At 46.0% G+C, this 140,735-nt stretch overlaps 7 protein-coding genes, 1 long non-coding RNA gene and 2 pseudogenes across 17 annotated transcripts; 3 read left to right on the top strand and 7 right to left on the bottom strand.

The window, feature by feature from the left end:
- Window positions 1-27,079: 27,079 nt before the first annotated feature.
- zbtb42 (zinc finger and BTB domain containing 42) lies at window positions 27,080-34,393 on the top strand. 2 transcript variants are annotated; one of them, XM_076018346.1, is made up of 2 exons: window positions 27,080-27,218; window positions 28,594-34,393. In XM_076018346.1, exons 1-2 carry the CDS (start codon window positions 27,185-27,187, stop codon window positions 30,219-30,221), a joined length of 1,662 nt encoding a protein of 553 aa, XP_075874461.1. In that variant the 5' UTR covers window positions 27,080-27,184; the 3' UTR covers window positions 30,222-34,393. The 2 variants fall into 2 exon arrangements, with proteins under 2 accessions (XP_075874461.1, XP_075874463.1); XM_076018348.1 differs by lacking the exon at window positions 27,080-27,218 and adding an exon at window positions 27,495-28,284.
- Window positions 34,394-38,967: 4,574 nt separating this feature from the next.
- siva1 (SIVA1, apoptosis-inducing factor) lies at window positions 38,968-41,482 on the bottom strand. Its single transcript, XM_076018345.1, has 4 exons — window positions 41,347-41,482; window positions 40,785-40,970; window positions 39,471-39,624; window positions 38,968-39,060 (listed from the first exon to the last, which is right to left on the bottom strand). The coding sequence occupies exons 1-4, from the start codon at window positions 41,465-41,467 to the stop codon at window positions 39,012-39,014; spliced, it is 510 nt and encodes a 169-aa protein (XP_075874460.1). The 5' UTR covers window positions 41,468-41,482; the 3' UTR covers window positions 38,968-39,011.
- On the bottom strand, window positions 41,342-46,033 carry adss1 (adenylosuccinate synthase 1). The gene is made up of 13 exons (XM_076018344.1): window positions 45,734-46,033; window positions 44,752-44,854; window positions 44,602-44,664; window positions 44,468-44,518; window positions 44,302-44,368; window positions 44,105-44,212; window positions 43,942-44,023; window positions 43,725-43,851; window positions 43,487-43,641; window positions 42,621-42,745; window positions 42,373-42,470; window positions 42,137-42,286; window positions 41,342-41,947 (listed from the first exon to the last, which is right to left on the bottom strand). Exons 1-13 carry the CDS (start codon window positions 45,914-45,916, stop codon window positions 41,895-41,897), a joined length of 1,365 nt encoding a protein of 454 aa, XP_075874459.1. The 5' UTR covers window positions 45,917-46,033; the 3' UTR covers window positions 41,342-41,894.
- A 184-nt stretch (window positions 46,034-46,217) lies between these two features.
- LOC142883449 (inverted formin-2) lies at window positions 46,218-61,966 on the bottom strand. 8 transcript variants are annotated; one of them, XM_076018341.1, is made up of 23 exons: window positions 59,408-59,562; window positions 56,262-56,663; window positions 55,680-55,795; window positions 55,320-55,479; window positions 54,574-54,607; window positions 54,145-54,286; window positions 53,816-53,948; window positions 52,636-53,229; window positions 51,758-51,903; window positions 51,593-51,654; window positions 51,406-51,508; window positions 50,658-50,743; window positions 50,411-50,511; window positions 50,241-50,311; window positions 50,044-50,151; window positions 49,888-49,958; window positions 49,644-49,764; window positions 49,380-49,544; window positions 49,081-49,183; window positions 48,803-48,955; window positions 47,737-48,549; window positions 47,379-47,432; window positions 46,218-46,743 (listed from the first exon to the last, which is right to left on the bottom strand). In XM_076018341.1, the coding sequence occupies exons 2-22, from the start codon at window positions 56,656-56,658 to the stop codon at window positions 47,380-47,382; spliced, it is 3,732 nt and encodes a 1,243-aa protein (XP_075874456.1). In that variant the 5' UTR covers window positions 56,659-56,663; window positions 59,408-59,562; the 3' UTR covers window positions 46,218-46,743; window position 47,379. The 8 variants fall into 8 exon arrangements, 7 of the variants coding, with proteins under 7 accessions (XP_075874456.1, XP_075874457.1, XP_075874454.1 ...); XR_012926051.1 differs by having other exon boundaries at window positions 47,379-48,549; XM_076018342.1 differs by lacking the exon at window positions 47,379-47,432.
- A 1,032-nt stretch (window positions 61,967-62,998) lies between these two features.
- On the top strand, window positions 62,999-86,415 carry dnajc17 (DnaJ (Hsp40) homolog, subfamily C, member 17). Its single transcript, XM_076018349.1, has 12 exons — window positions 62,999-63,205; window positions 66,088-66,157; window positions 67,187-67,245; window positions 67,326-67,413; window positions 67,527-67,600; window positions 68,240-68,330; window positions 69,245-69,303; window positions 69,726-69,803; window positions 70,888-70,968; window positions 71,226-71,339; window positions 71,426-71,632; window positions 86,103-86,415. The coding sequence occupies exons 1-12, from the start codon at window positions 63,125-63,127 to the stop codon at window positions 86,193-86,195; spliced, it is 1,095 nt and encodes a 364-aa protein (XP_075874464.1). The 5' UTR covers window positions 62,999-63,124; the 3' UTR covers window positions 86,196-86,415.
- LOC142883454 (cdc42 effector protein 3) lies at window positions 76,825-80,022 on the bottom strand. 2 transcript variants are annotated; one of them, XM_076018350.1, is made up of 3 exons: window positions 79,208-80,021; window positions 78,935-79,086; window positions 76,825-78,018 (listed from the first exon to the last, which is right to left on the bottom strand). In XM_076018350.1, the coding sequence occupies exon 3, from the start codon at window positions 77,903-77,905 to the stop codon at window positions 77,291-77,293; it is 615 nt and encodes a 204-aa protein (XP_075874465.1). In that variant the 5' UTR covers window positions 77,906-78,018; window positions 78,935-79,086; window positions 79,208-80,021; the 3' UTR covers window positions 76,825-77,290. The 2 variants fall into 2 exon arrangements, with proteins under 2 accessions (XP_075874465.1, XP_075874466.1); XM_076018351.1 differs by lacking the exon at window positions 78,935-79,086 and having other exon boundaries at window positions 79,208-80,022.
- A 3,273-nt stretch (window positions 86,416-89,688) lies between the features above and the next one.
- Window positions 89,689-91,645, bottom strand: gchfr (GTP cyclohydrolase I feedback regulator). Its single transcript, XM_076018353.1, has 3 exons — window positions 91,480-91,645; window positions 90,827-90,921; window positions 89,689-90,227 (listed from the first exon to the last, which is right to left on the bottom strand). The coding sequence occupies exons 1-3, from the start codon at window positions 91,513-91,515 to the stop codon at window positions 90,068-90,070; spliced, it is 291 nt and encodes a 96-aa protein (XP_075874468.1). The 5' UTR covers window positions 91,516-91,645; the 3' UTR covers window positions 89,689-90,067.
- An 11,266-nt stretch (window positions 91,646-102,911) lies between these two features.
- On the top strand, window positions 102,912-111,818 carry LOC142883457 (uncharacterized). The gene is made up of 5 exons (XR_012926052.1): window positions 102,912-103,104; window positions 104,022-104,110; window positions 105,104-105,250; window positions 110,593-110,657; window positions 111,695-111,818. It is a non-coding gene; the product is annotated as an uncharacterized LOC142883457 (long non-coding RNA).
- Window positions 111,819-115,057: 3,239 nt separating this feature from the next.
- On the bottom strand, window positions 115,058-116,744 carry LOC142883456 (cytochrome P450 1B1 pseudogene; annotated as a pseudogene).
- Window positions 116,745-118,258: 1,514 nt separating this feature from the next.
- LOC142883458 (cytochrome P450 1B1 pseudogene) lies at window positions 118,259-121,206 on the bottom strand (annotated as a pseudogene).
- Between the last annotated feature and the right edge of the window lie 19,529 nt (window positions 121,207-140,735).

Raw genomic sequence — 140,735 nt, forward strand, 5'->3', positions numbered from 1 at the left:
CATATCCCGCCAGCGGAGAAATGAAGAGGGAGTTGGGTGGGGGAGTGGAGGGGGGGTACAAGGACGGACAGGCTGTCAGCGGGGATGAGAGAAGGCCAGGTCATCTACCTTCAGATGTGGGTGGAGAATCTCTAACTGGAAAGAAGGCAACAGGAAATTGGCTGAGAGTGACAGGAAGAAGACGGTGGAGACAAATCATGGGCTTTTTAAGTGATTTAAAAAAAAAATTGAAAGTGGAAAAAAAAAAAAGCCTGAAATTATTTCAGCCGAATTAGACGCACAGATGCAGCGATGGTCAGAGTGGCTTACCTCCCGCGCCACTTGCACACACTCCGAGACAAAGCACAATGGGCCAGGTGGCTGGAACAGAATACTTGAGTCCCTGCAGACCCGGAATGAGAACAGACAAAGAGAAGGCTTGCAATTTTTACAGCCTATTATTGGCATTTAAAGCAGCTGACTGAAACATTACCCCTTAAGCTGTATCTTCAAAACCAACAATTGTCATATTCCGGAGGGGTGTATCAAATCTGTGGTTCTGTTTATTTAACTGAGCTGTAGATAGAAGGAGTGCAAACACTGCGAGATGTAAAATGCACATCTTTATGTTTTGAGCATTTAAACGTCAGACGTCACTGGTGTCGACTTGAGTGATCAAAGAAAATGCCATGCTGTAAAAGGGTCTGGTTGCAGCACAGGCTTCGTCAGACACTACTTATTGTAAATAGACACAGCTGGGACCGACTGGAGGGACTCCCGAGGCCCTCCGGGTTGAAACAAGGTTCAGTTTTAGACATACGCTGCGGATCCTCGCCACTCAGATATCAATGGCTCTTTATCAATTGACTGACCGACTTTTGATTGAATCACCTCCCTCTTATGCATCTTTAGATGACAGCTGGGTTTCCATTACCCCTAGAATTGTGAAAAAATTAAATATCGCAATACAAAACTGGTCATGGAAACACCTAAACTTCGAAAAGCCTCTCAAATGTCACTAAAGGGTTTTGACTCTCTCATGAGGTGGTTTTTCAGACGTATTGATATAGAGGTATATCGCAAAGGTGTCATGGAAACACTTTTTTTTCCCCTCGCAATTATACGTCAGCGGACGTGACGTACGTAAAGGAATGAACGAGAAATATACAGCAACCATTCTTGACAGCAAACAAAAACAAACATGATTCTTGTAAAATCTTGCGGGACGAGATTTTACGAGAATTATGGCCTCTGCGCTTCAAAACCAATTCAATGGAAACGAATCGCAATTGTAATTTTAGAAATATTACTTTTATTTTGTGAAAGACTATAATGGAAACGCAGCTACAGATTACGTCATATCTTTAACATGGAAGGGGCCAGAGGAAAGAAAGCTGTGTTTATTTGGGTACTGACAGAGGTGTAACCAAATGCTGGAACCAGCCAGGGCGCACAAGCCCAACGACCACCAGCCCGAACCCTAACCCTTAGGCACAGGCATGCTTGAGTCACTGTTTCAGCCTCGGCTTCTCCTGCGCTAATGGTTTAGCCTAAATGCGGTCGCGTCTCAGTTAACCTCTGACCTGCGGCGCCTGGGAGAACGTTGAAAACGGTCGTGTGAGGGACATCCAATCCTGAGGCCTCGAACGTTTGGGACATGACGCAAGTAGGGGGGGAGGGTTGCGCAACCTGGCGGTCATGCTATCTGGTGCTAAGCCATCCGCGGCTGATGTTTGGAAAGTAGAGAGAGGCTGCAGAGAGCGAGCGAGAAAGAGAAAGAGAGAGAGAGAGAGAGACCGAGAGAGAGGGGTGGGCTGCGGTGGCGCAAGGGCAATTAAGGCAAAGCGGGGTCAGCTGAGATGACCAGGATATGTGGAGGGTGAGTCAGAGTAAAGATTAACGAGCGAAAGCGTGTGACGAGATTCGCTTCACTCATGTTTTCGTCTCCAGTCAGCCACTGAACTCCTTCCTTGTGTAGTTTGCTCAACTTTTCAGAAAGTGTGTGCTACCCCACTATATATTCTAATAAAAACACCTGGTGTTTGTTCTGCTGTCCCATGGCTGTGTAGTATTTTTGTCCCCTTCCAATCATGTGGAAGTTCCCAACAAAACAACAGGTTTATCAGCAAGTTTAAGAGAGGCTGTTAACAGAGGGCTAAATAACCTGATTTCAATAGATTTTAAAAAAAAAACATAAAAATTTATTTATTGTGTGGCGCTGCACCACTGGAGTCCAGGATCAAAAATGACGATTTCAAAATGGGTATAACATGGAACATTTAAGGCTGCCATTCACAGATCAGATAAGATCAATCATCGTACCTCGCTGTGCTCGGTACTGACGCTCGGCATACTCGGCGCTGTGGGCATCGGATGACAGATGTGTCGGTCTTGGGTTTTTCCATCTTTACAACTTGGCACTCTGACCACAGGCAGCGAGGAAAGGAACGGGAGATGACGAGGCAGGAGGCCGTTCAAGGGGGGAGGAGGAGAGAGAGAGAGATAAGACACACACACAGAAACACACACACACACACACACTTAGAGCAATTTATCTTTATCGCCACCCAGACACACACTGTTGGCCAAATGGAGGAGAACAGGTGCACAGTGGAGGCAGAAAAGAGCTCAGATGTTGTCCAGATCTTGCGTTAACTGTTGCTAATGGCTGTGGGTGGTTGTGTTAAAAAAAAAAAAAAAAAAGATAATCTGAGGCATCATGCACAAAGAGCAAAAGCAAATATTTCTTCATTACGACTGCTGTCGACAAAAATTGCATCTCGAGTATATTAGAGAAACACTTCGCTATTAATCTCATTCTGCTGTCGTTTTCACCATTCTAGTTGACATAATGTTGCCATGTTTCGTCTTGTCTTTGTGAAGGCCATTTAGTTAAAAAGGAGTTTTTAAAAAAGGAAATTAGGAAGTAATTACATCCAATTTTTAAAGTTTCCCTACAGTATAATTTTTCACATTTTCAAAAAAAGTAGCTCAAAACATTCTAATAAATCAAAGTGCATCACCTCCACATTATTGGAAAAATCTCGTAAAAAAAAATCTCCCTCCTCCAAAAAAACAAAACAAAAACCAACAACTAAAAAGGATTGTCAGACTGTGACAGAATAGCCTCTGCCTGATGGATTGTGGCGGCGATGGGAGAGTGGACCACCACTGAGATCCAACATGGCTCCATCAGGGTTGAATGTGTGATCCAGCTGCAGCAGCCCCATCAGCGCTGACGCGCCATGTGTCCTCCGTTGGCGGGGTCGCAGTGGCGGCGGAGTCAGCGAACGGCACCGACGCCGGCGAAGCCTCAGAGAAAAGCCCAAACAAATATGCGAAGTCGGGCGGCTAATCGCCACAATAACTCACGGGTGTCGGAGACGAAGCGTCTTGTTAAACAAGCAGCATGCCATCTAATTGCCGCGCTCAGTCATTTGTGGAGCTTATTGCTGCAAAAGTTTCTCTGAAGTGAAGACAAAGCGGGTCGAGCAGCTCGCCGGATCGTTCTGTAAAGACGGGGGAACTTGGAAAAGGCCTTGGAGTGTAGAAAATACCAGCAGCCGGGAATCAAGCGCCCTCACTCGGAGGCAGTGCTTGAGCGAACAATGAGCTGATGTTCTCGAGGAACTTCTGTGAAGTGAAGAAACTATGGTTCACAAGCTCACTCGTCTAGCTACAAAATTCCTCATTATCTGATGGTCCTATACTATTGATGGTAGTTCTCTCTATATCTCGAATTTTACAAATATCATTTTCCAAATTTTCCTTATAATCTGGCTAAATGCTGTGCTTTTTTCTGTTTTTTCTTTTTTTTCTGTATATTATTTATATGTTTTATTTCTTGCTCATTTTTGTTTGTGTATTGGATGATGTAGAGATGAGGGAGGTGAGATGGGCACATGATGTTACCAAAATGTGACATGTCTGGACTAAACGCTGGACAAACAACAACAATAAGAAAAGCAACGACCAGGGCTATTTGAATTAGTAAATATCTCATTTTAATAAAATTTTTCACAAATCACAAATTCCACTTTTGTATGTGTCTATTTTTAAGAACTTAATCTTTTTAACTACATACTAAGGGCTTCTGTGTTCATTTTATAGATTTATTTATAAAACTAGGGTTGGAAATGTGAATGTATGTAGTTGTTGTTTTAAATTGCAACTATTTGCTACAGATCAATATGTGTGTAATAACAAGAGAGAAAAACAGAGTAAGACACTTTGAGGGGAAAAAGTGTAGAGAGCATTCAGGGGATTCTCTGCTGCAAATACTCACCAAGGGATTTTCCACTTGGATCCACAGGATTTTGTGGCACTCTTCAGGAGCAAATACCTCAGCTTCCAGTTCCATGATGAATTCTCCTGAGAGGATGGAGAAAATAAAAAAGAGAAAGACGGCAAATTCAGAAATGTTCAGAGACGTTCAGACATTTGCAATATGATGATCAATGCACGATCAGCTGTTTATGTCTCAAAGTCATGAATGATGACATCACGCCTCGCTCTGCCTGCCTGAGCGGAGCCACTTGGCTGCAGTCTAATTATTATGCTGCTCAGTCGGGCTTTACTAAAATGACCATCTTGCCAGTGTCTTTTCTTTAAAGAAGGTCAGCTGCAGGAACAAATGGTGGTTTCAGTAGAAGTCAGAACCCCCACCCTCCAAAAACACACACACCCTTCACCTCCCTGGACCCCCCGACCTCGTCTCCACCCGCCCCGTCTGTCCCGTACAGTCGTTTTCTCCAGCACCAGAAAATTCAGCATATAAAATTTACACGTGATAACTCGCCGAGAGGAAAATTATGCTTTATTTGAATTGATTGATTGACAAATAATTAAACTTCATAATATGAGAATTGCAGCCGTAATCCAATGTCCATTAAGCAGCATCCAGTTGTGGTTTTGGTGAAAAATCTAAAAATCTAAAAATCTATAAATATTACTAATCTAAAATCTATCTAAAAAAGCAAAATCTATCTCAAATTTTCTTTTTAAAATGTATACAGTTATAAGAGTGGATGTAACCGCTGGATGTCACACCAGCATGATGTCTGCTGGAGCTTTAATTCAAATCTTAAACTCCAGAACAGCCATAGCCTCAAGTCAACCGTGTCTCTCCAATTGGCACTTTGCAAATTCAGACAAACCAGCGACGCACAAAATAAATCTCTCACAGGCGTAAAGGAGTAAACTCAATTTATTCCGGCGATGCTTCAGGAAATTTGGCGGCAGATGTTGTGCAGATGATGGGGGGGGGAAAGCTTACATATCAAAACTAGGCAGCGGCACACAGCGCAAAGAGATCTGAATATTTATACAGGAGAGGGGAAAAAAAAGTGTAATTTATTTTTAATTACACAGCCGCATATTAACCCCATGCAGAGACGGAGCAAGCTGTCCTTAATTGCCCCATTTCCCTTCAACACAGAATTGTGGTGTGAGTGAGAGACGGGCTGTCTGAGGTGGAGGATCCATCAGCGTGACCTTCTGTTACCAGCGCAGAACAGACTTCTGAGTGATGGAGATGAGAACGCATCTGAACGCGAGACAGACCAGAGATCAGACGCTGAAACACCCCCCCACCCACCCCCAAAACTGGGAAGGGAAGAGCACGGGGAAAGTGCGAGCCATGACAAATCCTAACGAGAAACAATCAGCCACTTCTGACATCTGGGAGACAAAACAACAACAGCAACAACAAAAACTTAAAAAAAAAGAACAGCAAAAAAACATGAGCGTCCTCTTCCAAATTTCTTTTCCATATGGCTTTTCGGAGGCGGTATATGAAGTGAGGAAGGAAAGGAAAACAAAAAGACGGCTAACGGGCAAACATTTCGTCTGACCACATTAGGCTGCCGTGTCACTGCAAACATCTGCCTGCAATGTACTTTTGTCATCAATCCGCAGCAGATGTCTTTGGCGTCCGTCGCATTTTTCATCGTGGCACGGAGATTTTTCATGTGGCTTTTTCTGCAGACTAAGTGTTTTCCCGCCAAACAACAGAAGCCATTTAGAAATAGAAGCCCGCCCGGCGCTGACGCCTAACGCCTAAGTGGATTTGCTCCACGACCGCCGCAATGTTGCTTTGTCCGGTACCACGGTGACACGTGCGCGCCGCTCTCAAGGGAGGCAGGTTCACTGTTCTATCTGGAGGAAGATTTTTTTTCAGTAAATATCAATGTTGGCTCGCAACTTTGTCCAAGTGTTAAATGTTGGCCCACTGTGTATTTGACACTCTGGTTTTATGCAAAGGTGATTGGGAGAGGCAGACATCTGGGCTTATAAGAGCACAAAGACAAAAATAAGATGAGACTTGTGCCAGTGTGCGAAAACAGTGAATAAAATTAGAAAAAAAAATAATCAAATATTAGACAGGATTATCTTAAAAACATTTTAATGACAAAAATTATTATTTTTTTGGCTTTGTTAAAAAATATAAGACCCCCTTAAATTTTGCGTTGAGGCTTTGAGGGGGGTTTCATGGGTCAGACCCCCCCGCCCCCCACCGAGACCCTATTTTGTATTTCACACACTGACTTGAACCAACAGAGGTTGAATAAATCCTTGTTCAACCTCAGCAGAGGCCACAGCTGGTGCTTCGCTCTGCTGGTCAGGTTTGGGTGAGGCCCGGCCCCGGCTCCGGTTCGTGGCAGCTGGCGGTGAGGACAGTATGTGCACGATGCAGAGGCGGCGGCACGAGCCTCCTACCTGACACCATCGCTTTAACCGCAACCCACCCCCTGCACCCTCTCACCGAAGACCAATGAGCGAGGGAAGCCATTCATCCGCACACAGCAACGTGCAGGTTTGTTTGTTTGAATGTTTGATTGCTTGATCGTTTGATTGATTGATTGATTGATTGATTGATTTAGCAAGGTCGTGACACGCATCCGTGCGGCACACAGTTCACATTCAGTCAATGTGTGAGAGATTTATTGAGAAGCTTGGTGGCCTGGTGGCCTGTGGCTAGAAGCTGTTGTCCAGGCTCCTAGTCCTGGACTTCAGACTCCTGTAGCGTCTGCCTAACGGTCGGAGTGTGAAGAGTGTGTGTTATGGACGTACTGGTCCTGATGAGTTTGTGTGTCCTCCCAAGAACTCTGCTCTGGTTAATGTCCTGCAGTGGGGGAAGGCTGTCCCAGAGATGTGCTGTGATGTAACGGTGCACGGCCTGTGTCGGCGAGACATTTTCCCACAAGCGAAAAGCTTTTTGGTCACATGGTTGCTGGAGAGATAAAAAGCCCACCAGTCTCACCAGTCTCACTGTTCCTAGCTCCGACAATAACAACAGCATGTCAGTGCACTCTTTACAAGTGAGAAATGTACGCCTGGCCTTTACTTTCCTTTACTTCTTGCTGGCACGGAGAGATCTTGAGATTTATTTATCCATCTATTTATTTTGGATTATTACTTGCGAGAGGCTCAGCAAATAGAGCCACAGACGAAATGTACGGATTTGAAATTGGAAATAATGTTGGACCTTTGTGGCTAAAACTCACACTTCCCGTTTTCACATCTTAATAAGCACAATCCCGGTTACACAGCCACTGGCGTCTGAAGTGAAGCTAAATTATATTTTTTCTTGCTAGATTTTTTCAAATGATATTACAAAAGGTTTAATCCCCCTTTGAAAAGCACCCTCTTTACCGAAGTACTTGCTTTTCTCTGGACAGGGAGGACACGGCGACTTCCTCTTCTGCCTCCACAAAAAAAAGATCACACGAAAAAAGTGGAAGCAGCTACATCCTGTGTGTGTGTGTGTGTGTGTGTGTGTGTGTGTGTGTGTGTGTGTGTGTGTGTGTCTCACACACACATGCAGACAGAATCCCCAAACAGTCTGCGCTCAGAGCACAAACAACAAAGATGACCCTTGTGTGCTCCTTATTTACACCCATTTCCTCTTCTTTTTTTGTCTTTAATTCAGTTCGACTTTCCAAACTGCAGCTTTTCTGACCAGAAAAAGAAACTGGCAGCTGTGCTGGTTCACTCCCAATCAGGACAGTACACAGCAATGGGGACCTACAAAATGGATTAGCCTTGATCTGTTTTCCAGCCATTACACCTGCTGCCTACATTCTACGAGACCCTGCGGTGCAAAAGGCCCATGGATGTTTTATAAGAACTAGATCCCGGACTGGCAATAAGTCAGCACCGATTTCCCCAGTGGCCACTTGTGGTACTGCAGCAAAAAAATCCCATGGCCCCAAAAAGCATTTTTGAAAATCACCAGAAAAGAGTTTATTCCCAGCATGACGTCACAACGTCGTACTTGCTGCTGTGTCTCCGCTCGCTCTGATTGGCTTCGTCCTGACGTGTCTGTAAGTGAATCATTCTGATTGGCCAAAAAGATCATGTGAGTTACAGAGGCATGATGGGAAGTGAGACTACTACACATGCTCTATGGGCCCATTAAAGCGGAAGTCCAAAACTTTTTCGTAGTATGAGCTGGGTGAGCAACTTAACTAAAATGAATGGGCCGCCATCTTGGATCCTGGGGGCCTGCGCAAAACCCAAACAGGCTCAGCAAAATACTTCAGACCTCTGACAAGGACAATAGGATTCGTAACTTTCAAGTCATCACTGAAAGAAACGCGAAACAGGGAACCGGCAAACAGACGAGCAGAACAAAACTCAAGTCACAGCAACCGAAACGGTCCTTGATTTTCCCTGTCTGGCCACCGTTTGAACGGGAGAAAACTCTGTCTAACGCAACAGCCTGCATGCTTTTAAACTAAACTGAGTGAGAGGCGGGGCAGAGGGCTCCAAGCGGGCGAACTGCAGGGGGACGAAAAGCGGCGCAGAGTGCTAGAAGCTGCGCGCGGTAGCAGCGCTAGTAAGACAGATCGCTGCATATGTTCCCCACATATGTACGACTTGTCAGTGGGAGGCGGCTTGCGCACGAGCGGAGTGCGCTCGCGCATGTGTGTGTTGGCAGATGTGTGCGTGCACGGGAAGAGCTGTCAGAGCCTGATAGAGTGTCTTTACATGACAAGCAGCTGCTGAGGTCCGGGATGCGCACTGGGCAAAGTGGAAAATAATGAACGGAGAACCGCTGCCAAACACAACAGAATTCATCTTTATTTGCCAACTGCTGCATGTCTGTGTGTGTGTGGACAGCTCCAGTCTGCCGCAGCCACACCCCTCTGGGCAACCCCCCCCCCCCACCCCCGCACACACACACACACGCACGCACACACACACTCACACACACACACACACACACACACGTAAATGCACACATAAGGTGCAGGGGTGGAAACGGATGTAACATGATAGAGTACTGCCTTGTTTGCTTACGCACAACTGCAACACATCATAAACAGAGCCGGGGCCTTTGCAGCTTTGACCGGTAATCCACAAAGGTGCCCGGAAGGACGTTTACAGCAAACATACATCTTCATCGGGGGGACGTCTTTGTGAAGTTCTCAAAGTGTTGCGCAAAGATCAAAATGCAAATAGATTTTTTTTTCTTTGCTGCGGGGAGAAAAAAAGGAACTGCTGAAGGATGGACTGACGGAGGGAAGACTGACAGAGGTTAGTGGCAGTTTCCCAGCAGCCTGCTGCTCTGCTCGGCATTTATAACGACAGAAGAGAGGTGCTGCAGATGTTCAGGCTGGTTCCGCCGGATACAAATCCAAACTTCCTCTTTCCTCCGTGTTTGAACTCAATTCTTTCTCACACAGATTTTGATCAGATTTGAGGCGGCCGGTTTTTAAATGAAGAGGGTCAATGACCACAACAACCTAAAGATCATTCGCAGTCGCCTGTAGCTGTGTTTCCATTACTGTATTTCGCCAAATAAAGGCAATATTTCTAAAACTTCGGCAAAGTCCAGCTGTGATTTGCAGGTGTTTCCATTGAATGGTGTGAAGCGCATAAACCGTAATTTTCAAATAATCTTGTCCCTCAAGATTTAGGAGAATTACGCTACGTCTGAAAAACCACCACATGAGAGCGTCAAAACCTTTTAGCGATATTTGAGAGGTTTTTCCAAGTTTAGGTGTTGTTAAGCCTGTTTTTTTATTGCGATATTTAGGTTTTGCGGAATTCTAGGGGTAATGGAACCGCAGCTTGTGTGAACACACAAACATGCACGCACACACGCATACACACACACACACACACACACACACACACACACACACACACACACACAGTGTAGGAGACTGGGGGGGGGGCAGACAGAATGTGCTTCTCAGTGCCCACCACCACTGGCTGGACTTCCTGAGGGGGCTGCTGCTGGGTTTTGTCTCCCGTCTGGCCATTCACAGCTCGGGGTTGAGAGGAAAGGAGCCAGTGGTAACCGCGTGAACCACGAGCGTGCGCGCTCCTGAGTGTGCATGTGTGTCTGAGCGGTGAGAATCGGATGAGAAGCGGGGCAGGCGGAGGCTGAGGATTAGGGAATTAGAACTCCAAAAGAGAGGGAGGTGTGTTAGGGGGAGGCTGCGCCTTTTGTTGTCCGCCTCCCACCCCCACCCTCCCCTCCTCCTCCACCCAACCCAACCTCGGTCGCCTCCGCCATCCCTTCGGCCTTTTTCTGCCGGGAGCTGCCTGGAGCTGCAGCTGCAGCCTGCAGCCCTGTGCCCTGCATTTTAATGAGTCGCGGACCGGCTCCCTGATGGAGGGGTCACTGCTAAGTCCCATCATACACACACACACACACACACACACACACACACACACACACACACACTCTGCCCCCGCAACATCAGCTGGGACATGCCGCGCAGCCAGGGTAACCATTCAGCCAGTTCCGGCTATGGCTGCGTTAAGGAAGCACCAGGCACCAGCACCATCTTGGGGCTTTTCATCCCTCGCTCCCACGCAGCTGGACGGGAGGAACCGCTGCCTGCCAGGGGCCTTGGCGGCGGGAACAACAGGTTTGTGCGTAGGGTCTCACCCAGGCCTGCGACATAACCGTCTGCCTTCTCTGCTTATGCTCCGTACATTTGGAATAATCAATTCACATTCACGATCGTCAATCACTATTTTCTGTCTTGCAATTGTACGTGTTTTCTCTCACGATCTCTGTTACTGTATTCTTTCTGTGTTTTATTGTGCTGATCTGTATTTTAATTTTTGTTTTGCTTTGCACTCTGGTCTGCACTGTAAATGAGGCTTGCCTCAGTGTATTAACGAGATTAAATAAAGGTAACAAACAAACAAACCCTCCCCTCGTCCCTCACCCTTCCTCTCCATCACTGCAGAAGCCGCCGCCGCTGCTGCCGCCACTGCTGCTGCTGCTGCCCCAACAGGGGGGAAAAAAAGGCAAAGGGGTGGAGAGGTGGTGCAGTGGAGACTGCCCCCTCTTTCTCACGCTTGTAAGAAAGCCCTCACTTCTTCTCTGTGGTGAGTGACACCTGCTGATTACCATAGAGGCACTGTGGGAAGCCCCGCGCCCCCCACCCTCAACCCCGCCGCCCTCCCTTGCTACACTGGGGCTGAGATTTGCCCCCTCTTCCTGGATAAACAGCCTGCCCCCGTGTGATTAGTTAACTGGTTTAGCGCATTGCAAACAAATTAGCTGGCATTATTTGGAGCAAATAAGTGCAAATGTGCTCTCAGTGACCAGCGAAAGAGGCGACGCCCTAAAAAAACAATCTAGGAGCCCGATCCAGAGCATCCATTGGTTCTAGAGACAGGTAATCTCCAATAATGGTGCCAGACTTTTATGCATCCCACATAAAAAAAATTCACTACCAGTCAAAAGTGTGGACACAACCTTTGAATTTAATGTCTCATGAACTTTTTTTGTAGTACAATTATTTTTTGCAAAATATGGGCAGTGTGGGGCAAGCGCTAATAGAGTGATAAAGACAAATGGCGCAGCACCCAGCGTGCACACTGTCTCATTCCTGTTACTAAACGCAGCCTCCAACTAGTCTGCCTTCATATGACTACTTTGTTGACTACTTTTGTTTTTTTTTTAATGCTGCTATATTTTCCAAAAGGAATTTTGTATCCCAACTGGATAGTTCCTGGCAATAGAAAAGTTTAGTAAAAATGAATAAAGGCCTGCAAGAAGAGGTCGGAGATGTCTGCAGCACCACTGTGCCATCGCAACAGGGTGGTGAAGCCAGACCTGGAGGACTGAGGATGGGGGGGCAGAGTGGGGGTGTCAGACAAAAAAACAGTGAAGCGAGAGGAATCGTCAGAGAGCCCGCAGTTGTGCGGAGCAGGCGGACTCTGCACAGCAAAGTAAGCACACAGCGGGCTCGCCACGAGAGGCGGCGAGCGCTGCAGATGCTGCCTCCATCAGCCTCCTGGTGCCCCCGCCATGCCAGCCAGCCTGCCTGCTGACAGCTGCACCGCCCTAATTTACTTCTCTCCACCACATTTAGCAGGAAGACTGGCTTCCCATTACCCAGGGCAGGGGGTCCCGCGCTGCCGGGCCAGAGCGCCCGGCCAGGGTGCTGCTTTCCTGGTGTGACTCCCTCTGTCGCTGGACTGCGCCCACAGGGGCTCAAGCTCCCCTCAGGCGGGCTCTCCACTGCTGCTGATCGACCGGGTGGTTTCCAAAAGTTTCTTCCAAAGTCCAAAAACTGTCAGTATAAACAACTCGGCGAGCAACCCGACTGTTCTCTGCCACACACTAACTTTCTCAACTTTAAACAGTTTATTTTCTTCAGTCTCTTTTCTCCTCACAAAGTAATGGTTCCATAGTTTGCAAAGTTTACTTCACCCTCAAAAAAGGAGGAACCATCTTAAGAACCCACACAGACACAGGTAGACAGGGTCGACACAAGCAACGTATGGGGCACTATCACGGCAGCAATGCGGCACGTGCTCTATGAATTTGTGTGTGCCGCAGCAGCGACTGGCCGTAATGAGAGGATTTGCAGGAGGGCTGGGCGAGCCCTGCAGCATAGCTGGCAGCAAGTCAAAGTCCTGAAGTCCTGACACTGCTTACATTGCAGCATCATGAGAGATCCTCCATCAGTTGGGCCGGCAGCTTCAATAGTGGTTCAACCGTGCAGGGAAACCATGTGATCGAAACAAGGAAAATCGGGTTCGACTAAAGCTGCGATTATTAGCTGCGTTTCCACCACCCCTAGAATTGTGCAAAACCTAAATATCGCCATTCTGAATCCACAATTTGTATGTGAATTTTAGGGAATTCACAGAAATCCCTGATTCGTGTCCGCACCCATATATACTGACTTTGCCTTTGAACCACCACCCGCTGCCTTCGTCTCCTGATGATAACAGCGGAAGCAGCAGTAGTGACCACTGAAATAGCTGCTCCAAAATGCAAAATGTTTTGTATCTCCATCCTCCTCAAAGTGGGGTCTCGCGGGACAAGATTTTACGAGAATTACTGCTTATGCGCTTCACACCATTCAATGGAAACACCTGCAAATGGCAGTTGTTTCCAAATCTGTAATGGAAACGCAGCTAGTGAACGGCCCACTCACCACGTGTGAGGGGTGAGGATACTCAAACATAAAGACTAAAGGAATTTTCATCCAGACTGGCCGCTATGTCTGGACTTTAACAAAGCTTGTGCATTCTTTTGTCCCCTCACGCACTTTTACTGGACCACCAACAAGGTCTGGCTTGGAACAGCTGCAGCGGCAGCAGCGGCAGCAGCAGCAGCAGCAGCAGCAGCAGCGGTAGCTCACGGGTGTCCTCCAGCCACATGACCAGCAAAAGAGGCAATCAGCTGATGTGCTCCAAACCCAGTCGAGGGAGGGCCTCGGTCGCATGTTTCGCAGAATATCCATTCGTCCTCCCGGGGGCCGAGCGGGTCACTGAGCAATGTTGTGGGAACATCACAAAGACTCAACTGCTCAACTTCTAGTCGCTCCCTCCCCTTCATCTGCCCATCGGTATCCCCCACTGGTGTGCCCTCCGTTCCTCATCCCTCCATCCACCACCACCAACTTATGAGTCAGGGCCCGGCTCGGCGCGCAACACAAATCCAACAGTTGCCGCCGAGGTCGTTAGCCTAACGAAGGGGCCAGCCCTTTATCCTTGCCAGCGAGCAAATTCAAATTTCAAACAAACGAGGGCCAGGCGAGAGGGGAAGGACAAGCGAGCGCTGTTCTGTCAAGCTTCACTGGGTTCTTGGCCGCGGCGCTTCCCTGGAAACTCGCAAACCCACAAACTGCCCCTTTGATGTTGGATGACGCTCGGCGGGGGGGAAGCTTCCAATCAGGTTTCCCTGCGGCCGCTAGAGGCCGTAGGCTACGCTCAGCGGAGAAAAGGGGACGCGACATCTCTAGAGGAAGTCTAATGACAGTTAATGGCCGACCAGACGCAGTTGCAGCGCTTTTGGCGATCTCACACACTTGCACTGCATTCGGTGCATAAGTGCGCTAGGCCGTTTCCTCCTGCTGCAGACAGTTTTGAACAAATATGCTCTCCACTCACTCACACGCCGGCTTGCGCGTGTCCGGATTCCTTTCAGGGCCTCGCTTTTTGGACTCCCCTTTGCAAAGCAAATACGTGGGCAACAAGCCTGACGACGCAATCCAAGCAGCGTCCATGATTCAGGAGTGAGGGTGAGGAGTCCTTCACAATCCACAATTTTATCGTTTCACAGAGACAGCCTGTCTGCAACGAGTGAGCAGAACGCGTCAACGTCGCAAGTCTGCGGCTCTGCTGTGGGATTTATAGGGCCCAGAGGCACAATGCGAGCTCCACTTTCTAGCGGAAGCCACTAGTTTATAAGTGCCGAATGGACATTGGGTAATTGGATAGTAATAAAAGGGAGCCCAAGATGCTTTTGACTAATATTCCGCAGCTGCTCGGCTTCAAACGCCAGCCAGCTCTCCATGAAATCCATTTATGACACGCACCAGCCACAGTTGGGCTTTGGTTGACTCCCATACGAGGGCGGTTTTGGTGCGACACGGTGTCCGAGGCGCAGGCACACACAGAGCGTCGTCGGAAACACGGAGGGCCGATCCAAAATTGGTGTTTTGTGTGCACACATGGGAATAATAGGCGCGCTGAACACACTTGGGAGCTGTGTAAGCCTTTTATTATTACGCCCACACGGCGATGTGAGTCACCTGGGTGGCGCCGCTGTGCAAACAGGCTCGACGGGCGAAGGCGCAAACACAGGGGTTGATAGCGGCCGACCGGGGGCTACCTGGCCGAGCTAATGGACGCAGGGCGGGGCGGGTGGGTGCGGGGGTTGGGGGCGGGAGCCGGTTCACCTTCTGTGCGGTGGACTGGAGGGCAAAGACTGTGACAGTGACGTGACACTAAAAGCTTCCGCCGTCAAGGAGGCATGCGGACGCCCTCCAATCAAAAAGGCAGCGACTCTGGGTGACATTTCACAGGGCACAGCTGCTGCGTCGGCATGCCAGCTCACTATTCCTGAAGGGTTGTTTGTTTAGCGAGCGCGCGTGTCGTGTCACACGGCTAGAGGGGGTGTCACAGCTCGGAGTGAGTGTGCGTGTGCCGCATGCCCGCGCACGTGTGTGCGAACCACTAGACTCTCTGTTGTTTTTCCTCTGGTCAAATCAAAGTTTTAAGGTCCTTACACGCTGGGCAATAGGCCAAACGACGTGAATAAATGACAAGAAAATGCAAAGTCTTCGCCTGAGAATTTTTCCAGTTCACACCTAGCGCTAAAATTCACTAAGCAAATAAAGTTTGGCGCTCTCTCTTTTGCGGAAAAAGAAAAAGAATGGAAAAAGAAAGAGGATGGAAGTCTTTGGGTGGACCCAATGTTTTTCTTGAGAGAGGAGATGGCTGAGTTCAACACGACAATCCAGGAGCTCAAATTTTACCCAGTGAAATTTCGCCAGAACTTTAGAATGTCCGTCGGACAATTTGAAGGACTGCTCCGTCAACTGGCTCCACAGAGAGGGAGAGAACAAATTACAGAGAGCCGATTAATCTGGAACAGCGGCTAGCTACATGTCTCACCTAAAGTCAGCACGTCATCCACATCATTTTGATTGGGCGAAAAAATAACAGCTGCTTTGTCACTTTGTGGAAGTTCGCTGCTGGTGTGGAAGGTTGCAATGACTTCAAGATCAAAATCAAATTATTCGCCTCAGGGAGGCCAGGCGGTTTGGGGGTTGGGGGTGCACCTCACCATAGCAGTACACTGTTCCCCCTCGGCTACCGAGAACCTTCGCCGTCACCCCGTCACCTCAGTCTGAGTCCATGCGTCTCCTTTTTCCAGTCAAAAGCCTGCTCTGTTGGCCGAGGGGCCTCGGCAAATCTTCACTCACAGTCAGGGAGGCACCTTTACGAGTCGGCTCGGCAAGGGGGGGGGGGGGGGGGGGGGGCAGGTTGGAGGAAGGGTTATGGTGTGGACACACAAGGCTGCTCAAAGCCAGCAGGTATGTGAGGAATGCCTCTCCGTTCAAACAACGGGACTCGAGCCCGGTGGCTGAGCCACGTTTTGCCGCACGCTGCTGTCCGTTACACTTGATCTAGCATCAAGCAGGTATTTTATTTACAGCCAACCAGTAATTAAACAAATAAGAATAATTTGACTTTCAAATGCAGATGAAATTTATGCCTGAAATAAAATAATAATGAAAGACAGATGAGACCAGTTTGCTGCTTACGACTCGAAGCATCCCTCCCCAATGTGTCAACAAGAGATTTTGAGGTTTCCAAATAACAAACATATTTTAGGGTTTAGAGTCTTTGCGTGCCTTGTGTTCACAGCTTAAGCCTGCTTAAGTCAAAGTATGTTGCGATGAGGTGTCGATGAGCGTGCAACATCTTCATTTCATTACTTGCAAAAAGGGGATGAGAATCATGTCATCTCCCATTAATCTTGGGCACAGAAGGATGACTTTTTTGCAGAACAAAGCTATGTTTAATCTAGTAAAAATCTGTGCAAAAGGTCTTGCGGCTAACTACAAAGTACAGAAAATACGGAGTCTATTTGTGTGTTTACCTCTTTTTTTCCGCACCATTGCTTTCCTAGACGAAGGGTGGACACACTGGCCGTCTCGGAAGGAACGTAGAGACACAGCATTGTTTCTTCAGCTCTGTGCAGGAGCCTGGAGACGGCAACCTCAGTTTTCATGGTTACCTATTAGTCAAAAAAGAGCAAAAAAGTAGTTTTACACTGAGGTGACAGAATTTTCTTACAATTTGTTTGTTTGTATTTAACCCTCATTTCACAAGCTACTGCAAAATAATAAACTGCTGCCATGGCGTGGATGCTGCTGTCAGTGCTGGATGGCGTTTCCACATTAATGACAGAGCAAAGAGCAGCAATCAGGGCTTTTCTCCACAGCTGACTGACTGGCTTTGGTTAAAGTGCATTCAAATACTGAGGTACGTCGTCATCCTGTGAGGCGGTGACGCACGTGACTGATAGTGACCTCTGGGCGACAACCTGCCCGTCTGCTGGGTTGTCAGACATTCATCTCCCTGCATCCTGCGGTCAATGCAAATCAGACTCACGCAGCAAAAAGACGCCACTCCCAAGTCCTGGTGACAGGAAACTAAAATCAAGGCCCGACGTCAGGACGCTACTTCCTCCATCGCTGATCAATGCACAGCTTGGTTTGTCCTCTACTTTCCTGCCATTGCTTAACTTTCTAAATTGAGCACCTATAAAGGGACGACATTCCACAAATGTTTAAAGGACACAACAGTGCCAGGTTCTTCTTTCATGTTCCCTCTAATTATGTGACTAATGATTAAACAACACTGTTGGTGAAGCTTAAGATCAGCACACACTGTGAGAGTCACTCTCTGCTCTGTTCTGCTTGTTTTTTTTTTGTTCGTTTTTTTTTTTTTATCTTAAATTCAAACCAGCCGTGAAATTGCCTGTGTCTTTGGCCCTGACTTGTACATGTGTTGTTGTTGAAGCCTTCTTGTTTCCAGGACGGCTGTTGGTTCTAGAGATTAGCAAAACCAAAATTGGCAGAGTGACAGGCACAGTCCCCACACCTGTGCACAGGGAACAATAACGATTTCTCCTGACAAGATTCTTCGGATTCTGCATGCAACCGAGTTGGATGGGAGGTGACTGGTATTATCATAACGAGTGAAAGATACACAGTCACAGTCACTGAGTGCGTCTACCCTTGGTCACATGGCAAAACTTCCTGTGTACAAACACTAGACAATCGTACCAGTCTGAGGAACATAATAATGTTTGTACGACAAAAGCATTGAAGGTAACAAACCCTGGGTAAAGTGTTGCAGACTGAGCAGAGCTGCACATGGAATGATTAGGTGTTTGCAGAATTTGGACAGCAACGTGCACTGCGTGCATCATATGATGAAAAATATACCTCAACATTCCCTTTTAACGTTTTAGCAAACAAATGGCAACATTCGAGATAAGAGACTCCACTCTTCACACATTCTGCTACTGCTCCTATCACTGGAGGACGCTGAGCGCAGTACAGAACAGTCTGGATTATTTTCTTGACTGCGTCCCCGAGTGTCGAACTTTGGGCCTACAGGTTCTCAGGTCCTTTAAGGAGAATGATTGCGGACGTGCTAAATGTGGGCCAAAGAGGTGAGCTAGTAAAGCTAATGAAAAACGTCACCTGCAGTTTTTCGCTTCGAGAGGTAAACTGTCCCGGAAGTAGCTTCCAACAGTACAAGTCTTGTTTTCATTTATAAAACATTTTTATCAGAACAGTTTTTCTCATGGCCAGAGAGAGATGGGTAGATAGATATAAGCATTTAGCTTCTGCCTCAGCCTGCCTGTTCAGTCAAAAAAAGATGTACAGTCGGTTGATTTAAAACCATCCTTAATTGTTTGTATTTCTGTGCTTTGAAATGACTGGATAGTTTAAATCAATCAAAGTCAAGATACACAATGTCAATACAACACTAATAAAACTGTTCATATTTTGAACTGTCTGTCTTCACACACACACCAAGTGAATGAATGGTTAACGTCTTAAGACAGAACATCTCTTCTGTTGTTGTTGTTGTTGTTGTTGTCGTTGTTGTTGTTGTTGATGATGATGATGATGATGATGATGATGTGTGGCCAGTGGGAAAGTAAACAACGCGGCGTCGTCATTTACCAGGACACACAGATGCACCTGACTGACCTCTAAACAAACTTGTGCATCGGAGTGGAGTCAGGCAAGCCCCTCGCTTAGCATCATAAAGAATCTGGGGCCTTGCGGGGCATCTTGAGTCACAATAACAGCATCCCCTGCCAAGTGCAACATGGACCGACCCTGTCTAACTGTCGCCCTCTTGTAGTTAACCATGCGAAAGGAAGCGCAGACATTTACCTGGGCAGGCTCGCTACACTGTGTCCCTCATTCTAGGGAGCGGTTTAGGCGTCATGTTAAAGTTGATAAGTCCTTCAACAATGTGGACGGAAGCGCTCTGATTGACTCTGTTTCTTTGCCTTTCTTTCAATACACCTCCCAAACGCGCTGTCTGCAAACGCCTGTGTGGCAGCCCGCTCTTCCAGGTCCTAAAGCCAGTTGCTTTGTGCAGGGGTTAGCATACTGTCAAGCGTCTCCGTTTTCACTTCCTGGAACAACCACACACAATAATGTAGCCAAATTTCATTGAGTGAAATAGTAAGAATGGTGGCATGTAAGAGAAGTGGTTTTTTTTTAATGTACTTATCAATCATGATGTAAATATATTATGTGTAGCTTAATTTGAACTTGTTGAAACAAACTGGGTTCTTCTGATCAGCTGTATCTCCCTGTCTGAGCTAGCTACGATAAGCAGGATAAAGTGTCAACTTGTCAAGTTATTGCTGTCAATGAACCTGAGTTGAATGAGGGCATTACGTCTTTGATTGTTCTGTGCTGCCCTCTTCCTCCTACACGAGGGCTCAAAAACCTACTCGGTTTGAAGGTTTATGGCAAAATTAACATAATTAAAGCTAAACATCCTTTTCTCCTGAAAATGCCTTCAGATATAAAAAATTTTTGTATATTAAAATGTCATCATTTATTGCTGATAAAAATGTCAGCAGCAGATATGTTTTTTTTGTATTATTCTGTAGTTTTTCAGGACGGTCCCTAGCAATCACCTCCTGCCTCTTAATACTACAACCAGAAGGATGCTGATTAGTTCCATTCAACCAAGCAGACTGGGTGGCCGGTGTCTAGATCGCTAACAGGCCTATGGCTTCGGTGTGGTTGCGACCACTTGACCAGTATGGCATCTTCCAGCAACTGTGTTGCTACAACTGTCACAGCATTCTCCAGGATGTTTCACTCTTCCAAAGGATGGGACTCCAGTTGCGGAGGGCGAGTGCAATGTTGCTCAACTGGCTGGCCGGCTACACTGGAATGTGGGGTCTTTTGTTTGCCCGAGAGAGGAGTGGGTCGGGGGAAAATGCCATTGATGAGTGCAGAGAGGAAGAAAGAAACTCCAGGAAGTGGTCTCTCTCTCTCTCTCTCTCTCTCTCTCCTCCTCTCTCCCTGCTTCCCCACTCTCACACTCCCATTCTCTTTCCCTTCTCTCCCTCTCTCTGAGGCCACAGTTCCCCAGGGCACAACCACTGCTTTGTCCTGCCCCTGTGAACACACACACCCCTCCTCCGCCGGGCTGCTACGTGTGCCAGCGCCAGGGAAACACAGGGCCGCTGCCCCTATTCTTATCCACATCGCCGCCCCTGCATTGGATGATGCACGACCTTGGGCAGAGGAGAAGCAGTGTGAGCAAACCGGCCGATGAACTGATGGCACACAACGCAAACTTAAGGACACTCTCTGTGGTTGCCCTGAGGAGTCGTGACAGAAGCGTCTTTCTCTTAACCTGAACAATGAGGAAGCGGAGATGGAGTGATGAGTATGATTCCAGTGGTGCTGGGCGTACAATAGATGTAGGCACCCAAAAATTTAAATGACAGCATCCTTTCTACACAATCCCTGTTGATGCAGAGAGAGACTTGGGGTTCTCATAAGTTCTCTTAAGTGCTCTGTTCAGTTCTATATCGTTTCTCGAACACCGCACTGACAGTCGTTGCACCTTGGCCTTACGTGCCGTCTCTTCTCCTCCTGAACGAGTCCAGCTACAGTTACATTCCTGGTGAATTGAGGGGTATATCGAGGGTATTTCAAAAGTACAAGACTGCCAGTGCTGAGGGTGATGGAAGGATAGGCCTATATCCACCAGTTTGTCACCTAGAATTTCCAGGATTCTTGCAATAAAGGCTGAGCTGAGGCTGATGAGGAAACTCCCAAACTCCTGGAGATCTTCAGCAGCCATGGCATCTGTTCAGGTGGCCTTCCTTGGACTTTCTAACCTCAATACAAACCTCACATCATGTCCTTTCAGCTCCAGACTGCTGGTGTTAGCAAGAAGTGGGAGGGTTTGAACTCAAGTGGTAGTTCTGTAGACTTCAAACCTCGCAAAGAAGCAGTTTCAACTCTCCAGCCACCCTTAAAGCCTCTCTTCTGTTCAGATCTGGCAGCGCTGTACAGTGTCCTGCCGCCAACTCTGGAGTCCGTGTTAGGTTTCTGAAAGTCGCTCGTGGACCTCTCGTGCCATCCAGGCTTGGTGGTTGGAATCAGCCAACTTTGAGGAGGAAGAGGCAGTAGCGACAGCCTCGCTCTAATTCAGTGATACATTTTGTACAAGAGTTCCTCATTAGTAAAAGAGCAAGGAGCAGTTGACAGTTGACTGGCTTCAGTAAAGGGATATTCAAAAACAGAGATGGGCGACAGGGGAGTTTTTCCAACATACAGACTTTTTAAGAGAAGTCGACTTTTGAGCTGTTGATGCAGAGGCAGTTTAAGGAAAACTGTGAACAAAGTTAATGGAACAACTTACCTACAGTTTTGGGTACAGATGATGCTGAAGGAACACTCATACCTGTTGTCATGTCTCCCGACCTTTTCATTCCTCCCTTCCTCTTTTGGCTTTGATTCATTCTGCAGTTTAGGTTCAACCAGCTCCACCCTACAACTTATGCCAGAGGAGCCAGTTTATTTGCAACATACTAACCTACACTTGTTTTTTGCCCCTTTAGCTACAAGAAACCAGGAATGCAAAAGCCTGGAAGCAAGTATGACAAGGAGACCCCGCGGACCCCCAAACTCCAGAGCACGCGCGCTGCCAAAGGGGAAGCAACATACACACAAGACCGACTTGGGGGCCACATCAGCGGGCTGCTGTTTTAACAGGAGTGACCTGTTGCTACTGTAGCCTGTGTGGAAAAGCTGGGCCCCTGCCAGCAGCCACTGAATGAACCCAGTACCCTGACAGTAGGTCACATGAGCCCAACACCTCTGGGCCACAGCCTGTCAGCTGAGCTTTCAATCAATCATTTCACTGCCCGCCCTCCTCTTTCTATGTAAATCAGGTTCATGTAGCAAAGATGCCACACAGTGAGTCTGACACCTGAGGGAGGAGGGCCCCCAGTGTTTGTGACAGGAAGCTAAAAAGCTGATAAAAAAGTTAGTGGGCATAGCAATTAAGAAACGTAACAACCTAAATATCGCAATAACAATGGGTAATGGAGATGCCTAAACTTCGAAAAAAATATCACTTACAGGTTTTCACACTCTCATGAAGTGGTTTTTCAGACGTTGTACCTGCAAATCGCAATTGTACTTTGTTGACGTTTTAGAAATATTGCTTTTATTTTGCAAAAAACTATAATGGGAACGCAGCTACTGTCACTAAATTTAGGCTTTACCTTAAAAACTTTTTGATGGAACATCAAGGGTTTTCATACCATGATATGATTTTTCCACCAACTTTTGCACATTGAAAACCTGACACAACATGTTTTTACAAGTCTTCCTGTTTACACAAAGGCTGTTAGATAGTTGATCCAAACTTGGCAGAGTGAGAGGGACATTGACTCCACTTGTTCACGGAGACAACTGTTCTTCTTTCTAAAAACAAGATACCTCAGATTCTGCATGTAACTGTTGGTGTGTATGTGTCTGGGGTGGCAAACAGGGAAAGACGCAATTGCCGGCTGCGTCGCTGCACCAGCCTTATATGCCTCATATGCCAGGCCATATGCAAAATCGTCCTGGGTACGAACACTAGACAGACATACAGTACCAGTCTCATGACCATTAAGAATGTTAACAACACCCCAGGACAATGTTCTCAGACTGAGCATGCAGGCTGGGTTATTTTCTTCCCTGAATCCCTGTGTGTCCAAACTGTGTGCCCATAAGCTCTCAGGTCCTGTCAAAAGAACAACTGCTGTGTCACATCAAAATGCATGAGCTCAGCACCAGGACATGTGGACGCAGCAGTGACTCGGCAGAGCATCGGAGAGCTAGCAAAGCTAATGACGGAACTTGTTGTTGAGTAAATGGGGAGAAAGTAAACAACACTGCGTCATCATTTTCCAAGACGCACAGATGCACCTGACTGGCCGCTAAACAAACTTCTGCATCAGAGTGGAGTCAGGGAAGCCCCTCGTTTCGAGCCAGGAAGGATCTGGGGCCTTGAGGCCAAGAGTAAGATGCTTTCATGCACTCCATTGAAAAAAGTAAAATCCTGCAGCGTTACTGTAAAGGCTTACAGCATGGCATTATTGAAGTTTGTTTGTTTTATCTGCGCTATCGAGTTCCAAACTGAGATCTCAGGACTCGTAGAGGCCCGTGGATTCTCTCTGTGTGATCCAGACAGCAATGTGTGCTCTCTCTGTTCTGAGTTCTTGGAACAACCACATAAGATAATGTACAAACAATGGAGAAAGAAAATAAATGTTCACTCAGTTCAAAAATAAGAATAATACGGTGCGTGGCGATCATTTTTGCAACTTCATCTTACATTTTTTTTAACCTGGTAAAAGACTTTTTATGACTCCAGAAGATCAACTTTTCAGTTCAGTAGTTTATCAGTAGTAATAAGTGAGCTTACTTGGACTCTTTGAAATACAATTCTTTCGAAAAAAGAAAAAAAGAAATCAAGTCCTGTTTACAGGAACAGCCTACAATCTCTTTATCATATGCTGCAAGGGCAGTTAGGTACAGAATGCGAAACTGTGTTTTTTACAGCTTCCATGTCGACTAAAAAACACTGTTATGAGAGCAGAAGACAGCTGCCAGTGTTCTCTCCGAGAGGAAAAACCCACTGGCCCCTGCCCTCTGCCGCTCAGCCCCTTCTGTGTGTCCGTCCCTCTCTTTGTCCCTTATGCTGTCATATATTCCTTACTGCTACTCTGTGTCAGCTTGTCAAGCTGCCCCTGTCATACAAACTGAGCTCAATGAAGGTATCGATTCTGTTGTTGTTCTGTGCCGCCCTCCTCCTTCTCCTCAATGAGGACTCAAACACCTAATCTGTCGATGTGAAGTTTAAAAAAAGAAAAAAAGAAACATGGATTAAAGCTAAGCATCTTTTAGCAACTTCATTTTCTGTGCAGATCTTTGATCTGTGTTTCTTTGGAAAATGTAATCCAGTTCTGATAAAACACAGAAGGGCACTGAGGCCTTAATGGGGAGCATCTTCTAGCAACTGCTCTGCAATGCTGCTAGAACTGTCAAAGCATTGTCCAAGACAAATTTCACTATGATCTTTTCCCAGTATTCGAAATAGTGGTGACTTTGATTTACTGCTACTGAATGTAATGAAAGGTCAGCCCACTCTTACAAAAAGCAATTTTGGGAATTACCAATTTGGAATAAAAGGAAAGTGGTTGCTTTTTTCATAAATAATGAACAGAAATCATCCTTGTTGCATGATGGTACATTTTACATGTAATCACTGCCCCCTGCCCCCTCGCCCCTCTCCTCCGAGCCATTTGCTCACTTCATTGGGGTAAATGTCCAATTACTTTTATTACTAACCCAAACAGCTAATCAGCCAATCACATGGCAGGACTCGCCGATGTTTGAAGGCAGCATCAGAACTAGGAAGAGAGGTGATTTCAGTGTTATAAGATACATTACCCAGGAAGGTGTCATCGGAATTATGTCATTACAGATTTGAAATATTTATAAAAGAAAATATATATACACAAAAAAGCTGATAAAAGCTGATAAAAAAAAAACTTTATACTTTAGGACGTTTGCATATAATCCTAAAGTTACAGGACAGCAGGTGTCAGACTCAGTCTCAGACGGATACAGCAGGACAGCATAGGCCCTCTCTGGAGATGAGACTCCAGTTGCGGTGGGTGATAGCAATGTGGCTCAACTGGCCGGCCGGCTGGCTGGCTGGCTGGCTGGCTGGCTGGCTGGCTACACTGGAATGTGGGGTCTTTTGTTTGCCTGAGAGAGGAGTGGGTCAGGGGGAGAATGCCATTGATGAGTGCAGAGAGGAAGAAAGAAACTCCAGGAAGTGTTCTCTCTCTCTCCCTCTCTCTCTCTCTCTCTCTCTCTCTCTCTCTCTCTCTCTCTCTCTCTCTCTCTCTCCCTCTCTCTCTCTCTCCCCCTCGGCTCCTCCACTCTCACACTCCCATTCTCTTTCCCTCTGCCTCCCTCCCTCTCTCTCTCTCTCTCTCTCTCTCTCTCTCTTCTCTCTCTTTCTGTGTGTGAGAACCTTCACCGAGCCGAGCCTCCCTCTCTCTCTCTCTCTGAGGCCACAGTCCCTCGGGCACAACCACTGCTTTGTCCTGCCCCTGTGAACACACACACCCCTCCTCTGCCGGGCTGCTGCGCTTGCCAGCGCCAGCGAAACACAGGGCCGCTGCCCCTATTCTTATCCACATCGCTGCCCCTGCATTGGATGATGTGTGTGCACTGAATGGCAAATTGCTTTCTGAGCGGACCCACACATGTGACGGTTTTCGGATAAACACGGAGAGAGAAAAAGGAACTTCTTTGTCCGCTTGCATCTTTACATTCGGGGTGACGCGGCACCTCCGGCCTGTGGTGGCCGTCAGGACATGAGCATAGAGCGTGTGTCCACCGCTCTCTGCCCAGCAGTCGCAGCCGGACTAAAAATGGAATTAAGCAGTAAGTGGATAAGAATCCAGCCGGTGGCCTCTCACGAGCGGTGGCTGCCGCCTCCCGTCACATTGCTCATTCCCTCCTCTGTCAGAGGGCGGCGAGGAGCTGCAAATGGCCCTTTCAAAACACACGGCAGCTGGAGCACAGGGCAAAGGTGACCGAAGCAGTTGGGGGAGCGCAGGGAGGGACAGGCGACAGCAGAGGAGGAGCTGGGGGGGCTGATGGGGGGGATGAGCAGCTGCAACCTCGGGCCCCTGTTCCTCCACCGTGCCACCATTTCCAGCTTCAACAATCACAGACTCCAGACTGTGTGCGTGGGTTTTGTTTTTGTTTTGTTTTTTTCATAGTGCCTGAACAAAGTTGTGACTTTGTTCCCCGACCAACCATAGTGCGGCGTAAAACGGCACAATTCCTGTCTTAAAACAATCCGGGTCAAATAAATCACTGGCCGGACATGGTGCTCCTGCACAACAAAGGCTTTTGGTGAGGTGCCAGGGAATTCCACAACCCAAAGGAGGATTAGGGAGAACAGTCTTTAAAAGTTCCCAATAGTCTGCTGACCCCCGAATCGCAACTGTGGATTCAGGATTATTTGCATCAGTTTAATATCTTCTATTGTATGCGATGTTTACGACGGGGAAAGCACAGAAGCTGTTCAGACCGTACACTGAACACTTTTGGGATTTTTATCACATTTTAATTGCACACCAATTTGACCATTTAAAAAATAAAAATGCTATTATCTCCAGCCAGAGTCAAAAAAAAGAGTCCTAAAATATTTTTACTCACTAGTCAACAGACTTTTGATTTTCAATTTTTGGCCAAGCACCGCTACATTTTTTCGCCGTGAGTGTGCACATTCTTCCTGTTTGTTTGATATCTCCAGACAGGCACAGTGTATTAGAAAGAGAAAAGTGGCAAATGGGAAAAAAAAAATATCAATATCAACATCCAGAGAACACATTTCAATTGGATTAATGAGCTTTTTTTTTGTTTGGTTTTGTTTTGTTTTGTTTAACTTCATGACTTTACATTATACACTCTCAAAAGAACAAAACAAGTTCTGCTCCCCTTAACCCCTACTCGTTCACGAAGAGCCCAGCGCTCGTCGTGGGACAGGTGTTTCTAGGAGACGCAGCCAAACTGATGTTCTACTTGCTGCCGCTGTGTGAGCCCACTGAGTAGCCGGCAGCTCACGCCACAACTTATTGTGTCCGCGCCGCGCAATATCGCGAGACTTGGGCCATTATCAACCTGCTGGCTTGACAGACACACACACACACACACACACACAGCGGCGCCGAGCGCAGCCTGCCTCGCCAGGGTCGGAGCGAAGCGTCAAAGAAACGACGAGGAGCAGCGAACATCTGGCCGCACCATCATGAGAGGACGCCGGACTCTGTAGAAAGATGAGACACGACGAGCACGACGGCGGAAGTGAATGTGAGTAGGCTTGGCGGAGCGCGCGCCTCGCTTTTCGGGAGGTTAAAAAAAAGCGAAAGTTAAAAAAGCGTGTGTGTGTGTGTGTGTGTGTGTGTGTGTGTGTGTGTGTGTGTGTGTGTGTGTGTGTGTGTGTGTGTGTGTGTGTGTCACCTTCTCGCCGCATCGCCGAGCGCAGTTGCTGCGAGTTCCTCCGCTGGCTGGCGGTTTAAAAGGCTCCCAGCAATGCGTTTCCCAACACGGACGCGGCGCTCGGTTTGCTGCCCCCCCCCTCTCGGGCTTCTTCTCCGTAACTCTCTTACTTTTACCCCCCCACGTCCCTTCCTGTCTCGGACATAAATATTGACGGGTCCCGAATCACGCCCACGAAGAGCATAGAACTTTTAAAATAGATTTAAGTAGAAAAAGACACATCTACGGAGCTTCCCCCCCCCCTCTGGCCACCTGCGCTGTCTGTTTGGAATTAACCCCGTTTATTTCCCAGTTGTTCGGGCGGCGTCCCATGAGAGCAGAAAAAAAAAAAAAGCTGTTTAAATTTACTCCCATGCTAGTAATGAGCTCTTTTATGCCTTTTAAATTTCTTTAATATATATATATTTGAAGTTGGGCGTCTCTAGACTGCGTGTCCGAGTTGAGACACTATTTTTAAACAAGAGTCGTGCGTCGTTGTTTGAAGCTGCGTGGCTCCGAGGTAACATATGGCATTATGGGGAGCACAGCTGGAGGTAGCGTTTCCATTGCGGTGATGTCAGAGCAGCTGACTCCACAGCTTGCAGTGTAATTAGCAAACAGAGCGCCAGTTTACTCACTCTGCCAGCCTCCTTCCTCTGGCCGAGTCGCGGCGGCGGTTCTTCCCCCCCCCCCGCCCCCCTCCCCAAAACCAACCAGCCGCTCTCGTGTTCCGTAAACACCGCCCGAGCGTCCCGGACGTCGCCTCGGCTCGGCTCGGCTCGGCTCGCAGAATCTCCCCGGCGGAGTGTCCAGAAGTCGGTCGACTCGACTCCCCTGGCGGAGGCGGCTACTTCGGATGGTTCGGAGAGAGAGGCTCCGCTTACACCGTGACACATGGGTGGGTGAGCGGAAACGCAGCGTATCTTGGTCATCCACGGAAAGAATTGCGTTTGTTTTGTTTTTGTTTTTTTGTTCTAAAGTTGATAAAGTTCTTAATAAGAAGATTTGGATCATTGTTTAAACAACACGGTTATTGCGTCTGGGGTGTTTTTTAGCAACTTATCAACATTTTTGCGCACTTTAAAAGTCATTTGCTGTCATTTATTGGTGCTTTGTTTCTGTTTTTGGGTCACTGCTCAGCGGCCGCTCAGCACTGCTGGCTCCAGCGTCGCTTATCCCCTATCCTGTTTTTCCTGTTTTCCGTCAGGTTATGAAGGAAGAATGGAGTTCCCGGACCATAGCCGCCAGTTGCTGCAGTGCCTGAGTCAGCAGCGTCACCAAGGTTTCCTCTGTGACTGCACCGTCCTCGTCGGCGAGGCTCAATTCAAAGCGCACAGAGCCGTGCTGGCCTCCTGCAGCATGTACTTCCACCTCTTCTACAGGGACCAGCTGGACAAAAGGGACGTTGTGCATCTCAACAGTGACATTGTGACAGCCCCGGCTTTCAGTCTGCTCCTTGAATTTATGTATGAGGGGAAGTTGGAATTCACCACGCTCCCGGTGGAGGATGTGCTGGCAGCCGCCAGTTACCTCCACATGTACGACATCGTCAAAGTGTGCAAAGGCAGGCTTAAGGACAAGGAGCTGGCCGCTCTGGATGACAAAATGTGCGAGGGCCTGGGACTGGGCTGCCTGGACAGGGAAAACTCCTCCGACAGCGAGCTGCACACTAAGCAGCTCATCCGGCGACAGCTCCAGACACTGTCCCAGGGGCCCCTCAGATCCCCCCCGGAAGAGGAGTTTGACATGGACGACGGCGACGTGGTCAGGCTGGCTGTCACAGACTGTGATAGGTCGGCGCAGAGCCGGCAGAAGGCAAACGGTCACTCTGGCAGGTCCCCCGACCTTGTAGGTGTCAATTATGTGTCAGCGGAGGCCGAGCCCTGCGTCCAAACAGCTGGAAAAACAAAAGCCGACGTCGGTAGCTCCGCCCCGCCGCTGTCCCAGAGGTCCCGGGCTTCGGATGACATGGACTGCGCGCTGGATTTGTCTTTCAAGCCTCTGTCTAGCAGAGATCCCTTACACCCCTCCTACGTCTCGGGACAGCTGGCCCTCGACAGCCAGCAGCAGGGCACTGAGCCACTTGTTAAAGACGAACACGACTCGCTGTCAGAGCAGGAGGACAGTGAGCCGATGAGCCCCGAGAGCCAGCGCTTTGGGAATAGCGCCAGGAGCTCTGTGGTGACAGGGTTCGCTGCCCTCTTCCCAGGCAACAACGGCGCGGCGGCCGCGCTGCTCTCCCAGGAGGAAGACCTGATGGACGAGGAGGGGGAGGCCTGCGGGGGCGGGGGGAGGGAGGGCGCCCTGGGCAGGGAGGCGGCGGCAGCGGAGGAGAGGCGGGCCCGGCTGCTGGGCGACAGCGAGGAGGAGGAGGAGGACGACCTGGCCTCCTCCGACATCTCCACCTCCAGCGGCGTGCTGCTGCCCCCGGGGCAACAGGTGTGCGTGTGTCCCCTCTGCAGCAAGGTCTTCCCCAGCCCGCACGTGCTGCAGCTGCACCTCAGCTCGCACTTCCGCGAGAAGGACGGCGCCCGCTCCAAGCTGTCGCCCGACGGCTCGGTGCCCACCTGCGCGCAGTGCAACAAGACCTTCTCCTGCATGTACACGCTGAAGCGGCACGAGCGCACGCACTCGGGCGAGAAGCCGTACACGTGCGGCCAGTGCGGCAAGAGCTTCCAGTACTCGCACAACCTGAGCCGCCACGCCGTGGTGCACACGCGGGAGAAGCCGCACGCCTGCAAGTGGTGCGAGCGGCGCTTCACGCAGTCGGGCGACCTCTACCGCCACATCAGGAAGTTCCACTGCGGCCTCGTCAAGACGCTCGCCATCGGGTAAAAAAAAAAAAAAAAAAAAAGCCTTGCGGCGGCGGCGGCAACAAGGCCACGAGACTGAGCGGCTTTTTTTCCGCGCGCTCGGCGACTGAACTACCGAACAAACAAAGGTCCTCCTTAGAATACACATGCTGGCAGTCCCTTCCGAGACGACGTCTCTTGGCATCGCTCTTCCCCTCCCCCACCGCGGCATTTCTCAAGTACAAGATGTAGCGACTCTGCGACCCGGAGCTGCTCTCTTCCCCCGCGCAGGATGGCGTCCCGCGCGCCGGTCGAAGTTACACGGACTGTTGGCGTGAACAGTTTACGTGCCGCAAAGCAGGATTCGCACGTACGAAAGCGAACAAAAATCCTATGATGCACTTGTTTGTTTCTGTCTTATTTCACGTCTGTCTGTTTGAGGTTTATTTGAGGCAAACTTTCCCCCCGCCCCACTAAAGCAACACAAGTTTGGCCAATGGGAGAATGCTAAGTGCTAACATAAGTTAATACAATCGTCAAGAGTGAGTGAGTCTTTATTTGTGCACACGGGAGATCTGAACCGTCCATGAGTATCAATCTTATTTTGCTTTTTATTATTAATATTAATTATTATTATTTATTTTGGGATATGTGTAGTCCTTAACTAGTCAACTACTACGAGGCAGCAAAACTAATGAAGTATAACTACTGGAAGCGTCATTATTTTGTCATGGATGTAGATTTCTGTTTTTCTTTTGGTTTAAATGTGTGTTTTGTGTTTCAAACGAGAGGCAAGCAGATCGTCACTTCATTTAGTTTTAGAGCTCCGTAACTGCCCACGTGTGTGGGTGCAAGTTTGACGGAACGGCCTTATAATTTACTACTTTAAGGGAAGTGGTATGGTCATAAGGAGGAAGGGTGGGGAGCAGTTAAAAGCTAATGCCTGTAACACTGGTGCCTACTGACATGCTGAACACTTCACCTCGAGTGCTTACTCAAGGAAGACTGAGAGCGGTGGCCATGCCTTCTTGCCCAATCCGCTGCGAGCTTTTAGGCCCTGTTTAAAAAAAAAAAAAAAAAAAGTCTGCATTACTACTCCACATACCAAGTGGTGGCAGAGGCAATCTTGGCCTCTGGAGTGCCAGTTGATCCACGAGTGTCCTTAAGTCAAGTCATTTTCAAGAATGTCCTAAACGGAGCAAATTGGACGTCCGTTGCCTCGCTTGGGTCTCAATCAAATTTCCTGGTCTGGCACAAGAGGGGCGCGCTGACGCAGTGTTTGAGGGCGGGAGGGCGAGTGGACGTCCACGCGCCACTCGGCGGAATGCACTGACTCAGTCCCACCTTGTTCTCATGATCCCTTTTTTCTCGGTATGTGTGTGTGAGTTACTACTGATGAAGTTGGTGCCTCTCTGGTGTTGCTACCCTCAAAGGAATCTGTGGGCGGGAGGTGAATCACCACCGTCTGGCCGCGCCGATGCTGCCGGAGATCCTTTCAAGGGGCGCAGACACCGAAAGGTGCCGTTATTTGTCTAAACTGTCCTGAGAAGACTTGATCCCAACCTATTTATTAGTTTGACTTGGTTCAGGGTTTACTGTCGCCGTGATCCTTATTTTCTTTAAGCTTGAAAAACGCCGTGTCTTTGCGTTCTCGGTACTCATATACTGGTTTTCGGGGCTCGTCTGTCCATTTTGTTTTTTTCTCTGTGTGCAAATCGAGTTACTGTAATTGAATTTCAACATACACGGCGTAGAAATCTCTATGGCGCGTTGAAGATACGAACATAGGGAAGCACTTGTTTTCAGCATGCATATAGTTTCAACACTATTGTCTAGGCTGCTATTTCTTACCATATGTATATTTAATGTAAATATATATTCTATTTATCATACTGTTTGTGGGTTTTTTTTCTTCTTTCTTTCCCGTTGTCTCCGCGTTACAACACATGAGGGTCAGGTGTCTTATCAAGTCTCTTAAAGCGTCGCGTCCTCTTGAGGGAGTTCCGTTCCTTTTATTCCATATCCAACGCCCCAGCCGGCGCTGTTCCGCCACAGTGGGGAGACAGTTGTTCGCCAGCGCAGACGGACTGATACGGCGCTGGCTACCTATAGAAACGAGACAATACAGGCATTGTCAACCCCTCGACCCCAAACCCCTCCCCCCGCCGTCACCGTATCCCAGGTAGCTCTCAAGGGATCATTGTGTGTCTCCCTCCGAGCTGCCAGGAGGAAAGGCGGCGCAGGGCTCCCTGTGCGCTCCCCTGTGTTGAGCCGAGCCGATGGAATGTGAGAAATGTATTTGGCAAAGGGAGATCCAAGGACACTGTAAACAGGTGTTTTTGTCAGAGGAGGCATCAAAGAAGGGAGCCCTTCCACCCCAATCCCAGCATGCAGCCCATTAAATGCCCCTTTTGTAGCCCAGCGCGCCGGGGATATGGAGGTGATTTGATTGCACGTCCATCATGGTGGTGGTGCTGGTGGTGGTGGTGGGATGCCGGCGGGGCGTGAGGGAGGGAGGGGTATATCAGAGTATTGCTTTCCAAGTGCCTGCATCCGTCTGCAGAGCGACTGCACTGTCTAGCGACTGTGGCGATGGAGGTCGGGTGCAGATGTTGGCCGCCGTCCATTTCATCGTAGGTTTCTTGGGTGGGAGTTCTTTTGCATTTGTGTTTTACTTTCAATTTTTTTTTTTTTTTTTTTTTTTTAGCATCAAGTCTTCTTCGGGGACATGGATTCATCTGGTTTATGGTTTATCTGCGTTTTCCCTCGAAGCGGGAGCTCAAGTGTCACCGCAGTCCTTCTGTCGTTCTTCACAGAGTAACTCTGACTGGCGTGTAATTTTGCAAGCAATGGGATTTGGCCCCCTGTTTACTTGCACAAATGCTCAAACTCACACTGTTGCTTAGTTGGTTAGAGACACTGTAGATGACGCCAAGGTTGATTTATATATTTCATTCAGAACACACAGGTCTGTAGAATTGTGCACTGTATCAGTTTTTGTACTTTTTTTTCATGTTTGGAAGGAACATTTCTTATTTGCTGCAAAAAAAAAAAAATCTCAAATCTGTAATGTACAGGTAGCGACAATGGGAGAAGAAATAATTCTCTTTTAAATTGCTTGCAGTCTTTATTTATACCTCCAGTATGGTCGCCAACTGTGCCTTGTAGACACACTAACAGGTGTTGCATCTGGAGAAGCCCTCTTTCTACATTGGATGTTTTTTTTGTCCTGAACTGCGGTGGTCAAGTTGACGCCGCTGCTGCGGTTCAGCTGCTGTTCCACTTTGTTGTTGTTTTTTTTTTTCTCTCATATCAAATTCATAAATCTGAAAAAAAAAAGACTAAGAGTTCTTTTATTTTTGCTGCTTTTTTGAGAGATTACAGTGATGTTTTGAGAACCTTTTTTTTTTTATGTGAATAAATCAGTTGGGGGTCGGGTTTAATGAAGACAAGGGTTTTCATGTTTTGGCTTATTCTAGCCAACTACTGGGAACTAACAGTGCAGTCCTTAGTTTATGTCACTGTTGAATGTGAAACACTGAGATGTTGATTGTTGACTTCTTTGGAAATGATGCTACTCGTGATCGAGGGCTACATTGTTTGCCTAACTCATGCTGTACGAACGTCAAGTCTGAGAAAAATGACTTAACTGATACTGGAAAAATTGTCTTTGGCAGGTTACAACTGTGAAATTGTGTATAATCATGAAAAATATTTATTACTGCTTTTGCTTCTTGTGCAACATTTGTTTCATTTTTGATTTGGCTGGAAAAAAAAAAAGCTTCTAAATGTCAAACGGAAAATCTTTTTAATAGAATTTGTAGAAGTGCCATTAGAATTTAATATAATTTTTTTAATAAGAAAAGTATATTTTATATTAATCAAATGCTTCAGTGTTAGTGGTGTAGAGGTTAGAGGACAATCTTTATGCAGAATTGACTTTGGTTAGGTAATGAGGCAATTTAATTTGATCTATAACTGTAAGTGCATTTTCCTTGTTTTGCGCTTTTGGAGTGTGTGTGTGTGTGTGTGTGTGTGTGTGTGTGTGTGTGTGTGTGTGTGTGTGTGTGTGTGTGCGCACGCGTGTATGTGTGTGTGTGTGTGTGCGCACGCGTGTATGTGTGTGTGTGTGTGTGTGTGTGTGCTGTGGAAATGTGACAATCTTGATTTTAGGTCTTTCTTAAGATGATGTATAGAATTAAATTGAACAACTTTCTCTCCATTGTGTGGATTCTGTCTTTATTGAAAAATTCACATTCACGCGCGTCAGACAAGAGTTCCGTGAAGTTGAAAAATGGAAAATGAAATAGAAAATAAACTGATGCACTGACAGAAGAAAATGAAAATGAAGGAAGACTCCTTGTGTGACTACATCAACCAGACAGTGCATGGCATGGGGGGGTTTAAAATGTGCACAGGGTTAGAGGATGACTAGACTTAAAACACTTTTTGCATTTCCACTGGTCACATGACCAGTTCACTTGAAGTGAAACTGGCGCATTTTGTTTGGACGGAGGAGAACACGGATTATTTTTTGTAAGTAATCAAAGAGAAAAATAGAACAACTATTCTTGAAAGCAAACGACGTCGAAATGCAGATTTATCACAAAATGTCTTGTACCTCCATCCTCCTCAAAGTGGGGTCTCGCGGGACGAGATTTTACGAGAATGACGGCTTATGCGCTTCACACCATTCAATGGAAACGCTTGCCAATTGAATTGTGCTTTGTCAAAATTTTAGAAATATCGCTTTTATTTTGCGAAAAAAAAAAAAAAAAAACTGTCATGGAAACGCCGCTTGTGACAGAGTTGATAAGAACCCATTTTAATTTGATCCGCCGTCAAACTAACCTAAACATCCTTCCATCAGTCAGTCAAACAGAAAAAAAAAAGAAAGTGTCTAAATGAGGAACTTCCCGCCGGCTCACAGGAGAGCCTCGGCGCTGAGCACTTTTAATTATTTCCCCTCTGCACCATGAAAAGAAATCCAGCTGCTCTGCTGCATGATCCCAATGGGGATGTGTTCGTGTTCCCACCGCCCTCCCCCCTCAATCCCGGCTCACAACGTTTCTGGGAACGCCGCGCAGACAAGGGCCACATCCAACCGCCCCCTTTCGCCCCCCATCCGTCCCATCCCCACCCCCAACCCCCACCCCCGACAGGCCCCCCAAAAAAACCACGGGCCCCAAAACCCCTCAGCCTCATCCTAGCGCTCCATTGTGTGCGTGGGTAGTAGCTCAGCCAGCCCATTGTCTGGCCTGGGCTCCCCAGCACGTACTTTATGCACAAACAGACGACACAGCGGCGCTAGCCAGGCACCCGCGACATAAAGAAAACAATGTGCTCCCAAGATCATTCATAAACGCCCTGAGCAGCCGCCGCCGGCTCGCGGTAAATAAGGGAGCCTCTGCAAAGTCGTCGGCCACCGAGCGCTGTCGCCACCCGCAGCGGCGGGGGCCTCAGAGCAGCGCACACTGGCACTCACACCTCACATCTGCCTCACTGGGATCCAGGGCTTAGACTGCCTGGTGTGTGTGTGTGTGTGTGTGTGTGTGTGTGTGTGTGAGAGAGAGAAGTGTGTGTGTGGTTCTTATGGGCCTTCACATGGAGAGCAGGACCCATGTGACAGGGCTTAGCTGCAGAGTGAGGAGCATGGGACGTGTGTAGCGACTCGGTGGTGTAAAATAACATTCCACCCTTTGAGGCCTTAAAGCAAAGCTCATTTGGGTATGGCTGCATTGTGCCTGTGTGTGTTTGGAGGTACTTGAGAGAAGTTGAGAGGAAAGTTGTAAGTGTCCACACCTCAACAAGGCCAGCGGTGGGAGCCCTTGACCTCTGAGGGGACGGACTGCCAGGGACAGCTGGTGTGGCCCTTGTTTATTTATTTATTTCTTAACAAAAGACAGGTGGTCGCACTTGAAAAGGGCACACAAACACCGCCCCGCGTGCGCCTGTGTACAGACAATACACACATCGCGCGCCGCGCCGACGACGGCACGCACACACATGCAATGTGTTGATTTCTTTGCCTCCCGCCACATGCATATGGTTATCATCCACTTAATTTCCGAGGAGCCCATTCCTTTGACTTTCACACAAAACCGCCCAGGCGCTTCGTGCCCCCGAGAATAAATAAAAACTTCTCCCCAAATTCCTCAAAGCAGAGGCGGGGGAGAAATCATTAGCAAGACGCCTCGCGACTGGTAACATCTGACCACCTGATCCCGGCGCAAGGCATCGGCGCGGACGCCACACATCAGCTGCCCCGAGTCGCATAAATACATATCAACGACCGCTGCCGCGCCGGCTTTGCCTTTTTTGGAGTGGCTCGCTTTTGACAGTGCCAAGACAGTGTGTCCTTGGTCCACTGTACAGCTGTCACTTACTCACACTCGTTGACGCATATTTATAGCAGCAGCATCATTGGGCTCCACGCACTCAGACCACAGCTGGTCCCCGAAAGAATGGGTGAAAGACAAAGCCACGTGCTCCCGCTGGCCCGCCTGCACTCAGGCCTGTCTGCGGCGCTGTGGGTGATCATGTGCAACCCCCCTACCCTCCACCCCCCCCATCCTCTCCGCATACACTCAACCATACAAGCACCACGTAGGAGGTGAGGGCCTTTCATAGAGGGGGGGCCCCCCCACGAGTGACCTTTTCCTTTTCCTTTGGGTGAAACAGACAGGGTTGCGTTGAAAGAAGAAGAAGAAGAAGGGAAAAAAGAACTCTGACAGCTGCACTGGTGTGTGTGTGTGTGTGTGTGTGTGTGTGTGTGTGTGTGTGTGTGTGTGCGGTTTCGAGCTGGTTTGGCTTCATGGCTAAACCACTATTAAACAGTGTTTAACGGCGGATCAAAAACACTCGCTTCAACCTCCTGACTGTGTCTTTGTCCTGACAGAGTCATCGCTCAGGTCGTTAAGGGACAGAAGAGTTGATGGCAGCCAGGAATTATGCAATTCTTTTTGTACATCTGTAATTTACAGACACCAAGATGGCGGTCCATTCATTGCCAGAGTTGCTCACCCAGCGCATATGCTGAAAAAGTTTTGGACTTCCGCATTAATGGGCCCAAAGAGCATGCGTAGTATTGCCACTTCCCATCATGCCACTGTAACTCACATAATCTATTTGGCCAATCAGAACGATTCTGGAGAATGTCACCTACAGACACGTCAGGACATCAGACGACATTGTGACGTCACGCTAGGAATAAACTCTTTTCTAGTGATTTTCTGGCCTTTGTCGTTTTCACAATCGTCCTGTCAGCCGTTTTACAGGTGTTTATTTTTGTATTGCGGTCTATGGGAAAAATGCTATTTGGGCCCATGGGATTTTTTCTGCTGCAGTACCACGAGTGGCCACTGGGAAAAATCGGCACGGCGCTACATTGCCTGTCTATTCCACGTTTCCATTGATATGGAGAACCAATAATGACTTTTTCCTCCATCATTCAGAAATGATGTCACCACTGATTTTTAACCATAAAAAAAATCTTAGAGTAAATAAAACTTAAAAAAAAAAAAAATTCAAAGTGACCATCAATAAGGTTGCCACAGATACACATTTGTCAGTGGCAAAAACACTTCCAAGGGATTAGTCATACACATTCACGCTGAGTGGAGTGAGTCAGCACTTGCTGAGAGTTAAGGAAAGAAAAGAAAATGAAAGGACATGGCACAGTCCAGTGTGTTGATGTGCACTGTAGCTTTCCTCGGGCCTTATCAACAAATGTGCAGACAACTTGACGCCTTGTTGACCAGCAGCTGTCTGTTCACTCAGCCAGAAATCAAGTGTCACTTGCGGACACAAACTGCAGGGCTCCCCAGAGGACTGGTGCCACAACTGGCCTCAGCGAAGAGGGGATATCACTCACTGCTCGCCTGTACATCTGCAACAAGTGCACTCTTCGAGGCCCGTAACGCCCGAGTGATGGATTCCCACAAAGCAACGCAGTGAACTTCTGCCACAGAGTAATAAATTCAGTGCGATGCCCATCACCGCCTGTGGTGAGTCACAGCCGAGAGGAAGTGACGGCAGCATCCTCTGCTCACTCTCTGTATCACCATGGTTGGTAGGACCCAATAGTCAGAAGGCAGACAGCCAGACAATATTATTAATACCGGTTATCTCACTGCATCTCAGATCTTCCCAATAGACATCCTCTGATGTCAGGCAAGAAATGGCAAAATCTCAAACTGAATCATTTTCTGGGTTGCTGTACATACGTAGAGATGCAATATGTTCACCTCCATACAAATCAATAAATACAAACAGTTGCTGCCAGCAAATAACAGTTTACTTTAAAAGTTTGTTGATCGTCTTAAGTTAGAAGTTGTATTATATTTTTTAAATACACTTCATTAGATGCTCTTATCCTTTAACTCATCACGCCTTCAAGGACAATCATCAGTAATTTCATCATGACAAACCTTTTGTAAAATATAATTATTAAAAAAAAAAAAAAAAACAGTAAACGTTTAATCTGATAGTTGGACGAGATGGTGGGTTTTACTCTGAAAGTAACACAGGTGGGAAGAACTCCTTCAAGTTTCTGAAGTGTGCCGCCCTCTGCTGGTGTATCTTTGAATCAACCAGATCAGTCCTCATTCAGTCCTCATTCAATACCATAGAAAAGACCTGGATATCAAATCACTCAAACTGCATCAGTCACAACTTCATACAAACGCTTCAAGTTTATTTCAATTAGTCTGGAAATACATACAATATATACAAAACAAACATTTAGAATAATCATTTGGATAAAAAAAAAAAAAAGCAGTCTCTGTAAGATCTCATGTGGCTGGTGACAGAAGTCGAGTCCTCTGGTCTCCCTTTACGTTGAGCAGCTGCAGCACAGCACTTCATCGTATCGCCCGCTGTAACTGTGGAACAACAATTTTGGAGCATTATGTTATGACACATTAAATGCCTTCACGAGGTTTGGCTTTTTATTCCTTTTTATTTATTTTTTTTTTAAAGTATCTTTCGTTAAAAAAAACAAAACAAAAAAAAAAAGTATCTTGACCAAACGCAGCCAGCATGAGCGACTAGTGCCGTTCAAGGAAGAGCTTGCATGTCATGTCTCATATTTTAACCCCATGGCAAGTGATTTTCCATGTGACACATAGTGAACCTCAGCACGCAAAATCCTTCTGACCCACATTGGTTAAGAAGATAAATCTATTTTGAGGAGACCCAAACACGAACAGAGGTCAGGAGGAAGTTCCACTGAAGTGTCTCTTGTGACATTTTGCACAGTTTATTAGAGAATAAAGACCCAGTGCGGACTCACTCTGTGATGGAGCACACGGAGCAGCACAGGCTGGAGCAGCTGGAACACTCCCGGGTGCAGGAGGGACAGGCTGGACGGTCACACTGAGAGCACATTGTCTTTGACCCCTGGTTCCTTTGACACACACAGCAGGAAGCAGGAGCCGCTGCCGCACCTACACAGGAAAGGGGGGGGGGTAGGGGGCGTGTTGAAAAAAAGTTTAAGATGAGGTTGAAATCTGTGACAATGCTGACATCTGCTGGTCAAGAGCAAGAACTAATTCATTAAATTGCTGTTCAAATGCACGGTATTTTGCACGCTCTCCTTTATAAATATACTCCAGCCCCTAAATTAGATTTTTAGTAAAGCTGTTACATTAAATTTATAATAGACACAAATGTACATTAAAGCGCAGAAGTCGCTTTTTGTTTGTTGTTTGGATACACAAGAGAAATATTAAACATTGTGAGAACTTCAAATGTGGTCAGTCACTTAAAGAGTGAACTTAAAGTGTTTCAGCCCCTGCTTCCACCTCGCTAAGCCCAACCTTAGCATCACAAAAGCTTCCTCTCTGGGCCATTTACCCTGAGGTATTTATGGCTGCCAAGTGTGGTCCGCTATGTGTTATGAGGACAATGTGCACCTTTAATTGTGCACTCATTATGTTCCAATGTGTGATGCCAAATAGCCTCAAGGGTTCCATTTGAGAAAGAGCAAGGCAGCTAATTTTGTCAGCAACTGATTCAAGCATCTGATCAGACAGTCGTGTGATTTAATGTGCTTTGGAGGAATTGCAAGGAGCAGATACTTCAATATTTCATGAACCAACTATCCTGAACTGATCGGCCACTAAATATGGTTTGATGTTATTCCACTGGAATTAACATCGATTCGCTTGAAAAGGATGCAGTCTTGATGGTGATGATGTCAAACACACAAAGCATGTACCTCACAGATTTCACCTTTAATTTTAGTTGTCCTGTGAAATGTTTGAGTCCTGAGAACTTCCAGATGTTGACTGTGTAACGTTTTCAATGCGCACGGAAGTGACATAAGATAAAGCAGCCGACAAATAGCTGCACTAACAAATCATGTTTCGTTATTTTTCGAGCAATGTTCAAGCCAGCCATTTCTGACATCTTAAGATATTTTGAGCTTCATTGGTAAATTTTTTTTTCCAAATTCTGACAAATCAAACATGCCAACAATGCCTTTTCTGTTTTTCATTATATTACTGTCAACGCAAACACATAAACCTCTTGATCAAAGTGTTTACTGCAGACTCCCCTCTTTATACACATACTGCCATGTGATGATTTGCTACTTGGATCTGACCTGGTGCTTTGCTGGTTCTCATCAATCTCCCATCATGCCCGATAAGTGTCTGTCCTCTTAGCAGCGCATGTCCCGCAGGGGTCTCAGCCTGTTCGGTGGGATGCTGCTCGGTGCTCCCCTCCTCTCCAGTCCATATTTTACCCATCACAGCCTTGGCTCCGTTGAACAGCAAGTTCTTTGTCTTTTCTGAGAAAAAGAGAAGACAGTTGAGTGTACATGCTTGACAATCAGCCCATTTAAACGCACACGAGCTCTTTGCAAGGCCTGCCTTGCTACTTGCATAGAGCTTCTATAGCGACACTAGCTGAAAGTTAGACGACATTGCTTGCGCTGGGAAGCTAACTTAAAACATTTTAAAGGAATTATAACGACTGGTGATTTTGAGATACAACAAACAGAACACGAATATGCAACAGTTAAACCAATCCCTGAGGTAGTTTGTGGGGGCCAGTTTCCGAAAATGACCGAAAACAACAGAGTAGAACCTCAAAGCTAACACCGACGACAGCTAACGGCGACAACAGCTAACAATGCTGCAGCGTTGCACGTCGATGTCACTTACCGTAGATTTCTTGTCTGTATTTGCTCCCAAAGACACTGAAGTTGTTTAGCTCTTGCTTCCCTATGTGAATCTTGTACTGAGACGAGAACGTTTCCGGGAAAGGACAGGCTCGTTTCGGCATTTTCGCGGCGCAAAAGTCCCCCTTCGTGTTCCCACACAGGCTTCCAAAACAGTTTGTTGCGGGAAAATCGCGAGGGAGGCCTTAGGGAGCCAATCACACGCGCCCTTTAATGTCACGTTGAAACTTCTGACCAATCCAGCGAATGTCACGTGACAGATATTCTAAGCGTCATAAAAACTTCGTCCTTCAGCGGCGTGGTGCCTTCAAGACCACACGCAAAATCTGTGAATTATGATTATGATTATTATTACACTTTTTCTGGCATTTTATAAAGATAAATTGATGGATAGAATATAAAGCAAGCAAAGCTCAAGTGTTGAATCAGTGTTTATTAAATGATGAAGATAATGCTAAACATAATTTAGGAAGATGAAAAGGTGCCACATCATTCCACACTGGACTTCTATCGAAGGAGATGGTTTTCCCTTTAGAACATCTGGATCATGCACTCTCTGGACTTTCCAACACCAACCCACTTGACTTAAGGGAGAGAAAGACAAAAAGAAGAACACATATTGAAGAATTAAAAAAGTTACAAATAAATAAATAAATGAATCTCTATTAATAATGGCTATTAGTGGGGCTTAAAACAATGCAATTGGAATAATACAGTTCTTAAATGCATTCAACTATCTAAAAGATATTGTGTGTTTTTTGTGCACAACATACTAGGAACTCCAATGTGGTTCTCGACGAAACGGATGTAGTTTTGTGCCTTGACTGGGAGGTCGTTCCATTTCCTTGCTGCAGACGTGTCTGTCTTCCAACCAGGGAAGGTCTCATACTCAACCTCCACTTTTTGCAAAACGTCCATGTTGGCTGAAATTGGAAAATACATGGTTTGCACATTTTAATACGCAGTTCTTTAAAACCATGTTGGGGAAAAGAAAATTCAGTAGAATTACCTGGGAAATGGGGAATTCTTTTCCCATTGAGTTTGTAGGCAACTCCGACTTTAATTTCATCCAGCACATCCAGAATGTCAAGTTTTGTCAAAGCAATGCTGCAAAACAGGTATCATGTCATTGGACAGCTGGACATGCATCTTTGTGACTACCATGTCACGTGCAATAGCGCAGATGTTGGTTCAATGTTCCTAAATACAGCAACCACAAACACCTGACCATTTGCCTAAACAGCTGAAAGCACTCACGCAGTGAAGCCATTGATCATGTGAGCATATCTGACGATGACAAGATCCAACCAGCCGCAACGTCGCTTCCTTCCTGTAGTTACGCCCACCTCATGACCTCTTGTCTGCAGCAGCTCTCCTACTGCCTGTAGTAAATAGAAGAATAAAAAAAGATACACACTCAACTGTTACTTTACAATGCATTAAGTCAAATGAGGTGAGGCATTTTTGAAATCAAACCAAAACAAATACAAATGGTGCTCTATTTTCTGTCGTCAGTGCAAAGTCAGTTGGGGTGGAGGGTAATGTTTGACATTTTGACCTATGTTCCCATGGTCAGTAACCCGTAGTAACACAACCCAAGCAGCCACAGTGAATATATTCCAAACTCAGACCTGAGCCCTAAATTTATCCCTGTGAACATGTGATCTGCATAAGAGGTTAAGAGTGTTTGAGGCAGTCTCTCACTACACTTGACAGCTGCACTCAGCGAAGACAAGACTCGACTCCCACTTTCCCTGGCCTGCTACCTGCATGTCAGCTACATGCCCACAAAGTGTACGTGTCATTCCCGATACAAGTGACTTACATAACTTGTCACGCGACTCCATGTCTTTTAGTGTAAGGCAAAGCAAAGGGGACAAGATCAAGTGATCAAGTGACTCTTTAAGGGGGAACGTTCAATAAAAAATCATTAAAAACAGGCTTCACCACAGTGCAAGAATAAAATCCACCAAATTGCAGGAATTAATTTAATCACATTGGCTTAAAATTAGATTTTTCTTAACATACCAAGAATTTACTTTTGAAAAGAAAAAAATCAGAAAAGCTTTTCTCGCTGCCAAACTGCAGTATCGTCATAAGCCACTAGGAGAGCCTTTACTTACGTTCAGTTGCTCTGTTGGAAAAGCTCCAATTCCCACCCTGGTGGTATAAGCCTTCGATACACCGAACACATCTCCGATGTTGGCTGGAGGGATGCCCAGGCCGGTGCACGCCCCTCCAACAGTGCAGTTAGATGATGTCACAAAAGGATATGTGCCTGGAGAGAAGAACAATAGGTTGCAAGAGCAGCCACTCCCAGATGCGTTTGCATTCACTTTTTTTGATCAAAGGTCAACCTACCAAAGTCAATGTCAAGCAGAGCAGCGTTGGCCCCTTCAACTAGAATGTTCTTTGGAGACCCGTGAAGTGCCTCGTGCATGTAATAGACTCCGTCTCTCACCATCGGCCGCAACCTCTCAGCGTATTCCTGCAGGACATCAGGAGGACAACAAGGGCTGGTTTTCATTATCAGAAAGCTAAGACATCCATTTGTCACCCGCTTGTCACTGCTGCCCACTTTGAGTTTTTTCAGCTGGTCCTCCGCGTCGACTTTCAGCGCCGGATACATGGATTGATACTGTCGCACAAGGTTCTTGAATCTGAAAGGAAACGATGTACCATCATTGTGACCTGGGCCCAACAAAGCCACATTTGACATGTTTTCTCCTCAACCCCTATACCTTGTGGAAAAGTCCTTGAAGTCGCCCAGGAGGTCGCACACACGAAGGCCAGTGCGAGACGCTTTGCTGGAGTAGGCGGGTCCAATGCCCTTCTTGGTGGTTCCAATGCTGAAAGTCAATGACAAACGTGCCATAACTGTAGTGTATTGTGGGGTACCGGCAACAAAAGTGCGAACCCTCTGCTTGCCCTCTCTTACGTTTTCCCCTCCTGGGCTTGTCTTTCAGTCTCCTGTAAGCCATCCACGACCTGGTGGAAATCAAACACTGGAGGCACAGCAGACGGGTGAGCCAAGGGTGTTTTTATGGCAAGATATATCATTTAATGCACCCCCTAGTTTGAGAAACAAGTTCTAAAATACACACCGAGGTGAGCTCTGTCTGAGACGATGAGTCTCTTCTCCCAGCCCTTCAGACCTGCACACACAGAGGAGGAATAGCACAAGTGGAGCACACAGTTTATGATTTACTGTCTAGCTCACTGCGTCTGCTTCCAATACCTTTCTTCTCATTTTTATCCCCCTCTTCAAACAAGCCGGGTAGATGGATGACCACGCCATTACCTGCAAGAGAGCAGCAGAGGTTATATCTTCCCTCCACAAATATTACCTCAGAGTTGTGGGATTTAGCTGAAAGATGAAAGATATTACCAATAAGCGATGTGCTTTTGGTGTTGATGATTCCACTTGGGAGAAGGTGGAAGTCGTACTCTTTGCCATCCACTACCACCGTGTGGCCTGCGTTGTTTCCACCCTGTCAGTGAAGCACCAGATCAATTTCAATTGTACGTCCGGGCTTTCGCCTCTCACAACTGATGGCGTTGACGAGACCTCCTGAACTTTCAAGAGCATTTTGCACGTGAGGTGGCGTTAAGCCACCGTCCACCCAAACCATTGCTCCTTCCCAGCACCTTCATTAAATTTGAGACTGGCAACAGACTCGCCTGTCTCTGGCGTGAGTGCCCAGCTAAGACTTGGCCTTCTCACGTATCAAGCCCCTCTGAGAATGTGACCTCTCACTTGGGTGGTGGGAGGGGCTCTCTGGCGTCCAGATCACAAGGTGCTGGTCCTGTCAGTACAACCCAGCAACTGTTGGCAGAGTTTCACAGCGTGTCCTGGTGCTAGTGGGGAGGGGGATTTCTGCTATCTGACCACAGGGCTGCGTGCCTGTGGGCTATGCATGCAGACAGAATCTGACCTGTCTGGGGGTTGTTTTTCTTTTGATCACTGTTCTTTGTCTTAATGTTTTCTACAATGTTATTTTTCCAGGCTGAGGTGAATAACACAAAAGAGCCCCACTCAGTGAAGGTTGTTTTGCAGAAAAAACTCTCCTTGCAGATGCTTAAATGTTTAATTATACCGTTCATAATAAAAAATAAATTAAAAAAATAAATAAATAAAAAATAAAAACCCACCAACATTTAACAACCAGATTTCCTCTTGATTGCACATGACAATACACACTCAACGTTGTTCACTTTAACGATCCCCAGTTTTAGATAACGGTGCGTTTCAAGAATAAAAGAGGCGCCACTGATTTCTGCCGGATCACCTGTTGCGCTCCGACTGAAGCGTTTATTTTTCCTTTGAATATCAACTAACTTTGCATCACTCCGCGGCTCACGGCTCCTACCTGGCATCTGCAGACGACGTCAGCTTCGGTGGCCAATAAATCGACAACCTTTCCTTTGCCCTCGTCTCCCCACTGCGCGCCGAGCACCACCGTCACCTTGTTGCCGGCGTCCCCGCGGGAGCGCTTCTGTCCCGGCTGGCTGACGACGGCTTTGTGGTCGTCGGAGGACCATGTGAACGACATGTCGGCGCTGGCTTTAGTCCGATCGCCTCAAGAAGACTAAAGCGTCCGCAAGAGGGGCATTGCCATATCTGTAACTCCATAGCCGGTGATGTCACGGGGGCAGGCGCGCGGCCCCGCGTTAACTGCGCGCTCGCTCGCTCGCTCGCTCCAGTCGTCTCCATAGCAAGCCTCGCCGACAAGCCCCTCTGCTATAAAACGGGCAGGATGCACCGCAGAAGTAGCCGCTTTATTCCAGGTCTGTGTGTGTGTGTCATTTTAATAGTTTAAGCGTCATGGGGGGGGAAAAAAACAACCACAAAACGACAGTGAGTTTAGTTTATTAAAAAAATAACATTTAACATCAAAACTTACAATTAAATCCATAAATGTTGTCTTACATATTCTTTTTTTTTTGTATATATAGAAAGGAGTAAAGTATTTTTTTTTTTAAATACCCCCGACCCTCCACTATTTCAATAAATACCCCTGCACCAGACACTGCATCTTTTTTTTTTATGACTTTTGATCGGTAAATATAGCACATATCAAAGCACATTCACTGCGTAAGGGTACAAAACAAAAAGCATATCCATTTCTTTTTGAGTCAAGTCAAAAAAAACCTCATACACACAAAACTACAACTCATTCACATAAATGGCATGTTAGATGCAACAGGAAAGTTTTTCTTTTTTTGAAAAACAAAAGTGGTAACATGATCTCTGCATCCCCTCAAAAGAATCAGTATTCATGTGGTTTCACAAAATAAAAGACACTCCAGTCCATCCAGCTCAGTCCTACAAACAATCAGCATTTTCTTTTTCCTCTTGCTTTCTTCTTTTTAGGGTCACCTAGGGGAAACAAAGATTAAAATGAGTAGACGGCACCAAATTGTTGCCAAATCAAATACTTTAATACCGCATTAAGTACATACATTTAGCTTACATGGAGAATTAAAATCATCTTTAAAATATTAAAACTTTTTTTTTTTTTTTAAAGCAATTAAAAACATATGTGACGTATTTGAACAAAACAGATTAATAGACAAGGCCCAGTTAGAAGTGTTAGACAGTCCCAGCTGCAGATTCAGAGAAATGGACAGGGAAATATGGAGGGACAAAAGTGAAGCTGTCATGAAGTAACGCAAGTCCACGATGGTTCCACAAAGACTTGACAAACTGCAAGGCTGTTCAGCAAATCAGCAAACAAAAAGTGCTTTCAGTGTTATTGTGTTCCCTGGCATTGTCAATATTATCACCTCAAGGCGCATTTGCTCAAATGTTCTTAAGAACGTATCTGACCACCACTGAATCAGAAGGGTGTTAGAGAGAGCAACTGTTAGAAGCTGGACAACAGAGAACAATGAAATCGAGATTCCAGTTAGACCAACGGATGACGTGTTATTGGGGACAAAAGCTTGGACAGTGATCATTTCATTGGGATGATGTCCCTGTGCACAGTTTGCCGTTGTTTCGACGTCACCTACCTCACTGCAACACACAGCCTTTTTTATGTTTAGTGTGTCCTTTCCCACTGTTACCTTTTGTTTCAGAGAGTCAGAGCGGAAAACAGAACGTTCAAACAAACTGGCCAACGTTAGAAATCCATTCAATAATTTAACTGCAATAAAACAATATAAAACAAACAACAAAAGGGAAACAAATGTTGCACACATGCTCTTCATTAAAATGCATATTATCATGCAAAAAAAACAAATGTACATACACTAAAATAGCCCATAAATAAAATACAAAATGGAATAAGGAACAAAAACAGTTTCCCACCAGCACAGACCAAGAGACTAAAATCCCAAACATGATCTTTATTGAAGTTAGTGAGATTACCTTGGTGACTTTTCTTTTTGCTCCGCCTGAGAAAGCTTGGCTTTTTCTTTGGTTCGGGGTTTTGCGTTGGGGGCACGTCTTCGGACGCCGACGGCAGATCCTCTGATTGCAGCCCATCTGGCTCGTCCCAGCCTCCGACCCCCGCGCCGCTCTTCGCGTCCACACTTTTGTGAATCACACCCTCGTGGACTTGCGTTTTCACGACGATGAGCTGACGCCTCACTTCGCCCCCCTCTTGTTTGACGGCGTCGGATGGACGGCTTGCAATCTTGTCGCTCTCGCCTCTTCCCCGCGAGCCGTCGTCCGTGTGATGCGACGAGCTCTCCCCGATTTGAACGTTCACGCTCGCGATCGTCGCCGCCTCCTCGGACGTTTGCTTCGCAGGCGCCGGGCTCGAGGTGTCATCTAACGCGGCCTCCAGCTCCATATCTGTGAGGGAGGATGGGCTGAGGACGCTCGTGTCAGTCGACTCTGAAAATCCATTAGTGGGGAGCGACGACGGCGGTGGCTGGCGTTGTGGCTCCAGCTCAGGGTGAGGCGGCGCCGCGTGTCGCGAAGGAACGGTACCTTCCTGGGGGCGTGGCGTGGGGGGTGCCTGCATCTCCTTGGCTGCTTCTCCCGGGAGTGTGCAGGGAAGTGCAGCTGCTGTGCCTGGAACCGCACTCTGAGGCGCTGGCCGAGTCTCTTCTGAAGGGCTGGGGAAGCCGTTCACTTCTGCGGCGCCGGGCCGGAGAGCCTCGGTCTGAGACTGTGTGGGCGCGGTGGTGGCGGCCGACTCGGCGGCTTCTTCGCCTGCAGGCTTCACATTTGATCCTGAGGGAGATAAGCGGGGTCGGGGTTGATATACAGAGACATACACCTCTACCGAAGCCGGGAGATATTGCAAGAAAGCATGGCATAGCGAGATGGCGAGTGGCGCTGCAGCAAAAAAAAAACAAAACACATAAATGAAAATAAAAGTAAAAAAGAAATATCCTATGTGAAGCAGCAATGCTGTGGCTCGCGGGCAAGTGGCGCAGGCTGGAGCTAGGAACTGCAGACGGAGGCCGCAGTCTCTTGTCCTTACCAGGTGAGCCGGTATCCCTACGCATTTCACTAGAGGGGAGGCTTTCCGAATCGCACCTGGGCCTGGTCTTTCTGAGGCTGAAACCCTTCCTGATATCTGCCAGGAGGTGGTCGATGATGCAGCCGTCGTTCTGTGGGATAATACCTTTCTTGACTGGCGAGAGACAGAGAGACGGAGATGGAGAGAAAAAAAGGAAAGAAAATAAGCTTTAACCAGGAGCGTGCTGGCAATTTGTCCTGCGTAGGCAGAGTGACAGAGTGCAGGGATTTCAGGCGTACTTATTTTGCCATTCTCCCCTTTCTGCCTCTTGGATTCTTCTTCTGCGAGCTGCTTCTTTCTCTTCTCAGCCTTGGCCGCCTGCTCTCTCCGGGTTTTGTTTTCCTGAAAGCACCAAAGTCAGGATGTCACTCACACATGCCAGGAACACAAAGTACACTGCAATCTGCCCGGCTAATCTTTCAGGCAGAATTGCCGAACATCGTCGGCAGCAGAGAGAAAAAAAAAGTACCTTTTTTGTCTCGCTCCCCCGGCAGGCACGCGTCTATTATACTGTATAATGCCAAATATTACAACAGACCTTTAGAGCTTTGACGAAGAGTCCTCTGAAGGTCTTGATGGTCCCAAAAAGTTCCTCCAGGGACAGCTGATTGGCGTCCTCGCACAAGTAGAGAGCCAACTCGCTCCTCTTCTTTTCCATCGCAGCGAGCCTTTGACATAGAGCCTGGAAAACTTCCAGATTCTCCTGCAGCAGGAAAAGAAAAATGCGAGGAATTTCAATTTCAGCGACGGCATCCAGCCGAAACAATTTGGCCTTGATTGTGGCCGGCGTCTGGTCTCTTACTTCAAGAACTTTGCAATACTGTCCCTTCACCTCCTCCGTAGAGTTGGAGACTTTGGTCTTAGTCTCATTTAGCCGTTTTAGTAAGGCATTGGCTTCTGACTGGACAGAGTCCAAATTAACTCTGGAGGGGGAAAAAAAAAGGGAAAAACAAAACAAAACCACTGGTCAGGCTTGTTAAAAATTTCCGCGCGACCAAGTCTGAAGGGAAAAAACAACGAGAATGAGATGTGAGAGGTTTCAATACCCTGCTGCTTTGTCACAGATCTCCAAATCATCCGGCAGCGCCAACAGCTCAGGGTGGTGCGCCTCTGCTTCCTTTGCAAAACAAGACACGAAAACATGATGAGAACGGCTCCTAATGAGGCGGCTGCTGCTGCTGCTGGCAGCAAGTGTGTCGTACCTCCAGGATGTGATGGAGCAAAGTGATGCGGCCCTTGTTGGCCTTGGTCTCGGTGAGCTTCAGCAAGGAGCTGATCTTGAAACCCTCAGCGTTCCCGGTGTGACTTCCCTAAAGTAGGCAGACGATTAGGATTAAGATCACATGCAAGTTGGGGGTAGCTGAAATATACTTGAGACGGGCGACAAAGAGGCTCTTACGTAGTTGAGAAAATTCCCGACATCGAGAATGAGCCTGCAGAAGCTGGGCACCAGAGTGCTCATCCTGAGAGCTGATAGAGAGAGAGAGAGAGAGAGCGAGCGAGTGATTTAGTTTCTGCTAGGGGTGAAACCGGGCAGCACTGTTAACACTGCAGGGCCGAATCACTTACAGAGGCAGGCCTCCTCCACCAGCTTAACTTTAGGCTTGAGCATCTCCAGCACCGATAAAGTCTCCTCGCACAACAACATGCACTCGATTCTCAGCTGGTAGCTGAGAAGACAAACCGGAAAAGAAAATAAATAAATAAATAGATGAAGGAATAAAATCAGCCAGGTTGGTCAGCAGCCAAGTGTGACACACACACACACAAATGCCCAAAACTAGCAAGTAGAGTGAGAGGGAAAAAAAAAAGTTACCATGGCACACTGAGGAGGGAAGTGTAGAAGCGATCGACATTCGCCAGCTTCTCTTTCTCTCCCTGGAAGGACTTTAAGTTTTCAATCTAGGGAGGGAATATTAATAATAATTTAAAAAAAAAAGTGATTCAAGTGTGGAGAGTCCTTCAAATGGTAATTCTTCACCCAGAATTTTAAAATTACAAAAATATTCAAAATTTCAATCTATCATAATCATCAATTGATTTATGTAGTGGCCCAAACACCAAATCATTCAGGTGATAATATCGACTGAAATTAACGGTATCTTTATTGCTTTTGACAATTCCTGTGTCAACAAAACTCTTACTGCAGCGCAAACAATAACTGCAACTGATTCTGCTTGCACGTTCCGCTTTCAGTACTGCTTAGGTTTGGCCACAGAGTGCGTGCATCCACCTCAAACCACAACTTAAGTCATAAGTCTCTTGTGAAGTTAAATACATTTGGCAACATTGCCAGTTCAGTCGATTGCATCCTGGAACATTAAAAGCAATACAATGATCAAAAATTAATATTCATAAAAAAACATTGGTCAAATAGTGATTTAACATTATGCAACACTGGTGCCCTGCATGAACCTCTGCTAAGGTGGTATTATACAAAGTCAGTTTCTTTTTTATGTTTAGGTGCGAAGCCCTTTTAACCATTTCATTCCTCCTAATAGCGATCTGAGACATCACAATTCGCGCCCAAGCAGTCGAGGTCTGCAGTTAAAGACGGTGCCTACCTCGTGCTTCTCGGGTAGGAGCTTGAGAAGCTGCTTGAGCACCTCCACATCGAATTTTGTGCGGTCCCCGTTCTGAATCATGGCGACAAAGTCCTCGTTTTTGCTGCAAAGAGAAGGCAAATGCCAGAGGGCTAGAACAATGCGTGCGCACGCCCACACATCAGCGCTGAGCATGCAGGTATCTCACCATTTAAACTGCTTCAGGAAAATATTCAGATTCAGGTTCTTCTTCGGGTCAATGAATGTAATCTAGGAACAGAGAGCGGTTGAGGCACATTCCGTTCACATTCATCTGCGTGTGCTGTGAGTGGTGCAGCTCTGACGAGCCCTGCAGAGTGTTGACCAGTCACACCTCTTTAGGCTCCTTCTTGACAGGAGCAGCTGCCCCCTTGTCTTTGTGCTCAGCCACCGGGAGACAGAACAGTTGCTCAATGCTGTTGTAGTCCGGCTCCCGAGGAGGAGGTTCTTTCTGCACCGAGGCCCACATGGAGCCACCATCTGTGGGTGTGCGTGTGCAAGAGGAGAGGAACCTGTCACAAGCTCACATGCAGGCATCATTTTTTGTTTCAACGTTACAAAATGGCTGTTTTATTCCGTTTGGTTAGTTGGGTTTTATTTAATTTTGTTTGTGTCCCTCGTTCCTCAGTCTCTTGAAAGGTGCTAGATAAATTCACGCTATAAGCATTATTAATATACATCTATGTTTACGTGTGATTATTTATTCAATAGACTCCATGGACCTCCAGAAAACAACAGATTTAGCCCTTTGTTGACAACCGGCTGCGTGGCTTTTGGCTTCCAGCGAAAGGTCATGCTCTGATGTTCCTTCCATATGGAAAGGAGACAAAACCAAGAAGGCCACAAGACTCTATGTAGAGGGATGAACAGGGAGTTACCCCTAACCTGGGCTACGAAGCAGTGCCCTCTGTGACATCATAAAGGGCAGAGGTAAGCATTTTAGCAAAAAATAAAACAATGACAAAGGAAGCACCTTTCTCATATTTTTTGGGAGTTCACTGACAATGTGGAGAAACTTTGCATCCTGTTTAAATTATTAGTAGTTATTAGTCTTTACATTTACCCTCTATAATGTTATTGATGCTAAAGTGTTCAATGCCAGCAACTTTGCGTCTTTTGTTATTAAAAAAACAAAAAACAAAACGCCTATAAATGTAATTATTTCAATTTTAAAGTAATTTCCAATACAAAATATAGGTTCTAGTTACCTACCAGTAACCGAGCGGAGTTTCTGCCAGTTGAGCTTCTTCATCCTCAGCGTGGGACAGCGGCTCGCCTTCATGGGCGTTGCACACCCCAAGGCGTAGCTGCTGTGGGCCACTATCATCCCTGGCGGAGGAGGAGGAGGAGGGGGCCCGCCGCCCATGCCTGGCAGAGGTGGAGGTGGCGGTGGGGCCATGCCGGGAGCACCAGGGAAAGGCGGCGGCGGTGGCGGCGGAGGAGGTGGTGCGCCAAACCCTCCGGGTAGTGGCGGCGGTGGTGGCGGAGGTGGTGCCATGCCTGGCAGGGGAGGGGGTGGAGGAGGGCCACCCAGCCCCCCAGGTAGTGGCGGTGGAGGCGGAGGAGGAGGCGGGGGAGGCGCAGAGCATGGGGGAGGAGGAGGAGGAGGAGGAGGAGGCGGCGGAGCAGCAGCCAGTGGCTTCTGGCCAGAGGCGGCCACGACGGTGCTGTCGGACGTCTCCCCGTCCTGGTCGGTCTGCACGGCCTTGTCCACCCTCGGCAGCAGGCCGTCCACCTCGTGATGACCGTCGCAGCCTTTGGTGAACACGAGCCGCTGCACGATCCTCTCGGAGGAGTCCGCCTCAGCTGGAGGGCAAAACCCGAACACAAGCATCTCTCTCAGTCAGTGAGGAAATTTTTATTTCTAGAGCACTTTTCATAGATAAAACCACAAAGTGCTTTACAGTAGTGATAAAATACAGAGATGACAAAACAAGGAGCACACAATGGCACTGCAACAAGTAACTTCACAAAGACCCTAGAACATCAACGTCAGGGAAAAGCCGGTTTAAAAAGATACGTTTTAAGTTCTCTCTTAAAACCTTCAGCGGACTCTATGCTGTCTAAGGTCAGTGGAAGTGCAGTCCAAAGGCGAGGGACACTGGCAATGATACAATATAATACAATACAAAAATGATCCCTTTTCTTAGCTCCAGTTACAAGCCTTGTTGCTGCGTTCTGCACAGTCTGAAGGCTATTTTTTTTTAAAAAACACAAAGAGTATTAGCATTATTTGTAAGGGTATTTAGTAAGTAGTAAATCACTTAGCTGCCCCCTTGTCGGCTGTCTCCTTGCATTTCAAAAAATATATATATATATTTCCAAAAACATTCCATGATGCATGCCAAGGCTGAGCTACGCCCGCCACGCATTGTGTTGTGTCAGCACTCACAGTCCTGTGCCAGCAGCGCAGCTCTGTTGGTGACGGCCTCCAGAGCCAGCCAGATATTGGAGCGGTCGGGCCCGAGCACCAGCAGCGTCTGCAGGATGGACAGCAGCTGGAGGGACACTGGAGAGCTGCTCACCTGCACGAGCCGGACACAAAGTCAGAGGCGGACTCAGAGAGTTGTACGGTAAAACTGCTGCATCGGGGTGTGAGATGTTTGCTTTCATGAGGGATTCAGGGACATTGTTTAATTAAACTTATCTTGCTTCCAACTTGAAGTTTACCAAACAAAAAACAGTTTGCGTGGAGGGTTTTGGCGGTGGAGCCGCTCTGACCTTGTTGAAGAGCGTGGTGAAAACCTCCAGGTGGTTACTCATGTCGATGCCCCCGTAGATCCGCAGCAGCTCCTCCTCATCTTCAGCCATTGCCTCTTCAAAAGCTTCGCACTGAATAATCAAGTCTTCATCCTCCTGCTCCCTGCACACCACCCACGTAGCAATCACTGACGGGGGACCCTTTGTTGCCTTTAAAATGCCACTCTCACTTTTATACTGTATAATGTGACTGAAAAAAAGAGTTCTCTCAAGGTAACGCCGTTACGGCGCACACATCCCCCTTTACATCCGGCTGACTAATATTGTGATTGACAGAGCTTGCGGACTTAAAATGACATTTCAGTCTAAGTCTAAGTTACTGAAATGCTAAAAATTGTTTGGGGACCTGACAAAAATAAATGAAAAGTAAGCAACAGAGGTGAGGCTCACCTTAACTTTGGCAGAATATCAAGTAACTGAAGCCCTGCAAGAGCAGAAAAGAAGACAATACTCAACAACACCACACTGAATTTGAGGGAAAGTTCTCTTGCAAAGATGTGACTGTCCTCCTCATTGTAGCCTATGTGAGTTTTTTGTTTTTTTTCCTGGGAAGTGGCGCACAGCTGGGCAATCACACAAAAAGGGAGGGATCAGACAAATTGCTGATTGGTCCAAGGTGGTTCGTGCTCTGGTGGGAGGTCCTGAAGCTGCAACTTTATTATGTAGTTGTTTGCCTTCCAGCAGCTCTCTAACAGCGCACCTTTGGAAACATGCTCATAAAACAGTGCATGCTGGGAAGCGGCATGATTGATGATAAACTCATTTATGGATTTATTGTCTTTCACTTGTGCGTTTTTTAACCAAATGTTGCGGCTGTAAGAAAATATATTATTTTTGAAACAAAAAGCAGTGGCTACTTTAGCTGTTTACATAAACAAACAAGCATTTTATGAAAGAAACATGCACTTGTTATCCCCTGTCTATTTGAAGGTGCTCAGTCCTCTCGGGTTTTGTCAAAAGTGAGAACGAGGCCATTACACCTATTATTAGCCGGATGACAGATATTAGGGGCGGAGCTCCTCCCAGTAGTCAGCATGGCTTTCACGGCGCGGCGGGGAGACACTGTTTACCCAGTGAAGGTGTGTCCTCAGGGCAGTTATTGTTACTGCAGCAATAAATTCGGAGGGGAAACGTACCAATGAACTCCTTCCTCATCTTATCCCTCTGCCGCAGGTCCTCCGATCCGAAGATGAGGGCGTTGATGACGCTGAGGAGTGTGACCATGTACGGGACGTTGTCTGTGGCCTGCATCTCGTTCATGATCACGCTGAAGCGGTACTGCTGCGTCTTCACACCCTGTGGAAGGGGGCGGGGGGGCAAAGACGCATTAGGCGCTTCAGTGCAGGAAAAAAACGCCCATGAAGTCCGAAGGGATTTTGTAAAAATTCACCCCACCCAGCACACACACGCACAGAGTAAACACAGAATCGAGTAAGTTAAGTTCTCCAAACGGCACTGAAGAAATGCTACGGTGAACGAGGTTTTGCCCAGCTTGCCTTGTAGTGATCCAGGGCGTCCAGCGACAGCCGATGTCCCTCTGCGGAGAAGACGCTGAGAGCGGCGAGCAGCTCAAACAGTTGCTTCTTCACCATCGTGTTGGACGTGTCCAAGGCTGCCGAGCACAAGAGCACGCAGTTAGGATCAGGCGCTCTCATATTCATGCGTTTCCCTAAAGACCAAACTCTCCCCTGCCGCTGATTGCTAATCAAAGCGTGATGCTTTTTCGGGCAGCTCAGCTTGAACTTTGTCCCCTGAAGATGTGACATGCCTCCAACACACGAAGACGTGTAAACAAGTGTGTACAAAGGTGGGCAGATCCCAAATTAAACGGCCCACGGTGTTGCGCATGTGGTGGAATGTTCAGACTTGCCGTCGAATGATTCAATAAAACTTGGAAATGTGACTGGACGGCAACAGTTTGAGTCACAGGAGTCGTCAGTGAGCCGAGATGTCAGCTGATGCATGACGGGCTGAGGCAAGTATCTCTGTCAATACCACGGAAATGCCGTGTCAACTTTTGACAATTTTCCTTCGACATGCATCCAGCAGGCGAGACAGAACAGAAAAGCGAGGCCCACCTTGGGAAAGCTTCCGGATGTATCCCTCGTTGTCGATGATGAAATGGATCCCCGCCGAGGAGTTCATCACCGCCCGGACGCAGCTGACGCAGGTGAGCTGCAGGAGGGCGTCGGCGATACGGGAGCATCCGCGTCCCGAGAGCCGGTCCAGGGCCTCCAGAAGCAGATCCAGGCCGCTCAGCTCCAGGAACTGGACCATCCATGTCTGGTCGCTGCCCTCCAGACGACGCTTCAGCCCAGAGTAGTTGACCACTGTGGGAACCTGCAGCAACCTGATGCACAGCTCTGGATCGGCGCTCTCCAGGTTGGCCTCCAGCTGGGTGTCTGAGTCCTGAGAGGAGCCCAGGCGGCCTCTGACTGCCGCCCATTTCTTTTTCCCATCTGACTTCCCTGACATGATGGCTGCGTGGGGCAGAAGCAGAGGCAGTCAGCGTGTTAATGGTGTGCACAACTGAACTTTCGCCCTTCAGATAAGCAAAAAGGCATGTTGGGACCGCAGATGTTTGTTGTGTCTATCTGCTCTATACTGCCTGGCAGTGGGTAGCGTCACTGTAATCTCCTAACGTAGGAAACAGGCCAAAAACGAGGCCTTTATCAGACGGGAAATACAAAATAGGAAACGACAGCTCGGCAACTTCTGTGGATGAGCAAAGGGGACGTCAGCAGTCTAGCCAGTGGCGGCTCTGCCAAATATTCAGCCTAAATCCCGCGTGAAAGGAAAAAAAGAAGGACTGGCAGCTAGTTCGCCCACACTCTGCACAAAGCCGGACTTGTCAGCGGCTGCATACTGCGGCAACTAAAGACAGGTAGAAAGGTTACAAAAACAGTGCTTAACTATAAATGCACGTACCGCCCCCCCGCCGATGACACACAAACAAACACAATCTTCTGAGCTTGAGACAACTACACTGTTTGACACCAGTGAAAACTTGTTCCTTCACTGAAGTCAACAGGATCCAAGTTTTGGCCAAATAGGGACAAAACTTTGTTGAAAAGTTCTAAAAATTCTTGCTCTGCGCTGCTGCTGCTGCCGCCGCTGCTGCTGCTGCCGCCGCTGCTGCCGCCGCCGCCGCTGCTGCTGCCGCTGCTGCGAGGCATAAGATGTCTCAGCAAAGATGAACAACTGAACATTTCTCCTGTTGTTGATTTCACACTTGGCAAGCATAAGATATACAGACAGAACTGAACAGGAATAAACACAAGGCTACACATAAAGGTCACTCTGAGCGCCAGCCTGGGAGGAATTATAGATTTTTCTCAAGTTCTCTCCGCTGGCTTGTTTTGACTCAGGACTTTTTAGCTCTGCGTGCCGGGAGAAGGTGGGAACACAAATAATGTGTTGTGCAGGAAAAAAAAAAATCCTCCTATTTACTTTGCAGAGTTTCGGTGAAATGAGGCACTTCTTTTCGCACAAATTCCGCCGAGGCATTCGTCAGGTCTGGCTGCAGCATTCTATTGCCCACTGCCAGTGCCAGAGTGTTACCGTGGCAGCAGGCAGTCAGACAATGGTGTTTTACAACGGGCCTCCTCAACACTTTTCAGAAAGCCTTTGCTGATCAGTCACAAAATGGATGTGCTCCCTGCCATCGCATCACTCCCGAGATCTGCAAAGCAACAACAGTCTTGATTCGGAAAACGGTGCTTACGTGTTCAGCTGCGGTACCACAAACGGGTCTGCGAACAGTTATGGTTGAAAAAAAAACTTGAACAATGCCTCCCTGAAACGCAGTGGCGATTATGACACTTTAAGGGAAGTTATGAATTCATCATGTGCGCAGAAATTCCAAAGCGTGACTCAGGAACCATTCAGGAGGAAGGAAAGGACTAGCCCGAGACAGGAAACTCAGCTCATGATAAACACGAGGCTGGAGCAAAGGCTTCCGTTCCTCTACCGAAAAGTCCCTTTGGACTTCATCTGAAGCAGCAGGGGGTCCTTTTTAAAAAAAACAAACAAACAAACAAAAAAAAAACTCAGGCAACTCATGGTTACGCATAAAGCTGTGCCAGAGAAAAGATTTTTCTTAAACGAACGCAACTCCTGCTTGTGACCCTGTCTGCTGGAGCTCCCACATGCAGCGCTGATAGAGGCTGATTCACCGAACACAGGACAAGCCCACTCATCTGTCCTCTGGTTAGGCCGCCTACGCTTGCAGCCTACTGCCACGGCACAGCATCAACAGCAACATCTCAGCAACCGGTTTACCTCTGCACGGACCTATACATAAATCTCATACACTGCAGAGAAACGCTGAGAAAACCCCCATCGTGCAGCTGTTTTCCTCAGTGATGTTCCAATATAAGCAAAGACCGTGGCGGTAAAATAAAAATAAGGCTGCAGCTTTACAAAAAGGAAAACAAAAACGTACATTATGTGTGAAGCATTCTAAACGGATGCCAACGCATGCTATAATGTCATGATATTATATAATCTCTATGCTAAATATTTCATGATCATCCCAGCTGCAAACATCTGGAGTGTGTTATCCTGACCTGACCGCCTCCACTTTCTGCGAGGGACCGTCCGACGCGTCAGCACGGGCGCGTTAGGAAATAAGCTTTTTACTGTGCTCGGTTTCATTTACTGGAGATCTGATCTGGGGATTTTTTTTGCAGCAGATGTCATAAAATGAAAGGAGCAGTCGGTCACTATTTTCCATTATTACTGCCTTAGCCTGTTATCCGATATCCTCAGTTGGGATTTTTGTGGCTTTGAAGTGTTTTTTTTTCTTTTTTCTTTTTTTCCCCCGTCCTTGCCAGAGTGGCACCTTCTCCCTCTTTATCCTGTCCTGAGAAAGCAGCTAGGTAGTAGATAGGAACGAACGATTACCACGCACAAGGCTGCACAACAACACAATGACATCGGTAAACAGAGCAGTATGCAAAACGTCCGTTTTGTTTTGTTTTGTTTTGTTTTTTGTTTTTTTTGTTTTTTCTTAAAGGAGAGCAAGAGTGCAACATTCCTACTTTGCCTACGCGATTTCCTGCATAAAACCGGAGGACATAACGGGACCAGCCACCCCACGCAGCCGAGAGGAAGACAGGAAGCGGCGAAAAACAAACACACGGCTCCTACGGCACATGCCAAAGCTCGGCGGACCGATCAATCCATATGGATTACATATTGGCTAATTGATCCTCCCACTTACCTGCTTTTTATTCCATATCCCAGTCAAAAAAAATAAATCAGCGTCCTCTGTTGATGCCTAGACGGGAACGCGCGTTGCTGTCATCGAGACGAGCCTTTATTGTGGCTAAATGAGGTTGGGGGGAAAAAACCAGCTCGTCGCCACCAAAGAATCAACACACTGCCGGGGATGTGGCGTGTGGATGGCACAGCTTGCACACAGGAGCACCACAGGCTTTCACTACTTACTTGTGAGACACTGCGCGTCAAGGTAGAAATGTTCCCGATGGCGTGCTTCCTGTTTGTACGTTTCAAAATAAGACCAAGGGGCGTATTCTATTGCGCGGTGCAACAAAATCTTCGTGAAATCTTCGTTTTCGTAAAAATGCCAGGCAAACCTCGACAAAAACCGCAGTCGTGTTTTGCATCAGAATAACGTCTACTGAAACAAAAGTATATATTATGCTAGGCCGAATTAGTGTTAGCTCAAGGCTTGCGCAAGGGCAGGCAAACCTCTTCATATTGAAAGCGTGGAAGCCTGCAGCAGCCTGAAAATACTTTAATTTCTTTATTCTTATACTTTGTTCTAATATGGGCTCGTTTCATAGCGTATTTCGTGCACTAAACCCGAATCCATTTTATTTATATTTCCTCACCATGAAAGTTCGACATAGACTTTAGCATTGATACCGTGGCACCATACTAATATGCGAGTCATTGCATTAAACAAAAACGGCTTTTTTTGCTTGGTGAAATATATGATTAATTTCTCCGTTATGTCAACGTCGGTTCAACTGAAGTTAAATAGTTTCTCAGTTGCCGTTATATTTTGAAGGAAGAATTGTCTGATTTCCGGTCATTGCGGTTCTGTCACGCTGGGCTTGAAGCTGTGCTGCTGAATGCAGCCAGTTGTTGAGGCCCTCCTTCCGCACACCCCATCCCATCTGACCTCAGTCGGCGGTGGGAGGGAGGAAAGAGGGAAAATCTCCTCGGTCTTCCTGATTCTTCATCTCGTTGTAGTATAAAGGCTGAAATAGGCTCAATATTGCCAATGAATATTTCATTCGTATTTTTAAAGACCTTGCTCCAAAACCTTGAGGCATTATTTTCTCAAAGGCCTAAAAGAGCATTTAAGTTTGCATTAGCAAAGTAAAATCTCCTCAAAAGTACATATGTATAGGGCCTCAAGTGAAGGGAACTGTTTTTGTAGCTGTATTGTATCATCTGAGGTCTCCCGAGTCAAAATGATTTTTTTTTTTTTTTATCAAACAGCAGATCCGATCAAAAGAGACAGGTCAGCGACACTTTGGCTCAAGTTTCCACAAGTGAGAAAAATACGTCACTGTATCTGCAGCCTTCTGTAGCCGTGTACACAACGGCTGAACACACTGCTGCTTTGTGTATCAACAAAGCATGCAAAGCAAATACCATAAAGCCGCAGTAGTTGTCAAGCTTGTTGCACAGGATCGGTTTTTGAGCTCCAATTTGAAAAGAGACAATGATATATTGGGTAACATTATCCCTCTCGTTGATTTTGCATTCACTTTACACGTAATAATGGACAGAACATTTCATATAATTGCTGCAACTCCAACAGCAATATAACCACCCGGCTTATGGACATCAGGGTGTGTCTTGTGTGGCCACTGGCTTTGAACAACACAAAGCTTATTGTAAAAAATTACAGTGCGTGTATTCAATGCAGCTAAATTTACTGATTGCCGTTGCATAGGACGCATCTTAGAGGCAGCTGACAATGGTTTGAACTTGCTTTCCTTCAATTTCCTGTAATTTCCTGAGAATCTGCAACATGTCCAGACATGTTGCAGATTGTCAGCCAAAATTAAAGCTGACTTTAGTGTTTTCATTTCACAATGGATAAAAGGCGTTGTACTGTTTTTCGTTAATCAAAACATAGAAATAAAAGAGTCACATGTAGATTTTAGTATTTTCTTAGCGTTGTTGCTTTTTAAAAAAAAGAAAAAAGAAAGAAAGAAGCGATTACTAGTGATTCCATTGGGAACTAAAAGATGCTTGACCATTTAGTCTGTATAATGTCCATTTGATCTCACTCGTACGTGCAAAAGAATGATAGTATGATAGTGGCTTAGCTGAGTTAAGTTATATCTGAGTTGCATTTATGGAGGTGTATCACACTTCCTTGTGACCTCCCGAGTGATTCTGCAACCCAAGCTCAACCATTTCTGTAACCTCCTTGATATGTGATATGATATTAGGTGGTCTACATATGGAAATGGGCCTCTGGAACAGCCTTGGGGACCTCTTAGAGGGCTCTCGTTGTACAACAGCACTCACTGAAGCCTTGAAGCACTGAGGTGCATCCTCAGGCTTGGCTGGTTCTTTTCTGACAGCTGCACAGCTTACTCACACCACACACGCTCACCAAGTCATGCTCATGACTCTTTATAATCTACAGCTTCATGTATTTACGCTTACCGCTGACCACAAAGATGACGTCTTCTTCAGTAAGTGGAGAAATTATATTGTTGAAGAAAAATCACTTGAAGTCCAACACAGGAGTTTGCTGTGGTGATGAGTTTAATGGTATTCCAGAATACAGCGAGCCTACTGACAGAGTGAGTCTGACCCTGAGCGAAGGACAAAGGGCTCGTGTTATTGTTAGCTGGGTGGCGGTGATCAGACACTATGCAAATAAAGATAAAGGCATTGTTGTCAAACAGTGGCCCACTGAATAAGCATGACTTAATCAATCAGCATGACTTGCTTGTCATGCGAAGTCTAGAGTCTGAATCAACCATTTTGTTTGTTTTCTTCCTCAGTATGGAAGAAATGTTGTCAAACCTTACCTGCAGAGACAACAACAAAATAGACAGCTTTGGCATTGTATGGAATATATATGTATATATATCAATCTGGAAGAGTGTACTCTAGAACAAAACTGCAATATAATTGGGTGGATCTATTTGCCTGACTGTACTAACAAGAAAGAGCTATTTGCCTTTTTCCAAGACCCAAGAGTTCACCTGGCTCATAGACAAGGTCTTGTATGTCACGTCAAGGAAAGCAGTCTTTGGTTCTGGTTAAACCATTAGCCATTGCAATCACGAGGAAGTAGAGACTAGGATTGTGGTTCATATACAGCACGTCCTGGAGCAAGGCACAATGACTGTCCAGGTGTGCACTGTGGACTCTGGCATAGGGAAAAAGTGCCCTTGTCATTCCGCTCCAAAGGGAGAGGGGGAGCCAAACTTCCCAGGCATCACTCTAGCAACCACATCTCTAGCTGGGCTCCACTATCTGACCTGGGAACATTTATGTGGTTTGGTGTGTTGTTGGGATGTATTACAGATTTCTTTTGAAATGGGTTGATTTAAGAAATACACTGAGTGCTGAATACTGAAATGTGGATCTAGTCAGGCAATCACTTCATTGACTAATTTGCCACAATAGCTGCGTATTAAGGTGCTAGTTTGAGTGAACATTTGCCTGTTAAAATCTGAAATTTCTGACAAAACACCAGGATGTTAAGATAAATTGTGAAAAAAACAACAACATTTTTTCCCCTTTTACATCAGCACGAACGACGGGAGAACTACATCGCCCACTTAGCCCTCGTTTTCGTCGAAGGCTGATGACGTCAAACTTGTGCTGCCAGTTGAGCGTTGCTCATCCGACTGTTAGCTCCGAGAAGTTGTCATCCTGAAGACTCCTTTTGACGCCGGTGTTCTGCATTTGGACTGGAACTTGTTAGAAAGAAATGGCGAAGAAGACGAACGAAATATTAAAGATGGATCTGTATGCCTTACTAGGAACTGACAGCACTGCTACCACCAAACAGGTACTTGCGTTTGGACAGCTGTGGTTAAAGCTAATCACAGTTGTTTGTTGACGGTTGCTTGACGGTCAACAACTTATATTTCTGAGACAGTATTGTCGCCGATATGAAATTCAAGTATTTAGCATGCCGTTGACGCTCTACTAGGAACTATTCTCGACATAACAACTAGGGGAAGGTATGTTATCATGATATAGAATATTTTGAGCCTGGATTTGTTTTGTCTGCTCGATACCAACAGGGATATTTATTATATTACAGTTATTATGTTATTTGTGCTTCTTTCAATTTTCTGTGGTTCGTCATGATTCAAATACTTTCTATTCAAAGCTATTGGTCACTTTGAAGTCCTTGTAACGTTACTGCAACGTGTGTTAACGATGGGGCTAAAGTTTAGTAGCTAACTATTGTAATACACTTAAGTGACCACTAAGCGGAGACATTGCATTAGTTACGCTGAGGCCTTTATATTTCAGATCTTGGCGGCAACACGTTTGACAGCTGGTCATGCACGCCCAATCAACAATAAAATAAACGGCTGCAAAACATCTTTAAAACATTACATTTGATTTAAAATAAATAAATAAATAAATGGAAAAATCAGTGGCGATCTTTCAATTTTAATCACCACAATAACGGTTATTTTAAAGGTATTTGTCACTGATGCAGAGCGCAGAACATTTTCTGTTCATGTTCAATGTCCTATTCTCCACTGTTCCTCCTCAGGCTCCTTTTCTGTGTCTTGTCTCATTTTCCTGCCACTTGCATTTTCCCCCCCAGTGAATCATCGCCCATAAATAGTGTTGTTATTAAGCACGAGAGGCTTGTGGCAGACCATTCACTAATTAGCCAGCCTTGTTGGCTGGGGTCCTCACACGATCTGCGCTGTGGCTGAACCAAGACCAGTTTGTAAACAAGTTGCCACCAAAGATGAGTGTAATGGGCACAGGATGTGGGCACACAGTTCAGATTGTGGCAGACTGAGAGGGGTTGGTTGGTTGTGACCATCGAGGCTACTGTCATTCTGTTATTCTACTAATTTTTTTGTTTGTCCTGAAAAATTACCCCAAATGATCTAAACCAGATAAAACATTCATGTGTTTCATGAATCTTGAGGTAACGTTGAAGCAGCAATATGAGAGAAAAAATGGATACATCTAGCACTTTTGTATCATGGATCCAGTAACCTCTGTTGTGCTCGCAAAAGGCCAGCAGGTACCAGGGACAGTCGATGTCTACCTTAACGAAACTGTCACAGAAATTTATAAACATGAAAAAATCTTGGACACAGATGCATAACGCTGTTCTGTGTAGCTCTCTCTAGGTCGAGCACAGCCTCCCAAAAGTCAGCCTTGTACATCTTGGCATGCATTTGTGAAGTTGTGCAAAACAACACATAGGGAGGGACGGCCAATGCCAGAAGAAAAGGCATCCAATGCAAGTCTTTTCCAGCAGTAACGAGTTCCAACATTTCACTGTGCATGTGCGTGCGTTAAAACATGCAGAATGTCTGTGTTACTGATTAAGAGAGGTGTGCGTGCATGTCTGTAATGGACTTAATAAATGGAGAGCGCCAATTCTTTGGCATGCAACGTGTGTGCGTGCACACGCAGAGATCTCCATTGCTGCAATGTAGAGCCCACCACACACACACACACACACACACACACACACACACACACACACACACACACATCCCCTCTCCACCCCCCTGCGTTCAACGTGGAGTTCCTCTGCCTTCCTTCTTTCTCCTGAGGACCCAAGCTCTAATAAAAAGCAGCTTGTCATTAACTGGTCCTCAAGGAGATCCAATGAATGGTTAGCATTCCAAGCAGTGACCCAGATTTAAAAAAAAAAAATCAGCCATTGCTAAGTTCTTAAAATGACATTACAATATTGCGAAAGTATTGTTTACCTTTTTCAACTCGCGTTCACTAAACCTCCCCAAGTTTTGGCCCGTGGCCTGTAATATTAAAATCAGTCTTCTGGGATTATTGTTACACAATGCCGCTGAGTTTGTTTTGGTTGCGAACAGAAAAGTACTAATTACTAAGCTCAAATCTGAGCCTCATTAATCTTGCAAACCAGCAATGGAGATGTAATTGTTTTGGAAAATTCTTTTTGTGGCTGTAATTAACGTCTCTGTGATCTAGATTCATACGATCTTTGACTTTCGTTCATGACTGGTGATTTATGTCATTATTTTAAACTAACTGTGTTTTTAGTTGGGATGAGTTGAGAAGTTTCAGGCTCTTCTATAAAATGCCATGCAAGAAGGATATCCTCAGACCATGAAAATGGGTTGGAAAGTAGGGATGTTAACAATTAATCGATTATCGATTAATTCTCTATTAAGAATTTGATTGATTAAATTGAATTGAATTTTTTACACGAGTAGTTAATGTCATTATAACAGTGTAGTGGCAGGAAAGAGCAATTCACCTGTAGATACTGTGATGGTCATAACATAGCTAGGTACAAGTTCCTTTTAAACAACTTTAAAAAAAAAAAGTTGAAATGTGACCCATGAGAAGTCAACTTAAAGTCGAAGGTAATGTAAAAATGGGTCACATTGGAGCCTCAACATTATTTAAGGGTTAAATGTGTTCCTCACACGTTTTTCATTGTGAAATTTAGGCTCTCAGTGAAAATCGCTCAATATGCTCAATCAACAATTAATGAATTAATCTATAATTTGCTTCCTTGTTGGAAAGACATTCTTTAAAACCCATTCTGAATTTGTCAACAGGTATCATAGCGGCCCATGGCACCTGTCTGTGTCGTTGCACATCATCAGAGTTCAGAAAAACATCAAACCTCTGCCTGGGTTTCTTCTGTGTGTCCTGATCAAAATCTTACAGCCGGATTTTTCTTCGCTTTCGTAGATCAAAAAAGCCTATCGAAAGAAAGCAGTGACGTGTCATCCGGACAAGAACCCAGACAACCCAAAAGCAGGTGAGTGGACGTGTGAACGTGTCCTTTCTTTTTTTGTTCTCCTCGTCTTCCTCAGACCCCTTTACAGTAACTTATACAAACGATTATGTTAATTGTTTCATCTGGCAGCCCACGCTGTGATGCCTTGTAGTCTAGCCAGGGTGGTCTCTAGGAATAGAACACCTCAGCCCCTGCCAGTTCTCTACCCAAACAGGGGGCTGGTCAAACCTCACCAGGACCATCATCAACATTGTACCTCACTCCCCCTGCGGCCAACTAGCATGTCAGCAATCAGGCAACCAGGAAATCTCAAAGTAGCTTTTAACTGGTGCAGAGGCTGGACGTGAAGCACGTTTTTTTATTTGAAGTCTCTGTGGTTGCTGGATGTTTCAGACATTTTCTGATTACGTTGGGCCGACGGGGCACGGCTGCGAAAATTGGTGGCGCAGGAGTGGGGTTTTTCTGGGAGGGGGTAATGCAAAAGCAGGGGGTCCATTTCCCAGAAATGGAAAAGACGCGGTTTGGAAGGCTGGAGCACTTGAAGACCCGCATGGACGGTTTCTGCTGCACGAGAGACGAGGGTGGACTTTCTGCTCCTCAGGGGAAGGTTGCGCGCCTGCAAGGGTCATGGGCTCTCTCTGGCTGAAGACGCACACATTATGCACACACATACACACAAAAACGCCACCACCCACCCATCCACCCGACCGTGTGGTGACACTGCCAAGTGGTCTCGGCAGGTCTCACCCAGTTGGATTTCATTCCAGTCTGTTTGCGTGAAGGTAACTCGACCACCTGCGCTGGCAGCATCGTCTTCAGAGCCCCCCCGGTTAGTTGTGCACTGCCAGTTCCCACAGGGAGTCACAGTATCGTTCCAGCAGGCCTCCCATAAGTCAATGATTAAGCCTGACTGGGAGACTGCAGCAGTTTTTGGGAGACGTGAGATTAACTGTGTGTAAACGATTGTAAAACACTTGTTTTCCCCCCGCCGCATTCTGTATAATAAATAGAAATAGAGATTTATTCTATTTTTAACTTCCTTTCTTCTAGCTGAGCTCTTCCACCAGCTGACACAGGCTCTTGAGGTTCTGACTGACGCTGCATCCAAGGTGAGCTTTTAGACGCACGCACGACACATGACGGGATGGAGCACATTGTGCTTTAATATAAGATTGCATGTTGTTTTCAGGCTGCCTACGACAAAATTTGCGAAGCCAAGAAGCGAGAAGCAAAGAGGGACCGGGAACTCGATGAGCAGAGGAAAAAATTCAAGCTTGGTGAGTCCGTCACACTATAGGCTTCATTTGGTGTTGTAATTTGAAAAAAGAAGCTTGTATTCCAAGTGACATCTTTTGACAAACATTAAAAAATTCTGTGTGTGTCGTGGCAGATTGGGAGGCTAAAGAGCGACAGGCAGAAGCGGAGAAAGAGGAGGCAGAGTTCAACAAACGACGGGATGCAGAGGTAAGAGAAAATCATCTGGAACAGCATCTCTACTGTATGTACACTGGTATTTACACTGGTACTGCATTTTAACTAAGGGTGTGTACAAATACAGCTTTTGTCAACTCTTTAACTAGCAAATAAATCAGTAGAAGGAAGCTGAGGTTGGAACTTGGAGAAACCTACAGGAGGACCAGAGAGGAGATTTATGGATGTAGAACGAGAGAAGAGGATGCAGAGGATGCAGAGGATAGAGTTAGCTGGAGGCAGGTGATTGGTTGAGGCCACCCCTGTAGGGAAGAGCCAGAAGAAGAAGGTGATGCACGTTATCTGTTAGAGTTTTAACAAAGAAACATGATATGATCACAGTTTTTTTTTTTAATTTTTGGTTAAAGAAAATGACATAATAATAAAATAAATAAATCAGGGTTTCCTCACTTCCTCCATGAGTCATATGGCCTTCGATTACATCGAGCTCACCATTAGAGGGCACTGTTCCATTTATCTGGCTTGCGTGGTCCTGAGGTACTTTTGAAGTAAATAAAATACAACGGGAAAGGAGCCTTAAAATGGAGTGCCAGTGGAGTTGTTGGGCAAGTTCAGTGCATTAAAAAGAATTTCAGATGCAAAGTCACACCCGACATTGTCCCGTTTCTCCAGATTATTCGTCTCAGGGAGGAAACGGGGAAGATGCTGGAGGAGCAACGGCAGAAAGAAGCCCAACGGGTCCAAAGGATTTGGCAGCAAGCAGGTACATACTAGCAGAGAACTACACCTAATAGCAAACCAAGAATTTATTAGCAGGATTTCACAGCTCAAAGAGCTACGCTGGCACCCACTTGTCAGTAGTAAATGATGGTTTGGGAGAAAAATATTTTTTATGGAAATAGTTTGGCCAATTACATTGTTGTATTTAATTACTTTGAGTAAGATGGTTCAATTTAATGCAATTACAATGCCGCTTCAATAGTAGCCCAGTTTCTATAAAAAGTCAATCACTGTCAATTTTCCTGTCACTGGCGGATTAACCAGCCATTGGCTTTCTCTCACTGCCAAACCATTGTTTTTATATTGGCCCATAAGAATCAATTTTCGGTCGACCTCTAGTTTCTCTGTACTCGGGCAGCCACAGCTGTTGCTCGCCACACTGAGGCGTGCACATTATTATTCACATAAAATAACGCTGCGTTCCTGCGTATTATTGCCCTGCAAAACATTCGGAACGTTCCGTGTTGTTATTTCGTAGTTAAAAGCCAAAAAAAAAATGGCCCACATGGTGTTCTGTCACATTTCTCCCTTCCCAATAATATTTCCAGTGTCTCCATTTGGTAGACATGAAGAAAGAAAAAAAATCCACTACGACGGACATGTGGGTATTTAAGGAAAGAAGTCATTCTTGGCCCTGGACTAGACCCCCTTTTTTGTGGCTGGACAATTACCCGTCACGCACAGTCAGCACTCCTTTTGTAGTCTCCCCCCCAATTGCACGCACTGAGGTCACCACCAAATCTGCACAGCCTCCCTCCAATCTCAAGGAGCACTTATTGGATCAGGAGGCTGCAGAGGGAAGGAGCTATACATTTACCGTGCAATGGCTTCAGATTTGCTTCTCCGTCTCCCCCCTCCCCCCCGCCCCCCCTCACAGTTTCTTTGTTTCGTTCTCAGCCTCAGAAGTAAAAGGTTCCACAAGCACAACAAACCAAGTGGAGAACCCGGTGTTGAAGGTAAGGCTTTCCAGGATACAACCGAGGATTTATAGCCTCCTGGGTGAGTCTGGGAAGAGGGTTCGGTCAGTGGGATGTTTGATCAAACCCACAAGACATTTGCAACTCATTTCAGAGCTCATACGACTTCTCACCGCTGACTTCACAAATTGTTCCGACGCCGTTTTACCCAGCGTTGGCGTGACTTCATTAGGATACCCCATAATTACTGAGGGAGTTGACTGCATGTCTCACACATGTAGTGTTGCTGTAATGTTCGAGGAACTTCACCGCCTAATTTGCTTAGTTCTGAAATTAGTGCGCCTTCAAAGCTGTGTTGATCAAACTACTTAGCCAGAGCCAATTTTACACACCACTCAACTGGTTAGACATAAAATGCCACCACAAGTAACCTCTCCCTCTCCTCTCCTTCCTCATCCCAGTTAAAGTGGAAGTGTAAAAAAGGCGACGAGACAAACGGGGGCTATTCTCAGGATATGCTGTTCAAGCGGCTGAATACGGTAAACACCCCATTTATCTAAAAGTAAAATGTTTGGTGTCACAGTGCTGATGTATGTCTTATAATGTATACCGTAAATGTCTTGCCTTGATGTCTCCCTCTGTTCACACTTCATGCATACATGTTTTTCTTTAAAAAAGAAACAACGTATATTTAAGTATTTCTGTTTTAGATCCAAATTTTAAATCAATTAGATTTTCTTTTCTTAATTTTGTGTTAGGGAAATGTATAAAATGTATAATTTACATTTCCTTATATGAATATGCATATTGACAATGAGTTCAGTCTTGCTGTTCCAAAGTAGGGCTTTGCATATACAAAGGCCTGCAGTGCAGACCTATGGAGTCCAGCCCTATTTCAGCTTGGAATGACATCAGCGCTGTATATGGGTTTTTATTCTCCTCCTTTAAACAAGGCCCATTAAGTTTTGTTGCAGTGAAAGTGCTAAGGGCGACGTCGTAGTGCCCTTTAAAAGCAGCGCACGGCATTGTTTGTGCCCTTTAACAGGTGATTAAGCAGTGCTAAGGGAGGCGCTAGAAAATATGCCCTTCACATGCAACATGGTACCAACTGTGATCCCTCACAAGGGCTGTTTGGTGGGTGCCTGGGCTGCTCTGAAATTAGCATGAGTCAGTCATGATGGCGGAGCGTCTAATTTCAACTTTTAGTGGCAAGTGAAGTGACGGCAAATAGTTAGTATGGATAGTAATTACAACCATACATTTATACAGACAGAGCCTGGGAATTGAATGTCGACTTCAGCATGTATTTGTGTTGAAATTGGCAGAGAGACACAAAGAAAAATATTCTTTCTAATGGACACACAAATTATAAAACGGTGTGTTATAAAGTGTTATAAAATGGTTATAATCATCCTACCATCCTTCTCCTGTCCATATCTGCTCTGACAGATCAGACGACCTCTTTGGCCTGCTTTATATTCGGGCTTTTCTTCCGTAAAATGTTCAGTTAACTTAATTAACTAATAACTTAACACCAAACTAACACCAAATTTTATCCACTGCAGAATCTATTTTCTTTTTATGTTTTTCTCGGTTCACTTTTTTCTCTCTTTCTCCCTGCAGTTCGGAGGAGTTCTGACTGTGGTCATTACAAAAGAGAAGAAAGGAATCGCTTTGGTTGAATTTTCTAATGCGCAAGCTGCTGTAAGTATCTTAACCCGCCGACACTGCCACCAGTTCAGACGTTTACTTAGCACATACTGGTTAATTACTCATTTGCCTGTGTTTTACTTGCTTGTGTCAGTGAGTAACTTCTGCTGTGTAAAGATGCCAATGTGAGCTGTCTGATGAAGTTTTTTGCCCCTTATTTATGTTTTGTTTGTTATTTCAGGTAGGTAAAAATAAAGATTTGACAGCAAATCCACTCATTATTGTCTTTTTGTTTTGTTTTGTATCTCTAGGAGAGGGTATTCAATTACGAAAAGGGGTTGAATGAAAACCCGTTGAAAATTTCATGGATGAAAGGAGAGCCCAAGGTCGCCCCTTCATACACACCTTCGTCATCGTGTTCACAGGTACCAACCTAACGCTGTATAAAATATCTCCAAAAATACCTGAGTGGCACTTATATCTGACATTGTATGTTTTGTTTCCTCGACAGGATCCTGTGGGAAGTTTTGAAGTCTTGGAGAGCTTTGTGCTCTCCAAGCTGAGGCAGGCTGCTGAGCTGCAGAAACGGACACGGCAAGAGCAGGAGGATGACAAGGATGACAAGGAAGGCGGCTCTGCCACCCCCTCCACCTTTTCCTGCTTTCCCTCAGCCGCACGAGTCGCCGTTCCTCCCGTGGAGCCCCCTTCATCTAAACAGGTACTAGGGTGTACAAGGTCGGCTGTATGTCGCCAACAGCATTCTATCTTTTGATGTTCAGCGGCATTCAGAGTAACTGGTGGTCTGTCTTGCACGGGCATATTTAAACCATATATAAAGTAGATTAAATAAAATAAAAAAATGTCCAAAACACACAGCATCCAGCAAAAATAGCCGTGGCCTAACGATGTCCTAGAAAGAGGGCTAAACCAATGTAACGCCCTCCCAGATTGTCCTCCCCCTGTCTGGCTGGAGTGTGTTTGCTTAAATGGGCCTCAGTTTGTTGTCTTTGGATCTGCGAGGCTCGAAGTCCCTGGTCCGTTTGCTCGTTAGACGGCCCTAATCTCCGAGAGCCCCAGAGGTGCCGTGTTTCACGTCCGTGTCACAGTAGTCCTTGTTATGAGCTCAACTTCTCCAATTGTGTTAGCACACATAACATTTTGCCGTCGGTCGCCAGCGCGCACGATCCCGAACCCTCTTCCTGTCCGAGAGTAATCTAATTAAAGTTATGATCCAATAATTTAATTTAGGATAGTAAAGTGAGAATCTGCAGTTTATTTATTTTCTATTTTAATGAAATCCCTACAAAGCCGTGCATTTTTCCACGCTGCGTCCACCTCTCTCGCTCTTTCGTGGAATTTCACGGCAGTGGCCTGCTATTATCCATTTATCTGTCCCCAGAGCCACTGCTGAACCGGCGTTCACCCCTCTGCGGAGGCCAGATGCCCTAGTCAGGGCCAGCAGAGTGCTTATTGCGACTTGTCCGGCTAATCTCTTTTTAATGTTGTTAAGGTAACCCGGTTTGCCTGACAGATGTTCCAGTACGATCGCTTCGCCTTTTTTTTGCCCTGCCTTGAAGAATGAAAATAGTGCTGTCACAGTCGTTTCTCATTCTTTTTTTTTCTTTTTTTTTTATCAGAAATCAGAATACCTACTACATTTGTCCGACACGACGAAGGCAAACACTCAGGAGAACATGACATTGGAGACACTTGATCACTTGGCCAAGCCACTTGTCAAAATATTGAATATTCTGTGGTGTCACTGTGTATTGACTTACTGTAGTTTCACTGCTTTAATACCCTTGTAGTCCATGTCATGCCATTAGGTTTACTTATCTCTGAACTCAGCTGTTATTCAAAAGAAAATGAGCAAAATGCAGCTATATTCTCATGCATTATGTACAAGTCTTCCGACTTTGTGGAGCACTGCCACTTTGGGCCAACTTGACCCCCAAGTGTCAAACGTGTCTTTTTAATGGTGGGTGGAAACCCACACTAACATTGGGAGAACATGCAAACTGTTCATGAATAATCCAATTTCAGTTATCCCCATTGGAAGTCTTCAATTTGAGTTGTTTCTTAGCTCACTTTGTATCAGACAGTGCTTTTCATTCTCAGTGTCTCTATGTTGTGACCTGCAAGGAATTTCATGGCAGTGGCCTGCTATTATCCCCAGCTATCTGTCCCCAGAGCCACTGCTGAACCGGCCCTCACCCCACTGCTGAGGCCAGTGTCTCAGACGCCTTAGTCAAGGCCAGCAGCGTGCTTACTGGGACTTGTCATACTAATCTCTTTAAATGTTATTATAGTAACCTGGTTTGCCTTACGGAAATCCCAGTCTGATTGCTTCATGATTGTGTCCATACCTAAAAGAATGAAAATAATAACTCTGTATTTTTTTGCCATGAGTGACAACAGCTATCTGAAGTGGGCCCCATATAACATATAGCCGATGTAGAGATATTAGTAATGTCGCCCCACATCTGGCCCTGGGTCAATGGACATACATAGGGGAGCTTTTGTAAAGAAGGAGAGGTAATAGGAAGCCGGAGCTGCGGAGGTCTTTCTACTCAGGCTTTATCTTACATCTGAAAGTCAGATTCCTTCTCTTGTCACCCACCCACCAGCTGCTCATCTCAGATTTAATCACTTCTCCGTAGGGAGTTCAGAGACACGGACTTATGACTTCAGCCTTGAGAAACCAGAGTGTCCAGAGTGAAGAGTAAATAAAGCAGGGGTTCACCCGTCCACAGGGTTTCTTCGAATTAAAACAAAAAGCAAAAAAGCGAGAGCTAAAACTGTTTTCTCAACATTAATACTCTTGTGACTTGACCGGATGGGTCACTGCGCTTCTCGCCTGCGGCGTCGTTTCAACAAAGAATGTGTTTCTCCCTTCCTTTGGATTGTCAAAACACTATGGTGAGGCATTGGGAAGGTTACGTCGGAAAAGAGATGCACTTCTGTTGCTCTGCTCTTTACACATTTAACCCAGTCGCGACCCTGCATGCTTGCTGCCTGAGAGGGAGAGCAGGAAGTGTTTGTGTTTTTTATGATCAGACAAAAATTATTTAATTAGTTTTTTTGTTGAGTCAGATTGTGAAGATTTGCGAAAGTTATGCCCATGTGCTGTTTGCTCACCCTGTATTGTTCCGGTAGTTGAACTGTCTGGTTCAAATGTTGCGGAGCGTTCAGGTCAGCTGCTGTTACATTTACGCCCTGAACAGTGAGGTTATTGTTGTATAGGTTTACTTTCTTCTGTTTCCCGAGAAACCCACCATTTTTCTTTTTTGCACCGGATCAGACGTTTGGAAATTCCTTCAGTGACGTGAATCCCCTCGGAATGTGCAACTCCCCAGTACAGCTGATAAAGAAGAGTGCGGAAGAATACTCGTCACCTCAGTTCCTTGGTGTTACTGATTTCCAGGTTTTGGGGGAAAAGCTGCTCTATGTGCTCCAGGATCTGAGCAGTTTGATTTCTTCCAGCAAGACATTTTATCGTTACATTTGATCAGCAATCACTACGTCCGTTTCCTCATAATATTCTAAAGTCTTGTTTTGGGAAACCCCATTATTATACAGTATGTCACCTATGATGCAGGTAAAAGTCCCCTTTCTCCGACTGTGGTCTCCCACGGAGAACGTCTGCGTCCAAACTGAAAAATATATTGAAAAAGTGACGTTAATACCTAAACTGAAATAAATGAATAGTGATGAGCGATATTGTTTTATTGTTTCAGAGGTTGGTTAGAGCCGTGTTGCTAGCAAGAGGACATCATACATGGATCAGATTAGACTGGTTACGTATGTTGCTCCAAAGTTCCTCAAGGTGAGAGTTGTTCTGGTCCTTTCTGCTTCAGCGGGGTACTGCCTGGCCCGCGCAGTGCCGTTGAAGAGATGTTAACATTACCGTCTAGCTACAAGGCCCGTCCTCTTGAGTGCAGGACCAGGGATTTCATCCAGAGCTTCAAAGTAACAAAAAAACCACATAGTTTGAAAAATATGCTGCTTCATGCTTGAATAACTTAAATATACAGACATGTTTTGCCTTTTTTTCTGCGTGTTTGAAGGGCAGAAATTGCCTGCCACGAAGGTGTGGTCAGCATTTCAAAATTGCTGCGCTGTGCCAAATCACACTTATCATGAAAAAGGCTAAGCTGTTGTTGACCGGCTCGGCCTTCGTCTTTTGCTGCACGGTAATGTGTTTCGACGTGATATGGGCAGCATAAACAATATCGGTTTCACAAAAGCCCTCTTAGCATGTGAAGCCCATTTCGTCAGCACGCAGTTCAGCTGAGGGACGCAATTATAGTTGAATGATCTGCGTCCTGTTTACCGCAACTATTTAAAAAAAAATATATATACATTTTGGACCTCATCAATTGAATGAAAGTTATATGGGGATACTGCAGCTTATTTTATCCAATATTCTGTGTGACAGCAGGTTTGTACAGTATATTTGGAGACATAGAACTATTACCAGATGTGTTAAAAAATACCTCTCTGCTTACCCAGTTTGCTCAGACAAGATAACATTTTTTCTTGTTTTTGTAAAAAAAAAAAAAAAAAAAAGAAAGAAAAAAGTTTAGCCAAATTGTTTGTTTTAACTTAAAACTTATGACAGCTAAGAATTGTCACCTGACATTTAGAAAGTTATGACTCCAGGTTGTTTTTCCTGAATTGTTTAATTTATGCTTCACTCAAGTGAGACATTAAAGTTCATCACGATTAGTCTGGCAATTTTCGATAAGCCTTTTTTTGTGAGCGAATGTTTCCGTTAAGTGCTGTCCCACGTTGCACCTTCAACACATGCAAGCAATAAAGGCTTCACCGTTACCCAGCGCACCCAGGTTAGCCCCGTCTTTTGGTCTGGGTCATTCCTGCCAACGTTGAAGTGGCCTTGGTCCAGTTTCAACTCATACATTCAGTGTCTTTATGTATGGTGCTGCACTGAATCCACACATCACATGCCTGATCTTCTCATCATGCTTTTGTCTCTCTGTGACAATCGAAGTAAGATTATATGTTTTGCAACACAGTTGTTGCTGATAGTTTAAACACAAAGAAAAGTACGCAAACTTTCTCTAAAACGATGTAAGGAGAAATTACATCTGAAAGAACAAATATGATATTCATGAAAAGATTAATAATTTAATCATAAAACATTTTGTTTGACGATTTTTACTCATCAAGACATAATTCCATGGATAGCAGAATGAACTGAAAAGATCCCCACAAAGTTGTTAACATTTCTGTTGCAGTGTTACAAAAATTTCAAAATAAAACTTCTCCGAGCATCCCCAAATGACGCACAGACTGAGGCTCTGTCCCGGTCCTCTTCTCTCCAGACATGCGTGCTCATATGTCCATAAATGTATCGCGGACCAGAGGGTCTGTTTGGTCAGACGGTAGTGTTTAAACGCTCATCAGTACTCCTGCTGCAGTCACGAGTGCCTCTGGTGCTTTTCCCTCGACACCCCCTGCACACGGGGAAGTATCGCGTTACCCTTTTACCACTTTGCTTCTTGTGTGCCACTCGCCAGAGCACCGGACTCTGATTTGCAGCTAAGAAAACAGCCGACTCTGGCTTGGTCTGCTGCCCATCCTGCCGCAGCCAGCCGCCTTTCATTGGAAGCAGAGCTCGGTGTTTGTTTTCCTTACATTGTTGGGAAAGAAAGATGGGGGGTACCTTGGTCTACCTGAGTGGGGCCTGTGGGGTGCATGTGAAGGAAACATTTCCTTCTGCACACAGTGAACTGGCGAGCGCTCCATTAGCCAAAACATCACAACTCAAGGACGCTGGATTCCAAGTGCTGCCTTTTTTTTTTCCTTTTAAACACACCGTCTCGTCTTAACAGCCATTGGAGAATTGCAAAAGCGCAATGGTAATAAATGAAGGTCGGAATATCCATGTCAGACTTTGAACCTTTATTGAAGAAGAACACCCAACAGAGTTGAATTATTAACTTAAAGATAGTATCAGTGTCTTCACTGAGTATCGGCAATGGAGAATATTAACTGTGCAAGGGACTTTTCTTAGCATTTAACCTTTTTAAAGACATCGACTCTCTAGAGAGGGGATCATTCCTGGTGCAGACATGTGCTGTGATGCCGGGTTAGAGAAGAAAAAGGCCATATTTTTGTTGAATGCCCCCCCAAAAAAAACATTTCGAAGGGGTATTTTAAAGTATTTCAAATGACTTGCGGTGGTAATAAGTAGTGTATTGACAGCCACAGATCCTCCACAAACTTTCTTTATCTTTACACAACAACAAAAATAAGATTCACTTTATTTGACCATTGGACCATCACGTCTTGTCCTGGAGGCAAATTGTGTACCACGCATTCTTTGGACATATTCCAACATATGTGGCCACTGTCAGGGCAGGTTTTGCTGTTTGTCCATCACCTGCAGAACATCGTCCAGGATTGAAGGCCCCAGGTCAAGGCTAAATGAAAAGCCACTCTCATCGTCTTTTTGGTGTCCCATGGTTTTGTCACCAGAATCTTTCGTATTGTCTGACGTCGGACCGCTGCATCCAGACTTGAGCATCAGTATGGAAGCGACTTTGTCCCCTTTTTGGAACGGATCCCCCTTTTCCATTTCTCCATTTTCCTGCTCGCTGTCCAGCAGTGGCATGGAGTTGCATTTCTCTCTCTTCTTCGGCTCTGCCTGTCGGCGGCCGACGCGCCAGTCGGGACTCTCTGAACCCTCGTCCTCGTCCAGGTTCAAGCGCGGAGGCTTTGGCGGCGGCGAGCACGCCATGAGGAGATTCTGCTCACTCTGGGAGCTCTGCAGAAGCAAGCTGTGGCCCATTTTCAAGAAAGAAAGGTCTCCGAAGCTGTCAGCGTTGTTTCCTATGTGAGAGATGTGTCGGAAGTCGGCCAGCGGTAGGCTTATCATATTGACGGACAGCACCTCCCGCCGCTTGGAGTTCCTGCCGGGCCAACGGCCAGAGGCTTGCTTCCTATACAGTGAGGCTCGCAGTGGCATTTTTGAAGGGATGTTGGCATAAAAAGTTGTATATATCCTTAAACGTATTTTGAGTGTCCCCCTTTGATTGGATGTCAGTCCTCAGGAAATGATGTTCCAAAGCATAACAGCATCTGTAATCAAACAGTAAAAGATGGTTGTTATAGGAAATGATCCCAACTGCACCATAGAACTGCTAGTGACAAGTCATTTTGGCCCTACAAGGAGAAAGACATCTATCGACGCTTTTAATGTTTGTTCTGTCTCATTCCTGTCGTGCTCTCTGCTTCCAAAGGAATTTTATTGGCAGACTAAACATTCAAAGTGAAAACACCAACGAGAATGCTCATTCCAATGTTTCCTGTGTGATTTCTGGCACAAATCCCAACAATTAATTTGGTTTCCAGCACGCTTATGATTTGTTATAGATGAAGCTGTGGTGCACCGCACCGCCCTGCACCGCTGTTGTCAGTTCCAAACCTTAAAAGGCAATGTTTCAACTATTTTAAAACTTGTGCATTAAAAACAGACTTAGTCAGAAAAAAGGCGTTTGTGTTCCGTGACCTATAATCATTTCATTGAGCAAGACGGAACTCTTTTTGATCAACTCCCGCGCTTACAAAACAGCCTTGCCCACACAGAATCCGTGTTCGTGACTTGAATCACTCACTCTGTAAATTTGTAAGCCACTTCAGCAAACACATTTTGTTGGCCCGTAAAGGTTTTACCGGCACTTAAAAAGCAGCAGGAGACTCAAGAGTGTGGACACAACAGCATTCCTTTCCAAACATGTCAGTTTGGCCAAGGAGGGGTCTTTGGATCTCAGCCATTACTATCATTTTCAGGTAACACATGACAGGAAAGTATTTGAGTCCGTTGAAATAGATTGGCCAGAAAAAACTTTCTTTCCCCCGTCAGTGGTGCTTTAAATGTTTTTTTTTTTTAAATGATTTTTATGATCAGATGAGGAATCCATCTCATTAAAGTCTCAACTACAGGTTAAACACTGATTTGCAAAGTGTGGATAAAGATTGATGAGATATTTCTTACCAGGGTTGCAGAACTTTTAGGACTTCTTCCAAAGGCTTCACATGCGTTCACGTCTCTGTCCCGAAACTAAGCAGTATCCAGCAGCACACCCTGACAGACTCTTTCTTGACATGACAGGACTTGCTCAGCTATTACCTGGAACTCCTTGTTGCCTTGAGACAGAAACGGAGGCAGTGAAGTGGTATCTTCCCCATGTGACACACTCAAGCAAGATGACCTTTACGTTTGACTGCCGTCATGACGATTACGACTCCCAAGTTAATGTTTCCTTACCTTGCTACATGCTTCTCAGACGACTTTTGCTGCCGGGTCTCTTCAGTCGCGGATCCTTCCTCGCGTTCTCTCCCTCCTCCTCGTCCCCAGTGCTCCAGGTGTGTTACGAGTGAAAGTCTTGCTTTGGCCTTGTGATAAACCAGGTGGGATCGGGGTGAAAGAAAGTCGTGGCAGTTGAGGCGGAGCCTTCACTTTGACCTCCAGGTGAAAGTTTCTTTTCTGCTTCCAAGTTGTGTCCTCCCTTCCAGAACAGAGCTACCACCCATCAACTGATATCTCCCCAGGGTGAGGCCCTGGCCTCAATTGGCCTCCTGGCCCGTTGTTGTAATATGTCCAGCTGATTGGTCGGCCTGCTGTAAGCCACTGCGCATGAAACGGCAGTTTCCAACCCCAAAGTGCTGTTTTAACCCTCTGTGATATTGAGAAGCTGAAAAAACAGAGGGCAAGAGAGGTCGGCTTGAATGGGTTTGTGAATGAGCAGCAGTTTGTGTTTGGGAGAGCAGAGTTTTTTATAGATCGCATGCATGTGTGTGTGTGTAAAAGGAAGTCCTAGCCAGTGAGCAAACAGCGGTGGTGGGGGGGGGGGGGTTAACCGATCTCTAATCTCTGTGTCATTGTCCCGCCGCTTTGCTGATTTCCTGCTTTCCTGCCTACTGTTGGCTTGTCTAAAGCCCGGAGTCACAACGGACCCTGCTGTTTGACTGGAGGCCCATAGACAGTTCCCCCCTGTGTAATCAAAACACATCATAACACGCCTTTACACGGCGTCATGGTCGCATCGACCCTCCTCTCACACTCCCAAACCCCCGCCTATCAAGTCCTACAAATGAGATGTAACTCATGAAAGTGGATGTTTTCTGGTCACTGTCAATAGAATAGAATAGAATGTCTTTATTAATCCAACATTGGGGAAATTGTGATGATGTGAGCGTCATGTCTCAGGAGGCCAGTTGGATGTTTCCAGTCAAGTGGATCACCTGTGATCACGCCTCCCCTTTAAAATGCACACGTCCAATTAATGGACAAAACGGACAATTAATTCCCTCCCACCTGCGTCTATTTTACGTTAGGATTTGTCTTCAACTGAACCTTTCTAGGACAAGAGCCATACTCGTTGATGGCTTCTGGATTGTCGAGTCCTAACCGGTTTAACTGTAAGGATCAGATGTGGGTCACTGTTAAAAAAAAGAGAAAAGAAAGAGAGTCGAGCAGGTCATTGGCGAATGATCAAGGCCCGTAGTGTCAGTGCTGCAGTCTTTGTCACTCACAAACATGTAGGCACAAGCTCACCAGGTTTGCGCAAGCGGAACATCCCGCTGCATTCCAATTTCTCACGCCCCCAAGCCTGTTTTCTTTGCCTGCAGTGCGATAATAATAAAACTGTCCAGACAAGCCAAGCACTGTGGAGTTTCTGTTGCGCTAAAGACGGCAGAGTTGTAGTATTGTAGTTGGTCGTGGTTTAATCAGGCTCTTTGTGTGGTCCAAAAAAAATTCGTAACAAATGAGCTCTCTCTGTCTGTCTGTCTCTCTCCCTCACACACCCCCTTCATTCTTCAAGGAAGAATTTTCAAAGTGGCCATAAATTTTCATCGATTTCACCCCAGACAAACAAAAAAAACAACGTAGCTTTCACGCCACTTCAGTTACACTGACAGCGACAGCCAGTAGGTTAATACACTAAAATGTGTCACGCCACACATAAAAGACTGTTTCACAATAGACAATGAAATATGCAGACATCATAAATGATAACAACAGCAGACAAACGGTAAGAAAGCCATATAAAGTGCACTTTTGAGAGGCCACAACATGATGGGGGTAATAAAATGAGTTTTGAGACACAGGTGTGCCACATCAACTGTGATGACACCCTTTGTTGCTTGTCATTGTCACTGATTGTTATGCCTGAAGAAAGGCCTATGACCGAAAGCTTGCTATCTCGGTGAAAAATACAGGAACAGATTTTGCACAGTGTGATGATATGATACCCGCCCCTCCCCCGCCTGATCAACGCCTCTTGGATCCAGCACCTCTTGGATCCAACCCCTTCCCGATCCTCCACTCCGCACCGCTCAGCACCAACCACAGGGCGCAAGACCAGACTCATTACTCACGCAGATAAAATTGTCCTAATGTTTACTCAAGGCAGACACGGAAACGTTTGAGGCCCCCCCAGTTACTCCCCCAACCACCACCACCGCCACACGCACCTCATGCCGGCCTCCTCCACCTACAGCCGCAACGCTGCTTTCATGCTGGAGGACAATCAGAGAGGAAAAAGCCACCGTTCTCTGCGGTATTCTGGAGTGACCCCTTGAGAGCTGCTGTCCGACCACGTACCCCTCCACCCCCCATCACCGACCTGGAGGAGACGTTTAGCCTTGCCTGGACAGTTTGTTTAAGCCTTTGCTGTCAGACGGCTCAGCCATAGCAGGCAGTGTGGTTTGATGCGGCGGGTATTTCCTTTTTTTTGTTTTTTTTTTTGTTCCAGGATAAGGAATGATTCCCGATATTGCTTTGACTGGTGCTGGAAGCCCAGTCTTCAGTTTCCGTGGATGCTCTCCTCAGCCCCTTCATGTGTGTATAAACTATCGCTGAATCATGATGCCGTCCTTTAACTTGATTTAGAGGGGTTGTCTAAATCTTTGAAGACAAACTCTCTCTAATTCTGACATATTGGATTGCGCTCCTAATACGGACTATTCGAAGCCCCAAAGTTGGCAGGCGGGGGGCCCTTGCTGAAATCTGCGCATGTCGCTCTGATACACGGATCCCGTCTCTTGACACATTCTCTAGTAGCGTTGACGTGCACTTTGTAGTGAGTCAGTCTCCGTTTGCGTTTGTCATCATCCCAACCGGCTCCCTGAGTATTTTTTTTTTTTCCCGTTTTGACTCGGCGATGAGCGTTTTGAAAGGCACTCCGAGAGAAACTTGGCTGCCCCGAGGAAAAAAGAGACGGTTGTGGGATCACCGTGTGAAAGAGGTCTGACATAAGTCAAGCCCCAGGTGCCTGTACACTTGAGTGTATGGCGGGCGCGCACGATACAGGCCGGAATGGCCTTTAATCAGCCAATCGAGATAACGTGATGTCCTAAACAGTGGAGAGTTGACGAGCTTTGACAGCTTCACTGATGAATAGATAATAATTTTATGTTTATTTTTCTTGAGCATGAATGAACCAATAATTAAATCCAGTCAAACGCTGTGTAAATGTAATAGATTTTCATTTGGATGTAGTTATTTAATAAGCAATTTCAATTAAAATAATGTTATCTTGTGCATCTTTGCACTTGGTTTAACAGTTTCATGCAACCAGACAATGAAATGTTTCTTTAGTTTCGACACGTGTTACATGTGCACCACATACATCTCAATACAGTCGGATTGCGTATTTATTGTACGTGCCACTCGGTGCGCTGGAGCCGAATCCGTCGTAAATATAATTAATCTACTGTGAAAAGTCATCGTTCATCATGTGCAACGGAGGCTTTTGGGATATGAGCAAACTCGGTCAAAGCTCAGCCTCTCGCCGTTCTCCGATCCCTGGTCTCATCCGTCTTCCAGAGAACCTCCAGAGCGCCTGGAGTTCAGCTCTGCGCTGCCATTTCTCTTTTTCAGAGTTTATTTGCTTTCCCCTAACAGTTTCCCAGCCCCTCCCTCACCACCCTCCCAGCGGCAACTCATTCTCATTATCATCCGCAACTCTGTGCGCGTACGAGCACGTGCGCGCCGTGCACTTTATAAATGTTACATTTGATGGGACAAGTTAAAGTCAGAACAGCGTTGGCGTGACAAATGAAAGAGACGCACTGAGCTGCTTTTCTGAGAGAGACTTGGCATTTTATGGCTTAATTATTTATATATACAAAAGACAATTTCTCCAGTGTTTCAAGGTACCTGTAAATGCTCATCGCAATCGGCAATCAGTAGTTTTGGCCGCAAAGGTTCCAGCTGCTGCTGCTGCTGCTGCTGCCGTGGCGGTGGCGCGTTTCTTGTCCAATAAAAAAAAGGAGCTCTTGTTTTCTGAGTTCCATTCAAAAACCAGATGTTTTTGCAAGAGCTGCACATGCACTAGGGTTAAATGCAGGAAGTCGATTTGGGCCTTAATCTCTATGTGGTGTTTGTTCTTTACTAACAAAAACACTATAATTGAGCAGACCTTTGGGTTTTCTTTTTTCTGTCCGCCTGCTCCCATAATGAATGATGATTAATCCCGCAGCCGTTTACAAAGCTCGAATTTTGTCTACACAGGGGTTTCATCCTGGCTCCAGTGTTGCGTGTGCCGCACCGCTGCCCCACTGCCTGTTTGTTTGAGTTAGCGGCGGTACGCGGACACCCACGCTCGCACACACGCGCTGTACACAGAACACGCGTGCGTACGAAATGATCTCCGAATTAAGCATTCGCCTCCCATAAATCACCTACTCCATAGTTCAGTGACGCACAGCGATGACTGGAGGCAGACATGCGTGAAGCAATGTCTCGACCCCACTGTGCGAAAATGACAAGACTGCTGCTTTGTGGACAGCAAGCTTTGAACGATAACCTGATAGAGATTGTGCAACTTTAGTTTGGCATATTAATCACCCAATAAAAAAAAATATATATATATATTTTGATGCAAAGCTCATTTTAGAGAGTGTAACTTCTGTACTCTTTGGTATTTAGGGTGTATTGGTGAACGCACACTACAGTGGGGTGTTGTTTTATTTGTTGGTATAAAGATGGATCATGCTCTTTAAAGTTAAACTAAATACAACGGGATCTGGGATGACGACCGTCCAGAGGGCATCTAGAGTCTCCCAAAACGTTTGCCCCCCCAATGAAGTTTGTCCCATATTTAGGGAACATCCTGACCTGCTCCACATTCCTCTTTGCCCCATGCACTTGCTCATGCTTCCCATTTCATGCAAACGCATGATTAGCGCTCGTATAATCTACGCCATATCTCCCAGTTTGCGCCTAAGGCGCACCTGCACCTGCCACATGCGCTGCATGACACACCTGTTGCGCATGGGAAAGTCTGTGTGTCTGCGTTACACCGTCTTACTGCCTTGGTGGTATCCATGATGTCATACCTGGCTCTGGTCGGGGCTGAGGCACGCCACTCCGAGGCCCAGTAATGCGCTGTGATGTCATGCCGCCGACCCGTGCGTGCATACGTGGTTTTATTAGGAGCGGTACCTCAGTGCCCGCCGCTCTCTGCTTGGTCCACGGCCCAGTGTTTGTGTAATGCGGTTGCTTACTCACCGTCGGCCCCCGCCGTTAACTGCATCACAAATGAACACGAGAGCGGGAGTGCATTCACGACAAAGTGTTTGGTTGCGCAATCATGCCCAGTCCAGTTAGATCAGCTACCCAGATGAGGAACACGGCCCCCCCTAACCCATCTTCCCGCACACGCACACGCACACGCACACACACACACACAAAAATTGTCACCTGTTATTTTTCACAATTCTTTGTTTTTCGCCCGTTACAGTTGGCCACAGTTTTGTTCTTTTCAGGTGCACTGCACACTCGTGTCCAGTAGAGGGCAGGGTAGGTGGGATACATACTGGCTGTTTTGAGCCCATTTTCCTCAGCCTTGCCTGTGTTCCTGCTTGCATTTTTTGGGGGGGGTTTCATTTGAAGATGCAAGAGTTGTTTATTTACCTAATAGTGTTTGCGTGATATTTCAGTGTTTCGTGTCAGACGAGGTCTTGAGCTCATATTACTGGAATGATAATAGCAGCTTTCCTGAATCAAAGAGGCGGGGTGAGGGGGGGAACTTCCCCGCACGACCTTCTTCTCTGTTCTTCCTCCATACTTACCCTCATTCTCTCAGCACATGGATGCTGGAGTCCCCCGTGATGTTTTCCAGATGCCCGAGAGCTCAGAGTGAACACTGACCCCGCTAAAAAACCAAAACCCTCTCTCTGCTCTTCCTTCGGTTGCTCTCTCCAAGTCCCACACACACTGCCTGTCTCTTTAGCCGCTCACTGTGCTCTGCGAAAGAAACCCTACCTCAGCCCAGACAACTTTCAGGAGACAACCCCGAATATTATTTCGAAGTTGGCACTTCCTAACAGACATTTTTCATTTTTAATCACTTGAATTAACAGTAAAGCTGCCACAAAGATATGTATTTTTGGACGGCAAATTCTTTTACTCTATTCTATAGTTTTTATATGTATCACTAACACTTTTGAAATGAGTTTAGAGAAGAGTGGCCGTAGTGTTTAAAATGGTTTAAAAACACCTGTTGGGAGCTTTAATAGATAACAGGTGACCAAGATGTGATCGTTTTTGAAAGGCATGCTAAGCAGGCCTCCGTAAATCTGATGTGTTCTCTGATTCACACTGCAGTTAAAATATCTCCCCCCATTGTTTTCCTGTTTTCCATGGCCTTTTGGCAACAGGCAATATCACTATTACTGCTGTCTCATCCTCGCCGTCTAACTGGTGGGAAACTGAGATGCCAGAGTCTACTAGAGTAACTTGAGAAAAATAAACAGCGGTTAAAGTTTTGTCTAGTACACTGCAACAAGTTAGTGTTGTTTGCGACATAAGGTCTGTGTTCTGAAAAAGCTCTGGATTAATTATAAAAAGATGCAGTGACATTTTTCACATCTAGGATGGTTCTCAACATGGGATAGAGTTTGAAAGTATTTTTTCCCACTTATGAGCTCCCTAACTTTATCAAACTCAATTAAATGTTTCTTAGTCACAGAAAAGCTGCATAAATCAAAATTGCTGGAATTTAATAAAGCACTTTTCCTCATTTTTCCCTTCAGTCCTTTTTATCGAGGACAGACGTTACCCCAATTATGACATGAAGAGAAGAATTGTCTCGGAAATCACCTGTCTGTACCGTGTTTTCTGACATTTGATGTCTCCATTTGTGTTTCTCCAGCGTGACCGGGAGAGCTTGGCAGACATGGAGATTCGTCAGGCGGCTGAGCGACGGAGACTCATTAAAGAAATGCAAAAGGAGGATGACGAGTAGGACGCCACTCTTAGCTAACCCGCCAGGGGACAGCTAGCCATCACTAGCAGCTTGAGCATCGAGTGCTTCACATTTGTGTTCAAAAGTAAAACAGACCTTTTTATTTCAGACTGTCAGCATGTATTTAGAGTGCTGCCTCTCTGTCATTGTTAGTTTATGAATGGATTCATGGATTTTTGTAATGTTATTTTGCTAAATTAAACTAAAAGCAAACATTGGACATTGTGTGACTTATTTGTGACCATCAACTGGGATGAGAGGTTTTCATGGTCTCCCTCACCTTGGAGTCTCCTATCAGCGACCTTTTCTTTTTTTTTTTTCTTTTCTTTTTTTTCTTTTTTTCCCCGACGATTTTCGAAAACGCTCTCGGACGTAGTACCTATGTTAGGCCTGATGTGGCGCCGCAAATATAGTTCCTTTTCTGAAGGCGGAAGAAGAAGAAGAACACCTTCAGTACGCGGATTTTAAAGAAGCAGGGGTTCGCTAACAACATTTAGCACCACTGAGAACAGACAGAAAGACCGCCCGTGTAAAGACTTTGTGGATAAGCGACAGGGTTGAACTTCTGCTTCGAGTTACTTCAGAACACAAAGCCTTAAAAGGTACATTTTAAGGTTGACGAGGAGTCGTGCCAGTAAAAGTTTGCTAACATTTTTGTCATTTAGGTTTCCTGCCTCAATATCCCAGTCCGCAGACCCCAAATTTAATAAATAAAACGTAAAACGGAGAGAGCTGTGACATCAGCGTTTCCAAAAATGATCTGTTCTTGCGTTTACACGAAGCCGGGCAAGGCGGCGTTATCAAACGTATCTACGCTGGAGAGCGTTCTCGAAAATGGGCGGTTTCAGTGAAAAAGCGCCTATTTTTGTCTGACTGATTGGCCATTGGCATGCAACCAGGTGGAACTCTGCCACCTTTACGACTGATTTGGAGGACGGAGGGTTTAGGTCCTGAACTATTTCTTGGCAGAGGCAACCAGCTGGAGTTGTCAGCTTTGGGCTCCCAGGCGTCTACGCCGGCTCTAGGAAGTCCCTTCTACTGGCCAAGAAATGATCTGGCACTTAACCTCCTGCAAAGCCACATCTGGCTGAGGCTTGAAACTGGACAGAATACGCGTCGGAAGTTCCAGTCATATAATAAATCGAATATTTTATTTTTCTTTTTTAAATAGTTTGTTAAGGTAAAATAAAATAAATACTGTTGCCTGACTTTTGTTGCAAGTTTTCAGATTGCAACACTGAAATTCACTGGTTTCAGCAACTTGCCGACTTAACAATGTGTTTTCTGTCCGTGTCGGTTTTTTAATGGCCTCCATAACCAATCGGCTTCCTTTTTTGTTGTGATGAAAAAGGGGAGCCAAAGCTGTGAGCTGTGAGCTGTTAGCTGTAGCTGACCTTAAAAGCCCCCCCCCCCAAAAAAAAACAGGAAGTGGCCGTGAAGCGACAGCTTCAACAGTTGCAGACAGCCATTTTTCACATCAGCACTGAAGGCTGATGAGGCTTCATCTCAACATTTAGGGATGCAAACTTCTCAATGAGTCATGCAGTGTTAGCTGGTCACAAGCTGTCAACATCACTGACTGTGTGTGGCAGAGCCCTGCCAACGGACTGGTGCCATGGGATGTCTGCTGGGCGCTGTGGCATGCTTGATCAACAGGTTTGTCTTTTAGTAGATGGTTTGTGTCAAGTGGCATCTAAATAATTACCCGGATTAAGGATTTCCCAGCAGAACTGCACTGATGAGAAGCAATTAGTCTTCCTCACGTCTACTGCTGTGGTTTTAACCATGTGGCAGATTCGGTCATGGGTACAATTTTTCATTTGTTCCTCGAAATTGGAGACTCGGTCAGCTTTTTTCTCAATGCTAATCTTCGAAAAAATAAATAAATAATAGTACTGCAACCTGTTTTCACAGTTGTCTTACACAACAGATACCAAGAAGAGACTGTGTTGACTGTTTATGCTCTCTCAAGTGACACGCTTACCACTCTTCAGACATTAGAGTGCTCAAGTAGAACACTCACCACGTTTTGTAAAGGGCTTCAGCCTCTGGAGCGTCCATCCACCCCGATCGCAATTTTCCTGATTCCTGGAGGAGGCCATGGCGTCTGTGTTTGTGGGTCTACGCTGTAGCATTTGCGTTATTTAGGAGCCACATGTCAGCTTCAGAAGGACAAGATGCCGTCGTCGTCGTCCCGTCTCTCGCCCAAGTCCTGTTATACAATGTCCAGCTGCAGACTGGTGCGGTGCGGTCCGGTGCGGTGCGGTAGGGAGACATCTGCTCCGCCGCTCCTGCAAAATCCCCTCGTCACATGGTTTTGTTTATGCACGGCCCTTTTCATATCCCGGCAATGTGCAAAAAAAAAAAAGAGAGCCCAGAAACACACAAACTGTGTCCAAATGACAACAGAGGAAATGCAATTACAGGAAACACATTCACCACCAACCCTGCCCTGAGCCCACAGTGGCTTTTCGCTGCGTGCGAACCAGAACGGAAGGGATGAGCGTGCGTCAAGGCTTGCGACCTCTCGAGCCCTGCGGCCAAACCTAGAAGTCTTCCTGGTTTTTCGAAGGTTTGCCACTGACTCAAACATGCACTAGCCCTGAAAAGCGCCAGCAGCTTGTGATCCAAAGCTTAATTCATGCGATGTTGAGGAGGCATTGAGCCAAGTGAGTGTTTGGCTCTCGGCGGTCTGGTATTGTGGGTGGGTAGGTGGTCGGCAGAACCACATACTCTGGAATGACCAAGCAGGACCCCTGCTTCCTTTAGTGGCTATGGAAATTAAGCAAAATCGTTATTTTTAATGTCCAGATTGTACGTCCCTCACAGACTTTGCAAGTTTGCCAGAATGCGTTAGAAATGTTCAACTCTCGGTGCGACATTGCATCCAATTTTTATTTGGCTGACAGTTAAGTTTTTAAGGTTTATTTGAAAAAAATCCATCTGATTTAGAGCCCATACAAAATGTTTAGAAAGTGCATTTGCTATGGACAGATGGTGACTGGACTCTCGTATCCATCTGAATTTCAAGGTAGACCCACTTGTATATTTTGCTGCCTGTAGAGCCAGAAAGGAACGCCACAGGACTTCCTACTGGCCTATGGTTAGCTGAGAGGTGTTGCAGTGTTGAACTAAAGTCAGACATGACTTTTCCAAAATGAGTTTGGAGAAGAGCAGCCACAGGGTTATAAAATGGTAGGGAGCTCTAATAGATGTGTGACTGAGACATGGTCACTTCTAAAAGGCATGCCAATAAGGCATTGGTATAACCTGACCTGTTCTCTGATTCACCATATTCAGAAATAAAAGTTCAATCGGGGATCTGAATGCAGCTCATCAGGCCCAGCGGTCTCACAGCTTCTGGCACTCACCTGAACGCCCAGACTTGACAGTGGTGAGTAAGAATCGTCACAAAAGTCTTATTTGCTGTAATTACACTTACAAAGACTGCAAACTGTTTGATATGTTTCATAAGAACAAATACACACACACACACAGTTCATTCAATCATTTAATCATCATCTCGAAAGTCAAAATGTCCAAACACGTTAACACCGTTATTATTCAGGTCAGGCCTCCTGCATAGACAGGTATCACGCAGGCCTCGTTACCATGCCAAATAATACAGACAGTCCAGACAATAGTCAACACAATGTGCAAAACGCTCTTTAAAAATTGCTGGAATGTGTGCTGGTGCAAAACCAGTGACCTGTCACCTTTTGAACGTAATCTCAAACGTGAAGTCGGGGATAATCCCAATTTAAGAATTCGATTTTCTCCGGACAAAGAAAAAAAAAAAGAAAAGAAAAAAGGCTGTCAATGTATTTCGAGAACCCCAAACGCAAAACTGTCCGTTTTCTGTTTTCATAATTTCATAAGGTCTTTGCGAGTACTGTGTCTCTCTCGTCGCACCGCTTGTGCAGGCACCACACCAGCGTCTGCCCCACCCCCGTCATCGACTGCACGTAGTAGCCCATCTTCTCCAGCTTGTCCATCACCACACGGGGCGGGTCGTCCACGATGTACTCTGAGCTGCAACAGGCACAAACACGCAACGTGACTCCACTTTCCCCCCCCCACCCGCGCCATATGTGGGCTGTCTCTGTTTCTCGCTTGAGCTCTGACTGAAAAGCAGAACGCTTTTAATTGTTCTGGTGCGTTTTCACTTCCTTCCACACCTTGGTTCGCTTCCCAGCAGCATTTGAATCCGACTGCCAATGACAACACTTTCCCCCGCTCTGTATTCCATCAGCACCCCCAACCCTCCCTTTTTGGAAATCTGCAGAGCAGCAGCCTTCCTTTATCATGTGACCTGATCTCAGCTCTGTGGTCAATATGCACAAGCTGTCCGCCAAAATCTTGAAAGAAACACCATATTTTCATAAATGTGGAAATAAAATGCACGTTCGTGGACCATGACGTTACACCTGGGCATGGACTGAGCTGGATCGCTGACTGCTGGCAGTTGATTGTTTTGAGCAACCAGATTGGTGTCTCCACATCTTCATGGTAGACCTTCCCAAACCAACAGCGACTCTTTCGCTTCAGTTTCTCTTTTTGAGGTGAATGATGGATTGACAAGTCTGCAAATTTTGCTTACTGCCCTTCGCCCTTCAATATTCAGTACTCACAAATTGTTTCCCAGCTCAGTCTTTTTAGTCGCGCCCAGGTAATCCATGACGGCTGGGTCCGAGTGCTCGTCTCCCACGTTCGTCGGACCGTTCTCCTGCAAATGGACAATTAAAAAGGGGGACAGTCACACACAGTAACGCAGCACTCAGCAGTAACTGGGCTCAAAATTGTTGAGGAAGCTTCACGCCCCCTCTCGTTTGTGCACGAGGTCCACCTGCAGCCCTCTGGCAGGTGCAGATCATAATCTAATAACTAGGCAGCCTATAAATAGACCCTCAGATTCACTCAGGCTACAGAATTAAGTTTGCTCAAGCCATGCGTGCAGCAGCTTGCGCGTGCGCACCGAGAGGCAAAATGCGCAACACTTGGTTTTAATTTTTTTTCCTTTTCTTTTTTTTGGGGGGGAGGGGGGGTGGACACTAATGGCTAAGAAAGGGAAAGAAATAAACAAGCACAATAAACAAGCATTCTGCTCACTTGGCTTCGAGACTGGGCTGTTTTTTTTGTTTTCTTACACGCGCGAGCTAACACACACGCACGCACACGCGCACGATGCTCCGAGCTCCAGCGCGTCTCTGTGAACAGCAGCTGTGGCAGCAGTAGCAACGAAACACTCACGCACACGCACACGCACAAACACACAGCTACACACCAGCCGGATCTGCGTGCTGATGAGGACGTACGGCATCCCTGCTCTCCGGCGAAGGACCCCTGGGAACGGAACTGCTGGAGGTGCACAGCCGACTGTACGGACAGAAGCGGCTCGGACTCGGGTTCGCTTCCTCAACCCGCGCCCCCTGTGTTGTTGACACGGCTCCTCGCGCGGAAGTACGGAAACGCCTACCCAGACCGACCAATCACAGCCAACGTTGCCCGCTCGTCGATGAGATGTAGCTGAACTGGTGCGGTCAGCGGTTTGTTGACGCACACTTTTTTTTGTTGTTTTTATTTTATTTTATTTTATTGTTAAAACTGTGAAATAACACGTTTCAGTCGTGACAAAACAAAAAACAAAAAAAGTCACTCTAAATCAAAAATAGCACTTACAAGCTAAAGGAATTAATGAATAAAAATAATAATAAGTCAATTGTGACCAAAATAAAGTAATAGTGGCCATAAAGAGACAAAATTAAAAATTAGAAGGTATAAAATACGTCTGAGATTTTTGTTTTAATCTAAACTATGCAACAGACCAGGCATGGGCAAACTATGGCCTGGGGGCCATATGCAGCCCATTAAGCGTTTAAATCCGACCCACCGACCTTGAAGAAATTATATCAATTGTAAGCAAGTATTAAAATAGCTGTATTTCATCCATTTCAGTGTTTTTAGAGTCATTTCAATAAAGAGTTGAATACCTTGGGGCTTCAAAGACAGATATTTTGTTGTAACGTCACCTGCACTCTGCTGCCTGACCGTCTTGCATAAAAACCGTGAGTAAGCCAACACCCTGTGACAAGAAGACTCTCTGCTGGTACAGAAAACTAACTTAATTCTGTCCGACAAAATAACTTCATAATCAGTATGACTTGTGATGATTAGCGACAGTCACTGACAACATTCGTTTTTGTTTTGTTTTTTTTTTACTTAAAAAGCAAGGATACGATCAGATTTCATCAGATTCCCCCACTGCCAGATAATCAGCCTCCGTACTGACCAGCTATATATATAAAAAACAACAACAACAACATTTACTAATTTTCTCCTTATCATCAGTACTGACCTGTTAAAAAAGCTGTACGAGTTACTACTTAACTCGCATGTCTTGGAAACAAACATTACGTTGCCTCACAGGGCATAATGAACGCTGTGTACAGAGGAACAAAAACTACACAACACCAGCGAGAGAGTGAGATTTACCGTGAGAAATTGGCAAAGGAAGCTGGGGCCTGGTATCTGGAAAAGACGCAATTTGTGAGTGGTTTGGATTCATGTAAAATTCCCACATGAGTCGCTTACTGCTTCAGATGAATTTTGCAACAAAGGAAGTTCTGCTCGTTCAGACCTTAACATCTTCTGACAATTTAACCTTGTTCTCAGACTTAACGAGTGAGAGTCGGTCAGCGACGAGATGCCAAATGCTACGAACTTTGGTCACCACTTGATCTTAAACTTTTTTGATGTGTCTTGAAAATGCTGTAAATTGTGATTTCACTGACACAGCGCTCCAGACCAAACTCAGCAGACGTGATGGTCCAGTGGAAAGATTATTGGATTTATTATTGCTTTTCCTATAATGGCAAAAATCCTTCCATTTTGCGTCTTTAAATTATGTGTTGATGCTAAAATGACATGACTGTCATTCTATATGTGCTCCAGAGACAATATTGAGTCTCTCTACAACTTTTATTAGAAAATTACCGTAACTGGAAAGTTTATGTTCGTGCTTCTGTTTGCAACATCATCTGTAACACAGTGTTCAACGCTCAATGTACAGCTGAGTCATGTGACAGGTTTTCTTTAATATTACTCCAAAAATGCTAAAACATTGACAACCTCACTAAGTAAAATACAACTACTAAAGGACAGCTGTAATATTGAAAAGTTTTTTCCTTTTCAGATTTAACCGTGATGCCATAATTACTAATAATCGTTATGATTATAATTACTAATACTTACTAACAAAGAGGGAGCACGGTACTGTGACTGTGGTACGACAGCATTGCACCTGTTAGCATACAGCGTCATGAAGGGTGTTTGCATTTTAAGTTGCATTCAATCTGGAATTGTAATTTCCTCAGGCAGAATGTATTCATTTCCTTTCCTGCGAGAACAATCATGATTCTTGATCAGTCCTGAGACCACAGACAAGCAACGACGGTGGGTACTTTGATAAAATCAGCAATATCAGTGTAATGCCCGAGTGACGTCAGGGGAGGCTGCTGGACTCTCAGTTTTGCCTGGCAACAATGATCTGGTGTCGACAGGCAGACAAACAGAGCTCACACTGTGTGTGTGTGTGTTTGTGTGTGTGTTCCATGATGGAGCCATTACAGCCTCCTGAAGCCTCTGTGTATTATCCCTGTAGGAGAAAGAATTTACAGTGATGTTTGCTGGAAGATCTTTAAAGACTGCCACCTACTGGCTGCCCAGTTTGAGTTACTTGCATCTTGTGATGTTTTCCTTCGTCCATCCTTGTATTCTGCAGGAAAGAGAAATCGAATGGAATGGAATCAAATCTGCTGTGTGCGCGCCTGTCTTTCCGGATTGGGTTGTCTGTTCCTGACTACCGTGGTGGTCACCACGTCCGTGGCAGAAAGTGACTTTGCAACTCATCTCTGTATTGGTTGTGCAGATAGCAGGTTATGTAAACCTGTCCCATCAGTGACGTAGTTAACGATCGGCGAGATGTCCTTCACATTTCCGTCTGAGGAAAGTGCAAATAGACAGTGTTTGATAATAGGTTTGTTTGTGTATCTGTCAGGTGGCTGGACTGGCCTTTCAAAATGGGCCAAGTCAATAATATTATGCCGCTGCTGCGGAGCCAGTCTGTATTTTATCAAGCTACCTTATCGAGGCACTTAACTAAATATTTCCAAAGCCGGTCCGATGGAGCCAAAAGCCTGCAGCCGTTCTTTGTTCTTTTACTGGCTCTCTCTGGAGCCACCACTTTTAGTTTGATCTTAATAACGTATAGGAAGACATTATTTTTCTGTGGACTTAACTGTAGGAGTCTTGAAGTTGTCTACAAAACTGTGATTGGCATGTCACTCAGTAGTGCCTGCAGAGAGCTGTTTTTTGTGGTGCACATGCAGAGCAAAACTACGACATCTAGTGGCATGATGTGTTGTTATCTCTTCAGGTGTTTCCCCCCCCTGCAGCTGTAAGGTAAGACTTCGGCAGAATCTCACTCATCCAGCTCCCATGTCGAGTAACATAGATGTGATCAATGTAAAGGTTGCATAGACATGATGCTTGAAATGACAGAAAAACCGCCCGGGTCGGTCAGCGCGACAGCAGGAATTTGTTTCTCCGAACAAACAAACCATTTCATTCCATTTTTCCGCCTGACTATTACTGCTTATTTTCATTGCAGAGAAAATACATTGCACAAGGACCAAACTGCCCGTTGTGAAATCACATTTTGCACCATGGTCATAAGAAACAAAAATATTTCTTAAAAAAGAAAACAAAAAACGAATGTCTCACGATGTCCAAATCCCACACATTTTTCCTCTGTCTCTCTCCCCATCTCTCTCTCTCTCTCTCTCTCTCTCATTCTCTCTCTCTCACACACACAGACTGTAGCTTTTTTGTGATTAATATGTCTGACAGATTTACTTGCTGCAAATGTGTGTGTGTGTGTGTGTGTGTGGGGGGGGGGGGGATCATCGCTGAATAGCTGTGCTGCTCAAGTAATCACTCTGAGTGGGGAGTGAATTTGAGATGAGCTATGCAGCAGCAGTGACCAGTTTGTGTGTGCGTGTGTGTTTATGATGATTTACTCTAGGTGTACGTTGGAGTGATACCTCAATATTCAGCAGAGAGATTTAAACTGTGGGAGAGCCACAGGCAACACTGATAGATGGACTGTTAGGCTCGCACTCCATATCGGTTTACATCAGCTTAATTATGATGGATCGCTGCATTGTGAAGCCAGCTATTTCTCTTAAGTGATGTTTATACTTTACACTTATATATGTCTGGTTTTTGTTTTTGTTTTAACTCCCTCTCCAGCAACTCATGGTCTGCATGGCCATACATCTCCGGCCTCGACTCACCGCGCTGTTTTCGAGATTACACCAGATTTACAGAAAGTGATATTTCCCAGCAGTCTCGGCGAGGTAATTTCTCCTTTCCTCTTCCTCCTCCTCCTTTTCCTCTCGTCTTTTCACCCTACCTCACCTCTTTACCGACTTTTCCATGCAGCGTCTGCTGATAGATGGCAGGCCTGCTGCTGGCTTGAGGAATTACACACAAGGCGCCGCTGCATAGCTGTCAGGAATTCTAGTCTACATATTATTCAGTTGCTGCTTATTCTTCTTTTTCTTCATTTGTTGCTTTTGAAGGCAGCTTGCTTTTGTCACAGTTAAAAGGTAGCTGATTATTGATACAGACTGAAAATGTTTTGGACCGGAGTTTAGCAAGATGGATGTGATGGATGTTTTATCTCTGTGATCCAGGTGGTTTGCAATGTTGGCTTTTGTGGAAGGGTTTCTTCATTGAGAACTTTCTCAATGATGACGAATAACAGATTAATGGCACATTCCTCCATGTTGTGCTTTCTCTCTTACCTTGAATGCAGGTTTTTGGCCTCCTTTTTGAGACTGGAAACTCTGAACATCTTTATGTACAGTCAGCGGGAGCATTTGGGAAATTAGTAACAGGAAATGACATATGCAATAACAACAAAGGAACAGAGGAGTGATTTAAGGAGGCGTCTGTGTTTCAGCTATGGCTTGCATGCATTCCCCATTCCTGTCTGTTTGTCATCCTGCTGAGGTTGACCACAGCAATGAGCATTCAGTAAGAATATTTATTGTCGCTTTGTTACTACTTTTATGACGAAATAGGAAATATTTTGTCTCGACACTCATTCCAGTTTGCCAGAAAAGTTTCACGTACATCCTGTTGGGCAATTCACTCGTTATCCATTGAAAATTCAAAATTATCCATGGAGCCATTTCCAATCGCTTGCATTTTCCAAGTATTTTACCTATTTTTCCCCTCGGTGACCTAAAATTACGTCTAGGAAATTCAAATCAGCCAAGGCCCATCACCACTTTTCAATTCGCTCATTAAGACCTACTTCTCGTGATTTACCAGATCATAAAAGTGTTTATTGCCAGTTTCCCAAAGCCAAACACTGGTTGGAATTTATCAGAATTACATTGAGGTACATGAAAACTCAGTGAGCTGTGTTGGTGCAAGTCAACATCTGATGTCTTTTAGGTTTATGGGAACTGACAGTATGGCTTGAATTTAGCACATTTTGGACCAAGTTTTTATCCTCTCAGAACTCCTCTGATTGGCTCTGGTTCCTCTGTCTTAGGGAGAGAACTTGCCATTACTCCGTGAGGCTTTTGTGAAAAACAAGCATATAAAACTGGTAAAATGAACATTTATCTCTGGCACGGATGGAGATTTAGAAAAAGCAAGGGAAGGCAATGTGGATGTGCATGGTCGAGTAGCCGCATTGTCATCCCCATCGATCTCAGTCATTTTTATGTTTTGTTGCAGCTTTGTTGCTGTTGTTGTTGTTCACAAGTCTGACTGGGATGATTTGCACAGCTCCACTTGAGTGGGAATAGCAACTCCTTGAATATCAACTGGGACAATCGACTGGGCAGGGTTGAATGTCTGTGTTTGATGCCACAGTAAGACTACATCACGTTGCCAGCTGTAGTTCAGGAGTTTGGATGAATTTACACTGAAATCTGTTGAATCATCTGATACAACACTATATGCACTACAATAATAAATGTCCACCTCTGATGAAGTGGCCATAGTAAATGTTTAAAAAGTGCAAGTCCATTCTGAGGAAAGCTCAAGGCTTCTCATTCGTGGAGGTGATGACACCGGATCACTGCTCCATGACAAGCTGTGATTGTCCTCGACACCGCCAGAGAAAAAAAACATTTCTTGCTGAAAGACCTGTCAGGAGATAAGTGATAGCATATTGTTTCCATCCTTTGCTCTTCTTTGAATGTAAAAATGCCATCCGGTCCTGCGACGGCGGGTGCTTCTGTGGCAGTGAGGCCCACACTCACTTCCTGAATTACTTCTTTGTCTTCTTCTGTGGTTTTTGGGGGCAGCTTGCAGCTGCTGCATCCTGCTCTTGTCACGTCAAAGGGAAACCGACTAGTTACGTAATAATGGGAATGCTTTGGACTGCATCTTGGCGTGATGGATCACTGAGATTTCCCGATAATTTGTGATGCTGACATTTTGAAAAGCATCAACAGCGTGCGTTGAAAAGGAAAGGTGAGAAAAAAACGTGTTCAGGGCAGAAATGTTGCACAGATCAGAGACAGCAGGACTGAGGAAAAGACTGCAGGCAGAGCTGGAGGAAGCAGGGATTAAAATATTTAGACTCTTTTTTGGGAGAGACCAGGATGCGTAATATCAGTAATAAGGACATTGGAGGGAAAATGTACGTTCAATGTTTTGTATATGAAGGCACAGAGGCCATACTGAGATGGTTTGGACATGTACAGAGGAGTTGAATCCGTAAATATATCAGCAGAAGGATGCTGATGTTGGAACTGGAACGGAGGACGACAGGAAGACCAAAGAGGAGATTTATGGCTAGAGTGAAAGAGGACATGAAGTTAGTTGGCGTGAGAGAAGAGGATATAGAGGACAGGGTTAGAAGGAGGCAGATGATTGGCTGTGGCAAAAGAAGAGATTTATTTTGGCCTTTGATCCTCAATATATGTGCGTCAGAGGCAGAAGCAGGCGTTAAACTGTCCCATTTGAGTACCGTCAGCCCGTTTTCCATCAGGAAATCGAGAAATCCACATACCCAGCAGTCTGCAAAAGATCCGGTTTTGGGGGGTGGGGGGGTGGAGCCCTCACCATACTCATAGTTGTCTTTAACAGTGCAAGCTGCAGTCAAAAGTGTAATCATGTGAAAGAGGAGAACGTAGCAGTGGCCCTCTCTCACCCTGACAACAAGGATGAAAGAAAACAACGGGTGATGAGAGTCAATTACGTGACAATGAGCTCATGGTAGTGCTGGCTCTGATCAGAGCCATATGTCCTCCGATTCCCTCACGATTTCTCCTTTTACTGCATCCCCTGGATCAGACCCTGGGCTGGCGGGATTACAGCGGTGGGCCGTACGATTGGACCTGTACAGTACAAATCTGGCATGACGTTGCAAACTCCAGAGATATCAATAAAACCAAAGTTATGAGCTTTTATAGGAGGGTACATCACAAGGACCATTGCAAAACACTTCAACACATGGACAACAGTAAATTGTCATCCGGCGGCGTGATTTTATTGTTTTGTTGTGACAGATCACGAGTAAATTACCATCGCAATGCATCGGAATCTGACCCCCAGACACGTTTTCCAAGGGGCCGAGACTGGCGTGACTATTGTGGGCGAACCAGGCAGAGAGCAGAGAGGGTTGTGGCTTCGCAAGATGATGCACAGAGCTGAGGGCAGAGAGTCCCATTTTTAAACGTAGCGTGCGTTGGGCTGGTTGCTGTTCCCAAGTCAATAGCTCGCTGACACTAATCTAATTTATAATTTTGGTGATTGTTTGCAAGGGGAGACATGGACACCCACACCGCCAATAACAATAGCGTTGGTTTGCTGTTTATGTTTGCGTTCTCGGTCTGCTTCTCCGTCGGTCTCCACCTTCCACTGTATGAAGCCGGGTGGGTGGCTGAGTAATGAAGCTTAACGTGTAATCCAGACCTCCCCGTCTTATCGCTGCCTGTTCGCCTCTTTGCTTGCGCTCTTCCTGCTGCCCTCCGAATGCTTCTGGGAAAGCGGTCTGCATTCTGTCCGGCGTTCGTGTCATCTTCTTGCATTCTCCCACCAGCCGGATCTCCTCTTATCTCCTTCATCCACTTATCCACTTTGGGATGCGGGGATAGCGCAGATCGGAGCCAGTGGTCTTTCGACACTCTGTGAACACGTCTACACTCCTGAATGTACACCTGTGATTACAAGTTTGGGTTTTGTTTTGTTTTTTCTAGTCAGGGAGCACTAAATCAGTTCTCTGCTGGAACGTCGTGAGTGAGGGCAGTTTCCTCGATCTGGCCTGCCAGAACTGTAACATCGCCCCATGTTCCAGGTCATTTAGGCCAAATATCCCCCATGCAAGATCATAATTTCATGGATCAATGGTTGTCTAACACACACAGATGCAGAGGAAAGTTCTTTTTAGGGAGGTTTATTGCGATAAGAAAGAGCAATTCTTAAACAACGAACGCATAAGCATGTACAAAAGGTTGAGAGAAATTTGCAACAACCCCCATTTGGATTTTATTAATCATACTCGAAGATGACTTTGGACTTTCTGTTGGAAAGACCAGCTGTTCGACATTTCATGAGTGAATGCTGTACGCCCAGGCACTGGGGATCACGGAGGTGAGAGGTCAGATGTTGCAACCGGAGATCTCAGGCGCCAACGATCAACCGAAAAGTATCGTGACATCTAATGTCTGACAGCAACATCAAGTTGACAGGCCGTGCCGTGCAAATCCCCCTCGCTCCCATTCATTTTGAGATCCTCGGTATGCGGAGTGCAAGAGACGTGTCACACGCAATCACCCGCAATCAAGCCGCTCTGAGAGTGGAGAGGGAGAGAGAGAGACGCCACGTCAGAACTTTTGCGGTGGCCATCTTTTAATGGATTCGCTCAACTCCGGTGCGGTATTTCTTCGGAAAAAAAAAAAAAAGCCAAAAAGTTGTGGCGTGCGTTCGATTAAATTGCGCCTCTTGGCTTGCCAAGCGGCGATGGAGACGCTGACGGAGCTGTGTGGGGGATGAACCCGGGAAGATTAGCGCGTAGCATGGCCGTCCTTTTGTGCTTTCGTGTTCCAGGAAATGAAAGCCAGCCTGGGAGCTGTTGCACGGTTGACTCCGAGCCACAGAAGCTCCCCTTCCCTCCCTCGTTCCAACCTCCTCCTCCTCCTCCTCTTCCAACCCTTCCTCTTTTGATTCAACCTCAGCACGCACGCTGTCTGCGCCCCCTTCTCCCCTCTGCGCACCAGCCTGGGGTGAGCGGCTGCTTCTTATTCCATCTCAGAGTGATCCCAACTGGGCCGCGGCCTAATGAATCATTTCCTCCGAGGTACGGTGAGAAAATCACTCTCAGAGTTCGAAGCGAGCGCTCAGTGCGGCACAAAGATCCCCGCGCACTCTGTGGCGGAGCCGAGGTCTGCGCACATGTGCGCGTGCGGGCGAGGCGGTCACGCACGCACACGACTCAGCCCGGCACGATGGAGACACACCGACGTTGCGTTGCCGTTTGTCGTCGCCAGGAAGCTTCTTCTTTGGCTTCACGGAGCCGCAAACTTGATTAAAACGGATTTAACAAACTCAGCATATGGATGTCAGATGTTGTTGTTGTTGTTGTTGTTGTTGTTGTTGTTGTTGTTGTTGTTGTTGTTGTGCCCTCCTACTCGCTGTGCCGTCCTCTCGATGCCTCTCCCTCCGTGCAACAGGAACAGTCTGAGGAACACGGGTTATTATCATAAGACACTGTGACTCCTCATATGCCCTCATGACATATGAGGCGCTTTTCTTTCACTATACACTCAGCCTGAATTGTCGGCCCTGGCGCACACATGCACACACACAAACAAAGATCCGTGCACAGCCTGCTCTCTGTCACGTACCATCTCCCTCTGGATCTTTGGACCTCCGCGCTGCTCAAGCTGTGTGACTTGGCAGAGACGCGACTCTGAGCGGAGCGCACCAAAAGCAACGAGGTCATGAATCGTGTATGCGTGCGTGTTCTCGCGTGTGTGTCTGCTGTAAACCAAAGCTTTGTGCATGTTTGTGCCTGTGCATCATTAAACAGGTGGCAGTGCACCGCTGTGCAAATCAGAGCTCCTGGTTAACCCCGCCAGTGAGCACAACTCCTGCAATTCCCAGGTTCCCATCCGGCTCCTCGTATCAGTCCCATTCCCGTCTCGTCTCCCCCTCCCCAATATACTGCGTTTGAACTTTCCCTTTTCTGACTGCGGCTTCACATTTGCCCCCCTCCTCAGGCTGTTTGCTTTGGCTGCCCGCCCAGATTAGTACACACTCTGTCCCCCAGACTTTGCCATCATTTGCAAAGCGAGGCTAGGGGCAAGAGGGGACTATTTTCCTTCGTGCATGTTCAGTGTTTCCCCCCCTCCCCGAAGTTCCTCTATTTACTCCCCCCCGTCCTCCATGTACCACTACATTAAACAGAGGCCTCTGGCAGCTATGCAAAGGAATGAGGCAGAAAAGGAACATGCCACATGGAAAGCTTTATCTGTTTGCTCCCACCGCTCATCTGAAAGAGATGTCATAAACCTATCCAGAATATTGTGTAAGAGTTCCCGCTCCCCATCCAAGATCTCCAAGACCTTCGATAAATTTATTTACATATATCCGCAGTTCTGTTTTTGTTATGGCCCAAAAGACCTATAAAACATAAGCTGGTGTGCACAGCATTTTCACGGCAAAATCTGACCGCGTCTCACTGCGTACTGCTGCCTCCAGGGGCATCCAAAAAAATGTGTAATTCAAGCCTGAATAAAAATAATAATAAAAAAATCTCTGGTCAAATTAGTTTTGTTGCCAGATTTGTCTAAGAGAAATCATATTTCTTTGGTGGAGACATTCACTGGCGTTTGTGTGATTTGCTTCCTGCTCCTTTTTACTCAGACACCTGTTGATTTGGCAAATAATTTGGCATCCTGCAGCTCTCGTGTTTGGATGTTTCTACATCCAGTGATAAGTGTCCTTGGCCTGTACGAAATCCCATCAATCCTGCTCAGTCATTTCATCAGCTCGTACGCTGCGCTTTTTAGCATGTGCGTGCTGTAGTTGGCATGCCGAGCACTAAGTTCTGCTCGCATCTAATTAGCACACTGACAAATTAGCACTCCTTGTGCTAAACAAATGTCTGCCTTATTTCCAATCACTGCACAAGGGAGTGCACTTCCCAGAAAAAGTGCTGCTCTGCGAGTGGTGCTGGCTCTTCTTAATGTGCGCTGGCTTTTATTTAATCAGTTTGCTTTGATTTATGCCGCTCTTTGTTGAAGCCCCACAAGCCGCATTTCCTTTCTCGGCTCGGCATACAGTCAGAGACGATGATTTGTTATGCAAAATTTATCCGTCTTTTCCAGCAATCATGTCAGTCTATCTATCAGTCAGTGAACTCCAGGGAAATGACAGAAGTGCACTTCTATTTTCTACTTGCTCAAATTTCATGGAGTGTGTGCTAAAATACTTGGTTCAGGATATAAAAAGGACAAAGATCCAAAAATGTGTATAATATGAAACATTGAATTTCCTGATTATTGTTTGGATGGTGCCCTTCTTGGGGTTCATTTGTGTTTTTCGAGTCGATTCACTGACATAATCAGTAGGTGGTGCACTTCTTTTTCTGTCAGATGCCAATGCACCACCATAGAAGAAGATGACTGAGGAAGTGGCTGAGAGCTCAAGACAAATTGCATGACTGGCTTTGCCATTTCACTCTTTGCAGTTTTTCCTGTCCAGACTGTTTTTGTATTTTCTTTTTTGTTTTTTCCTCGGAATGATCATAAATGCACATGAATTATGTGTTGTTGCCACCATATAGTTTGTGTCTCTCCAGTGGGAAAGAGGTCAGAAGGTATTGTACTATTCATTTTGTCATGTTCTAATTTCATTTATTTGTACTCAGTTCAATAGTTTGTCCATTTTATTTCATGTAACTTAAATAGATCTATCAAATTAAGTTTAAACATAAGTGTAAAAACATTTTCATTTTATCTTCAAAAGGTTCTCAGTCAAGCTGTTTCATGTGCAAATCATACATATGCATATACACATAGGCTTGATGGCACACCAGCCACAGACGTGCACAACCCTTTCTCACTTCCTGCCTCTTATAGGATTAGATTGATGGCTGTCTGCGTTGTTTATGGATCACAGAAGTAGAGTATTGTTTTGCCCATTGTCTTTTAAATGTCTGGAGAGGCGTTGGAGGGATGGGGTGATGGAGGGATGAAGGGATAAGCCTTTGTTGGGAAACTTTCCCCTGGTTCTTGAACCCGATGCGTGCAGTGGAGAACATGATAGAGTGTTTCATAAAGGCTAAATCATGCCTGCTTTTTTAATAAGAGCAAGGAATAATGGTTAGCATCACTGTCAGGCTATTAAAACCACTGGGTGACCACACAGACCTTGGGAATGGGGACATGGTCATCCTCAAGTCACCACAGCCAGTAGGAAAACAGATGTATTAGGGAATGAGAGCTACAGACCAATGTAGTGATTTGCGTTCTGAGCGAAGGATGCTTTCAATATGTACGTTCAGCTGCGGCTTTCTAATCCGGAACATGCATTAAATACTTCCGAGATTTTTTTTCTTCAGCAGAGGTAATTGGTCACATACGCAGGTTGCCAGTTATGCCATTTTAAGTCGTCGCACGAGACCGAGCATTTGATGAATCAATCTCACGTATCCAGCATGAGGAAAACCTTTGCCTGTGTCTTCCGATTTCATCTTCAAAGTGATAATTACAAAACCTCATCCCATCCTTCCAGTGACACGCACTTCTGCCGGCAGCCGGTCGCCCAGTCTAAACACCAGGTTGGATCAACATTTGCGAAGCTCAACGGTGAGACAGCAAAATGTAAGCACTCTACGATGTTTTACTATGAGTACCAGAGTTTTTAATCTTGATTTAATGCGTGTTGAAGCAGTATTACTGTAAAGGATCTGGCCCCTCAAGGGAAGCGCAACAGGCGATAAACACACCGTTATAAATTGACATGCTGAATGGCCGGGATTATACTCCAAGGGAAGTTTGAGTAAACAGCAGACACTTTGGATAAGTAGTTCTGTTTGTTATCGTTTTCGGGGAGGGGACGTATTCTGCACATGTTTTAAAGATCTCATGAGGATTGATGCTGTGAGGTGTCTGCCTGCCTGCGGTCCAGACTGGCTTCATGCAACCCAAAGTCAAATGTATAAATCTAATTTGGTCAATCAGTCAATTAGTAATAGCAATGTCAAAATCTCACACTGCTTCGCTAAATATTTATTGCAATATTAACTGCAAAAACAAACAGATTAAAGATAAAGTGGATTTATTTGACAAAAAACATGCTTTGAATGTTATATAATGTCTGTCTTAGCGAGAGCCCTGCAGTGTAGAGTATATATTATCTCATTTCTTGACATGAGGAATAGCAAAACGCTTCCATACGCTGGATTGGAAAAATCCACATTATCAATTATCAAATATCATTGCGTTCTTATTATTTACACAGACACATCCAACTAGTTCACTATTGTCGAGCTTATTTAATATATAAAAATATATTAAATGTTTGTAGAAAAGATATTTTGAAAACCATAAATATTTAGATGAAAGATGCCAAGAAAAAAAAATTGTTTTTATTATCACTGATTTCACCACAATGTACATCCTCAGTGCTTACCTTATGCCTCAGTTTCCCTGGTCATGCACTGAGTTCACTACCCTGTGCCGGTTCCACTGTGTTGGTTTTCCCATGTCATCTACTTTGCAGAATGGGATTGGAAGTGACTGAACTGTGGCGTTAAGTATATGTCTTCCTGTAAAATCACCCACTGTCCTTCCTTTTTTCCTCTCCGAAAAAAGCTGACATGCCGCGCCAGGATCAGTTCTGCCTTTCGTGACTCGTCATAAATCATCCCGTCGAGGTCCTGCAACATTTCCCCCCTCGGTGTGGGACTACGTGTGATGTCAGCTCTGGGGCCAGACCCTATTGGTGCCAAGGGATGTGAGGTATGGGATTCTTTTTCTCCTGCTTTGTTTACGGGCCGTGAAATGACGGGTGTTTTTGCAGCTGGCTCTCTCAGGAAGATGCAGGCAGCTGTCCCTGCGCGCTGCGGCGTCGCACCTAAAATACAGCTGTATCCGCTGCGTCACCCAAACAGTCATGCGTCAGTGCGTCCGAGCTGGTCAGCCCCTAATATTGATCACTCAACACAAGCGCTGAGACAGATGTGGAAATATGCTTGTATCTGTCGACCATATCGAAAAAAAAAAAAATATTTTTTCAATTAAAATGTTGTTGTTTTTTTTACAAGGAACTCACTCTCTGGATGCACAATTTCTTTGCAATCCCGATACTGACAAAAATGATTTGAGGCAGTTGTTCGGAAACGCTTAAATAAAAGGAACCATTTGGGGGTTTCCCCTTGAAATAAAAACTTTCAGGAAAATAATGAGATTTTGTACGCAGTAATACTGCTTTGCTTTTACCGTCTGTGGTACGGTTGAGCTTCCCTAATAAACGAATAATTCTTAATTAAGTCTGGTGGGTAGTTTCGAAAGAGGGAGGCTGAACAGGAAATGGGATTTTGGAACTGAGACATAATTAGATTCGGCCGAGGAATCCTGCAGTGCGTGTTGTTTCTGGGCTGGTGCGTCGCATTACAGCAGCATGCGTATGCATGCATTAACGATTGCTTCAAATCAAAATTTAGTTTTCTTTGTCGCCTCAGAAAACTTGGATACACAGGGAGCACCAAAACATCTGACGCCAGTGAATATGAGGGCCTCTATCTGGTTTTTATTTCACATTCTGTTTCAAATGTGCAGAGTCATATTTTTGATGGATTCGTGAGATTGTTCACCTTTTTATTGCAAACACTTAAAGCTAGATCTTGCACCACAAATTTTTCCTTTGTGGTTGATGCAATCCCCGTTGGTAGCCTAACGGGAACAAACACGCCAGATGGTTTCCCACTGCGTTCTTAGCAGCTTCTTTCAGAGAACACGCACCACACCACTTGTGCAAACGAGTGTTTTTTTTTTTTCTTTAACGACTTAAGTTTTCTCGTGTAAAATAAATTTCTGTCACAACTTTGATTGGAAGGTGGCAGGGGGGGGGGGTTGTGTAGCTGTTGGCCGTTGCTTCTGGCAGCCCTCGGACCGCTGTGATGTGGCGGGACCTGCGTTGCTGGGACGGGAGTTGGTGAGGAGAGGGAGAGGCAGGAGGAGGAGGAGGAGGAGGAGGAGGAGGAGGAAGAGGAGGAGGAGGGAGCAGAACATCTTATTTTCGCTGGCAGCCGAGGCCATGTGGAGGCGGTTCTCTGCGGAGGCCCATACATCTTAGTTCCTGGCACCCCGAGCCGGCGGGGGGTGGGAGTGGCGTGGGAGCACTAAGGAGAAAGAGAGGGAGGGGGGGGGGGGGTGGGCTACACTGCCGGGGGAGTCAGCCAAAGTCCAGGACGTACTTAATGGGTTCTCCTCTGTTATGCGATCCGGGTTGGGAGAATTGAAGCAGACACCCTGACTCCTGCCTCGCCCGGCGCTGCCTCCGTCTCGCGATGGCAGAGTCCCAGCGGAACCGCCGCTTGGGGAAGAGAGGGTGTGGAGAAGTGGGGTGGACCCGTCTGCTCTGTAGACGCTTCTCTTACCTCTGGTGTCTCCCCGGCGGGGCGGGAAGCGCGGCGGGGTGGACCAAAGCAAAGCCACCTGTGTGCGTGTGCTGAGGTCTGACTCACCCGGCTGCCGCTCGTACCAGAGCTGCCTCCCTGCATCCCCTCTGACTCAACCAGCGGCCGGCCAACCGGCGCTCCTAATGGTTTTAGCATCGCAGGCGCAAGTCAACTCTTGCAGCAACTGGACCAGGAGGCCCGCAGAGACCTCGGTTCTGAACACTCGTCCTCGCTGTTCCTGGGATGGCAACGCCTCTCCAGCTGACACATGGCAGAGCGATTTCCGTCATAAAATGTTCCCGTCAGTTGTTTTCACTCGGAGCCGAGCGGCTTCTTGAACCCGTCTCTCCAGTTGCCGGGTTTCTCTCTGTCCTCGGATGCCTTCGTTCATGTTTATTGACACTATTTTTTTTTTATTTTTTTTTTTTGAGGTTCAAACTCTGACCAGCATCGAAACTACCCATGAACAAATCATCAACTATCCCCCAGAAGAGATTTTCCTTTGGGGGGAGGAACCTGGCCAAATGGGTGCACAGATGCAAAGTTTATTTGAAGGCTGACGTGTTGACTCATGAGAGGTCGCGCAATGTGTTAACTCTTTTATGGCCTTGAACGGCTTATATAACGGACAATATAACGGTTTGTGAGTTTGACTTGATTTTTGCTGCGCAATGAACCTAAATAAAAAACACGTCTCCATCCCCATCCTGCTTTGTTTTGTTTTTTTAATAATGCCTGGCTTGGGGTTGTCGTCGTCGTCGTGGCGATCGAGCTCAACCAACTATTTCCAAGTATGGCAGGCAGCGAGCAGAGCCGCGTGCTCGGCGGCATGCACCTGAATGCCCACCCTGAACTCTGTCTCGAGGTTTTGGCGCAGGCACCGCTGTCTTACATAACACCGTGAGATCACCCACCGCAGATTTAATGCTGCGATACATATTTGTTGTCATCCGCTCTATTGCGCTTACGCTCCGGTAGATTTAACAGCTTGGTCTTAGTTGCCATTCAAGGGTCGCGAGCAGAGCACTGGACGTTTTAGGAAATCTTTGATGGGAACATCTTAGTGTTCAATGAAAACCATTTCCAATGTCTAAATAAAAGATTAAGAGAATTCCAAATGTGCAAAATTCTGTGTGAACGCACTAAAAGTTGGCTAGAATATAAACCGTGATGCTTTCTTTACTTTTTAATAGTTTAGCACCCAGAAATAAGTGTGATTATAATACAAAGCTTTGTTTTAGAATGTTTATTTTTAATTTATTTTAAGCAATTTTAACCATTCAACTTCTGTAATAATGGTTGCATATTGCATCCCCGATATTCATCTTTTAAAATCACATTTAATTAGACATTCAAGGCAACAACTGTGCCATCTCATATGTGTTAGCACATCCTGACTGATTTCCATGCGCTAGTAATGTTCTTAGAGCATTCCAGCAGATTATTTTAAGAAGCTGGTTATAATGGAGTTCAATGCAGAACTGAGTCAGTGACTCCAGTGACTTTTGAACAGTAGTGTATTTGAAAAACCTCGACTGAATTAACAGTCACAGCTGACCCTTGTTTTCACACACACTGCCCCCTGCACAATTTAGACAGGAGAGGAATATTTGGCCTAGTCCCTCTAATGCTGGGACAGGCTGAGTAAACGTTGTCTCCGGAATCAAGCGTAAGCCCTTCAGCACTTCCATAAGCATCCTTCATCTTCACTCTGTTATTCTTCATGATCCGCACCTCCGCTCCAGCTCAAGTCCTTTCCCAGTGGTGACCTCTCTTCCTTCCCCTGGTGGCCACTGGAAACCACAACTTAGTGTTGTAGTACTCGAGGTTGGTCTTGGTCTCGAGACCACTTTTTAAGTGTCTTGGACTTGGAGGCATTTTTACTTGGTCTTGTTTCTGTCTTGGACTGGAAATTATTAAAATATACCTTGCTGAAAAGAGATTTTTTTTTTTTCTCTTTTGTTATTTTTCTTTGATATATAAAGTCTCAGTCTTGTCTTGATCTCGAACTCCAAATGTCTTGGTCTTGGTCTCAATTTCGGTACTCTCAGGTCTTGATAATGTCTTGGTCTCGGTTGGTGCCGTCTTGATTACAACACTATGACAACTGTCACTGTCACGCAAGTCCCACTTTGCCACGCATAGAACCGGGCGATGTGCAAGCCGGCAGAGATTGACCTCCCGTCGGCATGTGTTTTCCACAAACCGCTGGATGCTTCTCTCTCTGGCAATTAGCAGCGCCTGCCTGTGTCCCAGGACGGATGGAGGTGCCGCTCTTCGTTTTTCCAGTCTGTCTCCATGGGAGCAAATCTTTATGTAACAACCTGGCACGCGGGCGCTCACGCACACCGCACGATCAACAGATTGAGGTACGGAGAAAAGCGGCGTCACGGGGCGCTGAGCTAGGTAAAAGACTTGCGGACGGGCAGAGGTACGCGCTGGTGCGTGCGAATGGCTTATGCACAGGCGGTGCGCAGTGTGCTGTCATGAAACTAATGAGTGCTGAATAAAGCATAGGGTACACAGTGTCTTAGCATGTCTCCGTGTACGTGTGACTCTGCATGAAGGCAACCGAGCTCAGCGCTTCGACTCTGATCTGCAGCATCAACGCGCTGCTGCCGATTGGAAGCTGAAAGCCAATACCAGCAGTTTCCAATGCAGTGCTGTATATATAAACATTGATACAATGTTTAACTTAAATAGACTATTTGTGCCGTAAACAGGTCATTTTATTGTTTCCTATTCTCTCTGAAAGTTAAATCACGTCTTGCACATGATCTGAAATTGTCATTTAGGATAAAGGGAGTTGAAATATGACATCCCTTACTGTCAGCAGGCCCACGCCTTCCAAACTCAGACAGCTCCAGGTCTCAGCGGTGCGAGGCATTTTTCAGTGGATTGGTCAGCCCCAGCTCCTTAATTCCCTTAGCGGGTGGGGAAATTCTGACAGGCAATCAAAGGCCCCCACAAAAGGGAAATGTAAAAACAACTGAAAAATGAATCCCTACAAACGCAAATAGCTTATTGCTAAATTGTTTTGGTCTGGCGCGAAGCGTTGCCAAGAGAGAGGGGGGCTTGAAGTGGGATGGCGTGAAAGTGGAGGAGAGGGGTGAATTATGGGGAGCTCCTTTGACATGGGAGCATGTGACTGTTTTTGTCAGGCAGATGGTTGGGAGGTATTTCATAACCTGGCATGATAAATGATAAAACTGAGCGGGGCTACACGAGATGGAGGGGGAATCTTTCTTCACTCACCATGGTTCATCATGCGTGATGATTATACAGAGTCTGTTATTCTTAGAGGCAGTGAGTGTGGAGGGCATATGGTCATGTGTTGCCTATTGACTCTTATCAAGGGTTGTAAATATTATGTAATCTTTGTGGGTTCAGATAATTATCCAAACTGCATTTTGCCAAGGTTGTGTTTTTTTTTTTTTTGTTAGTATTTTCACTAAGGTTGAGTCTCACTTTTACTCTGTTCTGTACTAAATGGGCAAAACTACAAATGTCAAAGTATTGAGCTTTTGTTTAAAAAAAAATATATATATGTAAATAGTACTGGTGACATAATGAGGCAAGTGTTTAAGCCAATACCTGCCTTCAAACTGTTGTACGAATATCAATTGCACACAGTATGTTAATAGTTTTCTGCAGCTGTTTTTTTTTCTCTCTGTCGTATAGAGAGATAATATCAACCCTCCTAACGCTGTAGGATCAACCGGCCAAATGTGAGCGTTGCAAAATAAGTAGAAAGTAGCTTTTTTATGTTTAGGTTAATGTACCTTTGTGCCTTTTGTCGTTTGAATTCTGGCTGTTACTCCCTTTGAAGAAAGACTTGATCTACCTGCTTGATATCTGGTTACACATAGCAACTCACCTTGCATGCCAGATGTAATGTTTCCTTAATCTTCCTTTACGTATTCATCTGGAAAATGAGCCAATGGAAAGTGTTTTACAAAGGACAGGCCCATTGAACCACAATGGAGAGTCACTGGTGTTTGAATCAATCAATCAATCAATCAATCAATCAATCAATCAATCAATCACGACTGTGTATGAAAAGACTTCATTGCCATCTTTTGTTCTTCTTTTAGACAATATTACCATCTAGTAATGGTAGAAATGTCCTCACTACAGAATTAATGCTAATCCCTTTAGCAGTAGCAAGACTGGCCGTCACTTCCTGTAGTTCTTTTATGGTTTTGCAGGCGTCACCTCATTTGACCATAACTTAACTGATTAATCATGGAATGCTAAAAGGTCTGGAGGGTGGACATTAACTCTGATTCAACAAAGATAAAGCCACTTCAATTTTGTGTATATAAACTTTATTGCAAATGTGCATTTTTTTTATTGCAGTATTCTATTTGGAGGAAATACATTTCTAGCGAGGTGCTGACATGCCCTGTCTTGTCTTGAATATATAGAGCTACAGATGTCTGTCATCAGCGCAGTTATTCACTTGTGCCTCTCGTTGAATCTGTTTTATGTCAATACTCATGCGCAATTAAGTGAACTATAAACTGAAGTTTAAGGTTTGTTCCAATATTTTCTGCGTTTGTTGTTCCCTGTATTTGTCTGTTTAAAAAGCGATTAGCTGAAGGCACGAGTTCTTTCACGGCTAAAAGTAAAAATTTTCTCCAACTTCGATGAGACGCCCAGCCCTGCTTGTACTTGGGACATCACCCCGTGGAGCTCTTCCAACATTCTCAAGTTCCTTGTAAAAATACACAGAGCAATAATGTGACTGATCCCCCCTCCTTCTCCTTCCAATACAAATCAGACATGTCGGCTTCATGGAGACACTTCTCTGCGGCTGGCAGAGCGGCTCCTGTCTGGGTTGTGCAACAGTGGTGCCAGTGGTGCCAGTGGTGCGATCTCTGAGGCTAGCGCAAGATTGATGGCCTCCTGAAGGTGCTGGACCTGCAGGGAGACACCAGACACTGCATTGGAAGCTCAGCGGGGGTTATTAATCTTAAGACAAATGAGATCACAGCTTTTGTTGGGGAGACGGACGATAACAATCTCATTTTCTCGCAAGACTTTGGCTTGTGTGAATGTATTTCTTTTCTTTTCTGCATTAACTTGAGTTGAACTAAATGTCCCTGTTCCTAATTTGGAGAGTGAGGAGTGGTGAAGTACAGCGGCTTCAACAGCAAAATAATCGTGTGCCAAAAGTGGTTTTAGAGTTTTTTTGGTAGCTGCAAAACCTCTCTGTTGTGGCTAAAACATTAGACAAACATAACCCCAGTTTGCAGAAAGAGACAAGTAGGACCGCTGTTGTGTATATTGACCAAACATTCAAAATCTTCATAACCATGAACCAAACCGTTGCTTTCTAATTGGCTTAACCCGCCATCACTTCCTGCTGCATTTGCGCTGGATCATGGTTTGTCATACAGAGATGGACGTGGAAATTAGTGATTGCTCATTGTTTCAATCTACACCAGGAATGCCTTTCTTGCAGTCACCCCAAAACACAGGCCTAGATTGGATGAAGCAACAAGCATTCGCACTTCAATAATGAAGACTTACCTCACATGTCTCTGATTCCAAAAATATCATTGATGAATCAGTTATGAATCAGTTTTTTGGTCTTTTGACCCAAATTCACAAATGGAACATCACTCAAAAGCTCCTGGAACACACTCACAGATATTTAACTTCTTTCAGAAATCACTCTTGTCCGTCCTGTGGGTTTTTGCTTCTCCATTAAAGAAGTTACGTATTTTTCCCCGATTTCTTGGCCCCAGATTATTCTTGTTAGAGTTATAACTTGTAATGTTGAATGCTTTTCGTCCAGAATGAAAATGCAAAATTTTCCCCAAAACATTTTTCTGTGGTTGGAGTTTTGCTGTTCGAGGGCAGCATTAGAGGAAATACAGCATGAATTAGAGAACCAGTCCCAAACGTCCCAAACCTGCAGCCAAAGCTCAGACACTATGTTCCACTGCTTTTCAGCACACGATAGTTTTCTGGACGATTGTATTCGTCTGCGTCCAAGTAATTCTATCTTTCAGAGAGTCATATTCCGAATAAATGTCTACCTCCAACCTCCAGCAGCGCAAAACCGGGGGGTTTGGATGTGCTTCTGAGGTGTATGTAATGGTAGCCAACAGAACCCATTCACAGGGTCAGTCTGCGGCGCTGCGTACGTGCAGAATGTGCAAAATGTTTCGGAGGGGAAAAAAAAAAACCCTGACCGCTCGTACACTTTTCTGTTTTCCCTGAAGGAGTGAGCAGGTCTTGTGCTGTGGGGGCGTGAGGAACGGCGGGTGACTCGGGGTGAAAGGGAGTCTTTCAGCTGGACGCATTTCATGGATGTTTTGGGAAGCGGTGATGAAAACCCGGGGAGGTTAAACTGCCCGTTCCTCCCCCTGGGGTCCTTGCGGTGTCAGAGCAAACAAAGAAAGAGAGGCAGAGCGAGTCGGTTGCAGCACAGAATGTCTTCAGTCTCCTCGGCATTAACCTCAGTGAAAACAAGCCTCCCTCAGAGTTTCGCCACAGCGCTGCCCCTGCAAGTACGCAGCATGACTCCACGGCATCGGACTGCTCACACTGAGAATGTTCCCATGTGGCACAGGAAGGCAGATAAAGGGAAGAGGGGGCATGAAAAATGAAAAGCTGTGAAGCCACACTTGGACTAATATTTATGTTCCGAATACAGCAAAGATACTTGTTCAGATTTTTGGTGGGTTTTTGGTTTGTTTGTTTTTTGTCTTTCTAAATGACAACTCAGTCGGAATGCTAACAAGCTACATGTGAAACACATTACACATGTCTGGTTACCATCACATATGGATAATAGTCTTTCATTCATTCTACATGTACAGTGATATTAGATCTCCTAATTATAATGTATCAAAATGCAAGAATATTTTCAGCCTGACAAAGCTCAGCAGTTTTAACCGCAATATATACAAATCTAGCCCACAGCTTCCAAATGTAGACTTGAATACAGTTTATTGATTGGTTATGTTTCTGTTCTTTTATTTTATTTTTTACATTTTAAATTAGATTTGGCTTAAAATGTATCAGGATCTATATTTTAGATTTAATATGTGTATTTATATTTTATTATAAATGACTACTACTAATAAATTAAGAACAGGTGTATTTTAAAGTACTTTAAACTTAACTTAAAACCTGTTCTTTAGGTGCACGACTTTGTCAGTGTCTGCCTGTATCCGTCGTCGTCCTGCATGCACAAAAAACAGAACTGTGTTTTATTAGTCAAGAGCTGTAGCAACATTTTCCTTTCCTAAATGTCAGCTGAACGGATGAAAACTTACACCATGCTCTAAGAAATGTGGTAAAACAGCATCGAAGGCAAAGCTTTCTGCTTTCAGCTTTTTGACCACTGTTCAAAACGGCACAGTAGCACAATTCAAGTCTCAGACTCAGTGACAGTTGAGTGCAAATTGTTTATTGTACGTTCAAAGCTTCACTCAGCAGGCTGCCTGTGACTCAGTCAATGCGATATGCCTGTTAAATCACACAGAACAATGATGTATTACGTGGCCAAAAAGGGAAGGACGGCGTAACAAGGCAAGAAGTTATCAGAACACAATTGTATAATGCGTGATTGAAGAGTATGCAAGCCACTGTTTTATAATCAGTGTTTTTTTTTTTTATTGTGACATAAATAAACAAACTAGAAGTTTAATGCATGCAGAGTAAAAAAAAAAATGTCTGGGTAAATAAATGTGCAAATGATTCACATGAGACCACACAGCAAGCACAGGGTTTCTCCCTCTCACCAAAAAAACAATAAAACCAAATAACGTCTAGTCATCTGTTTATCTTGCAACATGACTCTGCAAAGTATAAATAACATTGCTGTTCTTTTGGTTTTGGGCAAACACACCAAAGTCCCCTCCACTTTTTTTTTTTTTTTTTGGGGGGGGGGGCAATATTGGACAAAGAATCTAAGAGTAAAAGGTTGAAATTATTTTGCTGCTGACTTTGCATGACAAACAGGATCCACAAGCTCTGTGATTTCCTTTGAGGTAAATTACGAGTAGACACCACCCAGCCGAGTGCAAAAGCTTAATCCCCTGTTTGTAGTTTCACATTTCAGTAAGAGAAATTATCATGTGCATTTTATTTTTGGTGATTAGAGCTTATTGCACCAAATTGCTGATTATATTGACTATTATATAGACTCAGCATCATTTTTGTTTCTGAAGTAAGTCTCCCCGTGGTTTGGCAGAGATCTTGTAATCTAAGGGCTTTAGTGTTAAACCATAGGAACAGCCTAATGTGAGATCCACATCTGGACATTTCTGAAAGCTGCACTGGTGGAGCAAAATTGCAAAGAACAAAAAGATCTCAACTTTGGCAATCTGGTCCCCAATGCATCTCCTCTTCCCTGCTGAGAAGATCATGACATTGTTGATTCGATCCTTGTCAAGGGAGCCGTCCTCATCCAGGAAGCGCGAGGGGTCAAAGAGGTGGGGATCCTTCCAGATTAAGGGGTCGTGGTTGACAGACCACTGATTGATGAAGACCACCGTGTCTTTGGGAATGTGCTGGCCTTCGAGGGTGACGTCTGAGGTGGTGGAGTGCGGGATGGTGACGGGCACAAAGCTGGTGAAGCGCATGGTCTCGTAGATGAAGGCGTCCAAGTAGGCCAGGCTGCTTCTGTCCTCGATGGTGGGCAGCCTGTCTCGGCCCACCACTTGGTCTATGAGCTCCTGCAGTTTGGTTTGTTGATCTGGGTGTTTTGCCAGCAGAAGGAGGATCCAGTGAAGACATGTGGATACAGTGTCCAGTCCTGCCCCGATAAGGTCAGACACCGTCCCGTCTGCGTGTTCTTTAGTGAGCCCGATGTCCTCCACAGCCCTGTCAATACTGCTAATGATGGCGTCACTCATGTCTCGTGTTACGTCAGGGGCAAAGGTTTCCCTGTGCTCTTCCACCTTGCTGTGCACAAATCCAAAGAACTCTTTATTCAGGATCTTGAAATTTGTGAACATACTGCGGACAGGGTTGGGGAAAGACTGGAGCCATGGCATGACATCGACCAAACTTCCAGCCCCTACCGTCTCTCCAAACTTATCTGTCTTGTGCAGCAAGGCTATAAACTCAACATCATCATGTCCATAACGCTTCCCGAAGCACAACGCACAAATGACATTAGCTGCTGCTACTGTCAGCTCATGGCCAGGGTTGAAGTACTGGTCCTGAGCACCGCGCGTCTGGAAAACCTGGACAAGCTCGATGGCTTCGGCCACAATGTGCTGCTCGAAGGCTTTCTTGGTCTGACTGTCAGCAGTTGAGAAGAGCCTGAGTGTTGACTGTGCGATTTTCCTGTGCGTCTTCCACCGTTGGCTGTAGTTGCTAAAACTCATACTTTTCCCCCCGGAGACGGTCTGAAAGGAGACAAAGTTGGGTCTGCCTGCGAACTCCGTGCTGTGCTGTATGAGAGCCTGATGTATCACCCGGTCCCCGTTCAGAACCACAACATCACTGCAGCCCAGTCGGATCTGGTAGACGTTGCCGTACTTCTTGGCCAGCCTGGCGAAGGTGATGTGGGGCATCTGGCCCAGCTGCATGGCGTTGCCCACCACGGGCCAGGCGAAGGGTCCCGGCAGTCTTCTCTTGTGCCTCAGGTTCCTGACCCAGAGACAGGCTTCCAGGCAGAAGAGGAAAACGAAGGAAGCCACCAGAGCGGGCTGGAGGCGTCCACTCCATTCCCTGATGATGCTGCTGTCCTCCCCTACAGCAAACTCTCCATCCATATTGGCGTTGTCTTTCTTCTACTTTGTCAAAAACTATTTCTGGTTCTTCGCTTGTTCAAACTCAGCTTTGAAGACCACCGCCGTCTCGCCGCTCTTACTCCCAACTGAGTGAAAAACGTCTCAATCGGATTCGAGGCGTTGCTCATTGCTTATATGTATCTTTACTGTGGGAGGTGTCAGAGTTTTAGGTATTTCAAACCGCCTCCTTCCCATTCTGACCACTGCCCACTGACCTTCGTCCTAATCCTGCAGTGTCCCTCACACCATGACAGAAAAGCAGAGGAGCTGCTTTAACGTTCCTGCGGGCAAAAAAAAGCTGAACTTCCGCTTTAACGGGGACTACAACAAATTACCGCGATATCTTACAAGATTACCAACCATATTATGTAACCTTCCAAGAATTTGTCACAAAGCAGCTCACACACTTTTGTTTATGTGGTTGATGGCTGATGTTTGGTAGCAGCTTACAGTTAGGAGATTGCTGTTTATATCCTGCTGCCTTCCAGGTTAATTTGCTGTTTCCTGTGAATGTCGCTTGACAATTTTTAACATGACTCGCTTTCTGTTGTTTACAGCAAAGATTTAATCACAGCCACACGGGGAGGGGAGAGTGGGGGTGGGGTGGGTGTGGACCCTGTGGGTTTTGTTGAAGTACTCAATGTTGATAAAGCAAACAACAGGCCATGCACCCCAGTTTTATTGCAGAAGTTGGTCGACAGTTACAATCTGATCATGACTTTGTCATTCAAAAATCCACAAGAAAAAAAAAAAAAACAGCAACTCAGCTCTCAGGGGTTACACTTTTACGCCAACAGAACAAAGTGCACAGTTCAGCAAACATTTACCGTTTCGTACTGACATTTGTATCTTGTTGCCATGACAGTTTAATATCACGTCACCCTCCAGTATCAGCGTGACCACTTTGCTGTCTGTGTTTATTGTTTACACAATTTTTTAGCTAAACAGTTCAGCGTCTGAAATTATTGTCTAATCAGTGTAACCCCTAATTGCTATCTCATACACCCACTGTCTGATGTTCTAGAAGCTTCACATTAGTTGAGAAAGACACACACATTTTCAGCACCTACACGCGCGTGCGCACGCACGCACACACATACACACACAAACGCACACACATAAATTTTCCACCTCACTTTCAGATCCAAACACATATGACCAGCGTGATTTATAGTAATAACGGTATGCATGTATGCAACGTCCCACTTGAGGTAAAAAGTCTTTTAAACAAAGTCAACTGAGATGATTTAACTGTTGATGTAGCGGAACAATGAAGAGAGTAGCTGGAATCTCAGCATGTGGTGTTGTTGTAATTATTGCAATATTGGCATTGTGTTATGTAAAATTCACTCATTCACTCATTTTAGTGTCACAACTTGTTGTTTTGAGTAACAACAGACAGCTAAATACATCTGGGAGACCATTACTGCGTGCAGTTACTACAAACATGAGAAGTAAGTACAGTACGTCCCTTAAAAAAAAAACCACACACACACACACACACACACACGTACATGTGCATTGATAGAAGCAGTGTTGTTAATCAAACTCTGAATGCTGAGGCAAAGAAAGTGAACTGACACGGATTCATGACAAGTGACTTTATTCATGTTTTAGCTTATTGTTCCACGTTCTCTCATCGTATAAAGCTCACACATTTATAGCAAAGACTCATCAAACACAGATTCCTGAACATTCAAGGTGGACAGATTTCTTTAAGCTGTTGCTTTGACACTGAGGAACACATGTCTGCTGTGCTGTGATCATCAGTTTATGTGTAAACAGACGTGCGTGTGAGAATTCCTCAGGGGTGGCAGAGTCCTGCTACTGGTGGGACAATGTGTTAGGCTTCAAAAAGCCGCAGTGCTTGTTCAGCATTCGGTTCATTTATTAAGTGCCGGTTCACAACAGCAACAACCTTCCCTCATCCATGAGACTGAGATCAATGCTCCTCAATAGAAATATTTTCCCCTTCACAAATGTCCCCTTAAACACATTAAACACCTTCTATTGTTTAATCTGTCCATATGCTGTGAGTACAGTAGATAGTGAAATACAATAAATGACATTACATTTATTTTCATACCTGAAACACAAAATTATATAAAAAAATATTTTGTAACTGCTTTTTGCACCCAAGGTGCATTATATTCCTACGTTACAGCTTAAGATGAAGAAGAGTCGACACGACAAACATTTTATATACAGTTTTACTAGTTTAGGTTGTCATAAACCAAGTAGTCGACTCGACACACACACACACACACACACACACACACACACACACACACACACACACGTATACATGCTCAATAGTGGATGCAAAATAAGCAGATAGCTCGTAATAATATGCAAACTGATCAAGTACTTTGTGACACAGAAGTTTAATACCTTTGTCCTGATTCCCTTTGCCCGCCATATTGAAAGCGACCAGTAGCTTACGTGACATAATTGAAAATCAGCTTCTCCGCACTGCACCAAAAATACTTCATTAATAGTTTGTGATAAAATATCCATTAAATATCATTAAATACTGAAAGTCAACAATGCAACAGTAGGATTTAGTGCAGGCGTGGTCTGCTAAATGTCACTGGTGGGGAAGTGTTTGCCTTGCCTCGAGTCACAGTAATTGGAGGTGTTTGCACTCGCTCACGCCGGCGAGACTAAGCCAAGCAGCTTTCCCCTGAGCTTGGCGCTGACACGGCACTGCAGCGGCTTCAGCGTGAGCCCATAGGAGCAGTCAAGAGTGAGGGGCTCGGAGGGGTCGCTCTCGAAGCTGCACTGGTGCAGCAGGATGGCCGTGAATAGAAACACTTGCACCTTGGCGATCTGGTCGCCGATGCAGCGTCTCTTACCTGACGAGAAAATCATCACCCCGCTGGTCACGTCCTTGTCCAGGGCGCCGTCCTTGTCCAGGAAGCGCGAGGGGTCGAAGGTGTGCGGGTCCTTCCACTTGAGAGGGTCGTGGTTGACGGACCACTGGTTGATGAAGACCACCGTGTCTTTGGGAATGTGGAGGCCCTCGATGGTGACGTCCGAGGTGGTGGAGTGCGGGATGGTGACGGGGACGAAGCTGGTGAAGCGCATGGTCTCGTAGATGAAGGCGTCCAAGTAGGCCAGACTGCGTCGGTCCTCAATGGTGGGCAGCCTGTCTCGGCCCACCACCTTGTCCAGGAGCTCCTGCAGGTTGGCCTGGATGTCTGGGTGTTTCACCAGGAGAAGCATGATCCACTGCATGACTGTAGACATGGTGTCCTGGCCTGCCCCGATGAGGTCCGTCACTGTGGCTTCCACAAACTCCTTGCTCAGCCCGCTGTCCTTCTCTCCGTGTTCGATCACGTTGATGATGGCGTCGCTCATGTCCCGGGTCACGTCGGGGCTGAACGACTCTCTGTGCTGCATCACTTTGTCCCTCACAAAGGTGAAGAACTCCTCGTTGAGGCTCTTAAAGTTCTCGTAGACACTGCGGACCGGGTTGGGGAAGGACTGGAGCCAGGGCATGACGTCCACCAGGCTGCCTGCCCCGACTGTCTCTCCAAAGCGCTCCACCTTCTTCAGCAGGGACCTGAACTCCAGGTCGTCGTGTCCGTATCGCCTCCCGAAGCAGAGTGCACAAATGACATTGGCAGAAGCTACTGTGAATTCATAAGCAGGTTCAAAATACCGTCCGTCAGTGCTGCGGCGCAAAAATGTATGCACCAGTTCCATGGCCTCGGCAGAAATGTGTTGCTCAAAGGCCTTCTTAGTCTGGCTGTTGGCGGAGGAGAAGGCTCGGAGGCTGGACTGCGCGATTTTCCTGTGCACTTTCCACTGTTTGCTGTAATTAGTGAATGTCATGCTTCTGCCTCCGGAGATCATCTGGAAAGAGACAAAGTTGGGTCTGCCTGCGAACTCCGTGCTGTGCTGTATGAGAGCCTGATGTATCGCCCGGTCCCCGTTCAGAACCACAACATCACTGCAGCCCAGTCGGATCTGGTAGACGTTGCCGTACTTCTTGGCCAGCCTGGCGAAGGTGATGTGGGGCATCTGGCCCAGCTGCATGGCGTTGCCCACCACGGGCCAGGCGAAGGGTCCCGGCAGTCTTCTCTTGTGCCTCAGGTTCCTGACCCAGAGACAGGCTTCCAGGCAGAAGAGGAAAACGAAGGAAGCCACCAGAGCGGGCTGGACCTGTCCACTCCATTCCCTGATGATGCTGCTGCCCTTCACACCAAAATCAGTGTCCACTGACATCGTGGCACACTTGCTCCTAAAAAAGAAAAAAAAAAAAAAAAAAAGTGAAAAATTAAAAAACAAAACAAAAAACAAGTTGCTCCTATTTTTTCAAAAGTTCAAACTTGTATCTGTATAAATCAACTAAGCCTTTGCATATCAACGTCACAGTAAAAAAAAAAATAAAAAAAATAGGATATGTCAATCAGCTGCTTGTGAGGTCATAATTAGAAAAAAAAAAACTGGAAAAGAGGAAGGCTAGGGTAAATTGTTCGCTTGTCTTTTCATCAAGATTTAGGGCTTTTACTGCCTGTTTTTTCTGCTTCACTCCAGCTTCTTATATATTTTGCAGTTGGTGGGCAGGGCTCAGGATAACTTTCATACTCCTCCCATTGTGGTAGCCCTTCAAACCCCAGCCGAACATGCCTCTGCCACTCGCCGCTGCAGGGGTGGCGCGCGTCCGTCGGTCTGGGGATGGCAGGAGCGTGAAGAGAGCGAGCGAGGGAGCGTGCGTGCGTGTGTGTGTGTGTGTGTGTGTGTGTGTATGTGAGAGAGAGAGAGGGGGGGGGGGGAAGGAGAGAAAGAGCAACTGGTGACCGATCCGGTAGGAGCCTCGTCGAGCCAATTTGTTTCCCTAATTGGAGGACTGGCACGGCTTTGCGCCACGCAAAGTGCGTAAAAAAAATAAATCTGGGGTTTGTCGGAGACTCGACTGTTTAGGGAAAAAAGTTTGAGCATGACCAGGTTTGTTTTTTTTTTTTTTTTTTTTTTTTTTTGATCGACTTTCTTCGTTTGGCTGTTATTAAATCGTTTAGAAATTCAATACTGTTGAGCGACGGCAAAATGCCATCATTTCAGTCAGCTGATTAACTTCCGTGTGGAACTGCGGTGAAGCTTAAATTCACGTTCGTTTTTTCTTACTCTCATCATTCCGTCGCTGAGATATTTTCCGGAGACTTTAGAAAAGTTTCTCTGTGTAATACGTCGATGGTGTTAAATGTGGTATTTTTCGCCCGCACGCTTTTTTTTTTTTTTTTTTTTTTTTTTTTTTTTTTTTTTTTTTTTTAGGAATAATGTTGTAAGAAAGCCACAAGGCGCATGCAGCCAGATTAAGACCGATTACTTTTTTTTTTTTTTTTTTTTTAAATGTGTATTTTTTTTAAATTTCAGTTAGAGCTCCGCTAAAATGACAAATTTATTCAATAAAAGTCATTTAAAGATATGTATTTTTTTGCATCTCTTCCCCCCCGACCTCAAACACCACGCGGCTCAATTTTAACTCGGCGTTATGAAATATTGATGTCCGAACACCGGCAGTGAAAACGAGTGCTTTTGCATGACACTTCAGCTTACATCACACAACTATAAACTCCAACTGCCCCCTGAACCTGGCACAGACAGATAGATGGATGGATAGATGGATAGATGGATGGATGAATGGATAGAGATTTGCCATCAAACTCATTATTAAAGTTAATTTAATGCAGTTTTCAAGGCAGAACTCTTGATCTCTTTGTTAATAGCAGATTCTAACTTTGGAATTTATTATTGCTCAGAAATAATGAGCTTCATTGAAATCACTTCAACAGTTTTGTTGTCAAACACCAACGTCATTTTACTGGGAATGAGAGTTGGCCAGAAATAATTAAATAGATAAATAATACAATGGAATAAGAGCCAATGTGGCGTTTACGGTCCAGTGACAAAGTCTGTACCAATGATGGATGATGACATTAATAGTTGAAACCTTGAGTTTTCCACCATACAAACTTCATTATGAGCTGATCTTGAACAATAAAGTTAAAAGTCAAGCAACTTTGAAAAAAAAAAAAAAAAAAAAAATGCTCACCCAATTATGAAAACCGAAACAGCAAACTACTTCTGTGTCATGTTTTATGACGCTGAGCTCACACTTTTTTTTTTTCTTGTTTTACAAAGCCCACATTTTAAATTACCGGCTCACAGATTTGTGCTATCGCGAGGCAGCTGTGTGCTTCCGAACCAAAATTTGATAATGATAAGCAAGTTGTCTTTCTGATTATAATCACAATAAAGAAAGAAGTATTTAAAAAAAAAAAAAAAAAAAAAAAAAGGGAGACGTGTTGTTCTGTAGCCCAAATGGTGCTGCAGCAGCAGCCCCATGCAGATGTCGACAGCTTTGCAGCTTCAGAGCTCTCCCTGAGAGCTGTTTGTGTAGAGAAATGCGGTGTGGCTTTGGCACCAGAGCCTCTGAAATGATTCCTTGGTTAACCAGAGACATAGCGATGTCTTCAAACACGGAGCCGGCGCTGCAGATGACTATTTCTCCTCTCCTCTGTCCCTATAGGGGGAATCCCCCCACCTCCTCCTCCTCCTCCTCCTCCAACACCTCCTCCTCTTCCTCCCCGCTCTGGAGTCTGCTCCCCGTACACATGTGGCCACTTGCGTCCCCATCATTGCTAATCAGAGCCAGGCTGTGGTTGTGAAAAGAGGGCGGCGAAGGAGGAGGAGGAGAGTGTGTGTTGTGTGCGTGCGTGCGTGCGCCGGAGAGGCAGGCCGGGGTGGGAGGAGGAGGAGGAGGAGGAGGAGGGGAAGGGGGCGGGGGAGGGGAGGGGTGTCGTGTGTGCGTTTTGCGTGTGGCTGCTGTGTTTGCCTGCGATTACCCCTCATAACCTGGCTGTGAAAGGTTGGCCCTGACCCCGCGTTGACTCCCAGGCAGAGAGGGGAGGGGCTTTTTTAGGGGATAGGGGTGTGGGGGGAGGAACGGGGGGCCTGGGGACAAGGGCCATATGCCGAGGCATGTCATGCAGTGGCGGGTGGGCGCTCGCTGTGTGCAGACAGGCCCAATAGTAGAGCGGGCTACTCCGGCTCTGGAACTAATCATTGTTTACTAGTCTCATTTCCACTTCTCAGGGAGCTACTGTCACGCACAGCACCGACAGGGAGGAAGTCTGAGGGGTCTGGGAGGGGGAGCCGGCATATGTGGTCGGTGGACGGGGAAGGGATGTTGGAACACGCGTTGTAAAAAAAAAAAAAGAGAGAGAAAGAAAAAAGAGTCGATTTTATTAAATTTCAAGCCGAAAAAACAAAGCGTCGATCCGGTAAACATCATCGACAAACACGTCCTCCTCCTCGTCCTCTTCCTCCACCTCATCCACTTCCTCAGCAGCAGCAGCAGCGACCTTCTGAGGCAGCCAGGGGGGCAGCCGGACTCTAATTACACATGGCAACGTTTGAAAATCAGAGTGTTTTCTCTTGCCAGACCGCAATGAGAGAATAAAAGAGACACTTGCAATAGTTGTCACTGACTGACATGATTGTTTGCGAAGAAAAAGGCCCGGCAAAGATGAGCCCAGATGAAATCAACATGGGGAAGAAATAGTTTCCCATGAAAACACACCACGGAAAGATAACCGTGTCTGCCGCTGACAGCCGGAGTTCCCTCCTGCGCTGATCAGTGTCTGGCCAATCAATCTGTTTAAACGTATGACACGAACGACCTGACGCTTTAAGTAAGAAGGAGAGGGATGGTTTTAATTCCTTGACTAGAGGGAAAGCGGTGCAGCAGTCCTTACTAGCAACAGGTCGGGTAACAGTTCTATTAAACCATGTATTGCTGCTATCATGTAACTCTCTGGAAAACAGCATGTTTAGCCCTCTGTTTACAGCATTCTGCAGAAATGCTTCCTGCTAGAACTGATGCTTTGTCGTGCCCTGGGCATGTTTGGAATGTGAGTGAAGGACAAACACCAACCTGTGCAGAGGTATCGGTCGTCTATGTGTCATCACAAAGGGTCATTCCCAGGACTGTGTGTTGAACTGCCTCTTACCTTACCTCTTCTCCTGCACTCATGGGGGTGATGGGGTGATGGAGGGGAAGGCAGCAGCTGAAAACAGTTGCTTTTGATTGTATTACCATTTATTATTGTGTTGTGCGTGTGAGATCTGTTTGAAAAGGCTTTTTCACGCTTTTGCAGGTAGCAAATGCCTGGCATGAATTTTATTCTGGTTCCGTTCTTTGAACGATTATTTAGCAGAAAACAAAAAACATGACAGACCGCCGGCTTATTTATGACACTCCTGAGTTTCGCCGTGCAAACTCGGCGGAGCGACGACGTCCGACTGTGCGTCTTCCGCTCCTCCGCCGGCAGGAGCTGACAGGTCGGCACCGGTGCCTCACGGGGCACCGTGGCGACCTGAACTGATCCTCTTTGTCTGCCCGTGTTTGTTTTCTCCAGTCGGGCCGCTCCGCCGCCCTCTGAAGAGTTTCAGGCGCTTGAAACCCGGCCAACGCTGTCAAATGTTTTTTTTCCCTCCTCCGACTTCTGACATCTTGTAATAAGCTGGGGCTTTATTTGAACAAGGCGAAGCGGCGAGCTCTTTATAACAAATGCCAACCTAATTGTCCAAGTGCCTCCAGACACGGAGTCATCCCGGCGAGGTCACCTCGGCGAAACTGGCTCGGAGGGCACCTCGACTTAAACGGGTTACTGTTTCAGAGAAAATAAACGGCCTCCGTTATTAATACGGTAACTTATCTGGATAAAATATCTGTTTTTTCCTCTTTTCCCACACTCGCGCTGGACCGGATGCACTCTGTCTTGCGGGCTGTGCGACCGATCTCGACTCCATGCGGGACTCAGGACAGGAGCCATGTATTATGTACCACATATGGATAGTTGTTTCCGATCCTGTGGAGTTTTTTTCTTTTTCTTTTTTTTTTTTTTTTTGCGTGCCGGCGGGCAGTGGAGCGAGCGGGAGATGAGCTTGCGTGCCACGGCGGCCTGTCGTGCACGGACGTTGGTCGCTGAACTCCGGCTTCCCTGGGGAGCAGAGGCTGGGGGGGAGGGGGGGGGGAGGCAGCGCTGAGAGATTAAAATGAGACGAGGGAGAGAGCACAAGGAGAAATGGCTTCCAGATGACCTCGGCTCCGTGAGCTCATCTAAGACGGGCGGAGAAATCAGTAGGACACATTTCTCAACTTCTGTCAGACCAGGAGGAGATGCCGGGGGGGGGGGGGTGGAGTTGCTTCTTCACTTTAATATTAAAGGTCTTGTCCTCAGGAGAGATTCTTCATTAGGGTTTAAATGAAGGTTGTTGTTGTGCTTGGAGAGGTCATTTTTGGGTTGATGATTTCCAACTATATAAAGCAGCAAATTCAAATTTTGATGCTTCCCCACATGTGAACTGCACGTATTTTTTCTCTCTGTTGCCGAAAGAAACTTGACTTTGACATACGGATGAGTAGAGCGCCATTGGGTGTTGAGGAAAGGGCCTGCGGTGATGGAGTAACTGTCCTTCACTAAAGCCTGTGCAAAGCATCAATCCACCTGATTTAATCGCACTTGCTCGCAACTTACTGGCTTTCGCAACGAATGGATGACTTTATAAAGACGCCGCGATGTGGGTCATTAAAAGGAAAATTAGAGTGAAGCGGAGCCGTCTCGAAAAACAAATTGCTCGCACATTTCCCACACAGCTGGAAACTGAGGAGAAAACTTTCTCAGATCGTATTTTCTGAAGTCGTTCCAGCGATTGTGAGGAGACTCCTCCCGGAATTTCCTCTCTCACAGCGAGCCGGACGCCTCTTGAGAAACACTCCCGGCGTCGGGGGGGGGAAATGAGGGCGCACGCGTCTTTTGGAGGGACGCAGAGCGACGCGTCCACAAGTCCAGCACACGGCTTTGATTATCTCATTGTTTTCTGCCATCGTCTCGCTGTGAGGTGGCCATCGCGCAGCGCTGCCAGCCAGGCTTGTTGCAGCGCTGGGTCTGGTGCAAACTCAGCCTGGATGCACTTGTTGATGACACTTATTTGCTGCAGCACCTGCAGCTTTCTTATTTTGTTTCAGCTGGTTGGATATGACTAGTGTTACATTTTGATAAAACATCTAAAAATGCACGACGTTAGATTTTGGAAGCTCTGAAAGAAATGTTGTTGTTGTATGTTGTATGTATACAAATGTCATTTCCCCATCATCCATGGCCAAAAATCATTGTTATCATGATTATAATTTTCTTAAAAAAATAAATAAATCTGAAACAGTGAGAGACGCAAACCGATTACTGATACAAGGAGGTTAGTACACATACTAGAAGGGCTTTTGATGACACGTTTTCTGCCAAATTACAGAAATTTGGGGACAAAATAAAATCAGACTTGTGAACAAAATTAAAAAATTCTTCATTCACACGATGATGTTCACAAAGCAGGAAAAGCAACTAAAATTGTATCGTGATTTATTTGGGGGGAAACAAACAAACAAAAACAAAAACTACCCTCCTACTTTCTCACATGAATAAAACTGTTGTGATGAGACGAGTTGCTTTGCTCAGCAACTCGGTGCTGAGGACCCAGGAATCTTGAATTCCCTCAAATTTATGAGCTGAATTTCGCCTACAGGGATCTTTTCAGACAACTCAGAACTCTGGTTAAAAACACACACGACTTCCAAGTTGCAACGGAAGACACCGGAACAAAACAAGACGCTTTGTCCTATTTGCGCAGCTGGATACTTGAACCTGAAACATCACACATTTCCACAGTTGCATGGATGAACCCTGAACAAACTATTGGAATGAGCCGGTGGGTGATCTCACAGTGAGGTGTCGGGTTAGGACTGCAGTCCTGGCTACTTCTTGGTGTCTTGGTGTCCAGGTTGATCGGGGAGTCGAGCTGCTGCTCTCCAGCCTTGTTGAGAGAGAAAGAGCCTCGCCGGCTGCTCCCAGGACAACCTGGAGGAGATGACGAGAGGCTGTCATGCGAAATGTTTGTGTGTTTACCCCAACCATTCAACACATGCTCCACCTTTGAAGATGCCTTCCCTTCCCCATTAAACTTGGAAATGCTTGAAGCCACGCTGCCTTTTTTCTTCTTCTTCTTCTTCTTCTTCTTCTTCTCTCCCCTCTTCCGCGTCTCCCGATACCCCAGAAATCACATCATCTGTAGAGCATCTGCTCCATTTGCTGCGGTTGGACACAAACTCCATTTTTTTCTTCTTCTTTTTCTTTTTTTCTTTCTGGGGCTATGACACAAGATGTTCCTGTTCCTTCTCTGTACTTTTTCAAACTCACATATTTATGAGCTGCTTTGTCTCGGTCTGGTCCTGGGGACGGGGCTCCCTGATTGTGGGGGATGCTGAGTGAGCCTGATCGGAGCTGAGGGGACCAGCGGCTCACGCTCGACATTACGTGCCGTATGGATACGAGCGGCCGGTTGCTCTTCTCATTGTGTAATTGGGCGGATAATGTTCCGTGATTCCCTCTCTCTCTTGCACCTCCATGTGTTCTGCTTGAGCGGCTCGCAGCGTTTTAGTATCCTGAAAATGAAGCGGGGTCAGCGAGCGGTCGGGTTCGCTCCCCCTTTCGCTGCTCTACTTCTGCAGAGGAGACGCACGTTTTTTTTTTTTTTGTTTCACCCCTCCTCCCCCCAGCGGAGACCTCGGAGGGAGGTCAGAGTTCATCCACTGTCCCCGACTGTGCCGCAGCCGCGCTTCCATTACGGAAGATGAGGAATCTTGCTTTCTCTCCGAGATCTGTTTCATTAAACATGTTTTGAAGAAGGAGAAAGCCACCATCTCCACACCACCACACCACACCGCCCCCATTTTCAGACCTTTATTTTTCGTCTCGGACTCAGTGGAGCCTCACAGGATGAGTTATTTGTGAAAACAAAAAAAATATAAGAAAATAAGACCGCAGATCTCAGAAAAACAGCATATTTCACCCTCTGTTTCCATGTGTTTGGAAGGGGACAAAAAAAACGAGGTTGGTGGATGTGTTGTGTTGGTGCCCTTTGTGACATCACTTAAAGCTGCATGAGTCTTGGTGCTTGCGAACTTGGAGACATCCTGCTGCCGTTTTACGCTCACCCAGAGTGACATCCTGCCCTTATTCCAAGTTAATTGATTTTTTTAATTTTATCAAGCAAAGTTGTTTTTATGAAAATGGTTCAAAACAGTTGGCAAAGCAGCAAAATGTTAAAGAATATTTTTGAAAGATATCTTGCTGAAAAGAGATGTTGTGTTCGATTGAGAAGCAAACTTGAACTTGCTCATTTTTTTCTGTTTTGTTGTTGTGTTTTTTTTATATATAAAGTCTTGGTCTTGTCTTGGTCTCAAACTCCAAATGTCCAAGTGGTTGGTGCTGTCTGGACAACACTAGACTGAAGAGTGACTGAATGTTGCAATACAGAGCAGAGAAGAGGCAGGACATTCACTCAAATCCTTTCACTTGTTCCTGCTCTGGTCTTGTTTTCTCATTTCAATTCAACACATTTTGAATCTTGAGAAAAGCCTCGTGCCTTGTCAGCGCTCCCACTTGGACAGTGTTTGTCCCGCACTCTTGCTGGCTGTCAGATCAAACACTGGTTCCGGGCGTCATCATTACATCCTCAGTCCTCACTGGCGGCACAGCTTCACACGCTCAGTTCTCTCGTGGCCCGGGGGGCTGCCGGAGAAGTGTTTACACTGTTGTCCTCCAATACATTAGGACTAATCACGGCTCTTGGGGAAAGAGGACGTAATATAAAGGCGCGATCCTTGGAAATGACAAAACATCAACTGCCTCTTGTCCTCTGGTGCTCCTCAACAGGCACTGAGAGACAGAGTTCACGCTCTTGGGCTGGACTGCCAGGACTGATATCTTCTTTTATCAGTCCTGGCAGTCTTTCGTTAACCGTGAATCACACCAGTGTTTCACAAACATTTATTCAACCCTTTGTCCTCCCGTTTATTGCATCCATGATTTACTGAAACGCACCCCCTCCCAGTGAAGTAATACGTCACACTTTCATACCTCCTGTTCTTGCGTCGATGCTTCGTTGAAGAGATGAAGCGTGTTGCAGCCTGGGCGAGTTAAACGACACAGATGTTGAAAATGATTCACTCTTGAAGAGTAATAATGCACAATTAGCACAACAGTTTTCAATATTTTATGTTTGTTTTGGTACATTAACAGAGCTTCATACGAAATTTAATAGCGAGACGTTGTAGTTCTTGCACATAAACCATAACAAAGCAACAGCGACTCTGTTGGCCACTGTTTGTTGTCTGAGGAGGAAGAGGAGATTCCACATGCATCAATCAATGCATCAATGACTGCACAGGTCCAATCAGCAAATAACCATCCGCTGAAAAACACACACGCAGGGTGTGTAGTGAAATCTAAAAAACATTTTAAAGCATTTTTTTTAATATTAAAGTTGCACAGGGACACACATTTTTCACACAGTTAAAAATATTGAGATTGATTGCGACCCCGGGGGTTAAGGTTTTGTCTTTGCTGTCATTTGCCGAAACCGCTGACCCTGATGCTCTCTGCTCTGCTTGTCAGCTGACTTCGTTTCATTGCTTCCATGTAATCTTTCAAATCATTGTTAAGAAGTCTTTCTGCGCAAAACTTCCACTTTCACAGTCCCGTCATGTCGTGTTACGTAAACCTAGACAAACTTACGAACTCAAGTGCACCCCCTGTGGTCGGACCTGTGAGAAAATAAAGTGACACCATTGACCTGCTCAGCCACTCGGCTTAAACAAGCTGAGCCAGGCTTAAAAATACTCATGTCGTCATGCCGTCCTACGCGAGCACATACATAGATGCATGCTTTTTGTGCAACAAGCTGTGTAAGCGTGATTGAAGCTCTTATATAATTGTGCTTCCCCCTTTACGTAAAAATCCGCCTGAGACTCGACGGTAATTTTGCCGAGGCCATCTTCTCTGTGTAGCCGCGGGACGGGCCCGAACGCTACACTCTGACACTGGATTTTGCCTATATATGGAGCGTTCTGCTCCCCGCTCCAGTCATTTAAGGCCGGAATGTAAACACGGAGCTGTTAGGAGATTAATAGCCATTAGCAGTCTTCTTGGTCGAGGAAAGAATGTCCCATGTGACGTGTGCAGAGATTGTCTCAGATCGGATGGTATAATGGGCCAGTCCTAATTTCACAGTGGCGGGCGGGAAACACGCCGTTTATCACAGAGGAGCTTTACATCTTCCTTACAGCCCCATTTGGAACTTCCATATGGAGGTACTTCAAGAGGAGTGCAAAGAGCTAGTAGTAAATTATTACTTCAGAGCATCACGGCGCTCTGCTTCCCTCCAGAGTTTTGAGGACTCCCTCTTAATTTGCAGACAATCTCCAGGAAAAAAGAAAAAGTTTCACCGGCAGCTCGTTTTTCTTCCCCCAAGTCATCCGGCAAGTTTGTCTGAAACGATGATCGGCGCTGCGTTGTAACTCCGGCGAGCCTGATTGAGTATTTCCTAAACCAGTTAAATTATTTTATATATCCATCTGGTAAAGAGCCCGCAGAAAATGAGGAAATGGGAGGTAACGTTTTTTGTTTTTTTCTTTCACTGGCTGTTGAGCCAAGGAGCAACAGTTTGAGGAATCCTATATTATTATTATGAAAGAAGAAATAAAAACATATTTTCCATCAAGGGCCTTCAGTGTTATTGTTCTTTTACTTAACAAATAGCATTAAACAGCTGCTACCGCTACATCAATGCTAACCTCATTAGCATCAGCAAGGCTTGCTGCCACTTCCTGTAGTTCTTCTTTGTCTTCCTGAGTAAACTTGACAGAGACGCCTCCTGCTTTTTGTTTAGAACTAACAGGAAATTCAATGGATACAAAGTTTATAGAAAAAAATGCTTTACATTGGATTTACTTTAGATTGACAAACAAAATTCCGAAATGAATATCTCAGCGATCTCAGGGTTCAACCGCAACCAGAGAAAACGGTTGTTTTCTCGGCCAACAGAGCCCCTTTGGGTAGCAACCTGCGTGCACAACACATTTCACACTCCCTGCGGGCCCCAGAGAGAACTTTATGAATGGTGTAACTTGAGCCGTGGCTCCCTACCATCCGCAGGCTTTCCATTAAGCAGAGCCAGGCGCAAACAACCTTTAAGTCTGACCTTCCTACCCTGTCCCCCTGCATAACCCTGCGTCCCCCTGCGTCCCCCTGCGTCCCCCTGCGTCCCCCTGCGTCCCCCTGCATCCTCCGCACCCTCCGCTGAAGGTGATAGATTTCTAAAGTCGCACAGTTTTTGCAGAAGGAAAAAAACAAAAACAAAAAAACGGGCTGCCTCCTGGACCAAATAGCTGTCGGAGGGGAGACGTCTCGGAGGAGTCCCCCCCCACTGCCGTGCACAATGCATTCCATATGCTGGCTCAGGAGCCAAGAGGCACCCTTTACCTCACATCTGGAACAGACCACCTATGCAACGGACATAGTCGTCCTCAGACCATCAGACTTTAAGTGGAAGGACGTTGGCCTCATCAATGACCTCCTCCGTCTCTCGTCTCGTGATGCATTTCCCCACCAATTAGGTTATCGACTGCGCGCTCGAGAGAAAACGGACACGTCCACCTGCCTCTGCTTAAAATAAACGCCATTCTGTCTATTATTTATGTTCGGTGAAACGCTCCGGGCGCTCTCCGCGTCGGGAAACAAGAGGTGCCGCCTTGGAATCTCGGTCGCTCCGCTCCGCGTTTGGAGTTTGCGTGATGATGTCACCGGGCGAGTCTGCCTCTTCGTGATCTCGGTTCTCATCCCGCAGTCTGAAGACATGCGACCGAGGTGAACCATTGACCCCGTGTTCCCCGCGCTGCACCAGAGAGGCGTCCCGGAATTTGAGAGCGGTTCCATTCCTACCTGGTGGCGCTCCCACCTTGTTTGTCTGTTCGTGCGGCGGCCCTGGAAAGTGGTCGTCAATGTGTCCCAGCCGTTGATTGTTTGAGCTGCGTGTGGATATGGAAAACACATGATGGGTTCAAGTTTCTTCCTGTGACTGTGGAAGGAAAAAGAGTCTCGAGAAGTCAAAGCCTGACAGCTGTTTGATTTTGCTGGGATGGCTGTGTCACACACTGAATGGTTTATTTTTTTTTTTTGGTTTTGTTTTTGTTCCACCCCTTGCAAAGTTTAATATTCTGCTCATTCACCAGTCACTTCCTCTCTTACAGTCCTTTTGAGTAAAAAAAAATATTTTAAGTCAATTCATGGACACTTCATTCATTAGGTGAAGTTGTTGTCGTAGAAAAAGTCAAACAAAACAAAAGCGCAAATGGACAGGAACATGGGTTTGGGTAGATGCACCTATTGTCTAAAACATTAGTCAATTCTTTAACCTGTTTGCTAAGTTTACTGATCAGCCGCAAATCATGCAACATTAGTGGATGACGTCATTTTATATTGATACAATACAATTCTGAATTCTAATCTTGTTTTACTTCTTTATGAAAGTTATGGAGCAACGTCATACGAAATCGTCACATTCTTTTGATTGTTTTCAATGTGTGTCTGTGGATGAAATTCACCGTGTTGCCTCTGGAGGTAGTGGAGCACCAAACTTCTTTTTTTAAATTTAGATTCCCTCAAAGTTCATCTCAGGACATGGTGAGGGCGAGAGGAACGTGTGTGACTGCCAAGGCTCTGCCATGGCCGCCGAGGTGCGGCGAGGTCACCGGAGTCGCTTGGCAGAACTCTCTCTCTTTCTCTCTCTTTCTCTCTCTTTCTCTCTCTCTCTCAGAGGTGCACGATAAATCTCCCTCGCCCTCTCACTTTTACACTCTCCGTGAGGGGGGGCAGTCGCTCCGCGCCTCTCTTTTTTTCCCCCTCCCTTTTTGCCCCTTCGCTTTATTACCTCCGTCAGCCCTAATTTGGGTTGATGGGGTGGCTGTTGCATGACAAGACACATGTCTGGGCCCCTGCGTGAGAAGGCTGCCTCACTCTTGCTGGGCTTGTTTTCTTTGCGTGACCATGCAACCCCTCCACCACCCTCTCCCAACCCGCCCCTCCTCCCCCCGCCCCCATCCACTCCTCCTCTGTCACTCCTGGCACCTCCCAGTGAGCTCCCCCCCCCCATCCTTCCCCTCCTGCCGACCCTGCTCATGCCCTCCTTTAGCTGGCATGCGGCTGGTTTATTTGCTTTGGCCAGCCGTCCATGTGAAAGGCACATTTTGACCACACTTGGGGAGGCGGTGGGTGGATGGAGGGGCCGGGGGGAGGTCATCTAAGATTGGAGGGGAGGCTCCGGGATTGTTTTGGTGTGTGTGTGTGTGTGTGTGTGTGTGTGGTAATCTTTTTGGGTCGGGGGTGGGAGGATGAGTGGCTGAAAAAGCTCCGTGCTTTGCATGTGCGTGATAATATGTGGTACATTTGAGGGGTTTTTTTTTCCCCTTCTTTCTGCCATCCGTGCTCGCTCAGAGGGAAATGTGCTGCCCCCGCCGTCGCTGCTTTTGAGGAATGGCATGCACAGGCACAGGCGGGTCACCCAGAGTTTACCGTCCCGCTCGCCGTCCACCGAGAGTGCCCAAATGGGGGTGGGGGGTGCAGGATGATCGTGACAGCGTTGTGGGGGGGGGGGGGGATTTCGCTCCCTCCAGTAGCTGCGTTTCCATGACCCCGAGAATTGCGCGAAACCTAAATATCGCAATAAGAAACTGGAACATAATAACGGAAACAGCTAAACTTTGGAAAACCTCTCAAATATGGCTAAAAGGTTCTGATGCTCTCATGAGATGGGTTTTCAGGCGCATTGATGTAGAGGTACGTCGCCAAAGTGTCATGGAAACACTCTTTTCGCATTTACGGAGTCAGCGGACGTGACGTAGGGGGTCACGTGACCACTTCACTTCAAGTGAGAATTTATATGTGTCTCGTTCCGTGAGATTTTACGAGAATTACAGCTTATGCACTTCATACCATTATGAATTTATTATGACCTCTGATGTGAAGAGCAGAAGAAGAAGATTAAGACGTCATTTTCTCCATGGCAGTCGTTAATGTAATAGTGGGAGTTGTAAGGGGAACTTTGGTTCTCACAATGAAGGCAGAATGTCTGTCAGGAGCAGAGAAAGTACATTACTGCTGTTCTTTGTCCTTTTCTAACCCCGTGGGCGCCCAATGGGTGAGCGATGGTTTGTCTAAAATTGATACTTCCACGATTTACAACTCAACTTTGCCGTATTAGTTTACATGTGCAGTGATGTAAATATTCTGCATTAACGTGAATGTAATCATCCGTACACGATTTTGTATAAACATGCTGGAGGTCGCTGAAAACACATTTTCCTGCGTAGGACTCCCTGGAAGTCCCGCGCTAAACACTTTGGTAAACGCGGGCTCAGGTTACAGTTTCTGATCTATGTAACCGTTTCATGGGTGGAAACAATTCCACCCGCTGGATGTCTGTGTTTGTGCCACACAACAACAACAACAACAACAACAACAAGAGAAGAAGAAAAGCGTGTCTCCATACTGCTCACCTGGTGTCGTCCAAGTGTCAGGAAAAACACAGCAGTGTCTTTTGGACGCAGAAAAGTAACGCAAATACCTTGTTTGTAGCTGGTATGTCCACTGTAGCGCTTGACAATGCAACACATCTGCTGATGTTTACACGCTTCCTGAAGTGGCTGTGTTTCGCTTTCTTCCGTGAGAGAGAGAAAGACGGAGGGCTGTTTGTATAAAGTTATTTTAAATGCTAGACTGCATAAGAATCAATATACTTGGGAAGATTATAACGTGGAGGAGAAGTTCTCTGTGCGTCACCCTCTCGCTGAACTGGTGCCGAGCGCTGTGTGTCTCCAGGTGGGAGGCCACGGTGAACAAAGTGGTTTAAATTGTTGTTTTGCAACAAAGTCCAATATTTTGGACACGTAGATTTAAAAGAAATGCAACCAGAACCTCTAAGTAACCAGTGGTGAGTAGTAAATGGGTGGAAATGTCAATTTTGGGTCAACAATCCCTTCAAGTGAAATTCCAGCCAGCTATAAACAAATAATATGGGAGGTGCTGAAATGAATTCAGGCTTCACATCCACTGCAGTCCAGCTTCCTTGCAGGTGTTGCTCAACGTGCGCTGGGTCGGGTTTTGAAAGTGATGTCAGCCACTGTTATATAATGCTCCTGTTAAATTAATGAATTCAGCGTTTCGTTCAATTAGGATCCAACAACAGTGGGGAACAACGTTAGGTTACCATGCCCCTGCATCCAAACCCAGTCCCAACTCCATTTGTTTGAACAGATTTGGTTCCTCTGATTATCCGGCATAAATATACAACAGCTTTCCTCTGTTTAGCCTCGCAACAATTAACTCGAAAAGAGCACAAAACCGAGACAATTAAACACATAAGCGCAAATAAATAGAACCATCTGCGCACACTGTGGTAGGTGCAAAAAGGGGCTGCGCACAGAAAGAAACGCTGCTGCGCGGTTTTGCAAAAAACCCACACAGAGTGAACACACACCACGCTAGCGATTGTGCAAATATGAATATGAAAGTCTTTTCTTCCTTTTATGTGCACTTGATTCTGCTGTTTTGCTTAACCGCAGCTGATGATAACCAGTCCAACATCCTAAGGAAACCTGCCGACTGCATCTTCCCGACATTAATCCACCAATTTAGTGTGTTGCTCTCGGGGCCTTGAAGAAAGAGGCACTTACTTCTGTGCTGGTTGAAGGTTTTGAATGCCATGCAGGAAACACTTGTCGCCTCATTGTGCACATCTGGGCTCCAAGCAAACCTCCTAGAGTAAAGGCGGGCTGCAACCAACCGGAATCCAAACAACCTATTGAGGGGAAAAGCCCCAGTTAGGGACAGGAGCGTCGGCCTGTGGCTATTTTAGTTTTCACGGACAGAAAGCAAATACATTGAAAGGGTTTAAGCACAGGTGGTCCTAATTCACTTTCACTTGTCGTGTTTAGTAAACTCAACTATGATATACAGTATATATATAACAGCTTTCTAATGTCAATATGGAGATGTTCTACCATAAAACGATGGTTTCAAAATGTTGTTTTTCATCAATGATTACCTTTAGTTGCATCTATCTCCCTCTCAGGAGACCACATCTGTCCATTCTGGACAGGAACTAGTTAGAGAGTTGTAGTGTTGCTCAGCCAGCTGTCTGTGACTGCTGTGGCATCATTGCGTCAAAAACGTCACTCTTGTTTTTGAGCTATAAAAGAGGTTTTAGATGTTTTTTCCTGCTTCAACTGGTTGTTGTTCTGGCATCTTGCACAATGTCTCAGAGGTCTGTGAGAACCAACGAAGCAACAAACGGGATCAAGGAAATCTGCCTTTCACACGTCTTTTACTAACAAATTCAACCCCTTCAGTATCAGCTATTAATTGGATGCAGCCACTGTCCACAGTGCTCAGAACACCAACAAGCCTCATGCTGTTGTTTTCATCGTTTCCCATGATTGAAGATGTCACTAGTTAATCATCCAAAAAAATAATAAAAAATATCATCCAACAAATTCGAGGATCATTTAATTTCAAACAACATCACTGTCATTTTATTTAACAAGTCCAGTCATTTGAAGAGTGATTCCCTTTTTGCCTTGAAGTTTCTGATTCTGTAGATTGTTGTGTTTCTTTCCAAGTGTTTACCACTTAAACAATGTTTTTTCTTTTATCATAGCGAGACCCATTATGAAATAGGCTGTGGTTATTTCAAAAGCTCCTCAGACGAGAGCAGCAGTTGCTACTGTCAGACTTAAAGGAGAAGACATCTTATTTCTAAGATGCTGTGGTGCTGTGGTTAAGATGTAAAAAAAAAAAAAAAAAAAATGCAGCTGAGGTTTAACCCTGTATTGGGTGGGAGGACCCATTTCTGGTCATTTCCAGAGGCAAATTATTACACACAATGATATAATAATAAATATAGCATGGACTGTTTTCTTGCTGCTGGTCACATGGGGAGGACTGGCGAGAAGTTCCTTTATTACTAATATCCTATGTTCTCATTATTTATTTATTTATTTTACACACACATATTAAATGGGAAACTGTATGTATATAAACTTCTTAAACTCATATCAACTAATGAAAACAGTATTAAGGAAGACAACGCATCTTCACTTATCGCCTATATAACCTACCAGCCTTGATAATTGGAGGTTGCCAAACCAAAGCCAAGGTAAAAAAAAAAAAAAAAAAAAAACAGTCAAGGAGATCAGAATCAGAATCAGAAATACTTTTATTTATCCCGAGGGAAATTCTTTTCATAACAGATGAAGTGTTTTTAAGGATGCGGAAAGGTCGAAATGAGATGCACCAGCGGTCCTCTCTGGAAAAGCCATGAGCATAAACAGGCAAGTTCAGCTGACATCACTCCCCACTAATCCTTTAAGTCTGAGGAGAGACACAGCGAACGGCAGCGAGACAAGGCCCATAAATCAAGCAGGATGTTGGGACAGCGGGGAAACACGGCCTTGACATGGTCGCAAGTATGTTCCAGATTAACCTCTGCCACCGCTTCACTCAGTGCCTCCGCTGACATGAAATCACTTGAAGTCGTCTCGGGGCTGGAAAGCTGGGAGTCACGGTGAGGTTGTAAACACTGACAGTAGTCGGTGACGAGACTCCGAGGAGCAGTGAGGGAGGGAGGCTCGTTCCCTTTGGGGTGTCTGGGTCATTTTCATTGACACAGATCCATGCAACTTGAGAATGAGTGTCATCAGTAAATGAGTAATGTACGGCACATAAATTCACAAATTAAACTAGGAGGAAAAAAAAGTTGCCAGTAATTTGATTTCATTGAATACAGTAGCTGAGCAGATAAAGCGTGTTTGGAGTCTTCTTTCAACCGCCGACATCCTGTTGAAACGGAAGAAGGTCTCAAAAGTACCCCATAAAATCTCGACTGCACACAAACATCTCGCCCTCTGACACTGAACAGAGTCATCTGGCGCTCCGCAAACACAAAAACAATCAGCAAAAACACATTATCTGTCCACAGTGTTTAACTCTGGATCCTCCACCGGACATCTTCTGAACGCTTGAACGCTCAGATCATCTGCTCAGCGGTCCCGTCTTTCAGCGCGTAATTTAACGGACACATTCAAAGCGGCTCGTTTGGGGAGATTTATTTCCGCCCCGGCTGTGAGCTCTCATCAAGGCCAAATTGTGCGGTTCCTTTTTTTTGTCAGTGTTTTGCGAAAGATCCGCACCACTTCATGGGGGCAGCACATGAATCACTCTGCCCGAGCCACATCCTTTACGTTCTGTGAGTGCCATAAATGACAAACAAGAGACGATAAAAAGGAACAACCTTCCCCCGCTGCTCCAGGAAACCAACAGTTCTGGTGGTCCCGCACTCTTAAACCGCCGCCAACCCAAATTCTGACACGCAGACGCAAACAAGATTTGGTGAGAATGGGTCCGGGGAAACAGCAGGGTCACGAAGCCCGCTGTGCTCGCACAGACTTACATTGACTCTTGCGCATGTGAGCCGGAGTGCCATTGTGATCAGAGACAGAGGGGAAGCGCTGCCTTTTATTGCACGGGCAACGGTCCAACGGTCTTGATTCACATCATATCTCTGTGGTCTCAGGATGAACATGCAGCACAGGGCGGTTGGCTTGGCCCAGCGTGTGTGAACAAACTTGAGACGCAAAGATTTCAATGGGGATTCATTTGAAGCTTTGATCATTTTAATTGGGTCGATGAGCGGCTTTATTTACGCGCCAGACGGATCTGTGACGACGGCGGCGGCATCGGCATCGGCGGTATTGTTCCTGTGGAGCAGGGGTGTCAAAAATACACAGTGGGGTCAAAATTTCAAACCTGGACAAAGTTCAAGTGCAGATGGGTCTTGAACTTGTCTGCTGGTCACATCTGAATGAGCAGGAGGCCGCTCATTGTTAGGGCGACTAAGGCTTTCCTGTCTTCTTACATTTTCACTGTCTTCATTCTGTCTCCATTCGTTGAGGCAACAGAATCTGATGCGATCCCGCTTTTCACTCTGTGGCACCGAATTAGCCAATAGTAACAACTCGAACTGCCGCTAACAACAAAAATAAAAACTCTACTGACTTAACCAAGCTCTCATTTTCTACCTTTGAGGATTTTGCACTCCTTCGGCGTTAAACCAGCGGGTGAAGAAGTCCTTGCTGTAAACTACTCGGCGTTGAGAGGAAGCCCGCGCCGTCTGACTGAAAGAAATAACCACAGCTTCAGCAAGTGTGAATTTTAAAGGCCCAGCGACGGCCAAGGCAACAGCCGGCAAAATGAGATGAGTGAATCCAGACGGCCCGAAAGCTTCGTTGTGAGCTTTCATGTCTCCGCCGTGTGGGACCCAACAGCTAGTTAGAGGTCTGTTCCAACCCTCCCTCAATGAGTCCCCGAGACTTTTGACTGTCCTCAGCTGTGTCTTCCACACATTAAGGATGATTTACTGACACGCTGAGCTTGGTGCTTGAATTACTGTCAAGGGACAGGAGAAAATCGCTGTGAGATGTTGGCAGCTGGAGGAGGTTTCGCGGCCTGCTCCTGCTCTGGAACTTGCCGTGTCATCAGACTTTGTGTCTTTAGAAAGACAGGAGAATGGAGGTAGAGCCAGCAATAAGGCACAGTTTGACAGGCAATTGTTTGATTGAAAATTGATCCGGAATTTACTGCTGGTGGTCAAAACAGCGTTGGTATTGAGTGGTTTTCTTGACGGTATTATTAAATGAGCCTAGCAACAGTGCAAAGGTTGCACATAGCAGACCTGAGATTTGCTAACCCTGAGTGGATGTGCAGCACTGGGTTAATCAACTGAGGTAATATTTATGACCGGAAATCAAAGAGATCCTGCTGTTTTGTGGTGTTAAACTTCTCACAGACAGCTCTCTTTGCCTCTGGCTGTTCAACTGCGCTTCCCTCGGAGCAGAGTGAGCGTCGGGGAGCGGCTGAGTTCACCGGGGGACAAGCAGGACCGCGACGGGAACATGAACGTGATCCTTCCCGCTGCTGCGCATGACGTGAGAAGGGAAGACGTGCGACTGAAGTTCGAAACCCGGGGGTCAACTTTTCAAACGGAGCGTGTCAGCAGCAGGTCGCGCCCCCCAGTCACCCACCCACTTCCTCCACCTCCCTCCACCCC

The sequence above is a fragment of the Nelusetta ayraudi genome, unplaced genomic scaffold (genome assembly GCF_046127955.1).
Source record: "Nelusetta ayraudi isolate G7.1 ecotype Tasmania unplaced genomic scaffold, CSIRO-AGI_Nayr_v1 ptg000007l, whole genome shotgun sequence".
NCBI classification, from domain to species: domain Eukaryota; kingdom Metazoa; phylum Chordata; class Actinopteri; order Tetraodontiformes; family Monacanthidae; genus Nelusetta; species Nelusetta ayraudi.

What these genes read in the sequence shown, in the direction of transcription:
- siva1 (XM_076018345.1), bottom strand. Translation starts at nt 41,467, where the DNA reads ATGCCGAAACGAGCCTGTCCTTTCCCGGAAACGTTCTCGTCTCAGTAC. An exon ending in GAGAACCAGCAAAGCACCAG is followed by an intron (nt 39,625 to 40,784) that starts GTCAGATCCAAG and finishes TTTCCTGTGTAG; the next exon opens with GTGCGGCAGCGGCTCCTGCT. An exon ending in TCCGTGTGCTCCATCACAGA is followed by an intron (nt 39,061 to 39,470) that starts GTGAGTCCGCAC and finishes GTTGTTCCACAG; the next exon opens with TTACAGCGGGCGATACGATG.
- LOC142883454 (XM_076018351.1), bottom strand. Translation starts at nt 77,905, where the DNA reads ATGCCACTGCGAGCCTCACTGTATAGGAAGCAAGCCTCTGGCCGTTGG.
- gchfr (XM_076018353.1), bottom strand. Translation starts at nt 91,515, where the DNA reads ATGCCGTACGTCCTCATCAGCACGCAGATCCGGCTG. An exon ending in TCAGCACGCAGATCCGGCTG is followed by an intron (nt 90,922 to 91,479) that starts GTGTGTAGCTGT and finishes GTCCATTTGCAG; the next exon opens with GAGAACGGTCCGACGAACGT. An exon ending in ACTGAGCTGGGAAACAATTT is followed by an intron (nt 90,228 to 90,826) that starts GTGAGTACTGAA and finishes TGCCTGTTGCAG; the next exon opens with CTCAGAGTACATCGTGGACG.
- zbtb42 (XM_076018346.1), top strand. Translation starts at nt 27,185, where the DNA reads ATGAGACACGACGAGCACGACGGCGGAAGTGAAT. An exon ending in GCACGACGGCGGAAGTGAAT is followed by an intron (nt 27,219 to 28,593) that starts GTGAGTAGGCTT and finishes GTTTTCCGTCAG; the next exon opens with GTTATGAAGGAAGAATGGAG.
- adss1 (XM_076018344.1), bottom strand. Translation starts at nt 45,916, where the DNA reads ATGTCGTTCACATGGTCCTCCGACGACCACAAAGCCGTCGTCAGCCAG. An exon ending in GGATAAAAATGAGAAGAAAG is followed by an intron (nt 44,519 to 44,601) that starts GTATTGGAAGCA and finishes CTGTGTGTGCAG; the next exon opens with GTCTGAAGGGCTGGGAGAAG. An exon ending in TTCAAGGACTTTTCCACAAG is followed by an intron (nt 44,024 to 44,104) that starts GTATAGGGGTTG and finishes GTTTCCTTTCAG; the next exon opens with ATTCAAGAACCTTGTGCGAC.
- dnajc17 (XM_076018349.1), top strand. Translation starts at nt 63,125, where the DNA reads ATGGCGAAGAAGACGAACGAAATATTAAAGATGGATCTGTATGCCTTA. An exon ending in TGACTGACGCTGCATCCAAG is followed by an intron (nt 67,246 to 67,325) that starts GTGAGCTTTTAG and finishes TGTTGTTTTCAG; the next exon opens with GCTGCCTACGACAAAATTTG. An exon ending in AAGGATTTGGCAGCAAGCAG is followed by an intron (nt 68,331 to 69,244) that starts GTACATACTAGC and finishes TTTCGTTCTCAG; the next exon opens with CCTCAGAAGTAAAAGGTTCC.
- LOC142883449 (XM_076018339.1), bottom strand. Translation starts at nt 56,658, where the DNA reads ATGTCAGGGAAGTCAGATGGGAAAAAGAAATGGGCGGCAGTCAGAGGC. An exon ending in TCCTACCCGAGAAGCACGAG is followed by an intron (nt 50,744 to 51,405) that starts GTAGGCACCGTC and finishes TTCCCTCCCTAG; the next exon opens with ATTGAAAACTTAAAGTCCTT. An exon ending in TCTTCGTCAAAGCTCTAAAG is followed by an intron (nt 49,184 to 49,379) that starts GTCTGTTGTAAT and finishes TGGTGCTTTCAG; the next exon opens with GAAAACAAAACCCGGAGAGA.